Here is a 144,179-nt window from a genome sequence, read left to right as displayed (position 1 = left end):
ATCAGAAACAGAATCAGCCTAGACTGGCTATATTTTTTTGACCGAAGGAATATTCACTTGAACTTTTCTCTTTAACATTTTCTAGAAGATAATTCCTAATTACCTCAGGGAAATGTTTACGAAAAGGTCAGAAACCACTCACATGACATCTCGCACAAAAGTTTCCGATAGATTTTTTCGATAGTGTTTTCGACCTAAACTTCATTTGTAACTTTGGTTCATACTGGCATCAGCTATCCTGGGTTAAATTTCCTTGGCAACATTTTTCTCCACCCTCTGCGTCTGGATCATGTCGGTAGCAGTACGCCTTCATTGAGTAGTTGGGAAAGATTTCAATACCGACACTACCACGCCCTTGGATGCAATTAGGCTGGGCACCGTGTTACGTTAGGCCCTTGCCAATGACGAATTCCTCCTCTCCCCCACCTACTCCTGCCTCTCTTTTCCCAATATCCGCAACCCAGACACACATTCCCTCCCCTCCCACACTTCCCACCTGCTGCTAGACGGTGCGCCTACGTCACTCAAACGGCCGCTCTCCACACTGCCAAAGAGTCTGGCGAGAACGGGTTGCGATCGGCCAATTTGCTTACGCCACCCGAGAAATAAGGACCCCTCCCTTACCTGCTCGTTGTTCACGCGGCCGTTTTACTAGGTACGCGAGTGCCGATTTCGGAGCCTAATTCGGTTGACTTGAAAACCTAAGTTTTCAGACTATGGAACACAGCAGTCTTACACCGTAATAGATTAACGAATTGACTAGCAGTGCCAACCTCTGCCTATTCCACAGCCATGCTGACTCTGCTGCGCTCCCAGTCGTTGCCTTTTCGCCTATGGTTGTGACGATGTTGCATGTCATATTTTTACACCTGTTAGTGGTTCCTATAGTTTGGCAAAGGAGTATCACTGCAGTGGGGAGACAGGATTAATTGTGGTTTGTCTCCCGTTATGTGCACAGTCTGTTTTTTTTCGTTTTTGCACGTTTTTTGTCCGCAACTTTACGCAATGATGAGCTACAGCGCTGAGACCCAGTCTCAAAATATGCGTGCAAAGATTCTGCGCCGAAGGCACTTAACTCCATCCTTGTAGCACTTGGTACGGCTGAGGTAGACCCTAAAGTGCGACTGGGCAAAAGACAGGCCGATACACTAAAAACTTGGAATGTGTATAGGAAAGAGTGCCGAGTTTTATTGCTATTTTGATAGCTTTTAGAGAATTTAGCCTGAATCACACGATCACTTTTTTCGTCGCGAAAGGTGATTACTATCGCGATCACTAGAGTGATCACTCGTTAATGATCGTCGCCGTCAATTGTTTTTCGCGATCGCGATGAGGATTCCCATCGCAATTTTTTATCACTCGTCCGGTCGCTTTTTCCGTCGCTAAAACCGTCCTTAAAAAAACCATATCAGCCAATCAGAACGCATGCCCGTATGAAGCGATTGCAGCACAGCGTTTGACAATTGTGGGAACGACATAGATAAATAAACACGCTGTATATTTTCGCTATGCGGGTCCCATGACAACGAGCTGTGATATTGAAAGTGATGCGAAAGCCGACGGCGGCGGGAGTGACCGTGTGATTCAGAAAAATGATCACTAGAGCGATCGCTTTTCGCGACGAAAAAAACGATCGTGTGATTCAGGCTTTAGATGCCTGGTAGCAACATTTAAAAATATACATTTTTCCAGTCTGTTGTGTAATTTTGCTCCTTTTACAATCCTTTAATCGCTATAGTTTGACCACCGTAAACTACAATATCCTAAATTCGGACATTTACCTCGGGCAGGGGGCGTCACCGGTTAAATTCCCATGATATGTTTGATTGTTAACAGATTTCAATCATCACTCAACTGCCAGTTTCATTGCTTATAAATACATTACCTCCTTCATCTTATTATTTTTTCTCGATCAACTGCGATGCTTAATTTACCGATTTGATTTTTTTTTCAAGTCATTTTCGTTTATCTGTAAGGCAATGTATATTTCTCCCGGAAATAATTTTATGTGCCAAATAACTATTTTTGTTGGAAATCGATACTGAGTTCTGGCCAGGAATAACAAAATGGGAAGGGAAGTAGGTATTTGAGCTTCACGATTTCATATCCAGTTCTGGGCATTACGAATCTCCGCCACCACCCTGGGCTCATCAATTGTCCTAAATCGACTATTTATACTCCTTACGATTATGAATCGAAGGAAGCTGATATGATTGTGCCATTCTGAAGTCAGACCTCTTTTTTTGGATCGAAGTGATTTTATGCGATTTTCATATGCGATATAAATAAGTCGTTCATTGAAATTGCTGCAACTGAAGATATTTTTCTTAATTTTACTGAAAGTGGAGAAACAGTCAGTGAGAAAGGAGAGTAATTTATACGTTTTTTAAAACAAATCTGAGTACATTGCATTGTAAGCTTGGTGGCTATCGGTGAAAGGAATAATTTTTGAAGGTGGAGTTTTGGCAAACGCCTTAAGATTTTGGAATTACATTTGTTTTGCGTGGCATTTGGGGAATGAGAACCCTCTGATATCATTGACGTGGAAATTCATCATAGCATTTCCTATGACTAAGATTGTAAAAGGTTGTTTAACCATCGCACAAGCCATTGTGTTTGCTAACGTTAGGAATAGGTGCCTGGAGTATCCGGTGTGTTTCACCCCAAAATAATATTTTCGCCACCTAGTTCGCTACTAGTTTACTGTTCTTCCGTTTCTCTTCAGGGGTGAAAAAACCTCCCGAATCAAACCCACCCCTAGATATCGGTCGAGTAACCCCTAGCTCTTCAACCTCCGCTCATTAACTTTAGAGCTTCTATCCGCTATAATCTAGGTCAATCTTTGTGCCTTTGGGCCTCGAGCCAGTCGTCAGTCGAATCGCGTGCCGATGGCCGTGAAAGACCCAAGGATGTGAGCGTATCAGGATTTACTGTCTGGTGTTTAGTGCGCCCTTAGGTCGTTTCCATTGTCTGGGTATCACTTAAGTAATCGACGATCCATATAATCACATTAATTGCAATAGACTAATTGCATTCGCGAGAGGAAGCCCTGAAAAGGAGTGAATTTGATTTCTTGTATTTGATGGAACAAATTTATTAAAAACTTTTCTTCGATTCTACCTGCATGGTTAATTGTAATTAATTGTTTTAAACCTAAATTATCATATCGTATGCTTCATGTTTTATGAAGTGTTTTCGATCATAGTTGAATCTAAGAGTAATTTTCAGCGAGATCCACCAAACTGCGTGTTATAATTGTATTTATATGTATGAACCCACTCCTTTGATAGTGATATAGCACATTATCACGAATATGCTTTAATTTAAGCTGAAATTTAGTTAATTTAATTTTTCATTTAGTACTCGTGAAAATTAGATCAATCTGCCGTCGAAGATGCGAGTGTTAAATATCTAAAGATTAAATATATACTTATTTAAACGTGCGATGGTTAAAAACAGGTATCAGGTTTGTATTATTCGTGGCTAAGGTGTTGGTGAATCCGTTTGTGGTATGAGGATCTGGTTGGATGAAGCGGTAATCTTTGGTTTGTTCGAGCCCATATCGATAAAATTTTATTTATTCTTCCGATAAAATAAGTTGGTTTATACTCTGTGTTTATAAAGTTATTTGGAAGGTGGGTTCCCTACTAGAGGAAAGACCTGTTTTAAGAGTATTAGCAGGTTACATGCATTTCTAGATTGTTGGAAGGCTATTTAATTTCATGTATTGGAATGTCTTAAGAGGATATATAAACCAACTTTCTTTATCATACAACTTGACTCTAGAAACAATGGAAATAGAAAAAAAAGATAATAATCTTAACGGAGCATATTTTCAACGTTTGAGCTATAAATTGACTATTTTTTGGCTAACCTACAAGAAGTTAAACAAACTTTCTACTCTCTTTAATTTTGTTTGGTGGTTAATTATATAATTTAGGTTCCATGAGTGAAAAGGATCTCTGAAAACAGTGCGGAACACTTTAGGAATAAGGAGCCAGTAGTCTCTACAACGATTATACATGTTATGTCTATTTCTTTGAGCTCAATTTCTCACAGTTATGGACATATATATAAGCACAGGGTGGAGCTCACTGTTATCGGAACAATGGAAGACTCGAAAGAAGTATTTCTTAAATTTATGGCATCTTTGAATCATGATTTAACTTTTCACTGAGCTGATACTCCAGCAAAACTTATGTTCAAATCTGTTTCTACAATTCTAGTTATGGTGAACTATAGTTTATTTTTCCTTGGGAACTAAATAATCGTATTTTATGCTTCATGATTTTATTATATACTTTCGATTATAGTAACATCAAAGAGTTATCTGCGTCCACCACATTGCCTGTTAAAATTACATTGATGTCTATGAAACTGGTGGGCGAGTTGTATTTTAATAGTGACATAGTAGAAAAATCACTTGCATGAAGTAATTCGTATTTATATAACCTTTTTTTAAGCTTACACTTGGCACTTAACCTTCATTCAAATTTTGAAGGGTGGTTTTGTTAAATTAGCTTTCTTAACTTTTGTTATATTATTTTAACGGTTAAACTGAAATATGTTCAACTTTATGTTATAATTTACGGGCTATTAGCGTATCAACCGTATACATTATTATAAGATAACGTCAATTCATTGAAAATTTGATTGTAACACATTCAGACTGCATAGGATTAAAATAATTCGCAGACATTCTGTGCATATAACTTTGCTAATCGATTACGGCGGTTGCTATTTGTTAAGTTAATATGTTTTTAACGATTTATGAGAATTCTCTGTTAGTTAGGTATTTTTATTGAACTGAGTAGTCGTGAATTCACACATTCCGGATCGAAGTATCAGTACCTTTCCTTGGGCCACCTCACTAATTGAAGATTTTTATTGGGGCTGTTGGTATATTTCTCATCGGATTTGAACCTCAGGCCCTGATATCAGCAGACCAACAGCCTACCAAATGAGTGCCCACGCTTTTCTTTAACCTGCTTAAATCGTTATATAACTTGCATTGATATCATGTGGCATTTAAGGTGTACTTAAATTAATGTTTCCAACTTTCGGAATCGATTTGTACTTTTTTACGCCATGCAAGATTTCCCACCCGCGAAACATCATAACCATTAGTGGCCACAAACGCAGCCCAACCAAAGGAGAGGCTAGGGGTTAGACTAGGAAGCTATATCACCTCTCTTGGGCATCCAATTTACAGTAGTTAAAGTGGTAATTTTTTCGGACCCCCACTACTGCTGGGAGGCAACCTCCCAAGCCCCTCACCTAGCCCCCCCCCTTGTCCCTATCCTCAATCCGCCTCTGCTCCTTTGTAATAAATTGGAATGATGGGTGTAGGGTTGCGATCCAATCAAGTTCAGTCAAAACACAGATGTTTCTTTATGCAAGGTTTTTATTTTTAAGGGAATAAATAGGATTCATCGCTGGGATGAAGACTGCTGGATGAACTTAGTGGATGAGGGTCTTGTAGGCGACGGGGGCGGCGTGGTAGGCAGCCACGGCGGGGGCAGCGTGGTAAGCAGCCACGGCGGGGGCGGCGTGGTAGGCGACGGCGGGTGCGGCGGCGACGGTCTTGACGGCGACGGGTGCGGCAACGGCGGCCTTGACGACAGCGGCTCCCTCCTTGTGGACGACGGCGTTGAATCCGTTGACGGGGTCAGCGGTGTACTCGACGACGCGGCGGGTACCGTCGGGCTCGACCAGGCTGTAAGATCCCTGGACGACGTCTCCGTTGCGGGTCTCGGTCTGTCCCTTGGAATCTCCGGTCAGAGCATCCTGGATGTCGTAGGAGTAGGAGTACTGGGGGTTGGGGTCGAAGTCGGTGTCAACGGCGACAGCCTTGGCGACGGGAGCGGCGACGACGGCCTTGGCGACGGGTGCGGCGTAAGCGAGGGGAGCGTGGGCGTAGGCGGGTGCGGCGTAGGCAAGGGGAGCGGCGGCGGGAATGACTCCAGCGCGGGCGACGGCCACGAGGGCGGCGAAGACGACGAACTGATGGACAGATTAAGGAAAAGCCATTAGTTGATTAAAAATTAATAGTAAACATTAACGATATTTTTTAATTAGCCCAACGGTCAGCGGAAGCAGAAATTTTATTCTCTCCCGGCGTATTATACTGGTGGAAAACTTCTCGGGTTTTCTTCCGGGTGAGTTTCTTGTAGGCCAACGTTTTGACGGATGCCTCTGCCATCATCCTGAGGGTATTCTCAGACCATGGCATGAGGATGCCATGCTCTGCCTATAGGATTACCATTCCGAGCAACTCACACGGTTGAAAACCCGAGAAGATTTCACAAATATGGGACACGTCAGAATGATAAACATAAAATACATGGGATACAAGTGGAGACCTTTATGGCACTTTTAGCTAGTTTTTTAGTGTGGCAAGATTGAGACCCTTAGCTCTCGCAATTATCGTTTACCTCGTTTATGTTCGAAAAGTTTGTGAAATTCTGGTTATCGTAGCCAGTAGGATCTTAACTGAGTTGTTATTTTGGTAATTATTTTGTGCGCTTCTTTTGATTCGATAATTTTTTCAGCACCATCTTGACCCCTTTTAATGAGCCCTCCCTCCCACACCGAGAGTTTCTGCAAATGGTGGTACTTAAACTTGATTTTGCCGTTTGTAGTTCTGCGCATTAATTTTCTACATTTTTTCCATACCCCCTAGACAATTGATCGAAGGAACTAAGTAACGTGCGAGTAAAGAATTGGTTGGCATGTGAGTCCAAAAGTACTTGATATTTAAACGTTGTTAAATGTTCAAAAATTCCCTTACCTTAAATTAAAACGATGTGTCAGTGTTAATTATTTTCTGTGAGAATGCTGCGTTGCAATCGCGAGATGAAAAAGGTACAGACTTATATGTAACAATGAATGAATATTTTATGTAGCGATCACGTTGTGTTCGGAATCATATTTGAGCCCAAAGTAATGTTTAGTGCACTGTTCTAGGTCAGAGGTGCAAGACAATGTGTTCTTACCAATTTAATGTTTCGAGTAACCTAATTTCCTCGGGTTATCGGATTATAAATGAGCTTTATGAGAATTATTTGCTTTACTTTCCAGAAATGTGATGTAAATGAGTGTCCAATATGCATCGTTAAGTGGCTGAAACTCATGAATTAAATCCAGAGCAGTTATTGTTAGCTCACTAGATTAACATGTGCAATAAAGAAAAAAGAGTTCGTGTTGTGCATATTGTACCAGTCAGTGTTAGGCTGTATTTTTATCTTCTCGATGAAGGCGATGAAGATACAGCCTAAGGAATATTCAGGAGAGAAGCGAGCACTCACCTTGAAGGCCATTTTGTCTGTTGACTGATGGGTTCTGCAGTGAATATGGAGGGTCTCCCTCGCCTTATATACTTGGCCCCACACGCCCTTGAGTGACCGGGGGCGGTAGGGGTGATGCAACGCCCTGGCCCCCTCCAAACTTCCCCCCCTGACTCCCAGGAGACCCGCTCCGTCCCACCCATCCACCCTCCGTTGGTCCCCCCGAATTTCTCTCGGCCACACCTCACCTGCCGATTTTTTCCGAGCGTTGATTGCTTGTCCACATATGGTATATGCGTAGCGACCCATGTTGCTCCGATACAAGTTCTACTTCATCATAAGCTCATGTTTAAGCTGCGACCATACGACCATCTTTTGTTTCTCAGATAATTATTTCAGCATATGATCATCGAATTTGATGCCTAGTTACACTAAATGGCCGATGTCTTCGAAGCTGTGGTCCGAAGCTTCTGCCGTTGGTAGCGGAAATAATGCTATATCCATGATTAAAGCACAAATGGTAATATCCACACTATTTTATTTAAGCTTTATTTTTATTTTTCAAGCTTGAAAATGACACCAAGTGTCGAAACCATGGTCGGTTACGTGATAAAAAAAATAGTGTGGATATTACCATTTGTGTTTTAATCATGGATATATCATTATTCCACAAAATTAAGCCTGAAACGATTTTATGCGGAAATAATGCTGCACACTCGTAGAAAGATAACCCCTGCCACCTTCGTGTTCAATTGAGGTAGAACTCACATGTGTATTTGGATGCAAATTTGGAGAAATACTCACGCCCTGCCATGCAATTTAAAGGTGAAATGAAAGGTATCGTGTAAATGTAGATTCGCGTTTCACAGCAACCTATTATCTATCTTACATTTAGTCAATACATAACTTGATTAAGTGCATTCACTTGTAAAAAGTGTAACAGCCATTTAAGGAAAATATATTTCTGAGAACTTCGTCATAATATTGGTATTTCATCGTACTTCCGTGAAAAAATTGGCCTAGATTTCTGCACTGGGTCTGACAGTTGGTGACGAAAATCGAAGGTTGCTATGATCTGCCGGGATAGAGTTCCCCTAGATCTTACAGTTAGCCATATCCGGGTGTATTTCGTATTTTGAGGAGGCAATATTTTTCCCTGGTGTACCTTGCACCGATAGGATTTTGCAGCGGAAGTGCTTACCTGGACCTGGAATAAATTCGGCATGCATTTTACGATAGTCAATATTTGAATTATTAATTTGATTGCTCTGATTCAGGTATAGGTATAAATACCTACATTTTACCGCACACGTTTTTTCAGATTAATCTGTTTTAAAAGGAGCTAATAATCGTCGGTGGTCTCTTTATTATATCTTTCAGTATGTCATAGTAGTGATTTAAATAGTACAAAATGGACTACTGCATAGCATAAAATTGTCGAGTAGCTTTTTCTATAATAGGCGTATTGTACCAGTTTTTAGTTGTATGGCGATTAGGAGCTTGTATGCTTCCTTTTGTTAAATTCTTGGGACATTTCATCGTACTGTATGTGAATTCACCTCATATTTTCCTATCAAAAACATCAACTCCTTCACATAATTTACCTTGCATGAATATACGCTTTCAAACAAAAATGTATTTTGATTACTGACTTCACTCTGAATGTGTTAAGCGGAGCATAATATAACAGAAGTCTAAGATTTTGTGAGCTGTAAATTTACGGCTTAATTTCTCTACCTTAAGGAAATCACGTTGAATCTATGGTAAATATAAGGTTTGCATTGATTTTTAATGCGTAGTTTAATGTGTCTAGTGTAAAAATAATATAAAAATGCAATTGCCTAAAATGAAAATGAAAATAGAGACTCGAACCCAGAATTTCCCGGTTGCCGGCTGGGTGCTCTACCAATTGCGATATTAGGACACTTAGATTTACCATGATATCGGTGAAATCATGGTAATATACCAAATCATATGAACCATTAAAAAGCGTTTCAAAAATTTCACTTGAAATGCATATATATCCTGAGTAAAAACCCTTCTCTGTCTGTCCTATTCTAAGGGATTCTGACGAATTTTCGTTTCTTCCCAATGAAATTCTATATCTGGTCAACTCTTTCGTCGTTAGCTCGTCGTTTACGATGACCTTCGTGGTTTCAAATTAGCATCTGTGATCTATTTAATTTTTTATAGAAAATCTGTGATTTAATAGGCCCTAAAATTGCCCGTTTCACAGAGATTACCTCGTCCGCTTTCTGTAAAATGCGATCTCATGGATATTTTTAAATGTCAAGGGAAGGGAGCAAAGTGACATACAATTCCATGGCGAAGTAGGTTAACTTTCTGCTCGTGGGAAAGACGGATTCGCGTTATTTGTAAGTTAGCAGATGAAAGTATTATGATGAAATAATATTCTGTAGGAAATTTGTTTATCGCAATAATCTCTTCTGTTAAATTTTTGCTATTCCATAATTTCTTGTCTTTTCCTTTTTATTCGAGTGTGAATTCGTGAAAAGTTTCTCGTGAGTATCATGAAATATTTCTAGGTCATGATAGGCACGCCTTGTAGTATTCATGGCTGGTACCTTACAAGTTCTTTATGAGTACTTATTCATCGGTGGATGTTCAGAATACGTGAAACGACACGAAGCAACAAAATAATGCTAAAAATTTAACTATTAAGGTGCACTAATGGGTGGTGTGGGCCGAGGTTAAATTTACCGATTGCCATCATCCTAGCACTCAGGAGTTGACAAAAAGATCAATTTTTGCGTCTTTTGAATAATGTATGATATAATAAATTGGACTAGAATAAAAAAATTCGGCCCATATTTTCGCAATCTGTGTGAAAATAAATCGCGAAGAACGTCAGGAACAAAATTCTTGTTTAAAGGCCTGTTCACACGATACATTAACACGAACGGGTTAATGTCTAAATGTATGAACGACAGAATAAACGCCAAAATGCACCGTGTAACCACCCAACTTGTGCGGATGCATGCACGGAAAATTGAACCTGTTCTAATTTGGTTCATGAATTCGTACATGTTCCGTTCCGGTCCACAAAAAGCATACATGCAAACAGACATTAACTCGTACGTGTTAATTTATCGTGTAACCAGGCCTTAAGAAAGTGATGTCCGTACATGTGAAGTTAGTATTTATCTAACAAGCGGAGGATACTTTGTGAATTCATGTCTTACCCAAATTTTTGAGAGACAACTTCCAATTTATTTATTCCTGTTTCTGTTATGCATTAGCTGAAATAGATTACAGGGCGTTTCAAGAATAATCTGCAATACTTAAGGAAGTGGAAGAGAAAACAATTTCAAGCATTTTTTTTTGGTCCATAAACGCGTCTGAAACTGTTCGTCTCAAAATGGGTGAGATTGCGCTATTGTATTGTTGATACTCGAGCAAGGCTCTCGTTTAATGAAGTTCAAAGATTAATCATTTCAGGCAATTATAATCACATAGTTTCGTCCAACCGTAATTATTTAATGTCCTTAAAATTCAGAGTATTAATTAATCCGTCGAAAAAGCTGGGTATCCCAGATAAAAAGTGGTCATGGTGACTGCTAAGTGCATACAGAAAATTGTTTGCGTTGCCATGGCTCAGTAACTAAGGAGTAGCGACCCCATGTTTACAGGACAAAAAATACTTAACATTGTCTCCCATACCTCCTCCAGAAGTATTTCAGATTCCTCCTGAAACACCATGTATAATGCCATTAACGAGTTCGAAGTGAAAATTATTGCTTTATCGGAAAAAAACACGAATTAAGATAGCAGAAAATCTATTTTATCCACACTTCTATCTGTGTCAAAATTTTTAACCCTCCTATGCTAATATTTACAGTTTAAAATGGTAGATAATGCGTGATTTGACTCCTAAGTGCTGTGCCATGATTGCTGGTTAGCCGTGTGATTGCCCGACCTTCGCTTTTTTCATCGTAGTTGCCTACCTTGGCAGTGAGTGTGTAGTTGGCTAGGGAGCACTTGTATTTTCTTGCATCGTTGGTTTTCGATGGGCTCGTTCCGCCTTGCAACCCCAAGGGTCTGTTTTACCACGAATTTTAATGGATCGTTGAAAATAATGTATTCTCTTTCAACTCCTTTTTGATTCCCATTGTCAGATATTTTTAAGGACCGATACACAGTGAGAGTGATAGAGAGTCCTTTTTGATAACTAATTTACTCTCTACTCGTAGTTATATAATTTTAAGGTATAATTACCCTTATCAACAACAGCAACCAATCCTGTATTATCTGACTTAGGGAGGCGGTAAAACGGATGCTAGGTAACAAAATGAGTTTTATCTCCCAAGGTCGCGTTGGCGTCATAAAATCCCTTTATGTAAGAACCACCCGTCTAGGAGTCTTCTCGGTATTTCCACCGAATTAATTCGTTGTATATCACCAACTTTTCAACGGAAAACTCGTTCATCGTCATCAGGGTGAATGAGTTAGTGTAATTAGAATAGCACCCTTGAGATGATGCGAAAAAGCTGTTGCTGAACATAACTGAAAAAATATTTACTCGAAATAAGTCATTCATCCTGATGAAGAATATTTACACCATATTTCATTCGCCTTGTCTTTACTCTGAACTAAGGGCCCAGAATATTCGTAATTAATTCTTACCTATTAGGTATTTACGAAATGGTTAATAGCACCACGTCATAAGGTTAATGGTTTCATGCTTCATGTCATAAGTGGTGCATGAAATCTCTACGCGAATACTTTGTTTTTTTTTTACTGGCTCCAGAGCAAGTCTAAATGATCAAGCGTGTTTTATTGCTTTCCTTTGTCCAAACGATGTAATCCATTTTATACACCTCGCCAATCAAGCGTATGCAATGCTAGCTAGGATTTAATGTAGTATTTAATTTACAATATATTGATTCCTTATAGAGTAGAAGTCATCTAATTTCGTTTTTCGAAAGACCTCCTCATTTACTTCCGACTGGATAATGTTCCTTATTTTATTTTCATTGAATTTTCAAGTGATATTTTGGTTGAATAGGATAGGATAATTAAGCTTTTACATTAGCTGTATCCATTGAAAACTAGAAGTCAAATTAGGTCCAAGGTGAGTTATTCTAAGAAATTTATAAGTGTGCCTTCAATTCTTTTGCAAACGCACGATTGAAACTATAGCAATGACTATTATCTCGCTCTATGTTTTTGCCTTTCTAATTTTTACAGTACTGACTATAGGTATAATCCAAATTATTAATGGTATTTCACATTTTTACCTCGCTCGTGCGATTTAATTAGTAGTTGTTTAAGTTTTCTAAAATATATAGTTTGAAATTTATTGCATGCCATAGTAACCATGGTGATCTTCCCCACAAATTTCACTTGTTCCGCTAGTAATGCAAATGAGGTGACCGAGTAGGTGGCGCTCTCTTGCGGGAATGCGGTGAAACTCTTGGAAAGTCAAGTTCCTGGCTTCGCTCACGTTTCAAACTGTAACGGTATCTGTCGTGGAGTGTATCACTCATGGCCAAGATTCGTCTCCCGCGTAAGGTTCAGTTCTGGCTTTATTCCCTTGCGTTACACCTTGAAATTCAGTTTTTTCTCTATCGTAATTGAAGAAACGTACTTGAATGGTATGAATTTTGTCCACATGGAATACTGTGCTCGTATCACACGCTTGAGTAATCTTGGCACCATGTCGTGGAGAAATAACTTCGTGTAATTTGGCTCTCAGTCAAATAACGGGAGTTGGTGTGACGTCATCATTTTCATCATTCATTAAATGCCGGCGTATGTTACATTCTATAGCTACTTTTTCCTTTTAATAGGCGTTCACGATGATTCCATGGATATATAGGGTTCTGGTTTGTCATATTCGTGAATGTATCGGAATATTTTGTGATTACTTTATAATACAGTTTGTGCTCTAAATAATTAGCTTTGCAATGTTTTCCTCAATTATTATTAAGTTGTGAAAATTTAGAATTTTTACTGTTTCATGCCGCTTACAAAAAAATACTACTAGGTCCACTTTACTGTAAGATCACAGGAAAGTAAAAGTTAGGTACTTTATCTCAATAATTTATTTGTAATTTTCGATTAATATTACTTCGGAATAAAGAAATAAACAATGGTGAATACTACTAGGTCCACTTTACTGTAATATCACAGGAAAGTGAAACTTAGGTACCTTATCTTAATTTATATATAATTCTCGATTAATATTGCTTCGGAATAAAGAAATAAACTATGGCTGTAGGAATTCATTACTGGGGACAGTTTTGGTTTATTTTAAACTCTTCTCTGCAGTATCGCCTAACGCTTCAAGCCGTACTTATATTTCACTGCTATTTCCTAACCCCGAACAACCTTACGTTACTAGGGTTTTGTATTGATGCATCTGAATGTTATTCACCCTTAGTGGTCAGTAGCGAAGAAGTCAACACACCCGTCTAACGCGCTAATTTGCTGTATACGTGCCGTAAAAGTGATTTTTAGCTGTAAAGATTTTAATCTAAGGAAGTAATGCGTGCAGAAAGTTGAACTTGGGAATAATTTTCGCCCAATCGTGGTCATAGATTGCACGGTCTCCTAAATATCGAACGGAATATATTATATTGAGTTGATGCATGGAATCGTGTCTCTAGTATTTTGCTTTAAAAGGTAAATACATTATTAAATGTTTCACCTAGAGAACTACCTGAGATGATTGTGTGAGAAGCTAAAATAACGGTAACCCATTGAAAATAAAAGCTTTGCAATGCTTTTTTCAAATCTATTGTTCTGTTTTATAAGAATGCTTTGCTTGATTTTTTTTCAAATACCTAAGTGGCCTGAATTCCAAGACGTGTCATCAGGTGTGCTAGTCATTCACTCCATATAGTTTATCCAATATCATGCCCTCCCTAATGGTAATTTTAGGTAGAGTATTTTCATAAATTTTGCCCTCCATAAAAAATCAAATTTGTTAGTCTTTCTGGCAAAGCATTTTTTGAATTTTTAGTGTCAGCCTTTTTTGGCATCCAAACGATGGGAACTTAAGTTTCCTCCTATTATTACTCTTCTTTGTATTTTAGGTATTGATACCCTAAACATTTAGCTATGTCGTTGGAATCATTATCTACAGTCAACATTTATATCGATAGTTAACCTGAAATCAGTGTAGAAATAGTTCTTTTAATTCTCATATCTCCATTTTTATCTATAATTGTTTGACACGAAAGGTGTCGCCTTAGCCTCCATAAATGAACAACGAGCTTCTATCGTTTATTCTTTGTTCAAACTTGTATGAGGCGGTCATATGGAGTGCTGGAGTCTTGACTGAAAGATTATTTATTTTAGCTAGATTGAAGGAAGAGGAAGCCTAATTTCGATTTATGAATACATTAAATATTTAAAGTGTGATTTAAAGATGATTGAGGCATTACTTTTAGGCATTAAGGTCACGTGAATGCCAAATGTCTTCATTTGCTACAATGACTGTTTTCTTTTTACCTAAAAAAAAGTTTCTCTTCTTGTTGATAGACGACATATTTAATTTATTAGAAATATTTTGAATTTTATAAATTTATATAATAATTTAATAAATATTTGAAAAAATTATTTGTAATTAAATTATGTAAATGGTAATGGACTGAACATACATTATTAAATCTCATTTAGTTGTACAGATTTGTCTCTCCAGTTTTATGTTCAGTGTTTTCACTTTACAACTTGACATCCCTCGACTGGAAGAATTTCTTTCCCTTCCTTACAAGCCCTCCTGCCTGAAAGTGCGATAGTCATCTCAGATGTCCCAGGCAATGCATAAATATTCGACTGGTGTGAATATGAATGGGATCAAGATTTTTAACCGGATGACGGCATTTCCCTAGGTGAAAACTGGTTTTATCCGAATAGGTTAAGCGTTGATGAGACTTTTATTTAAATTAGACATTGCAATAGCGGCGTGTTTCGTAGTTACAACAGCTTTACCAAGTGCATCATGTGCATTAGAGTTCTTCCTTACATCTACCTCTTCTACGTAACATAACATGCTTAGTAACATAACATCAATAAATATGTGCAAAGTTAAGAACCCTGATGATGATTTAAAATAAATCGAAACGTTGGCGATAACTTGTTTTCATAAAATACATTTACCTAAACTCCAGGAAATATTATAATTGGTATTATTATCTGCATTCTAAAAAGTGCAGTTAAACTGTAATTTTTTTCTCTTTTTTCAATAGTTGAAATCACCGTTTCAATAAGAAGGGATGGTGAATTTAAAATGCGATTTTATGACTTTGAAGGACCATTGCGTTGTGCAATATGCTATTTAGCCCTGTATTGTATTTTAGCTGTAGCTTTTATAGCTCCAATTTACGGCTGCTTTGTTCTTATTTACGTTTTATAGGTTATGAGCAAATTTAACGTATTGGCCAGTTGCAAACAATGATTTTCCTTCATTATTGTAGTAATCTTTTCATAAATTTTCGCATAATATTTACCTTTGAGGATATTGGTTTCTCCATGTGATAATTAAGTGTCAAGAGTAATTTTCGGCAATCAGCTCTCGTTCTCTGTCGATCAAGAAATCAAAGGGCATAGCTGAATAAGGGGGTGATTAGTCCCCCCTCCGAGATTTCCGTACTTAGGGCATGCGATCTGGAATCAAATAGGACTAATCTCTCCACATTTCCAGCCCGCTAGAGGCAGACCAGGGCCGGCTAGCTCGAAAATACGACTTTCACTCTTTCTGAGATATCTCGGTTTGTGGAGGAATTTTCGGGACCAGTTTACTCAAAAATCACTCCCTGTGGTGGGTATTACAATCGGTATGAGAAATTCCGTTCGTGAGAGGACGAAATGTTTATAAAATTGTCTTTAAAAGGTGTTATGGAGGGCCAGGACATTGAAAAAACAGGACAAATTGGCCAAAATCGCATTCTATATTCTTCTTTTTTTCGCGATGCTCCACCATAAAAAAATCCCATACTCTAGCCGAAAGGTATGAAAAACGCCACTGGAAAACAATTATTTCTTCGTTGCCCTTTCAAAAATATTTTATAAAAACGATGCGTTAAAAATTTTCAAATGGATGCCATTTCTCCTTTTCCCGCTCAACATTCTTGAAAACGATTGGACTTTGCTCCATTAAATAAGCTTTTAATTGCCGCAAACAGCATTAAAAAATAAGCTTTCTTGGCCGAGATATCCCAAAAAGAGTGAAAATCGTATTTTCGAGCTAGCTGGCCCTAGTGGGCCTCCAGCGGGATGGAAGTGTGGGGAGGTTAGTCCTATTTGATCCCAAATCGCATGACCTAAGTTTGGAAAAAATCCAGGAGGTTGGACTTTTCATCCTCTTATTCAGCTATGCCCTTCTCGTGGAAAGTGCTATAGGCTTTAATTTTTACTAGGTATGGACGGATCCAGGATATTTTACGGATCCGGATTCGGATCGAATCCTTGATTTTCGGAGCCGGATCTTTCGGATCGGATATTTTCGGGTCCAAATGCATTTTCAAATACCTGCTATTAAGCGAAGTAATTATTCAAGTTTATTCTGGGTACGTAAAATCGAAGGAATGCTTTTTAGATTTTCATACACATTTTAATATTTTTATAGATTAAAAATCATTTTTATAGGCTTTCAAGTTGTTTTTTTAAATATCTTTACATGCTCAGGACCTAAACTGTTACGCTTGGGTTTGGAAATGAAAACAGGAAAAAACTTCGGGTAAACCACTGACCAGTGGCGTAGGACAAGAATCGCATGCGACGGCACATTCGAACATAGAATCGGAACTCTTTCCACCCTTATGAGGCGTTGCATTCACTGAAGCTATTATTTAAAATTTCGGATCCAGATCCGATGTCTTCCGCGACTTTGGATCCGATGCATCCGATGAAGGGCAATATCCGCGGATATTTGGATCCGAGGTATCCGATCCGACCTTCCCTAATTTTTACCTTGTTCATTTTTGTCGAGCAGTCCCATGACTACCACATTTCTAGCAATATTGATCGTTCTCATGCATTAAGTGAGTTCTAAGAGACCATTATTTTTGAAATTCTGCTAGTTGAACTTACAAAAATACAATATCTTGTGCACATTTCGAAATTACAGTGAGTCAGGCTCCGAAATTCTAGACTTTGTTCACCCTCTAAAGAAGAAGAAATGAAAGAGATTAGTATTTCTATTATAATTAGTTTTAAGAGCTAAGGTTCAAATAATAAGGTTTAAGGTTATAATTCAAATATGTCTTTGGATGAAAGGCCTTTTATAATACCTCCTTAAAGGCACAACCACCATACGCCATTGCATGATTTGAACCCCTATGTGAGAATATACCGGCAAATTTTTGGAAAAAAGGATGTGGAAAACTGTGGTTCAATGAAAATTTTCGTAATCTTTTTTAAATTTTATGGTTATACTTTTGTAAATGGATTATGCCTACATGAGGTGAATGTGTCTGATGTTGAGATAATTGTTGTAAACATTTTATAACCTTACTATGGTCATAATAATGATTAAACTCTGTTAATCTTCTATATTATTTCTACTGTATAGATACCTTTTTCTCAACTTATACGCAACCAAACTCTACAAATGAGGTACCAAAATGCACAGAATTTATCAGAGAACATGTGACGGCATATGTTACTTCCTAAATATTGCTATTGTTTCCTAAAATTGTTTTTTTAATAATAAAAAAAAGAAAAACCGGTAAATATTCCTGACGTTAACGGCGCACAAACTGATACATTTGTTCATTTGCAACAATATCTCGCATTCTTTAAATAGCTTTTATCAAAATGCGGCTGATTCCTCATTCAAGTCTCCTGTTGATACGTAAGTATGAGTCATCATGTGCGTTTAACAGAGGATAGTGTAATTACTTCCAATGTTGTGTTTAAAGAGGTCCTCTGACCTCAATTTGTACATGAACATTGCAATTAAATTTGTACATACGACCCTGCCTTTTCTTCTACATTTTAAAATTATAAACGCGCCTCTCCCTCTGTGGACCTGCATTGCAAAGAGCGGGGGAAGCACGCTGGGAGCGGGCGCATCACGCTCGTATTAGAATAATTCGAGCTCCACTCTGCGTTAATAGAATGTTTTTAACTACAGCGGGGTGAAGTGAAAAGCCTAATTCAAACGTCTTCGCCATTACTGTAATGATCTTTGCTGTGGTCCACATGAGTGGGGGGCCGGAATCCAGTCATCTGCTCCGCCTTCTCCTCACTGACCCGTGATCCCGTTCTGAGCGACGACCTTCGAGGAAATCTTACTTTTCCGCTCGTCCGTCCAATCTTTCCGCCCTACTTATTCCTGTCACGTCACTTTGCCAAGATGTGGGAAAATTCTCTCAGAATTCAAGTTCTTATGCATTATGGGTCCATCTTTGTCTTAATTTTAACCCGCGATCATCCAACTTATTGGGAGTGGTATGAGTGCCTCAGTTGTAAGCGTACTTATTCCTTTTTCTTGTCGCTCAAATTTTGACATTTTCTTTTGTAGTTAAAGCGAAAAAAAATATGAAATTTTTTATCTCTATCCTAAAATATATCTCTATTGCTTTATCGCTTTACAAAAATGTGCTTGTTCAGTTGGAGGTGGGATCGTGGTAGCTTAGTGGTAGCTCGGCTGCTGATCGATGGGTCCGAGGTGAGCTCTACTCTCTCCCATCTAAGCCGACCGTCGGGTTGAAAAACTTAATGAGATCAGTGGGATGAAACGTACCTACTCGCACTTCCAACCGCGTTACCCATGGGTCCGTGCAGACGTTTCGACAGCTGACTCTGCTGTCAGACTAAGTCAGAGAGTGTTCCATCCATCTCACTCACCTGGGAAATCCTGAAGCCTTGGATTTAAAGTGATTTCGAAGTCAATCCGAAAGGTCACTGTACAAATATTTTGAAGCGATTCATCCCTAGTTCTTGGCCGTAAAAGAGTCTTCAGGGCACTCCAGCGGTTTGCACCCTATAAGATGAGCCTAACCCTTCATTTGCTCGTAGAAGTCTTATGAAATGATGCTGCCTTCCTATGCAGTCGTGTCGTGTTGTCGTTTCGTCGTAACGGACTTAACCTTTCCATCATCGAGTCTTAATCCTTAACCCTGCATATTCAAATGCGAAGGGTTCAAATCAAATTATGTTAGGATTGAACATCGGGAATATCTAGAAGGCGACCATCAGATAATATTTGCCCCACTGTGGAGCCGGAAGGGGAAGGAAAGAATTATGAAACGTCTCAATTAGAAGACGTTAATATCGTATTAATGAGCAGACGTGTTTAAATGTGAAAAGATAATGCTCTAAATAAATTACGCCTAGAATTAATTGAAGACCACTCAAAAATTGCCAAAAATTGAGCGGCAAGGAAAAACCCTGAGCAACAATAAATATGTAACGTTGATTAGTGTCTTGTAGTGCAGGTCTTGAATAAGTTAAATGCAAATACATGCCAGCCTTTCTGTATATTGTTTATAAACCTTCACCAGGGTTTTATTGCAATGAATTGGCTTTTTACGATAAACCTGTTCCCGCAGAAGCTTTCCACAAAAATTTAATTTCTTGACCAACCAAGGACTAGGTCTAATGGCCGAGAGTTACTGATGGCTTTTCATTATCAAATGGATGAACAAATTCCCATAATTATTCAAGAACTACATTCCAAGACAATATTAAACGTAAAATATAGGGGAAGAAAGAAAGAAAAAAAAACAATTCACTAAATTTTTAAGCAGGATCTAATTACGCTTATTTATTTATTTATATTCAGAATTTATTATTTTATTTTATTATATATTTATTTATAATTATTAATATATTGATTGCGGAAAAATGAATTTCCATGCATGTCCGTTCGGCAAAATATCTTTCTAATTATATATCGTTTCTGTCGGACCTGGAAATATAGCGGTATATGGTATTCTAATATGATGTCCTCTTCCCCAGTCGATCTGAAAGATATCTATTATCAATTGCTCAAGCAGTCTTTGGGAATGCTCTCTCCTTTAGGCTTGAAAGTAGTGAAACGTTTTTTCCTGTGTACCGGGTTTAAATATCTATACCCCTGCCTGTAACTACCTACAGTTGCAGAATTTTGTACTTGGAATCTCGATCGTTGATCGAGTGGGTACTGTGTGGAGTACACCACGATTAGAACAATCCACCCGTCGTATGGGCCATTAATTCTTACCCTTGCAGCCTTCCCTTATCAATTGGCTAACGCCAATACCGTTTTTTTCTTCACGGCACCTCAGTGGGGTAAATGACATTATCTGTCTGTCGCCTTCTGTATTTGTCTGATGTTGATTCCTAACATAATTTGATTCGCTAACACGATTAGTGAGGGAAAAAAATTGCCTCGAAAACCAGCTTCTGTTTTTTTGTGGCAGATATATCTAGCCGTTTGATTAAAATTATTATGGTCATTAAATTATAATTGAGTTTCGACAGCCTCAGCTTCATCATCGAAGTGAAATCGTCTTGATTACCTCATTTGTACAAAAATTTATGTCAAACCTGAATATGTACCCATAAATTGATGGTCTTGATTCTTGGTAAATATGAATCGGAATTACAGTTTCCTCGCTAAGTGGTCTTCGCACTCTGAGTATTTAGGTCAGATGAAACTGAGATTCTAATTCTTGTGAGATTTTGGCCTTGATCTTATGAAATATCCTGGTGGCATCTTATCTTCTGCGTATCATCAAGTAATGGGTACATCCGCAGTAATATTAAGAAGTATCATAGCAATCAATTGGCTATCATTCACTGCTACTCAGCTCTGGACTCTAAAATTTTCGGAAAGAAGCTAACGTGACTTTGCATCCCTGGTAGTAGTATTTTAGTCTGAAAGCAATAAGTAATACCTTATGAAATAGTTAAAATTGTGTAATTTTATGAATTCGGTCAGATACCGTCTTCTCGCCTCTGGAGTGGTGCTGTAGAATTCTGATCAAATGATGTCACCGTTTTTTATCATTTAGGCACGTTTTTTCAGGAATATTTCTTCCTATTTGTATATATTTCGGCGTCTTTTAATTTTTCTGCTTTATACTCGCTTGTTTCCAGATTTTAATATTTTTAAAGTAATGTTTCTTAAAATTTTTGCATTCTTTTAGACATTTATTGCGCCTATTTTTCACAAGTCCCTTCCTAATTTTGTATAACATTAGCATTTCTTGGACAATAGTTCCGGCGAGTGCAACTTTAGCATCCATGGGAATCCACTTTATTTTATTATATTTGTTTCGACTCTCGGTTTTCCTATTCATTCTTTTGGAATTGGTGGAAGTACATTTGCGTCGGAACTTCATATTAAAATGTTTGAATGCGAAAGTCATACCGTGAATTGTCATTCATCTCATGTGACCGATACCTTTTCTTGGCGTAGGAAGCTGGTTTATATAATAGATTTTAACATTCGAAGACGGTACTGTTTCCCAATTCATGGCATCCAACCACCGTCGTAAGTAAATAGGCGGTGTAAAGAGGCAGTGAGGTAAATAAATAGATGGACTAGTAAATACTTAGGAGGGCAGAATTTGCAATTGCCAGGAAAAGTTAGTTTTCAGTAAAACTGGGATCTTGGAACGCAAGGGAGCGAAGTGTAAACGTAATAAATTGGAGAACAGGTTGTAATACTTATTTAGGCGGAAGGTATTTAGATTAAGGATTTAATTAATAATTAAAAAGAGGACAGGTTTAGATTGACTTAAGTTTTATTGTCTTATAGAATGGTGTTGAGTGATTCACAATATGTGAATACACTCAAGTAAATAAATTAGGTGCTAGCGAGGGAGTTTTGGCAGTCTGGTTAAAATTTAACCGTGGTAGGCGTAAGGGGCGGCGAAAGCCTTGGCGACGGGTGCGGCGTAGGCGACGGGAGCGGCCACCTTGGCGACGACGGCCTTGGCGACAGCGGGCTCGCGGTGGACGACGGCGTTGAATCCGTTGACGGGGTCAGCGGTGTAGTCGACGGTACGGCGGGTGCCGTCGGGTTCAACCAGGCTGTAAGATCCCTGGACGACATCACCATCGCGGGTCTCGTGCTGTCCTTTGGAGTCTCCGGTCAGAGCATCCTGGATGTCGTAGGAGTAGCTGTAGTGGGGGTTGGGGTCGAAGTCGGTGTCAACGGCGACCTTGGCGATGGCGGGTGCGGCGACGACGGCCTTGGCGACGGGTGCGGCGTAAGCGACGGGGCGGGCAGCGTAGGCGAGGGGTGCGGCGTATCCGGCGTATCCGGCGTGGTAAGCGGCGGGTGCGGCATATCGGGCCACGGTTGGGGCCACGACAGCGGGGGCGCCGAGGTATCCGGCGCTGGCGACGGCCACGAGGGCGGCGAGGACGAAGAACTGTTGGAAAGGCGTGCAGAATGCATGGATTATTGAAGGAATGTTCATTATAACTTATTATAAAAATCTTGGAAAAAAATATCGCCAACAAAAAAAAGGCTTGCGTTCTCATTCCATGATTGTCCTACCTAAAAGGTGCCAAGGTATGGCATTATCCATCGTGCGAAATAACTCACTTTTCAATGTTCTACAAAAATTTATTGTTCCGATCCTGGGTTTCAACTTCTAGATAGTCACTATTAAGGTGTAATATGTAGTGGTTGAAACCCAGTCGGTGAGGATATTAAAATGTTTTCGATCATTACACAATGAGTTATTTCGCACGATACATAAGTGGTTCCAACTAGTGAAGTCTGTATTCTTGATGTATGTGGCATTATGTTTCGAATTAATTTAAGGTGTTCGGAAATGGTGACCGAAAGTTTAGGTAGCATGCCTACCATACACCTGGTACCATACAGTTCTCGAAGGCATTGGCAAGAACTTAGGGCCAAATTATCCGCCGGTTATGGAATAAATTCAATTGATTTAGGCGTGATATGGTGGAATTTAGGCATTTTAAAAATAAATCGCCATTTTACACAGATATTTTAATGCTATGATAACGCATTTCGTATGGTACAAGAACGTCTTAAGCGTCGTATGAATTACGTTTTATTTTTGATATGCCGGTTATTTCTAGATCGTCGAAATTGATGAATGTTGGGCCGAGACTATGTTATGGTGCGTCAGTTAGTACCTCAGCCAAGGTGCTCTTGTTCGCTATCAGCCAGTGATTTGAACGTTATTTATGAGGTAGGTGCATTGTATCTAGAAAGGCCTAATTCCCGGGTCCCGGGTTCATATCCCGGGTGAGAATTTTGGATATTCCCGCTAAAACTCGTCATGAATTCACATTTGAAATATAGCGTAAGAAAAAGATGAAATTACCATGAAGGAATAATGCTGGCTCAGTCCTATTGTATTCATTGTGCGAAACCTCAATCTCATGAATTAATTGAGTAAAAATAGAAATAGGTTTAAAACTTCGCAAGAAATTGGGCCTGTCTGTTCGAATCCCGATCAAGAGAGATGTTTTTATTCCTTTGTGGGAATCACACTGTTTCTTCTCCTGGGAATTAGTCCATGGCGGTGTCCTGGACAATTTTCTGCGATTGTGTGGTGAAAGTGCTCTTGTGTATTGTTGTTAAAATCTAATTCTCCTTTCAAAATGTACTCTCAGTCACCTACAGCGCCAAAATAATCACTGTTTACGTATCAACGTAATTTTTTCTACAATTCACACTTATTGCGCTGCGAACGTAATCTCCTTTTTTTATTTGGATTAGAATTTAGACTGAGTAATTGTCCTCATTCTACGCATAATTTGATGAAAAAGAATAGGAAAGTCTTATATCACGTCCTCCTCTATGAGCCTGAAATCGTGCTTAAAAATTTTAAAAATTAGACAATAAATGATTTTAATTTGATTATTTAGGGGCGGTAATCGTTAATTCTATAATATTTTTAAAAAATTTAGGCAGTGATGTTACGTGGCGTGAATTTGGTATCATTAAAATTCTCGGCTTAGAGTTAAATCAGGTGTTGTTCTTGTGTGACTGCGTCGAATGTATGGTGGGTCCTACGGTCAATTACAACGTTAAGGGGATTAACTTTCGAAGCTCTAAATCAAGTGGTAAGCGAACTACAACTACTGCAGTGTCTGTTTTTTTTCAGGCTAAAGATGCAATGAATATTTCTCGGGTGTCAGACGGGGTAAGGTCGTCCACATCTCCTTCCAACATTTCGGTGTGCAACTCGCTCGTCGTCCCCTGGGATTTAGGAATCCAGTTTGGATAAATCCAATATGATCCGATTGGATTCCTGAATCCTTGAGGATGATGGGCGAGTAGCACATCGAAACTTTGGAGGTAGAATGTTGGACCTTACCCGATGTGAAACCCGGGAAAAATTTTCACCGGTAGGAATCGACTCGACGGGGGAGAAGTGGAGCTTTTTGTGGAGTGGCTCACTTTGCTACTCACCTTAAGTGCCATTTTGGAGTGTTCGTTCACAAGTGCTCTCACTGTTTTCCCACTAGAGTATTTATACGAGCGGCGATCACCCCTGCCCCCCCTCCGTCGCTTCGTCCTTTCCCTTGGGCTGATGTAATCGCCTGGTGCTCGAGAGAGGGTGGACCCCTCGCTTCAGGCCATGCACTCTTTCACTGCACACCGTCTATGACCACGCCTTGCCACTCCGCCCGTTGATCCATTTTCCATTCCTCCCTTCCCCACTTTCTTCCCCCGACACAATTAAGACATTCTACTTTGAATCCGCGAAATGTAGCCGATTCGCCCATTTTTTTCGCTCCGAATTCACATGAGTGTGGGATTGAAAAATGTTCGTGGCCACTTCATTGATATGTTTCATGTGTACTTGGCCTACATTTTTCAATGATTTCTTTTCCTTGCCTGCGTCAATTGATCTAGTTTGCAGGAATTCACGTGATGGAGTCGTGGCATATCGATCTCTTGTGAACTTTCGATGAATGGGAATGTCCGAGAGCGTAGAAAATATCTATCGCTTCCTGGGATGTAAAAGAAATTAGTTCTCAAATAATTTCCAGGTAACCATATTAATTTTTATTTAGCTGGACTGAGGTAGTTCCTTGAAATATATTCCTGAAAATATTGTTAAAGACATCATTGTTTTGTGTTTTACTCAAGAAATGGAAGTCGAAAACTTGACCGTTCCTTGGAAATTTTAATCGCTTTTTGTTGAATCTAATGCACACTTTTTTCCTCCTGCGACCCAATTTATCCATTCTACTTCAAATATGCAAAATGTAGGGCACTAGCCGATTTTTTCCGGTCAAAAATTCAAGTATGAGGGTGGTAAAAATGTTTGCCGCCAATTCATTCATATATTTTATTGTACTTGGCCTTTGTTGTTCTATGAGTTTTTTCCTGGGATACGCTCTTAGCTTTCAGGAATACTCGTGATGTAGTCATGCACTGTCTATCTCTTTCATCTTTCGGTCTTCGGTAATTTCCGGAATTATTGAACAAAAAGTTTTTATTCTTGGATGGATACAATTTACGAAGGTAACCCCGAATGTTCAGTCTAGGTGAAATCTTTGTTACTGAAATTAAAAATATAAAAAAGAGTTTCCATGTAATTATTTCCAGAATATATCGTTGAGAAATCGAATTTGCATCATTTTTAGGATAAAAATCTTGAAATTTACGATTGTTCGTATATTTTTGTAGATATGTGTTGGATCTGGTGTCTTCCTAGAGTACATATGAAGCTTTCACGTTTTGACGTCTATTATGCTTTTTCTTCTACGAATGGAGTTAGCTTTCGATTGTTTAATTATCATCTGAAATGCTTGCACACACTTCCCTCCCTTCCCTAAACCAATTAAGCTGTTCCGTACTTTGTTCACACAGTAATGAGGATATTCGCTATTCTTAATCCACCAAAATTCATAAAAAAGTGATTGAAAATATTCGTTGCCAGTCATGACTTATCGATAATTTCTTCCTCTCCTAACCCAAAATAATGCAATTCCACTTCAATTTCTCGAAAAGTAGGGAATTCCTCCGTTTTCATATAATAATTCTTGTATAACTTGTTGAATTAATGTTTGTGGCTTATTGATCGAAGTTTTCGATTTTGCTTGTCCAATATTTTTCTAGAGTTAGTTTTGTAGGCTATGCGAGCTCATCTAGTTTGCAGGAACGTATTCAAGTGATCGAATCATGGCACGTGGTACTTTTAACTTTACATTTTTGGCAACGTTCGGAAGTGTAGAAAATAAGTATTAATTTTTCACTGGAGGGATGAAATAAAAAAATATTGACTGCTCTTTGTAATATTATTATAACCAAATAAAATTATTTGCTTTACAGTGTTTTCTTGTAGAGCAGTACCGATTTCACCCGCTATGGCATTAAAAGGTGGAGGAAAAAACATTAATTCGTTTAAACCATCTGTTATACCTTTCTTAGTGTAACTCTTTATGCCATTAATACTTCTAAGAAGTTCCAGATGTACCCGGTGGAAACCTGGAAGGATTGTGAAACATCAATCACTCTGCTGACCCTGAGAAGCAATAAATTAGGGATATTGCCATCTAATTTTCCTTTTAAGTTTATAATCTACCAAAGAGTTCTTGATGGCATCGTTGGATAAATCTTTTTTTACGTTATCCCTGAAATAGAAATAAAAAAAACTTATCTCTCTTCGTACGTTTTTGATAGAATTGAGTGGGATCTGGTCCCTTCTCAGGCATGAAGGTTTCCTCTCTTGCCAAGAATCATTTGCAACTTGAACGCTTACGGTGCGCTTTCTGTGGCTCCATTTATTGACACTCTGTTACTGAACACGTTCATTCATGTGAAATCATAATCCAGGTTTAATATATTTACGGCCAATGTCTTGAAATTTTGCTGTTTACTTGACCCAAAATACTCAGTGAGTATTTTTTTAATGGACCAACCTCCTCTTCTAGTTAACATGAATTCTTGCGTTTTAGGCATGTTAAGTACCGCCTCGGGGTTAAATCTTAAGCTTGGTACCAGTCGGGGATACGCCGAAAATAATCGGTAATAGCGTACGTCAGGAACTAGTATCTCTTTACCAGGAAATATGTATACATGTTACATGGAGTTTTTAATACAAAGTTTCTATTTATGCAATTATTTATTGCTAAAATTGTCACCTATCCGTTGTAAAATTATGCAATAAAATGTGCCCATTAGATTTTTGGGGGTTTAATATTAGAAATATATACATATATAGGGGCACGGGAGGAAAAGAAAGGCTGGGAACTGCTGCCCTAGATTGTAGAATTACATATTGCTTCCTGAGTGAAAAATAAATTATTATGTCACTCTTAAAGGACGTTTTCGATACTGTCTTAATAGTTTTTCCCTGCATTCAAGGCAAAGGAAGATTTTCCATGTAATGCATTACATTAGTTTACGATGAATAAAACATTTTTTTCTTGTCCTGAAATTGTGATTGCAGGTTTTAGAAATAGTAGCTGTTCGCAGGAATGTAATGTAATATTAATTTAGATCTGGTTCCATCTCGGTAGACGAAGTATTCTCGTTTACGATACACGATACAGTTAACGATTTTGAGTGCATTTTTTAGAGAATTCTTATTCATAAATCTTTGCGAAATAGCTTCCTGTCATTCATTATGTTTTACTTTGATGTATGTGGTTCCCTTTCTATAACTTCATTATCTTCCGTGGCCTTAGCCCTCTTTCTCCTCCCCCAACCCATTCAGCTATTCTGCAAATCTTTCTTGCAATGTATGTGAATCCTCAACTTTTTTGCGGTCGGAACCAATGTGGATCGTTATATAGGAGATTGTAAAAATATATGTGGCCAATTTATTGAGATGTTCAAGTAATTTGGCCTTTATTTTTCAATGAGTATTTCCACTACACTTCGCTACTTGCTCTAGTTTGCTTGAATTTATGTGATCGAGTCACGTAACCTACCGTCTATATTTTAGCATTATATGCATAGCCATGCCCTTGATTGGAGACAATATGGAGTGTCCCCTGGCGTTCAAAGTCAACTAAAAATGGCTTCCATCATTTACGTTCTGAATATTGCCATAATAATTATCACCTGTACTAAACATCTACCTACAGTTCCTTTGGAGGTCACTGAAAGAGAAATATTGGAAGGAAACCGTTGTATTCTAGGCCACAATGGAAATAGTAAGGACCTTTTTGGAAGGAAACTTGATTTTATGTGGACTTTTTCAAAGGTTTTTGTTGGATCTGATCCCGTGCCGACGAATAACTTATTCTCGCGATACCAGTGTAGAATTTTTTGGATTAAGTTGGTATTTTAGTACATATTACGATCGGAAATATTTATCGCTCCAAACCAAGTACAGTTGACGAAAAGAAATCAACCAAAACAAATGAACGGAACAAAAAAATCAGTACCTCAAATAAGATAGATGTCTATTGTTCACTTTCTATTACTTTTTAGTTGAGGATGTCCCTTCCATGCTTTTATCCTCTTCTTATGAAGTATTGTCATTCCAGCTTACTAGCATGAACTGATGTTTTACTTTCAATGTTGCTCATGATGTTGCAAACATTCGTCGAAGACGTTAAGCCTGAGGACTTAATACGATTCATACTGCACCATTTTCATATAATATGATCTTGATTATTATTGTATCGTAGGGTTACATTTTTACCTCACTCTCTTGCAAGTTATATTCTAGTTTTCGAAGAATTATTAACCTAGTCATTTGAAGGACTTGTTTTGTTGGAAAAGAAAGTAAATGTTTTTATTTACGTAAACGATAAGTAAAAATGGGACTCACCATTTTTCTCTCGTTGTTCATGAATGTGAAATGTTAACTTAATTTATGCAGGAATTAATTTAAAAAAGCGATTAAATAATTCTTGATAAATCTAATTCTAATAAGATTAATTTAAAAAAGCGATTAAATAATAATAATAAATTAAAGTATATGTCGTATATGATGCAAAAAAGTTGTTAGCCAACGTATCAGTCAAATATCAATATTAAATCTGTGCAAAACTAAGCCCTGATTAAGGTTTTAAATAAACCGAAACGTTGGCTAACAAATGTTTTTCATTACACATGGCATATACTCCAAGAATTATTTAATCATTAATTAAATGAGATCAAGATAAGAGGAAAAATAAAATCTGACAAAAAACTTATTATAATAGCCAAACTAAGCATGCGTCACGGTACGACTTAGTTACACATGAAGGATTTGGTTTCCTTCATTTCTTGACGTTGAGGCAGTATTTCATTTTGGTAGTGAAGGCCGTTCGGGTAATCTCCTCCATGGCTTCTGACGTTTCGGGGTACGAGTCGTTCAGGAAGAGTCCTGAGGGCTGGATGCAATTCAATCAAAAAAATCATTGAGCCCAGACCACGACTCATGCCCCGAAACGTTGGTAGCCATGGATGAAATTACCCGATGGAGAACCCGAGCAGCCTTCACGACCAGCATACAGGAAAAACATCAGATCTAGTTGTAGAATTTCATTTTTGTTGTTTCCATCGTTATAATCGCCCCAACTTGAGCCAATGCTTACACTTTCATGCAGGCGAGTGCACTTGGCCCACATCCTTAATGAGATTTTCTCTCCTCTGACACTTGCTCTGTTTCTCACAAACCTATCCGTGTCTTGTGGTCCACCGTCTTCAGTTGCAGCTTTTTAACTTTGGATTATAGAAAATTATACGTTACTCGAGTAAGTAAAAAATATGAGTGCTTCTCCTTTGAATGACCTTTACATAATCAATTTTCGAGTTGCACTGAGAAGCAAATTCTTTGGTATATTTTTTTTACTCATTTTTGGAAAAGAGCAAAATTTTAAGCGTACTTATGATGGGTTGATAGTATCGCTTATTGTTCATCGTGTTTTTATCGCTCTAATTTACATTTTAATTTATCTTTAATCAACGAGTTGGTATAAATCTCCACCTTAGTGATTTTTTTCTTGACAAATGTGAAAATAGATTCTTCTCTGTGCATTATTATCTGCAAAACGGAAACCCTTGCGTCAACCAATGTGTAATAATTAATGGCTGTAATTACTACGAAAATCCTCATCACTCACACACATTGTCGGTTTCTCATTCTGAAGGTTTGTCAGGATAGGTGTGGGCAGAGCTCATCCCGTCACAGGCGAGTTGAATGTCATTCATCCATGATAGGGAGCCTTAGGCGCGGTGAAAATATTGTGAGTACCCGATAGCTTCACCAGACAGGATTCTTCCGTTAACAGCCAAACGCTCGCTATATCCAGTATACTTATCTGCTTCAAAAAGTGTACCCAGTGGCGTGAAATATAATTCGAGCTTTAATTTTCATCCGTTTGCCCTCTTGAAATCATGGCAATGCTTGGTTCGTTATAATTCGAAAGCTATCATTGCTACCCTCTTTTTTGGGATATAAATTATATTGCGTTTCGTGTATTATTATTGATTTTGTTACATTTCGTCTTTCTTTCGATAAAAATTCTGTAACAAATCGCTACGCGATTGTTGTTGATGTTTATTCGGGTATTCCCTGCGTAATTATTCGGTGTGTTGCCCGACTTTTCGTGGCTGTTGCGGGTCACTTTTTCGCTGGAAATTTCCTAAGAAAATATGATCAGTAACGGCCAAAACCCCGGATTACACATCAAGTAAGTGCACTCGAAAGTATCCCCGAAGAAAAATCAAGTGCTACAAAAACGCTAAGAACGCAAGAACGCCAACAAAAAAAATCGTTATGCGAGCCTCGCAATGCTCTGTTTTATCATGTAATGAATGAAATGTGGCAGGAAGTGGTAAAGTGGTGGAGAAGAACACATTTCTTTCAACCGGTTTGGGAGGCATTCGATGGAATTACTTCTTCTCTGTCAGTCTCACCTTCCTGGGCGAGCCATTTCCTTTTTGATCTCCGATTTCCAAGTCATTAAAACATCTATAACTTATGTTTTCTATTTTACGGGGTATGACATTCAATAATCATTCAAAGGACCAGTATATTTTTTTTAGTGATATTATTTAAGGTAGGAGTGTTTGGATGGTAAATTGCACAGGTGAGGCATTTCACGTTTGACTTCGCTGACTAGTCTCAATGGATTATTGGAAATCCCTCCCGGAATGGAACAGGAAATATTGCTTAGAATATAATCATTATTTATTATTTCCAAAATTATCTCTAGTTTTTGCATATATATTTGAATGCATTGAATTTATTTCTTCTCAGAAGTAGAAAGATTCTGGTGTTAAGGTGGTAGTTGATTGTGCCAGAAACTACAAAGGAGTGAAAAAATGTTGGAGAAAATTCATTGGAGGAGAAACTGTTTGTCGTAATGATAAGTAATGTAACTAGTATCCTGTAGGTGCTAGTGATATCATTTGGAATTTCTTTCATCCGTTCGGCATTCTATTTTCTCCTGTAGGTACTCTTTGTGGGCAATTAAAGATTTTTAAATGCAAGTGACTCATGATCTTTAGGCATACCATTCGCTCTCATTGGCCCCGAAACAATTTCACCGAAGGCATTTTCTCTGCCATCCGTTCGCCGAAGATTGCCTTGGTTCTCATGAACGCCCTAGTGATGTAACTAGCCTCCGAAACCGGTCAACGCTAAAATAATTACTCTCTCCCAAGAGGCACTTACCCATAGAAGTCATATCTGCCGCCTATGTATTTCAGTGTGGCGAATGATAACCGCTATGCGGGGAGCAAACCTGTAATTTTGGTACTCTAAACGTGATTTATATCCGTAAGCGGTGAAATACTTTTCCTGACTTCAAAAGAAATCGTCGGTCCTGCGAGCACGATGGCGCAAAGGGGACTTGGGAAATACTTTGCGGGCTGATTGTCAATCTCTAGCGTACGGAATGACCGTTTCTACGCTATGTTCAGTGAATGTGCTCTTTATCTGCGCACTGCGTTCGCATACGTTGAATTTGTTGATTGAATTCCATATCACCTAGCATGCAAGCAGCTATCATGAAACTGTATCAAAGCAGGATATGCTTTATAGGATTCAGTTCAACCTTAACTCTGCTCTTTTGTCGTTGTCGTTATGTTTGTGCACAAAAACATTTTTTTAAATAAAGGAATAAACAAACAAGTCGTGCGAAATTTTGAATTCGCTACAGATTTAGACCAAAATAGCTTCCTATTTATGTGCCATGCATTCATTCTTTTGAAAATTTTGAATATCATTTTATGAAAATCTGTCACTTACTTTTTACTGAATGCTTGTAATCAAACAACCAAACCGAGGTTTTAATCTTCAGGAGTAGATGAAAGCACAAATTAATTTTAATGTTAGCTGGAATACTTTTTTATCGTATATTGATTTCCATTGGGAAATGAAAACAAAAAAAAAAACGATTTATAATTCGTATGCAGATTGATCCGTTTAGGGTAAAACAAATTTGCGGTGCCGCAGTGTATTTGTAAATTTATTCATCACGGTAAAACAATTACTGCCGATGAAGGCCGTTTATTTTTTAAAGTGGTTGACTTTTTTTCCTTGAGTTACAGATACATTGGAAAATAGTTTTAATACTACGTAAATAAATAATAATTTTAATGCGTCTTAAGATTTATAGCAGTGTGTCGTCGTTAACTAAGCAGTAATCTTGCTTGCTATCAATTCTTTGGGTAACTAGAAAAACCAGAACACGATCGTTATTTCGATGTGTACGTACTCGAAATGTAATTAATTATAGTCTGCTTAAAATATTTTCGTATGCATGGTGTGATCTCACTCAATAATGTAATTAAATTCTGGGCGTTTTTTTCCTGGGAGAACGCAGATGAGCGGCGCGCTCTTTATATACCCTGATATGGTTTTAACTGTATTTCTCACTCGGAGAGCTCATTGCATTTATAAGACGCAGCAGAGGTCCTATACAGTTTTTTTTTTAGAAGTTCTCCGGCAGTGCTGGAAACAGAAGTGAGCACGTCTCACGTCTATTTCTTGAAGCTCGGGACTGATCAAAATGAATGTAAAATTTAGAAGTAACTAACTGCTAACATGAAATAAATTACAGTAAAAATATTTTTATTCATTATAGCTATTGTGTATTGGTTAAACCATTGTAAGCATTGGTTAGTTATCGATACAAACCTCATTTTGTGGTAACTAATCGTCCACCGTTATAACAACCTGTCTAAATGGCCCAGATGACCTTCGAATTACCTTCATATAGCCGTAGGTCTTAAAAAAAACTTCCCATTCAAAAGTAGTACATCCCTCGCGGTCACTCCTTCATCAACATGATACTAAACTTCTCCGGTAATGTCATTTATGCTCCCTTTGATAACGTTTATGCATTTCAGGAATAAGTACCACAATTTCTTCATTTTTTTCCGAGTTCTTTTTCCTCGAGGAGGTGGGAATATATGGATGCGCTGTTTCCGATTTTTTAGCCTGGTTCCCTATCTAAATTTGGCAATTTTTGGACTTAGTTTCAATTAGTCTAAGTACAGAGTGTGTGAGTGCATTAATTTACATGAGAATTGCTGCCATAATTACGTGTTAAGGCGATGATTGTCAATGGAGTTTCCCTATCTTTAATGGTACTACCATTACATATACGAATTTTGTGTCCTATTGGCCACTTTACTGGTGGAAATGTCCTCTTAAAAATACTAATGTACTATGATTGTGACTGGTCCGTTAAAGTAAGATTTCCATTGGCTTTAAATCTTTTTAAATACTAATAGAAGTGCTGGGAAATGGCTATTTTACACTTTTGTTTTCAACTGAGCTAGTTGAAAAATGAAACCGTAGTGATTGATTATAATGTTTCCCTGAGAAAAGATGTAAAACTTAGAGAAGCCTAACGATTAAGTAAGAAAAAAAGGTTTACTGTGTGCGTTCAGCTGTGTGTTTTAATTTATTTGCGAGTTAGCATCGAAATTTACTGCGAGTAGTACGCATTGACCCTTATGAGAATGACAACCGTGGGGTCAAATTAGGCGTGGCTTATTCCAACCAAGCACCTCCACTTCTGCCACACTTTTCCAAGGGCGTGTGTATGGGGCATAGCCCCTCTCCAGAAACAAGGATAATAATTTATGTTGCTTACATTGCCTCCAGCCCTTTTCAGCTATTGAGAGACTTTATCTTAATCTCACATTTTTTTAAAATAAAAAATGTCAAAGAGTGTCTTTATTTAACATTTTAAAACCAATCTTATGTGTATAGGTTGGTTTCTCCTAAACATATAATGTATATACGCTACTGCTGCCTGCCAATTGCCCTAAATGAAATCAGGTAGCGGCCACTTCTACAATTGATTTGCGTGTTTACCCTTCATCCTGTCTACCGCTCACCATTTATACTCGTTACAGTAATTCATATACATCTACTAGCGATATATTAGTTCAGTATTTTTTAAATTTCATATATTATTTTGCAAGGGCGTACCCAGGATCAAAACTAGAAGGGGGCAAGCCGTGGTCGTTCAAGTTGTAACACGGAAAAGGTAATGAAACCAAAATATAAAGAAAATTATCACAGCGATTTATTAGCTTTTAAAATTATTTGATCCGAAAAAATGTTTATAAATCCGAAAATATGTATAAAACATGTTAGCATAATAACATGTTTTATACTAACATTTCTTGTCTTGGATTTAAAGAAACTCTGTTCAAAAATTTCTTTTTTAACTAAATTTACCTTTGCTTCTAAAGGGGGACAGCTGCCCTCTCCAACTTCAGGGACGGTGCGTCCCTGTTATTTTACGTGCTCAGCATCAAATGTTGTCTTTATATGAACTGAACCACACAGTTTCACATTTTTTACATGCAAAACATCTGATGATTTCCTGATTTAAATTGAAGCTTACCATTCAATTGCTAAGCGTGGTAGCCTAGTGGGCATAGCGCTTGGCTGCTGACCGAGCAGTTCCCACCGGGTTCTAGTCCCTGGTGAAGCCTTCGGACACCCCCTACAAATCCGCGAAAGAGTGAGGGGGCCCAGGCAAAGGAACTGACACCCCCACCGTAAACGTGTGATGTTCGTACATTTGTGGCCAAATCGGGGTTCAGCTCTACCACCTCACCCATCCAACCCAACCTTCGGTTTGAATCACCGATTTATAGAACTTTACAATGTTATCGTCCCTCCCCTACCCCCAAAGATATAATTTATGTACGTTAGTGCAGCCTATCAGTGGCTGTACGCGATAGTTATGAAGATAATGTTCCGAAGGATCAGGCGGTTTTAGAGAATATAAAAAATGCAATGTTTCAGATGGATAATTTATGTCAAAAAATATAACAAGGAGAAATCTTGAGTACAACCGTTCTATCTGGCGACTACGAGCTGACTGCCTACCCACGGCCCTGGAACACGTGGGGCAGTTCCACAATATGACTTACTTATTCAACCAACTTGAATTTGACTTACTGTGCAAACAAAATAATAACGAATTGAAATTGGTGGGATTCAAAGTGGTAACAAAGACTTCAAGCAGTGGCCCTGAATTACCCAAAATAACTGTCTCCTATGCTAATGATTAGCCGACCGTGACACCGACGCCGGTTCTGTCGCTTTCAGCGCATGCGTCGAGTTGTTTGACTGTCGGGAGGATCAAACATGGCTGCCCCGCCCCCCGCAAAGGGGGAAATGCGACAAGTCGGTCGCCGCGGTCTCTTTTTTCGGGACAGGAGGCTTTTTCCCTTTTCCCCCCCCTCTCTCCCCTCCCCAACCTCCGCGGCGAGTTTTTCCTTTCCCTTTCTTTTTGCCGCATTCCCGTCGCGGTTTACGTGATTTTGAACTCGTTCAAGGTCGGTCATGCGCTCTCTTATGGTCAAGCGGAATTCGACCAAGGTCAGGAGCGCCCTCTACAACTTTTTTCCTCCCATTTTACGGTGGCCTCTTCTTCCTCTTAGAGCTTCCCATCGCGATGCATTCGAGACTGCTTCTTCGGCGTGCAAGACACTCTGTGGTCGAGTTTTGAGTCATCATTCGAGAGTGTTGTATTTTACGGACTCTTCCGTATTTAACGCAATAGGGAAATTGCATACTTTTTATAAACAGTATGCTGATATACTACAGTAAACACTTAGTTCAGCAATATACTTTTTTCCGCTTAAAATTCAGTTTATACCCTAGAAAATGACTCCCAAAAGTCGCCCGAGTTTCGCGGGCTAAAAAATACCGCCCCCACTAATCTTTGGCTGTGACGTCATAGTTCAGTACGAGTCCAAGATCCAAGCCCAGTAACTGCAGGTTTGGAAGAGCCACGTTGCGTTTAAAGGAGAACATGGGTGAAATAAGGAAAAATTACAAGTGGTGCATTATTCCTCTGTGCAATAACACCCCAGAAAAAAACTATGAAGATAACTATGGAGATAAGAATGGACATGTGTGGATCAGCAATTTCCATTTAGTTGGTTGTCAGGATAAACCAAGGATCCATTTAAAGGTTGTCAGGCCATCGTATAAAGATAGGACTGATGTGCACCACAGGGGAAATGGTGTGTTTGAGGGAAAGTCAAACCCAAAGTTGCCCAAAGAATGTGCAGTTCTATGTTGCTCTTTCCCCAGTTAAAACCAAATAGAAATTGGATTGGGATGATATTTTCACCACGGGTTCCAGTGATAGTGAGAGTGCTGGTGATCACGGTCATCGTCGAAAGTCATCCCTCTAGGATTTCCGATACGAAATTTTTAAGTGACAACCGATCGCAATGACGATGAGCTCGCCTTTAGAGAAGGTTTCAGATATATCGTGAGAAAAGCTCCCAAAATGTATTAAAGACTCTGTTTGGAAAACATGCACATTTTAATGCTAATTTAGGAAGTATTTCATTTCAAAAGTAACTTATGAACACCTGAAGACGTTGTGTTTATTATATTGATCGAAGTGCGATTGACCGATTCTTTCTGCAGAATAGGAAGTGGCTTCGGGGTTTTTAGTCACAAGATGGTAGATTGTGTTGGAAGTTCGTCTATATTATCGCTACTAAATTGAAAAATTAATAGTCTGGCCTCCTCAGAGCTTCCTTTTGCCCTCCAGGCAAGGTATTTTTAAGTTGAAAGTATCATCGACAGCTTCGAGGTGGAAATAAGTTCACCATAAGACTCTACCGGACTGCCAAAAGAATACACATCTCACATGAGTATACGCTTTCGCCAATATTATACGCAAGTCTCACTTTGTTATGAACTATAAAACATTACAGATGCTCATCGGCTATCTTTCCATTTCTCGGCATCGACTTTCCGAGCCGACGAAGTCTACAGTTTCACTAAAATACCCTGTTATCATGATGGAATCAGTAACAGGAAGCTTGATAGGATCAGCCTAAGAATAACCAAATGCCTTCATCTTTACGCAATCTGTCGCTTTCAATGGAGGAGAAATAGATCAAATAATAGCCCTGAAGTCACAATGAACAACTGCGATACGTCTGCACTTCAATAAATGAATCATAACCACGCCGTCGCATGTATAAGTATGCAACCTATACTATGGCCGTGCCGCCGTCTCTCCTCGTACTGAACTATGACGTCACTTTTCTACCAGCCAATCATCGGGCGTTTTCGCTTCTCACTTGCATTTGAAAATTCTCGTGAACTTTGATGCATTAAATATCGTAAACCACGTCATAAAATAATAAAAAAAACTTTCACCGAGGTATGAAAACATATATTTTTATATAATTTTGGGGCTATTGATTATATCTGAAATATATGCAAGTTCCCTATTCTTCTTCAAGGGTTTTTCCTTTTTTAACTCGACCAAGATGTATACAATAGGGGAATGCTTTAGGAAAAAAGGAAAAGAAAATAACCTAAAATTTAAATTAATTATTTTTATATTTTTATAAAATGTAAAATGAAGAGTGAACTTGACCAGGTCAAATTTCACTTTCGGTCGTCCATTGTAAAGAAAATATATGTGCCAGCATGTCTAATAAATGCAAATTCAAAATCAAATCATAGAAATGCTTTATTTATTTAAGGAGTTGCTCACATACAGCATTTCTGCCAATTTATAGTGACACAGTGACAAACATAAAATTTTAACATAAAAAATTTGAACAGAGAGCACAGGCATAAGATAGTAAAGAACAAAATAGAAGGCACGAGGAAAGGGAGGTGGAGAGGGAGGTTTATTTATTAGCCGAGGAATGGGACATGGCAAGTTTGATGAATGAGTTTAAGGGCAGAAAAAACGGGTCAATATTGTCTGGTGATGAATTGAGCAAGGGGCAAAGGCGGTGTTGGAGTGAGCGCTTAACGAGGGATAGTCCAGGGATAGGCTTATAAAAATATTTGAAATGTTTTCCTCTATCCATTATGTGTTATTAAATTAAAAAATAGAATATCGCATCAATGTAAAACCACGCATTTTTTTAAACTTACAGATGAAACCAATTCGGAATCATAAATTGGAATATATATATACTGGATTTCGCACATTATTGTTTTTCCTTAAAGTTACTGAATTGTTTTTTTTCATTTATAGAGTTCCTACCTTCAATCCTCCGATGAACTTATTCCATCACTAGCGTCTGATCCGTCTTCTGCACTGTCATCAAAAATCAGCAGATCTCTTAATTTTTTTGGCATTTCCTTTGGTCTCCTCGGAGTTGATGCCAAGGTGAAGGAAGGAAATGGATCAGACGTTAACAACAGTCGTTTGAAAAGATGTTCATTCGTGGCCTCTCTGGAGTGCTTTCTGCTGAATCTCAGGCGGAGTTTACGTGTGTCCTTATTCCGGGCTTCCATTGCCTCTTCAGATAGTTGTACCATGGGAAGAATCAACTCTTTTGCAGTTTCGCTTCCACGCAGGAGCACCTTATGTATCGTGATTGGCAAATAATGCCATGGGTACAGCTGGACGAATAACTCCGCAGTTCTCTGTCCGAGAACGCTGATAACGCTGAAATAGTATGAGGAAAACAATATCAAATTTTTATTTCATCCGTCACAAATGCCCAATATATTTTTTGAAACTCATTTATAACGCCCAAGTAAATACCAGGCTAAACTACGTTGTGTTTAGTTGGGGTGCAGCTTATAAAAATTCTATAAGATCCATTGTTGTATTGCAAAAAAGGCTTATTAGAGTCATTTTAAAAAAGAGCCGTATTGAAAGTTCCTTTGTCCTTGTCCTTTATTTTATAGTATAGGCTTGCTTCCCTTGCGACATCTTTTCATTTACAAGGTTTTACGTCGATTTTTCATGAGAAGTGGAAATACGGGGTTATTATTATACAACCGTCCTTCCTTCATCCTTCACCCTACGAAGATCACGTACTACTTTACCTAGGACTAACCTTACGCTGTATAAACGTTGTTTCTTGTTTATAGGGCCAAAAGTGTACAACTTATTACCCGTATTATGTCTGAAAGCAAAAAATAATAACGTAATTATGAAAAATATTCAGTCTTGGCTGTTTAGAATGCAAAGTGTGGAGGATTTTTTTCTATGATGTTATACCATGTAATATATGTACTTACTTGTTTCAATTCAAATGTTGTGCTTGCTTCAATTTAAATGTTGTGCTTGCTTCAATTCAAATGTTTATACGTCACAGCATGACCCTATGCAAATGATGGTAGCCAAAAAACAGGTTGTCCTTAATGGCTACCTAAAGTTACTCCGTTTTATGTATTAATTCTATTCTGTACTTTTTTTTGGAGTAATAAACAATTATTATTATATTATTATTATAATTTAGAGTGTAGGACGCGTCTCTCTTGCTCGACCGTTAGAGTCACCATTTTATTTAGCGCCTGGGCATGGAACAAAAGCATCTTATCCTTTTCGTTTCTAAGGTTTTATACTAAGGATGTAAGGAGGTGCGTTTTTTAAGTAAAAACTTCTTGTTTCGCGATGAGCACTTTTGTAGTTGGGTAAAAGAATTTGGACTCGCGTCACCGTCACCGCTACTACATATATGTATAATTGTCTATATTCTGTATATACTCAGTATACTCGCTATACACGGAGTACTTGTGGAGGGGCACAAGCCATTAGACTCGTTACTACATGTATTTATAATTGTGTATATTCTGTATATACACGGTATACTCGCTATATACACAGTACTTGTGGAGGGGTACAAACCATTGGACTCGCATCACCGTCACCGTCACAATCACCGCTCCTAAATATATGTGTAATTGTATATTCTATAAATACACTTTTGTGGCTGGGTAAAAGTGAAAACTCCTTATGTCGCGTTGAGCACTCTTGTAGATGGGTAAAAGACATTGGACTCGCATCACCGTCACCGCTACTATATATATTTATAATTGAGTATATTCTGTATAAACACAGTATACTCGCTATATACACAGCATTTGTGGAGGGGTACAAACCATTAGACTCGCATCACCGTCATCGTTACCAGTCCATACTCGTGCAGGAGAGTGTACTCGGTACAAGAATAGTGTAGGTTAGTACGATATGACTCAATTTCTTTTAATGCGTTCAATTTTAATAGCTTATTTAATAAAACACTTCAGTAGAAATTATTCCTTACATTCATAAATGCTCACTTTATTTCAGGTTGTCACTTCTGTCGGCACTCCCGAAGTGTAGCTTTTTTTTAGTACACCGCGATTAGCCACGGTGATAAATTTACGGAGTCTCCCATTGCACAAATCATTCCCCTTGACCAGGATTCGATCCCGGATCCCACGATTTCCGGTCAGCAGTACAAACCATCTTGTCAGGTGTAGTCCAAAACTTTCCTCTGAGAGGAACGATGCCTTGGTAGCATAACTAGCTAAAGCATTCGACTGGTAACTTGGGGATCTGGCTTTGAATCCCGCTCAAAGGGGAAGATTTTTTCTCTTTGGAATTTTCGTACAAGTATACGCTTTAGAAAGTTGAACGGAAATGGCGACGACGAGAATATTACGGAGAAGAAGAGAAAAGAAGTGAGCTGCAAAAGTTAAAAGCGAAGGATCTAGCCCAGAAAGGAAAACAGGAAGTGCATTCTTACGGAAGAAAATTATTGACCCTACCAGCGTTAGAAATACAGGTAAAGATAGTAGCTTTGTTGGAGCTTGGAAAGTGAGAATATATCTTGGATTCCAATCCAAAACCGTAATATTGCTCCGAGTGTCTCAGCTATTGATCGTTATTATCATTCTCACAATTCAGTTCTACCTACCTGTATCATCTATATCGCCCTGGAATGTTGCTGGAGTTATATAAACATCCATACAGAACGAAAACATGGTGTGTTTGCATAGAAAATGAGTAAAGATGAAAATAATTCAAATTTTAAGTGAAATTATCCGTGCATATATGATATGATATTGTTACCCTCCTCGTTAATTTTGTTAATACTTGTATATTAAATTAAAGTAATACAAACGTATTCGAGGGGGAGTCAAATGAGAACCCTGAAAGATCCTAAACCCTGAAACCTGATTTATTCATTTGTTGGCATAATTGGTCCTTGAGGTTCACTAGGGGGATGCTGCAACGCTGGAGAAGACAGCAGTGTCTATAATGTATCAGTCTATTCGCTATCCACATGAAACACGCCAACGTGTTAATCTTTAGTTCGTTTTTTTTAGTAAAGAAGGTATGAGACCGGTAGAAATTCATCGCCGAATTGATGCAAAGTATGGTGATTCGTGTTCAGTAATTCTGAGAGAAGTGTAGCTAGTTTAAAATGTGTCCACCCTGACACGGAAAGCTACAGCAAGGAATTGCGCTATAGATCAATCTAATAAATTCCGCACGAAACTCTTTTCCGGAAAAGTTATTCTTAATCTTTATCGAATGGAAAAGGAGTAATTTTAGAGCAGTATAAGGGCGAAGGAGTGACTGTAACATACAATTCCTATTCAAATACGTGGAAAACTCACCTTCGCTAGTCCTGAAATCACGGATGAATGATGGGGACTCCTGACTTACCGATTGTTGTTACATTATGCTAACGCCATACCTCGTATAGCCCATTTGACGGTTCAGATTATTCAAGAACTCAAATTTGACATTTCCTCCCTTGGTAGCCTCACGGTAACCACTCCGAGCGCATAAGGTTCTTCAAGAAAACCCGCTCTTATTTTTGCTGTCAAATTGTCACAAATATGTTGTTGAATCTTACAGTAACTTAATCCACGCATAAGTTTATTTTTGAATCTGCTCGAAGTAGGCGCAATAACGGAAAGGGGCGGGTGTGAAACTGAAATTCAATATGGACGCCTAATGTCTGTGAAATGTATACGACTATCATAAAAGTTTAAACAGGAAATGACATTGTATAGATTATCTTAATTTCCTGCATAAAAATATGCTTGCCCTGAAGATTCATCTTCTCTATGAAGGTACTCGTGGGAATTGAAGAACATTATATTCTGACCTCGTTACCGCCCATTTCGCTAAATGGCTACGGGTTAGTCTGAAGAAACTATTTGATGCAAAGTTAAATAAAATGTTTTTGGCTATGTCGTCGCAACAATTTTTGGGTCACATAAAGCGACCAGCATCGGTCGGGAAACGTTGGGACCACCCAAAAATTGACGCGGCGACATAGCCCAAAAGTTTTTATTTAACATGACGAGCACTACCCGCGAAGGTTTTAACGAAGTATTTGATACAAAAATATTTCTAGGGATTACTATAGAGGACATTATGAGTAATGTACCTAACTATCTTCAAATCGCAAGCTGGAAGTTTTCTTGGCGGAAATGGTTTTTTTTAACCACCACACGGTGGGCTGAAATCGAAAAAAGCTGGATCAAAGTCCATAATGGCGTTTTTTGAGTAGAGACTTCAAACTTGGCGTAATTACTTATAAATGATTACCAACTATGGATGTATGTGCCTTTTTACATCAATACGACCCGTTACCGAGATATTGTGGGCCAAACATGACCAACGTTTTAAAAACACGCGCGATCTCGTTTTTCTTCAGAAACCTTTGAATTTAATCAGGTGGTGTTGCGTTGGCATGATTTTTATGGAATAAAAAACCCAATATCCCTTTGACCTGATGCATTGCCTATACTTTCCATGAATTATGAAGATTTTGGTTCTCATTTGACTGGTTTTACAACGCAAAATGGCGGACCCGTTTTTCACGTGAAATTTGACGTAAAGTAGACATTATCTTTCGTTCACGAAATATATAATTCGCGAAATACGCATCATGGTGTAAAGTAGAGATTTCTTAAGAATACTAAGCAGAAATATTGGAATAAAGTCTGCGACGAAGGAAATGAGAGCGATTTTTCGATCGCGAGTCAAGACTGAGCTACACGCCGCGGGACCCTGAGGCTCGGTAACAGAGGTCGATGTTTCAAGTTTTTTGAAACTTTATTCTTGAAAACCGTCATTATAAGCACAGAAACTAGTCAGTGATGATCTAAAGCACTATACTGATGACATTAACAAGGATTATGGATCGACCGAATTGACAATTTAAGGCGTAACTAGAGTGAAAATGCTAGGGATTGGATATTTGTCGGAACAAACGTATAAGAAATATGCTTCGGGTATTGAAGTGGAGTTAAGAGCTTAAGTTGGCATACTAAAGAGAGAGAAAAACAAACTGTTTTCGCGAAAGGCAACTACGGATACCCTTTTCCATTTCCAACCTTATTTGCAAGAAAACATAGTGGTTATGGTAAAAATGAAAATTAGTTATCTCTCTATTTCTTGTGATTTCTTAGAAAATTAACGCTGAATGTGGACTAAAATTTGTGTTCGAATTGGAATGGGGGGTAACTTCTATTCGAAGAGTATTCAATTGTTCCTTGAATAATATGTTCATGTACTCAGTGCAGATCCAGGATAGGGACTAGGGGAGGGGGACTAAGTGGGGGTTAAAATTTCAGCAGTGGTGGGGGTCGGAAAAAATTACCATTCTATCTAGTGTAAATTGGATATCAATATATCCGACACTGCATGTACTAGGATGCGGCCTTCAGGTTTACGTCTAAAGAGTGGAGGACGTCAGTCACGTAAATATTTATCATTTTCAGGGGATTTAAAAAAGAATTTAATTTCGTACTTCCTTTGAATCGCATCATTTCTATTAAGGTGTTCTACCCTTTCCCCCCAATTATCTTGGATCCATTCTAGGGCGAGTCGAAAGATTTTTTTCTCCTTCGTATGGTCGTACGTAGCTACTCTTGGGTGTTACTTCTACGGTTGTCATCCCAGGCTTTCATACAATCTTCCCTTAGAGTCAAAATCAACATAATTGGTATCCTGAGGTTACTATGGTAAGTGTTAGGAAAGAGAGTGAGCATTCGGGTAATTTTATCTGGAAATTCTTGGGTATTTATTTAAATATATACATTAAAAATAGAGTGACATGGGATGGATCATCTTTAGCTCAGATGTATATATGATATCTTGGACGGGAGATCGTCTGGATTGGATGCTTTGTCTTCCGTCTAATGGTGGATCGCTGTGCTGTAAACGAGGGGATGGCTTGCAGCGTAGGTGAATGGGTGATGTGCCGTGTAGGCAACGGGGTGGCTTGCTGCGTAGGCAACAGGGTGGCTTGCTGCGTAGGCAACAGGGTGGCTTGCTGCGTAGGCAACAGGGTGGCTTGCTGCGTAGGCGACCGGATGGGCCACCGCTACAGGAGCGTGGTGCACGGCAACAGGAGCATGAGCTACGGCTACAGGATGGTGAGCCACAGCCAAAGGAGCGTGGTGCACGGTTACTGGAGCGTGAGCAACGGCCACTGGAGCGTGGTGCACGGCTACAGGGTGAGCCACCGCTACGGGAGCGGCGACCTTCGTGATGACGGGTGCGGCAACCGCAGCCTTGACCACGGCACCCTCCTTGCGGACGACCGCGTTGAATCCGTTGACGGGGTCGGCGGTGTACTCGACGATGCGGCGGGTGCCGTCGGGTTCGGCGAGGTTGTAGCTGCCCTGCACCACGTCGCCGTCCCTCGTCTCCGTCTGTCCTTTGGAGTCTCCGGTGGTGGCGTCCTGGACGTCGTAAGAGAAGGAGTACTGCGGGTGTGGGTCGAAGTCCGTGTCGACGGCGACTGCTTTGCCGGCGACCAGGGGCGCGACGACGGCGGCGCGGCCGACGGCCAGGGAGGCTGCGAGCAGGAGGAGGAGCTGCAACGGAGAGAGATGAGAAGGGTTGGGTGGGTGAGGAAATGGAATAGATAGGTCTCTCGCCCACTCGCACCTGCACGAGTGCACGTTTCGCAACCCCTTCATGAAGTGCCCCAGTGCCCCTGTAAGGCTCGTGATCTTTTCTAGTTAATGTAACTATTGGGGATGTGTTGGGTAATCCTTCGGAGTAGTAATCTTATAGTTTCTCAGTATTTTACTGGACTTTCCTCTCCAAGTAAGGCCGGAATGTTAATATATTCTAGTTGCCAAGTATACAAGATTTTTACTCGACTTAAGTTAGAGAGGAAAGGAAATGGTGAATATTTTCTTGAAAGGCCCAATGGAAAGGTGTTTCATTGTGGGATTACCAACACCCTTTTTTATTAATTCCCTTAATAGAATCTGTGTCATGACTATAATGTTTTTTTTTACTCGACAGCAACCAGCATCTGCAGAAACCCTCATTTGACAGCTGTAAAGCTGGGAGGAGAACTACAATGGAAAATAAATCCGTTGATAGCGTGCGTTCATTGGGGATATTACACCAATTGCTTAGTTTAAATTTTCACTTAAATTTAATTTGACATTAACCGAAGAAGTAAGTTCAACGACCTCAATTGTTAAATGGAAGATAAACTCCAATGGCTGTCGGTCGAACCAGCGAACTGCTTTTTTTTTTAAACCTGGTGTCAGAAACGTTTCGGTCATTGGTGTTTTTCTAACTGTTTAAGAGATGGAGGTAATTCAATTAATAATTCGTTTTCTATGCATTGATTTTTTTCACTTTCTCTGCTATGTTTATGCTGCGCTTCTTGAAACTTGTACAAGTGTAATTGGTTCATTTTCTTTTTGATTTCTGAATGGTGTCGTGAATTAATTTTATCGGATGGCGAGAACAAATGTTATCAAAGTTTGATATGTTGAAGTTACAAATTGAATTCATCTTCAATTTACGCTTTGGAATAGTACCCCTATTAAATTAATTATGAAATAATATTTCTCATTAGCTTTTCGTCAAAGGTGTTTTCTTTTACTCCGTGGACTCCGGTTTTTGTCAAATCATTTAACTAACTCGTATTAAATATCCGTCCTTTTTGTTACAACTTTTTTACGCCGAGACATTTAATACGTAGAATAAAATGGTAATGAAAAGATGAATTCTAAATAGTTTTTCTTGAATAATGACAGAATTTTAGATATCCCCTTAAAATTGTTCGGTGTAAATCATTACTTGAACAATCAACGTGTCAGTTCTTATATTACTTTTACGTCTTACTGCTAGCTTCACGTTAAAATAAAGCGTCTTCATGATTTTTTTCTGCTTTAAGCGCCAATTGATTAGATCTACCAAACTCGATGCATTGCCATCAGAACATTCTGAATTTATTTATAATTATGTGGAGAAGAAATTATGGAATAGAACCAGCTTTTATCCCATTTCAATTACAAAGTTCCTCAATATATCAGCTATTCGAGGGACGTGACTTTCTCCGCAAAATATTTACATAAAAGAAGCGATTTCAGGAGCGTCCTTTGAAGCTATTTTTGCCGTCAAGTTTTTTTTTTCACTTTCCGTTGATGGGAGGTTTAACTGTCACTTCGTTCTCGTCGCTTCTGGTTATAATGCCATAAATACCGGCGTAGGTCCGGTCAGGTGCCGAAACACAAGTTCCTCGTTTGATCGTTTTATTGGTTTTACTGCTGCCGATGAGTCGGCTGCACTGGTCCGTTATGGCGGGTTTATCGGTTCCAAAGCTCTATCCGTAGGGCTTTTTTTTTCGTTTTATACCTTTATCCGAGATTTTTTTCCTGAAAAAAAAACAATCTTGTCTCTCTTGACTCCTGCCATCTCCTTCCCTGTGGGGCTTCGCTATAAATTTACCTGCTGAAAGTCTACCGTTGGGGGAAAATTCTCAAAACACTCCAGATGAAAGCTAATCCCGCTGCTCGTGAGATAAATACATAAAGGCGAATGATGGAGAACGAAGCTTGAAGGAAAAAATTGTAAGTTCTGAAACGTTTTCGAAAAATATGTATTTTTCTTGCTAAGATTTTGCATCCCATGTATATTGAGAAAAATGTGAACGAAAAACTGAGAAAAAGAGATGGTGAAGAATATCTTGTCATTGAAGAGCATTTCGCTTCAATAATAAAAGCCCCATCTAGCTCACAAATCTTTGTGATCATGGCTTAATACTCCATACGATTAATTACATTTTCAGTTTTCAAATGATTTGAATTCAATTATAATACTACAACTTGACCATGCGGACACAAAGCTATTAAGTACAATTTGTTTCCTGTAAAAAAGTGGAAATGGTGGTTGATATTAATGCTAAAAATTAGTGAATTCGTAGGATCTGAGAGTTTCGTTTTTAGTTTTCATCCATATGAAATTCGCTTTCGCCATGTGAAAATTTAATTAATCCTATCATAATATTACAAAAGAACTAGTGGGCCCACCCGCAACAGGGAAATCCATGTGAGGTATAAACATAAAGGCGAATGATGAAGAACGTAGCATCGAGAAAAAAATTGTAATTTCTGAAACTTTTTCGAATCATAAGTCCAGGTATCTCGTCTCGCAGTCGTTGGAAATTTTCTCGAAAAATATTTCTTTTTCTTGGTAAGCTTTTGCATCCCATGTATATTGAGACAAATGTGAACGAAAAACTCAGGCACAGAGATGGTGAGGAATCCACGTATCGAAATGGTCAACGACTGCAGTGTTATCTCCCTCTGATATCGAATCCGTTAATAAAAGAATTATCTGTTTGAACTAAAATTCTCATTTAATCGATGCGTTATCCGGAAAGATTTCTTTTACCGCGGCAGACATACTGGTAAACATCTGCAATTTTTTTCTCGCTATGATGGCGTATCAATTAATTTTTGGCTCCTTGTTTTCCGCGGCGTTTTGGATTCGTGGATCTCTCCATCTTCCGGATTTTCGTCTCGTTGGTTTTCAGAGGATGATGAGAGTTTCGCCAGGATTCCACCAGGCGTCTGTAGGTCTAAGCGCTCCCTGTGCAGTTCAATACAGTCATCACTTGTGGCACTTCGATCTGAAGACCTGGTGGAATCCCGAAGAAACTATTATCCTCCGACGACCAACGCGGCGAAAACCCGGAAGGTGAAGAGATCCACGTTGCAAAGAATTATTTGTTTGAACTGAAATTCTCTTGATCCTAATAACCATTGCGTTATCCTGAAAGAATTTGTCCCCACCAAAGACGTGCAGACTCTTCGGACTAGTGAATCACTAAATCTGCAATTTATAATCTCTCTCTAATAGCGAAGCAAATAAATATCTGTTGGAATTAAAAATGTCGTGATTCCGTAAACCACAGCGTTATCCTGAACATTTTTTTTTGTCACAGCAAACATGCTGAAGTATTGAGCTGGTAAATATTTTCAATGTATTCTCCCTCTAATAGCGAATCAAAGAATTATCTTTTGGAACTGAAAATCCCGCGATCCGTTAAACAACAGCGTTATCCTGAACTTTTTTTACCACAGCAGACATGCTGAAGTATTGAGGTGGTAAATATGTTCAATGTATTCTCATTCTAATATCGAATCAAAGAATTATCTGTTGGAACTGAAAATCCCGCGATCCGTTAAATCGCTGCGTTATCCTGAACGTTTTTTTTACCACGGCAGACATGCTGAAGTATTGAGCTGGTAAATATCTACAATGTATTGATGAAAAATTTCTCGGAATTCCCACCGGGTGTGGCATTGGGTTAATTCTCCCAACGTTTAAATAGATGAGTCTGCCATCGTCTTCAGGGGTTTACTCTTTTGAAGACGATGCAGACTCAGCCATTGAAACGTTGTGAGAATTAACCCGGTGGAAATCCCGAGAAATTTTTCATCAATCTATACGCCGGGAAAACTTAAAATTTTACATCTTCAATGTTATCTCCCTCTAATAGCGAATCAAATAAATATTTGTTGGAACTGAAAACCCCTTGATCCTTTTCACCACAGCGTTATCCCACGAACGTACGTTTCCCCACGGCACGCATGCTGTCGCGTCGAGCTCGATTCGGATGCTGGCTAAACCCTGTGGGAACGAGAGGAATGAGATCCGTGACTTACCTGGTATGCCATGGTGCAAGTGCGTCTGGAAGCGCTCTGTTGTCCAGTGGCGAGTGATGCTCTTTATATATATTTGCTCTCCCGGGGACCGCCCCTTATCTGCCTCTTCGCATGAGAATGCTTCGCGCGTTGTGATGCAAGGTGATATATTAAGATGTCCCATAAAAAAACATCTCCCGAGCAGGTTGACCACCAGTTTGCTTCATCAAATTCTTAGGGGTGGTGTGGGGCGCGCTGCGCGACCCTTCCGTTGACATGGAAAAAGTGAGGTGACCAAGTTAAATGACGCGCGGCGGGGGTTGGCACTAAAAACTAAAAAAAGAAACACCTTAAAGTTTCACGCTTTTCCTCTGAAGGTAACGTGGGCGTCTTGAAATGAGATGATGCTTGAGTAATTTAAAACTAAATTATATCTGCCTGCATTATTGCGATCGTTATGGTCATAGTTGTGATGCTCCTGTTAAAGTCTTGAAAGTACTCATTACGTAGGCGTTATGATGGAATTGTATTCTTATTTTATTTGGAATGTGACTTTATTTCTCATTTAGGATAATTTAGGCTGTTGGTACCCATTGAGATTGCTAAACGATGCGACCTCCGTGTAGTTTTGCGGTTTAAGCTCGTTCTTTTCGTGATTAACTTGCAGAATTTCAGATTAGATAACTTTCTGCTGGAGGTGACTCTTATTAGAAGAATTTCGGGTGTTATTTATCGGTTGCCCATATTTTGTATCTAGGGCAGATTACTTAACGTTTTCTGTGTTTTTTTTACGTAATTTATGATCGTTTTACTGAGATTTTAACTCATTTTTACCTGTGAGATATTCCATTTCATCGTTTTTTGGTTGGATGATTATTATTTACACTATTTCTTTTTCAAAATAAAGCGACCGAGGTTGTGATTAATTATTATCATCATCGAGTGTAAATTATCTATTTATCGATGATATTATTTCAACCTTAATTACGTAACGGAAGAAGAGATAATTTTTAAACGGAAGATATATCGGGCAAAAAGCATGAGTAAATGAATTCGTTTAAGAGTGTGCTGTTCTGTTTATTGATTTTTTAAAATTTATAACTACTCTAAAATTTAATTCGCGGCGGTAGTTGCGTAATTGATATTTTTTATATTTACCGAGGTCACTGCGTTAAAATTAAATAATTTGGTCAAGTAATAATGGTGCTACCAAGAAATCTGAAAAAAATTACATTTTCTGAATGTATCCCTGGCAAGTGAAATTGCGGAAATATTCTGGTTGAGCACACAGGTTGAAGCATTCAGTGTAAAAATTAAGAATCACCAGTTTCGGAAACGAAGTCAATAGGCGTCGATATTACTGAAATCGCATTATAAAACTTTTCCTTCGATTGTGGGGAGTATCTCCGGAATTTTTAATATAATTTATGAGCCAAATTAATGTCATGGACTTGGGATATCTCACACGTGGGTTGATACCTTGCAGTTAACACGATATTGCTGTGTATAGCCGGAAATGCCATTAAATCAGACCCAAGAGATATTTCGCTTTTCCTTTCAGATATTTTTCTTTATAGATGCCATCTTCCTTTTACGAGGAAGGTTTTCCACGAGGACTTGGATTTAGAAACTTTGCGTCTAGGTATCTATACAAACTTTCGCCGTTTCCTCCTCTTGGGCGTTAGAAATTTAATAGAATAGAATAGAAAATTTGTTGCTAGAAACGTAACTTCTAAAGGCAGAATTATTGACACGATGAAACGTTTCTGGCTAAATGTTAATTTCAGGTAATAGGCGCTTAGGCCTCGGTGAATATGTGGTAAAAAAGTTATCTTTGCTTTGATTCTAGAATCCTCATTTCACAATCACCTATAGATCTTATCATGCCTTTGTTGAAACGTTTGTAATTGTTTTTATTAGCTTCGACGTTTAAAGACAATTGCGGTGCATTGAGGAAGCATAGATGAACATTTTTTTAAAGGGTTGTCGCTGGTTATTTCTATGTGTTATGATTTTATTGCTTCGTAAAAATGTTTTCCCGATGCAATCATAGAATCAAATATTTTAATCACAAAAGGAAAAGAGCGAAAGCATCATCCTTAATGTGGTTAAATTTTATCGGGATTCCCACCGGGTCCAATAATCCATTTTTGCCAACGTTTAGAGCTCCGTTCGGCTTCGACTCGGGGCTCATCATCAGAGCTACTGAATGAGCGATCTTAAAGATGTGCCCCTAGGCGGAGCTTGAAACATCGACTGAAATGGAGCAAATAACCCGGTGGGAATCCTTGAAAAGGTTTACCCATATTAAACGATTTTAATATTTCCTGGTGAATACTTCTGACGAATATTTCTCGGGTTCTCAGCCAGGTTAGTGCTTTCCAATTTCACACTTCCATAAAGTAACACAGCCTTGAGGATGGGACACAAGTCGTCTCCCGAAACGTCGGCTTGTCAGAAGCTTACCCATATTAATTGCCGGGAAAATATCAAATTTATATGATCCTCAATGCATGCCCTAATGCGTATTCGTTCTTCATACTTAGTGTAAAAATGAACGCCTAGCTAAATAATAAAAGCTAGATAGCCTACAAAGCATCATAAAATAATTTTCCCCGCGAAGTATTCATTCTAATATAAACCATGAAATTTTTTCAGAGCGTGGTTGCCTAGAGGGTAGAGAGTTCCAATAAGGTAGTTTCCTTCATCAAAGAAAACGAAAGGCATTGATTGCGATTCGTTACCCACCATTAGTGTATTCATGATATACAAATTATTTGGTTTTAGAAATCCCAGTTTAGACGAATAGCAAAAGTCAATTTTAACTGCATTTGAAAAAGGCCAGATTGGCGCCAATGAGATGCCACTCCACGTTACGTCACAGGGACCTAGTTTCTATACGAGGAGATAGGAGTTTTACATCGTCTGAGATAACCAATGCATGGATGAGGCACAGAGCTCAGGGAAACATGTCTTAATAATCACCTATTAAAACTGCCTATGGTCGGAGAGTTTTCCTTTGATACGGTATTAATAATCCTTATTTAAGCCAAGCGCTACCTGCTAGCAGGGTACTCTCCAACCTGCTAGCAGTCTGAATTGTCGCGCACACATCCTCGCCACAAAGTCACCTCACAATGCGACAGCGGGAACTAGAATGACGTCACACGGGCTTTTCCCAACATTCATACTTAGCCGTCGCGTTTTCGCGTGCTTGAAAATTTTCAATTTTCATTTAATCGCGAAAAATAGTTATCGTCATTTAAAAATATAAAAGCGTGGAATGCGTACTCCAGGAGTAATAATCTTTCGATTGAGGCAATAAAAATATAATAGGAAACCACCCTATTCTGGGTAGAGCCTTCGAATTCTTCCGAAACTAAGTCTTCTAAGTGCGAGGTGGCCCATGAAAAGGAACTTACCCCTCAATGTGTGAAATTCTCACGCTTTTGGATTAGTTTGGGGTGATCTCTACCCTCACCCATTCAAACTTACTTTCATTTTGAATCGCTGAGTGTGTGAATGATTTTTAATGCGACATAAAATATAGTTTGTCCCATAGGAAAATTCTGGACGGGGAGTTTATTTCTTGGTCACTCATTCCAACTTTCAGTGGGAGCTTATCAGTGAAAGCTACTCATTACTGTTAAGCATTCCATTAATTAGGTAACTGAGATTTAGTGAATGATATTTTAATGAAAAGCTAATAACAATAATTTTCCTGTGACGGCTGATACCTTTTGTAATATGTACATGCATCCGTTAATGTGTACAGTAATTGAATTTCAATCTGTAATTATTTATACATCTACATAATACCCTGCGAGCCACCTCCAGGGTGATCAATTATATTTGATCTGCATCTGATAGTAAACTTTGCATATCGAAATTGTAAAAGTGTACAACAATGCCAGTGAATTTATTTGACATGCTTCATATCATTAGATAGTTTTAGCCTGCTTTTATCATTAGATATGGCTGTAGTAAGGAAGATATAATGAAAAATATCTGTCTCGTTTCGTGAAACGGAACTTGATAATGTGGAAGTAAATATACTTAAACATCCATTTCGATTGAGTTTGCTAACGATTCATTCCTAAAATATATGGCTGTGTGTTTAGTTCCATTGCTTTGATTTATTAGTTTTTAGAGGAATAGTATTTTCTCGATACCTATTGATTCCATTAGCTGTGTCAAAAAGAGTTTAATTTCTAATGCACAATATATTCATCATGAGTCTCGAATAGAAGTAATCTAGGAATTGCATTGCAGTTTTTAGCCCTTTAGCGAGAACATAAAAAGCTTAGAATGGATGTAATCCAGTGATTATATTGCAATTGATATAATTTGGAGATAGCAGAAGGGGTTAAAAAGCTATTGAGGCGTAGAAAAATAAAACAAAAATCCACATCTGATTGACTTTTCCAGTTATCCTTGAAATTTTTAGGGTTATTTGTTTGATTACTTCTAAAATTAGAATTCCTCCCGTCGTACACCTCCTGAAACCATCCATATCGTGGCCAATTACGGGAATATGAGTCAGTTTTAAATCGGCTGTATTTTTTAGGAGGCCGTTGCGTGCCTTCCATTGGTATTACCTGGCTAGTATGAATGCTGGGTTAAGTGGAACACGGCTTACCTCGCATGGAAATAACGAAATTTATTGCTGCGTAAAAATCATATTAGATGCCATTGGGGTTGTCACGAGCCGAATGAAAACGGTACGGCATTAAAAATTTTCGTAACGATGAAAAAATGTTCAGTGTCATTTTATTAGTCTTTGCGCATATGTTTGTGCATATATGAAGAAGATTTTGCGGGCAATGTCAACCGTTACAAGTCGCATGCTTTAGAACCTGTTTGTCGTCGCATGTCCCATCAAAAAATCTATTCAAGCCATGTGACGCAACGCCGACATTCCTGCGTGACCTGGTCCGATTACTTTTAACTCGTCCTGCCTCGGACAAACCGATGAGAACATCGCGGGGCCATCAGCAGAAGATTGAAGAAGTATTTTTCGGCTCATCCTTGGGATCGTTTCCATTGGGATGCTCATTGGGGTCAACTTGTTATTAATCGACCGAGAGCGCCTGTTGAATTTAGAGGCTGGGTCTTGGCGGAGGGTATGTGCCAATTTTTATTTAGCACTTGCTGGAAGTTATGTTTATTTTAAACGGCAGGGCCAAGAGTGAAAAGCAAAAGTGAAATATCCCTCCATACCGGCGCACAGTGGTCTGAAATCGGAAAAGGCTGTCAAAAGTCCAAAATTGCGTTTTTAGAGGTAGAGACTTGAAACTTGGCGTATATACTCACAAATAGTTGGTGATCACGGTATAATAATTTATTTCTCCTATATCTAATCCGTTACTGAGATACAGGGGATCAAACATGACCAAATTTCCAAAAACACGCCCGATCTCGTTTTTCTCCGAAAAACTTCGGAGTTAAACTGCTGGTAGAGTTTTTGAAGGATTTTAATGCAGTAAAAAACGTTATATTCCAAAAATATGGTACTTTATCTACATTTTCCATTATTTTTTTACTTTTTGGTTAGTATTGGTGCAGTATAATGTCGCAAAATGGCGGACCCTTTTTTCTGGCCAAATTTGACATAAAGTAGACAATATCTTTAGTTTAAGAAAAAAACATATCTCCAATTTTTCCTCAGAGTATTTAATAGACATCATTTAAGAAAATGGAGCAAAAATCTTTGAAAAAAGTTTGCCCCTTCATTAATGAACGCGATTTTTCGATCGCGCTGCACGTCCCGGCTCCGCGACACGGGGGCCTAGAGACTCGGGGACACCGTTGGATATTTCACTTTGTTTGGAACTTAATTATTTAAAATCGTAATTTTAAGCACACTATACAGTCTCTATTGGCCCAAAATACTTAACTGAAGACATTACTAAAATATTGGATCGATATACTTGGTTACTGAACGCCGTAACTCTGGTAAACATGCTTTGGTTTCGAAACCTAACTGAATCATTACACTTTTTCTTTCACTACGGAAGCACATTAGGAACTCCCTTTGGGTAGGATTTAAGTTTTCTCGCGAAGCTTGCCATGCACAGTTACCAGGAAAGGCTGCAGCCCGGATTCTTTCACTAATTCTTTCCCTTTTCACCCACGCCGAGGAGGAGCGTGCGAAAAGGGACATTTTATGATACCGCGCGGCCGTTGAGGGAATTTCCGAAGGGGTTTTTCCAAAGGGTTTTTTCCGCACCAAGCGAAGGGGAACCATGGAACTCATGAAGTATTCATCCGAAATATCTGCCTCTTCCCACACCTGTTTATACTGGGAATGGCCTGAGCTTCCATCAAATCCAAGCAGCATTTGCATCAAATGACTTTGGCGCGCCAGTTATAGTATCTCTGTTTGGAAAAAATGCACTGCATATGCAAAAAATGATACAGCCACTCTTGATTTATAAATGGTGTAACTAAACAGTAAGTTCATTGAATTTTAGGCGGTACGAAGTTCGCCGGGTCAGCTAGTTTTTTATAAAAACTTTTGTTACTAATATTAGGGGGACGGATGAGTAACAAACAAAACATATTTAACTATTCACACAGTCGCAAAACCCACTATTTTGAACCACTTATCTTAAAAATGTCTGGGGGAGGGCCCCCACACCTCTCGCTTACCTCAGTGTGTTTTCTATAACCTACAGACCCGTAGTATTAGCTGCACCTTAAATCCCGCTATCCTTAATTCCTAGCTGCGACCTTGAAGCGAAGGAAGAAACACAGCGAATGGTTTAACGACTCGTTAACATACCACGTTTAATTGACCATGACAAAATTATGGGTTTTCATTAGCACATGAGCACAAACATCACAAAAACTGAAATACTGATCATGCGATATGTTAATCGTTATCACGAATGCAACACGAATTGTAAATTGAATACGTTTAAGCTCAAAAGGCATATAAGTTGGGATCATGTAATCTTCGGTATGAGAACTTCCTCGTCTTTGAATTTTCCTTTGAGTAAAGTCGCGTGAATCACATTCAACATAGGTTTCGAAAGATCATGAACGCAGAGCCTACATTTAGCTCTAAATCGTGCCTTGGTAAGCCAGGTACGTCCAAGGGCTTAAAATATTCAGATAGATATTTGGTGATTTCGTATTCGTTTGTTACACAGTTAAAAGATTCAAATTCACGCAGAGTACCAACTATCTGATCCTGATATACCTCGTTTGAGTCATCCAAATCTTCGTTCTAGGCCGTCAAAATTGTTAGCTCAATCAACCATTTTTGATTTTTGTGGTGATCAATCATATTCTAGAACACTTTGTTGATGAGTTCACCTTCCGATTAAACTAATTTTCTAAGGTCCTCGACAGGAACACAGACATAACCGTTTGTCAACAATTGCTTGGAGATTTGTTTACAAACACGGTAGTGAAGAGTCAACTCGAGCTGGGATTACAATTAGCTCGAATTTAATTTTTTAAATACAATTTCAATATTTTGAATATATTTAGTATTTTTAGTAATTTAAATGTTATATTGCTACGAGGTTTAGTTATTAAATTGGTAAACACAAAACAAATAATTTAATTTGTAGTTTTGACCGACTTATCAATTGTTGTTGTGTTACTAACACCTAAAAACATATCACTAAGAAAGAGATGAAATTATTTTGTGAAATTATCCTTTTTTATTGTCCTATATGTTATCCGGGGCTGAGACGAATCCAAAGAACCTAATGTCATTAAAATTGGTGCAGCCGTTCTCGAGTTATAAGTGTTCTAACTAACACCATTTTCGACTTTCTTTTATATATATAGATGTTACATTTTCGGACCTGGAGCAAAAATTGGGCCATTAGTTGGCAATGGGGCCAAGTGTCAACTTGAACGCATACAGTTATGATAGTATAGGGAAAAGGCAAGCAATTTATTCATAGGTAAAAGATGTATAATTACTTGCACCTCGTTGTGCATTGCTTCATTGAAATAGTAACGACATTTTTTTAGTCTATGACATCACATAACGTGACCATGGCGAAGAATGTGGAGCTCTACAGATATGTGATTCCAGTTGTAGGGGGCATGAAATTTTCTCCTGTATAAAAAAACTCTTGATCCCTATCATGTTATGTGTAAGCGCTAGAAAGTAGACCGAGATATTCCAATTTCTTGCAAATGTTTTATTCATTATTATGTCAATTATTACCTTTATTCAAGTATCTTCTATTCTAATTCCCTTAATCAGTGCTCATTATGAAGGTCTATTCAATCACTATTAATTAAAGGTATTGAAATTGAGAATAAACATACTGAAGTAGCAGATTACTATATTCCCTAGCCATTAATAATAACATGACAAAAGCTTAGAAAACTTTCACACAGGCTGTGTATCCATCAAAGTGCCTGGATTTGAACATTGGACCTTTTTGTCCTGTAGCTAATTGCTTTACCTTTTTATCTGTTATCAGTAGGAGTACTTGGTGTCAACTGTACTCCGAAAGACCTAAGGCCATCGATTTCCGCTGCACATAGCTAGAAAAGCTGCCTGTGTATGAAAAATGTGTTTCGCTTAAATTCGTGATAGTATCAGAGACTATATCATATATCTTTATATAGTGTAGGTTCTACAGGGATTTTATTGATATTTGTTTAATACTGTGGGGAAAATAGATACGATTGGTGTTTAAGGTGCTTTTACTCAGATTCTGAACCAAAATTAGTATTTGGGAGGCCTCTATGGTGTGTTAGGCCCAGTGTGGCTCAGTCTATTCGAATGTATATGACCATTGTATTTAGAGAACACGGCCTCCAAGAAGTTGTAGCTCTAGGGGTATGTATGCATTTTTGTCAATACCGCATTCCTGCTGAAGTGTCTTTTCCCTGGGAAGCAAGAACAGTGTTGGGAAGGAACAATTGATAAGTGACAGTAATTACAACGAACCCATAGTATTAGATTTGCATTAAGTTTATTGACGTTTGTACAATAAATTAGGCACGAAATGATGGCGTGGGTGATATTGGGGTGGCAGTTATGACGTGCTTCTTAGCCGATGACCTTGGTGTGGTAGGCCAGGGGCTGGTGGTAGGCAGCATAGGGGGCGTGGTAGGCAACAGGGGCGTGGTAGGCGATGGGAGCGTGGTAGGCCACAGGGGTGGCGACCTTAGCGACGGCGACCTTTCCGGCGGCTTCGTTGCGGACGACAGCGTTGTATCCGTTGACGGGGTCGGCAGTGTACTCAACAACACGGCGGGTTCCGTCGGCCTCCAAGAAGTTGTAGCTGCCCTTGACGACGTCTCCATCGCGGGTCTCGGAAGCTCCCTTGGAGTCTCCGGTCAGAGCATCCTGCACGTCGTAGGAGTAGCTGTAGTGAGGGTTAGGGTCGTAGTCGGTGTCAACGGCGATGGGAGCGAAGCCAGCGGCAGCCACGGCCACGAGGGCGGCGAGAACGAAAAGCTGTGGAAACAAAAGAAACACGAATTAAAAAAATTATCCATATGTTGTCATCAATTTTCGCCAAGCGTTTTTAGCTTATAAATATCTAAATGCTCGATCATCGAATAATGTGATATTTCAACGTCTTGGACGAAAATCTTCGGAGATAAATTTAGTTCAAAAAGTGGTTACGACTCCTGCTGGACTTGTGCGCCAGTTTTTAGCTTAAAAAATTAAAGAAATCTTTCTTTCATTCATCGCCTGATGATGCGACCTGTAATGGCCGCGAAACCTCGCGTGACGAAGTGCAATACGCAGCTGCAATCCGAAAGCCGTTGACAACAAAAAAATAAAGGGTCCGAAAGAAATATTGATATTATATCAATATTTTTATCCTTTATTTTACTTGTGTCAACTATTCCAAAATGACCAGTGAATGATGGAATGTCCTTCGAAATCTGGGGATAATTTGCTATTACGGCGGTGGTGACGGAAAGCTGCGGAAACAAATGAAAAGAGGATTATGAATCCTTCAGTGCCAATAAATAAGGAAATCGTTCGCAAATATTCTTCTAAGTTTCGTTAATGATGGAGTTTTTTTATAGAATGGTGACGATTCATTCAAAATTATATTTTTTCCGTGTTTTTTTTTTGCGTGCGAATAAATGAACATGTGCCATTAGAAACTGACATTCTACACTTAAATGGAATCGTTCATGAGTTTATCAGCTATTTAAAACATGATTCTTGTTCTTATTGCCTGTATCTCATTCATGGTAGTAAAAGTTGCATGATTGACCAGTACTTTGTGGCGTTTTAATATATTTCGACCTCTCTAAAGATATGGGATTCAAGTTGTAAGATGCATGAGATTCTGTCATATATCCCAACTAAACTCAAGATCGTATCAGAGAATATGTAATAAATCTTCTCATAGTATTAGTTTTGCTGGGAGTTATATTGCGGTAATATGCTGGAGTTTTAAAGAAATGGAATAATTAACTTTCCACGAAAGGGTGCTCTTATAAATGTCTGATTTGTCTGGAAAAATCTCAAAATGGGTGAGATTGTTCTATCGTATAATTTTCATTATTTTCTTTGCGCACATCCTGCAGTTGCTTTCAAAGCACGAGACACTATTAGTTTTGTTTCTTAAATAAAGTAAAATAATGTTGACTTCCTCGTTAGTTCTATTACTGGAGTAGATTTATCCTAGGGAAATATAAATACTCTATCTTTTTCATGTCTTTTTCCTTATGAAAGTACACAGAACTCCTTGGATACTTATCCGTTGGAATACAACTGTTGATGCAAAATTGTAAATACACTCCAATAACGTCATCATCAGATGCGAAACGTCCTGCTTTGTAGTATAGGATCATGGACGACGCGTGTCTTGGCGTTTCGAATTTTATCAAGTGCTATTAAACGGTACAAAATGCGTCGTGAGGAGTAAATAAATCAATGAAAAATATTTAAAAGTATCTTTTAAATGTAGTATCTTTTATCTTTTAAAGTTAAAAGTATCTTTTAAATATAGTATCTTTTATCTTTTAAAGTTAAAAGTATCTTTTAAATATAGTCGTAAATTTCATTACAGCAACGAGAGAAAAGCGATGTTCATTTGGTACATTATATAAGGGGACCAAATCACCCGCGAAATTTTATCTAAGAATTTATCTAATTTGTTTTTCTTTCGTTTCAGGTAAGGCTGACATCTACCCATAGTTATCCTATCTAAGAAGCTAAGTAAGTTTTGATTTTGTTATTTATGAAACAATTCTCTTCTACCTTTGGCCGTTAGATTATTGAGTAGCTTTTACCAACGAATTTATGTCGATTTGATGACTGGTATTCATTCCTTATTTTTGTTTCATACTGTCGTTTAGGAAATGTGTACGTTTTCTATTCCGATTGAAGATACGTTTCGGAAGATAAGTTTCAGAAAGTTGTCCTACTTGGAATTGATCAGTTGAACCAAGCGGGTGTTTGTTTGAACCGAGAATTATTTTTTATTCGCTCTAAAACTGTGCTCGAATTCATTGCAAGTGAGTTTATAAAGATGTTGGATTTTATTTTATATGTTGATATACATTCCGTTGCTAGTTTCATGCTGATCTGAAGTAATGTTCACGTTATTTTTCTGTGATATAATGTCACTGTGAAAGAATAACTATCTTATCGCAGAAATATTTGTATAACTTATTCTAAATTATAAGTAGTAACTTATTGAATATCCTCCTTTTAATAATGGTTTCAATTCGTTGGTTGCTAACTCTGTAGACGATTTCTTTCTTGTAATACCTTTGTTGATGTCTAGCTGGACAAATTAACTTCACTAGTGAATGACTTGATAATCCAATAATAACTATAGTTTCGCACCGTACGTCTATATAGTTCAGGTCTACCATCTAAGGAAATATCTTATCTCCATTCTAAACTTATTTTATCAATTTTTATGGATGCTTAAATTCACATTACGATATGAACATCTATTATATTTTGAGAAGCCCTACGGTAGTTACGATACATTAGAAGAAAAAGTAATCATATCAAAAAGCAATGAAAGAAAACGTGTTCATGTGGTCTGAAGTAATTGAAATAGGCTTTTTGGGCTTCTTCTAGCATTTGGTGACCATTTCTTAAAGATAAAGTTGTATAAGAGAAGTTGCATCTATCTGTCTCTATTTATTTTATTCCGGTGGAACATTGTATAACTTCTGATGGATATGCTTTCTCTCAGATGAACTGATTTCGAGACAGATGGGGAGAGCTTGATTTGATGGCACCCACTTTTTCGTTTTTCACCTTTTGCCGAATATTTTATTTTCGCTACCTGACTAAATATTTTCTGATCTTCAAAAATAAATCGCCATTTTTTTATATTTTAACTCGTGACTGAAAGTGAATAGTTTCATCTATTCTTAGCTGCTCAGACTATCGTCTTCCCGGCCAAAGCAATCACTAGGATAGCATTCGCTTACCTTGAGGGACATGGTTGAGACTGCTTGAGTATCCAAAGATGACTGCGATGCCTTTCGAGGCTGCCTCTGCCCTTATATACTATTTTTAATCGTTCCCCTCTTCCCATATACGCCTCCGTAGTCTTGTTTCCAAACTTTATTTATTATTCCCAAGACGTGTTAAGTGAATACATCCTGACGTCCCAAAACTGGAACTTTTTTCCTCCCAATAGTGAATCGGGCGGGGTTGGTCTCCGAAGTGGATTGCAAAACCCAATCTGTTTCGTCCTATAACCTTGATACAAATATGTCCCAACTGAAAAAATCACCATACTGGTATTGTGGATAACTACATTCTCATTTAGCAAGGGGTGTACTTGCGTCAAGTCATACGAGTTTTTCATTTGAATTGCCTCCATTTTTATGCCACGAGTAAAGTTGAAGTGAATTTAGAGAGAAATTTGGGTTTAAAAAATAATTTTCATTATGAGTGCGAGAAACCAATTTTCGTTTAATTCAGTTTCTAAATTTATATTTATTTAAATCATGGTAAAATAGTTCTCGGAGTATGGGTGAATGTATGTGATGCAAAAAAGTTTTAGCCAACGTTTCAGTTTATTTAAAACTATCATCAGGGCTTAGCTTTGCACACATTTATTGATAAATAAATATATATGGCTTTGCACATATTTATCATCACATCAATAAATATGTGCAAAGTTAAGCCCTGATGATAGTTTTAAATAAACTGAAACGTTGGCTAAAACTTTTTTGCATCACATACATTCACCTATACTCCGAGAACTATTTTACCATGAATTAAACGAGGCCAAGATAAGAAGAAAAAAATTAAACATATATTTAAAGCGTTTTAAGGCTTAAAAAGTTGGTGAAAACTGAATTACATTCGAATTTTATTAATGTTTCCCTTTGTCCCGTTTTGTTTTGTAGCCTATATAATTTCTATTCTTAAATTTACTCTATTTTGGTAGTAGATGGCATTTATTGTATGGATGAATGGCGGATCATATTATAATTAAATCTGCTGTATGCCGTGTTCATGAAAATTTAGGCGCGCTTGCTATATTTTCCTATGCGTCATCAATACATGTTATTTAGAATGTACACACTTCTAATGTAATTTTTTCATAACCCCTTAAATATATGCCGTAATGAAGTCTTTTCATGGATCTGTATTTTTGCTCTGACGTGAGAGTTCTTTTTCGAGTCAATTTAAATGTTAAGTTTGACTTACAATTAGTCATTGTAGTATTTTTTTGAGAAAATGGAGGCGAAAACAATTTACTTACTACATGAACAACGCTGCTTAGTAATGCATATTGGTTTCTTGCACTAGTGTCTTGAAACTAATTCTTAATTACGCATTTAAGGGACACTTTCTTGTTAAGTAAGTTTCAAATTGCAAAATTACTTATCAGAATATTGTATTTGAATCTTATAATCTCTAAAAACTTGTGGAAATGTACAAATTTTTGTCATTTCCAATATTCAATGATTTCCAATGTGCGTATTTGACAAAAATTATTTTTCCCCAGATTTCTCCATCCAATGTACTTTTGAGCAAAGTATGCCGTTAATGATTGTTTTTATAATTCACAAGGATAAAAAAGTGGTAAGAGAAATGTCATTTATCGGATTGGCTGTAATACATTCAGGTTGAAAATTTCTCAATTCAGTCTTGTCAGTTATTCCCGTCATTTTTTCTCCCTACACTCCAAAAACAGGCAATTTTATCTTCGCATCGCGTAGAAATCCTAACAGTAATCAATTTTCTGCAGTGAATGATGAGCAATCTACGACTGAATACAATACAATCTACCTTTTTGTGAGGTATCTTAAAGCGATAATTTTGCCATCTACCTGCTTTTTCTAGCATGCAAGCACTACAGAGAAATTAATCTATGAAACTGTTGAAAAACTGACCAAGCGTTTTTCAGTACTTTCTCTCAGGTCTATTTGTGTCAATAAATCTTGCCATTCTTGAAATGATAGCGAGGCAAAGAGGGAAACGTTGATTGGAGTACTTTATTATGACAACTTTTATTCGTTTAGTCCAATTTTGGTGCACTTTAAAAACTGATTTTATGATGAATAGTTTGAGCTAGGCCTTGTAATTGTCCTTGCAAAAATGTGCGCTCTATTTTTCTTTGTCTTTTTTTTAACGTAGTGTTCCATCTCCACATCTTCTCATCCAGCCATCTGCTTTCTCTTTCCCACCCTGCTCTCAATTCCCTCTTCCCACTGCCTCACCCATCTCCTCTAAAGAGGGGTGTGGGGAGATATTTATATATAAATGCCCTCCACTCGGGTACATCTCGAGACTATGTCATCGGTGTCGATTCGAGCAGTTACGTGAATTTAATATCCCTGGAGCACTGGGATTATAAGGGAAAATGAGGTAGACGCCAAATTATCGGTGTACTGTATTCTGTGGTAGATTTTTTTCATCATCCATTATATAAAATTGATTTTTATTAGGGATTTTGTACACGTATGCGACGATACAATTGTCTGTTCTTGGAGTATAAAGAGAACAAATGATTGGAATAACTGTCGAGAAAACTGAAGTGAAGTTTAACGTTGGTGGTGAAGTGGATTTCGATAATTAGTAGAGAAAAGAGGCTCAGTTAAACCCGTATTCATGAAATAGCAGCAATTCGTGGACAAAGGGCAAACTTTATTCGCTGTGAGATGAGCCTTCAGAGGAAATTTGTATTTTTTTGGAAACATTTAACGAATTCGTCTTTTATGATTACTTTAAATTTTCTTTTGATGTCTCCATATTCCTGGGCTTCACCGCGTGGATTGAGAGTGAATCCACGCGGTGAAGCCCAGGAACATGGAGACATCATCTAGACAATGCCGCGGAAAACTACGCATAAATTTTCTTTTGTTAAGAGTTTAAGAGTTAAGATTTATGAAGTTATATATATATATATTTTTTTTTAGTTTTCCTTCGTATATCTTTTAAATCTTACAAATGAGTTTCAATGCTTTAAATATTTTTGTTTTTGAGCTGACATAATGCTGATTTTCCGTTAATTCTCCTCTATCTCCAATTTTAGAAATTATGAAATAAAAATTCTAAAAAGGTCTTTTCATTGCCAATTACAGAAAACAAGTACCTGTTAGGCTGTTACTATTGTGATGAAAATGGCATAGACCAGATTATTTAGCATTGAAAGTATCTTTTTGTAGTTTGGTAGCAAATAAGTGAAATTTGATGGAACGAAGTGGAGATATCTCTAGTTTCATACTTCTATATTTCAATAGAAGGTCGTCATCGATTTATCCCAAACATAGAAATAATTTTCTTGGGTGTCGATAGCATTCTTGGAGCACAGTGATAATAAACATAATCAGCCCTATGTACTGTGAACTTCAAGTTTGAACTTAAAAAAGTGAAAAAAGTGACTTAAGTTTGCTAAGAAATAAAGGAATTCCTTAGATTACCCTACCTTCAGCGGTCTCCTTATTTAGAAAATATTCTGCCGTCCCCTCAGTGGGAGTATAGGGATAGGGATATTCGGGCACTGCCCATTAACCTGAAAGAAAACAACTTTTAGTTCAATTAAAGATGGAAATTTCGATTAGACTGTTACCTTATTTGTGAGAATGTTCTTGGAAAAAATAATTCCTGTTTTTTTCCGTTTTGGTTCTTTTGTTGCCCTTTCTATCGGATCTGAAATATAGTGTAGTTCCCAAGTGATGTCCTGTGTTCCGTTATGAATCTCTAAGTTTGTATTACCCATGCTGTCGCGGTACCAATATATTTTACAAGAAATCCAGCTTATTATAATCCGCAAGTTTTTTTCCGATATTAATTGTTTGGAGATTATTGATTTTTCGCATGAAGTTTTTAATTTTAAGAATGGTGTGCTGTGGCCAAAACTGTAATTATCTTTGCGGGTATTGTACGGGTTTTTAATTCGACGCGATTTTATTTCGTTTTAGTGCCATAAAAAACAAATGTGATATATTCTCCCGAAATATTGATGATGTATTGTTTTCAAATAAATGCTCAGTAATAAAAAAAATCGGTAAAATTTTAAATAAATAGTTATAAAGATTTCGTGGATTTCAAAACGATTGCCTTGGTTGACCCGTTTTTTTTTTATTTTCAAGCAGATGAGAAATTTATGTATTTCTTTCCCTTCGACTTTTCTTGTTGATCAGTGAAAATAATAAAAGTAACACCTCAACAATTATTTTCAAGATTATTTTCTCAGACGACGAGTTACGCCGGAATTTTATCATGCTTCCGTAGTACCCTAATAAACCTTTACTTCAGTTGTACTTGGTGTTTTTTATAACTTCATAAAAAATTTCAAGAAAATTGATTCTGGTCAATTTGCGAATCGTCCATAGTAGTCTACAAAGTATATATTTTTTTCATAAATAACCTACATGGAGACCCCGCACTTTTCTCAGTGTCCTGGTAGAATTTCAATGGAACGGGTGTGCTTAAAATATTGGGCGATTTCGACCATATAATTCTGGCGCTATAAATTATTCAATAAGTATTTTTGCAACAACCGGCTGCATCGTAGCTTCGTCATGCTTTGCTTAAAAATTCCTATCCACTAGCTCCTAACCATATTCTCTTGTGCTAAAAAATCCTGCTGCCTGTTCTATTGTCCCGTTGATACATGTGGTCGGGTTCTTTTGTCTTCTAAGAATAATTTGTCCCAATTGTCTCTACTATGGATTCCTTTTTGACTTCGGTAGAGTTAGTAGCATATGCATTGCCTATAATTTGAAAATGAAATCACTTCTGTTAAAATCCATAATCATTAACATTACATCATCAATACCCCCTTACAGTCCCACTATTCTGTTATATGTATAAAGTGTACCTGCTCTGCTGTTTTCATCTAAGTATCTCGGAGTATATACAATGCGCTACTCTGAGCAAATGATCTAGCCCTATTGCAAAAGTGGTCTTGCCCAAGTAGTACTTTCCATTCGTGGATAGTCGGATGAATCTGAGATTTCTCTGAATGCGTTTTCTCCATTTGCGCTTGTTTAGAGTTCGCCGTATTTTTTCTGGTTGTACTTCCAGCGCTCCACCTCATCTCTTATCTTGGACTTAAAGTGTTAAGACTATTGTAACATCCTTGCCTGAGGTGGGAAATGAACCCGCGACATTTCAGTTTTCTTGCCAGCCCTTTTATCGCGCCAGGTAGCGGTATTTCTCGCGATGTGACTCATGCTTTTCTAGAGAGCCTCGCTTATGATTTTATCGCAGGCAAAATTTTGATCTCGCTAATGCACAGGCAGATTTATGCCGTAGAAAACATTTCTGTTAAACGATCCATTTTATTTCTCCTTATGCTTCTTTCAATCTCCAATCCCATCTTGAGCCTCACCTCTGGAGAATCTTTCTCCTGAAGAAAAAAGGTCTTCATTGCGCAAGAGTAAACTCTTCCAAAAATTCCTGGATGCTGTTTGACTGGTCTTGTAATGCTCCCATTTGGCCCCAGTCAGGGCATCGGTGATTTCGCTGGGAGGAGTGCGTGTTTTCTCCGTCCTTGTGGTCCCCACATAGCGGTGGTGGTGGTGTGTAACTGAGTGCGATCATGATGAAATTCATAAAAATGGATAAACATGAATGCAAATGGATAGATATGTAGACATAAATGAATGTAAAGTGAGAGAAATAGTTTGGGAATGGTCAGAAATAGTTGTAAATTGAAAGAAACGATTGCGAATGAATGAGAATATGTAGCAATTGAGAGAAAATCAAAATTTTGCTCGGATATATTAAGGGATCCCTCCTGCATAGAGAATTAAAGGATTGAAATCGCCTAACTGAACAAAATTTTTAAAAATTTCCGCGTATTATATGAACATTTTTAAGAATAAGCGTTCCTTATGTAATGGAAATTTTTATGCAAAGCTTACCTCATTTGCTGATGGTAATACACTTTCTTATGTTGATAGCAGCATGTGCGCTTTAAAAAGGCTGAATGTGCATATTTAAAACGTACATTGCTTATGCATCGTGATTTGGATAAACTGAAACACCATTTTTCTACTAATTCTATGGTACTCTTTAACAAAACAAAATACACCTTGTTCAATTAAACAATGTATCTATGGGTGAAAATCATTCTATTTATCATAAATGTATCAATGATAATTGCTCACACCGTAATAAGTGTACTTCTATGGAAAAGGTCGATTGTATTAAATATCTGGGAATTCACATTGATCAAAGATTTAGCTAGCAACAGCATATTGGTAAAATAAGAGCAGAAATGACATATATAATTAGGAAATTTTACATATTGAGATATATTTGCCCAGTGTCTGTTCTAAGAATGGTATACAATGCCTCAGTTAATTCAAGATTACAATACGGAATAGTGTGTTGGGGTGAGGCATATTTGACTAATTTGAAACCATTCCTGGTATACCAGAAAAAGGTGATAGGGGAAATGCTGAGAGCATCAAATTAAACGTATTTTCTTCCCCTATTCAAAAAAATAAACATCATATCTTTGAGGTATTTATTTGTTTATAAAGTCCTTAGGGTATTTTATATTAGAGGTGGTGAAAAGAACTTATCAGGAATACATAATCATCGTCATTGTAATACTGTTCACATACCCAGACCAAGATTCGAATTATTTAAACAAAGTTTCCCATTCTCGGGGCCGAAAATTTACTGTGAGATACCAAAATACATAACTGACGAAAAGAATGAATACAGATATTGCAAAAGGGTGAAGATGTGGTTGTTTGCTCATAATATTGTTTCAAATTTGCTTACATGAAAGAGGTGTGGTGATGAATGGAATGAGATGCAATGGTTGTCTTAGTTAATGATTTCATATTTTATTTGTACTTCCAGCACGGTAACACTGTTTTGTGTAATATGTACCAAAGCACTCTAACTGAAGAACAAGTCGGTAACCCCAAAACGGAGTATTAACTCCAAAGGGGTGCCTATGTTCTAGCAGCCATGTATTACTTAATGTTTATATTTGTGTTGAATAATAAACATATAATTATTATTCTTGGATGGTGTAATTGTGGTGCATTAGAGATCTTTGGAAAATTGGTTATTTAAACTAAATTTTATTTGTTAGCTGTATGATATTCGTATGTGGTGTTTTTTTATCCAATAAGGATATTCACCGTTCCTTTACTTTGCTCATAGTTAGGTAGGTTATTCATTCATGTATTATTACCATCATTAAATTGTTAGAAGTAGGCCATTGGCCTGGTGGTAACATGAACATATGATGCAAATAGGAATTGAGAACATCATAACGAAACCCTTTGTCCCTACCTCTTCAACCGCTTTTGAAAAATATGTTAATTTTGTTGGAAGGGCTCAAATAGTTTTGCTGGAAGGTCGTTCCAGTCCGTTATGGTCCTGCTCAAGAAGCAGAACTGTTTTGAATTTGTCCTTTGTGATCGGCACTTTATCTTGAACTGGTGATAATTGGGTGGTTTCCTATTATTTTTTTATTGCCTCAATCGAAACATTATTACTCCTGGAGTAAGTGTTTCACGCTTTTGGATTTTTTAATGACGATATCTATTTTTCGCGATCAAACGAAAAGTGAAAATTTTCAAGCACGCGAAAACGCGACGGCTAAGTATGAATGCTGGGAAAACCTCATGTGACGTCATTCTGGTTCCCGCTATCGCCGTGTGAGGTGACCTTGGGGCGAGGATTTGAGCGCTGATATGATACAGGCTGCTAGCAGGTAGCAGAGTACCCTGCTAGCAGGTAGCGCATGGCTTAAATAAGGATTATTAATACCCTATCAAACGAAGGAAACTTTCCGACCTTAGGCTGTTTTAATAGACATGTTTCCCTGAGCTATGTGCCTCATGCCTTAGGCGATGTAAAACTCCAATCCACTCGTATAAAAACTAGGTCCCTGTGACGTCACGTTGAGTGGCATCGCATGGGCGCCAATCTGGCGTTTTTCAAATGAGGATACAATTGATCATTGCCACTCGTCTGAACTGGGATTTCTAAACCAAATAATTTGTATATTATGAATACACTAATGGTGGGTAACGAATCGCAATCAATGCCTTTCGTTTTCTTTTGTGAAGGAATTTACCCTATTGTTTCCAACATGCTTTTTCCCCATTAATTATTTTAATCATACCACGTAGCCTGCTCCTTTTCCTCCTCTCCTGTAAACTCTCCCACTCTAGAACTCTTGCTATACGCATTAAATTCGATAATGAATATGAGGGAATAGAAATGGACATTAATGGATATATTTGAACAGAAATGGATAAAATTGATCATTAATGGATAAAAATGGCTATAGATTGTAGTAGTTGATTGACATTGTATACTTGTTGTTCATGTTGTGCACCTTTTGTTTACGCAAAAGGCTAAGAGGTGCAAAAGCTGCTGCTGCTTGAGCTCCAAATAGGATCTGATAGAAATTATATCGTAGTTATTCATAAATTCTTGCTTGTTTTTCGTTGGTATGTAAACTGAGGGAATATTTCTGCTTCGGTCGATTGTTCTCATGATATGAGCTGATAAGAGTCGATGATTCATTAACAAAGCGCCTTCAGAACAATAAGATGTGTCATCACACAACATATTAATGAAAAAAAAAGTTTTCTTCAGCTGTCTCAGTTCTGTTTTCCCTGGAATGATGAAAATGCATGCATTATAACTTCACTGATTGAACTTAAGAATATATTTACGCATTCGCTGTTTCTATATATCATTTAGATCAAACTAATGACAGATATCACAAACCTTGTGAACGGAGAGGCTTACCTCTCTGGAACGTTAATTAATTTAATCGTACGATCATTCTGGATTTCAATTTTTATAAGTGTTTCCATTTATACAACTGGCAAGTTAAATTATTACAATACGTGTTTATGTGCGGTTATTATGTTAATTATCATGCATTTAACAATATTTATTCGTTTTGTTATTTTTCTGCTGCAAGTTTAATCGAAATCTTTCCTATTTCACCTTAACTTATCGTTCAAAATCTCAACATCCTTTGTTGATATCGAAGTTATTTTTATTCTTAGATACTCTCTCTCCTTTTTAAAACGCCAAAGAATTTTGCAGTTAAATCAATTTTCGTTTTACAGGCATAAAAAGGCATTATTTTCGACGATGATACCGTTAAAGTGTGCCTTTTTTGGTCCAACAGTAGCATAATATTTTCTAATTCTTGTATTTGATACATGTTGTAAACGCTTGCAATACTCCAGGGAAGTTGTTGCTATGGCAGTTAGTGATGTTAATGCCGATTAGTAGTGATTTTTGTTTAGTTTTGAAAACTGTATTTGAGCTGGTTCCTCGCTCTAAACCGTATTAGAAAAGTATTTGCATAGCGTACTTGGGTTATGATAGTCAGTGTTTCTGTAGTCATGTGACTTCGGGATTCTTCTTCACCACCGGTGCCTCTACTTCCACGAGGGTAGCCTTTTCATTGTCGGGAATACGGTAAAATATACAAGTTAATTTTATACGCAATTTTTTAATTGTTTTTCAATGTACTCTCCACGATAAACAATGCACTTTTGCATTCGTTGGAACCATTCGTTATAATATTTATTCCATTCCGAAGTAGGGGTAGTCAAAATCTCTGTTTTGTAGGCATCAATCGCTTCGTCAGACGTCTGGAAGCGCTTTCCTCGTATCATACTCTTGATTCTGGGGAATGTGAAAAAATCATTGGGGCTTAGGTCCGGGCTGTATGGAGGATGATCAAGAATTTCGACGTTTTGCTGTTCCACAAGCCATTTTTGACTCGAGCGGTGTGTGAGCTTGCATTGTCATGATGGAGCGCAATGCGTCAATTTGTGTTATCTTTCCGATGCTTGGCGATGCTATAGAAAGTTATGGTGTGGTATTGTTCATGACTTAATTACATCTCGTACAGCGACTTGGGAACTATGACACGCCACCGTTATAAAACTACCAGGTCGATCTTAGTGAAACTTTGCATGGGCATTAACCAACTCAAAAAGTTGTTTATAAACCCCATTTATAGTTGCTAGGTGATAAGGAACGTTGTATTTCCGACAATTTAAAGGCTACCCTGGTACTTACTGCCTCGTAAGCTACCTGAATGGGTGTGTGGCGGAAGTTATTAGATCTCAAGCATTTCCCCTGTACATGTACTAAAATAGTTAAGGTTTACGTTGACATTGTTATTTAATAATGGCTTGCGATTTATTCTACCCCTTCGTTGTTACAGAAAAAAAGGACTTCTTGTACATATCTGTTTGGAAAAATAACTCTTTTTTTATCGCTTCTGTCGGACCTCGAAATATAGTGAGGTTCTAAGGTATTATTTTGTGTGTCACTCTCAAAGGTCTCTCTTCTTAATTGCTCAAGCAATCCATAACTATCTATTAACCTCCGAGTATGTGCTCTACTTGTGTCAGATCAACTGACGAGACAAATTGATTTTGATGGAATGTCGAAATGTGCATTAACCCTTCACTCCTTGAGCAGGAAGGCATTACAATTTCCTTCATGTGGATCCCGGGGCATGTCAGAATTTGAGGCAATGTGGTTGCAGCAGCGAAGAAGGCACTTAGTAAAACCAACATAGATTTTGATAGGATCTCCTCCGACGATCTAAGAGCCGCACTGAAGAGAATATGCATGGAGCAATGGCAAGAGGTGTGGAATAATATCGCTGGCAATAAACTGAGAAACATCAAAGTGGAGACGACCGCTTGGTCCACCTCAGCCAGGAATAGTCGTAGGGAAGAGGTCGCCCTCACTAGGCTTAGAATCGGTCATACCGCGCTCACACATGCATACCTCTTCACCGAAGAGAAGCAACCTCCCCGCTGTGACAGCTGTGATTGCCATCTTACTGTGAGACACGTTCTGGAGGAATGCACAAAATACTCTCTGGAACGTGGGAAACTAGTTGGAAACCAAGATAGACGAACCGCTCTGGGTAATAATCTAGATTATATCAATAATATAATACAATATATCATCAACACAGGCATAATTAAACTCTTGTGACTTCATACAATAGGAGACCCCTTTTTATTGAAAGCGCTTCATAGAAATCAATAAGCTTCCTTTATGTAATGAGCGGTGCAAATGACCCTGTTGTCGACGCACTCCTAAAAACGTATCTCTACTACTACTACTACTACTAAATGTGCATTATTCACTAATTGTAAGTGTGGCGGAATAAATAAGCACTCAAAATTAGATGTAAATTGTAGTATTTTTATTATTATATATTATATATTTAATGGTGATGAATGGCGGTTCCGTAGGAGAAAGGGGCGTGGGCGGTTTAAGTCACTGGGTGGTGGGCCACGTAAGCCAAGGGGTGTGCGGCATAAGCCACAGGGGTGGCAACCTTGGCGACGGCGACAGGGGCGGCAACCTTGACGACCTTTTCGGCGGCATCGTTGCGGACGACAGCGTTGTATCCGTTGACGACCGAAGAGAAGCAACCTTCCCGCTGTGATGGCTGTGATTGCCATTTTACTGTGCGACACGTTCTGGAGGAATGGACAAAACTCTCTTGAACGTAGGAAACTAGTTGGAAACCAAGATATACGAACCGCTCTGGGTAATAATCTGAATAATATCAATAATGTAGTACAATATATCATCAACACAGGCATAATTAAACTCTTGTGACTTCATACAATAGGAGACCCCTTTTTATTGAAAGCGCTTAATAGAAATCAATAAGCTTCCTTAATGTAGAGGAACTATGAGCGGTGCAAATGACCCTGTTGTCGACGCACCCCTAAAAACGCATTTCTACTACTACTACGAAATGTGCATCATTCACTAATTGTAAGAGTGGCGGAATAAATAAGCACTCAAAATTAGATGTAAATTGTAGTATTTTTATTATTATATATTACATATTTAATGGTGATGAATGGCGCTTCCGTAGGAGAAAGGGGTGTGGGCGGTGTACGTCACTGGGTGGTGGGCCACGTAAGCCAAGGGGTGTGCGGCATAAGCCACAGGGGTGGCAACCTTGGCGACGGCGACAGGGGCGGCAACCTTGACGACCTTTCCGGCGGCTTCGTTGCGGACGACAGCGTTGTATCCGTTGACGGGGTCGGCAGTGTACTCAACAACACGGCGGGTTCCGTCGGCCTCCAAGAAGTTGTAGCTGCCCTTGACGACGTCTCCGTCGCGGGTCTCGGAAGCTCCCTTGGAGTCTCCGGTCAGAGCATCCTGGATGTCGTAGGAGTAGGAGTACTGGGGGTTGGGGTCGTAGTCGGTGTCGACGGCGATGGGGGCGATGCCAGCGGCAGCCACGGCCACGAGGGCGGCGAGGACGAAAAGCTGTCAAAACAAACGAAAGAAGAATTAAACAAATCATTTATATCGATTGCTAAGTTCTAACAACACGTGTCTCAAATTCGGCCGGTTTGAGACAGGTATCTTAAACAAAGTGTAATAACATTTCAAAAAATAAAACACAAGCAAACAACAGCTCTTTGTGTGTCAATGAATGCTTCTATATCAGTTTTATCAACTTTTGGTTTTTAATTTCAATGTACAATCAAAAATATTAATCGTTTGTATGCTCTACCAAAAATTTGCTACTTTTGAGATTCGTGCTGTTAGGACGTAGCCATCGATATGCTATAAAACTTGGTGCTCTCCTGTGGATGTAGATAATTTATTTAAATAATTAAGCCGATATTTCGATGAGCATATGCTAAACACGCTATCTGAACAATTATGACTACATATGAATCCTCCGCGTGATTCCCACCAGATGGCCTGTTCAGTCAGAGCCGACGTTTCAATGGCTCAATGCTGTGAGGCTGTCGGATTTTGTCATTTAAAATTTCAGCTCTGAAGGAACAGATCACGTGGGGAAAATCCCGTGGAGGATTCATTTATTGCAGTATTCTACAGATTAAGGTAGGTTTCCATGGAGTACTAAAGAAGTGATCTGAGACCCTTAGAGTGTATATCACTTCGGCAGGATATGGAGTATATATTATCTGAAAGTCATTGCGATTTTCGACGTTTTTTTTAGAATTCTTCACTTAAGCCGCCGATTTTTACACGGGATCTTTCGATTAATAGCCATAACTTCTAGCTCTTAGGTCTCTACATTCCTCGACGCCACATTGTCATAGAAAAAATTGTGGAAATTCTAAGTTATTATTTGCAATGTAATTGGAGGAAGTGCTCTTTAAATGTAGTGCATCCCTAGAAATTACACCTCGATTTTACTTTTTCATGTGAAAATCTTTGCGCAACACGGTTGAAGAATCCTTAAGATTCTTGTGTCGAAATTAAAATTTCACATATGAAGAATAAACTAATGACATTTTATACGCCCTTGTCACCGTAGATATATGCTAAATATTTTTTTACTTAAAAATTGCAAATTGATTTCGATCGCCTTGCTCGATGATTATAAATATCAAGATATCCTCAGATTCCTTGAATACGCCAAACAGGTGAAACTATTCTTGATTATTTATGTGCTCGAACCTCATGTGCACGTCAAAGCCTATCAGCTACCCCTTTGCGTATCGCGCTAGGAGCGCCAGTGAAGGCTTTAAGCCCCTGATTATTTGAGAGATGATCGTATGAGGCGATTTTTATAAAACTAAAGATTAAAAACGTGCTTACCTTAGCTGCCATGTCTTCTTGTTGGTTCTCAGATGTGTTCTGTACTACGTCTCCCAAACTCTGAAACTTTTATACCAAAATGTTTCGTCCCACACCCTTTTTCATTTTCAGCGGCTGCGCCACTTGTCACCTCGTGATACATATTTTAACACCCAATGGACCATGTCGCCAAACAGGTCTCCAACTGTTTTCGCCAAAAATACTCGGCTAGGCCATCGGATGCGACCATTCCCCGGTTGACCAATAACTTGTTTTCGGCCGCTTGTTATCTTAACCTTACCCTATAACTTTGCCCTTGACAAGGGATTGCCTGGAATTCCAGCTATTTCGCATCAATGTGAGATAATGTGTCACCTTAAGTTGTATTGGGGTGACCGGTGTTATGCAATTTTGACGCTCAGCAGTCACTTGTCAATGGTGATTTAATTCTCAGTCTGTAAAATATCGGGGAAAGTTACAAATTTTGAAACGATTTTTCTTTCAAATCTAACTTATACGCTGCTATTTGGAAATTACACGTATGACAGAGCTATGAAGTTTAATTTAGTATTAGCTCTGTAATCCTTGGTTAAGTTTGATATTTAACACTAGAATGCCGGGAAATGGGCATATCCCAAGAATGCCGGGAGCGTGTCATTATGACACCCATGTTCTGTGTCATGTTGCAGATAATTTTTTTCGTACTCGCTAGTGTTAAAGCGTCATCTTCATTGTAATATTTGTTTTTGGTTCCTTAATATTTTCAAAAATATAATGTTTTTTGTGTGTCGTCGTGTGTAGTGTATAAAAAAAGTCTCGTCGCGGTAAAATTTGGCTGGTTTCAAGGAAAATCATTCGCAAATAGAGCGAAATATACTTACCTCACGAGCTAATAAATTTTTAAAAAATGACAAACAGCTGATATTTATTGAATTTATGTAAAACATAAACAACCATGAAGGTAAAATACTATTCTAAAATACTAATTTGGCTAGTAATAATCAAACTGCATCCCAAGAAGCACCTAAACCGAACGAAGAAATGATAAAATATGTTGAGTGTCAAAATGACAACCTCCGGCATTCGAGGTAAATTTGATTTTTCAGGCCGGAAAAAAGAGAGAGGGTATCCCTAACACTGTTGTCTTATTGACCCTTAAAAATGATTACAAGTCACGAAATATTTCATTCTACAGCAATCATTAAAGGCCAGCTTTGAAAAAAAAATGTTCGCGGAGGGTGTCAAAATGACACCCTTCGGCATTCCAGTGTTAAATAATAAATGAAGCATTAGCGTGTTCAATTTTCTTGCCAGTATGTGGAATGTGGACGCAGACACCTTGCCGCGTTGCATCATGGCCATCTATGCCAGTGAGGGATCATTGTGGCCTTTCTTGAGCAGTGAGGCCTTTCTTTACATTTGACTCAATTTGTTACAATTCTTTACTTCGTAATAATTCTGTGATCCATTTATTTTAACAAAGTAAAATCACCTCATAGAAAAACGTCTAATGTTAGTAGCTGCCACAGACAATGTATGCAATGAGCTTCAGCTGAAAATGTTGTCGTGCTTCATGGGCATTCATACAAATATAATAAAAAAATTAACAGTCGGTCTCTCCTAACGGGGGGCTCGGGTTGTTGTGGTGACTAAGAGTATTAGCTTCCCACCCAGTGGGCTCTGGTTCACATTCCGGCGGTGGGAGAGAATGTTCAGAGACCTGTTAGAATACAATACCTGCTAGAATTCTACGTGGAGGACATTTCGAGCTCAATGCTCCGTCCGTCGGGTGGGACGTTAAGCCGCGGTACCCTTGGCGCCTTGCGTTAAGAGCAAGCTAATGCCGACGCCGGGTTTCTCTCCACCCTTCCTTCCATACCCTTCCCTCATGGCTCAACTGACCTCAGCTGTCGGTCGCCTCCTCCAAATACCTTATCATACCGTCTCTACAAACCAGCGAAATTTGAAAATTTCCTTTTTTCCTTAACGCACCTAGTAATTATAAAAATAGATAACAGTTCTTTTATGTAGGACATTTCTTGCTTAGTTAGTGATAAGGGGTATTCAATTGGCCACACCATGACTATTTTGTGATCAGCGACAGAAGTACCGCAGCTTTTCCCTTCGACTTGTTGGTACCAGTTACGGTTATCCTATTCAGCCCTCCCCAAGCAGCAGACGATATTTATTAACATATATACAAAACACTATATTATTACACAACGGATATTTTGATACGTTACTTTGATATCCTGTTTGTAACATCCGCTACGAGTCGTAAAAATAATTTTACATCGATATCCAAGTTGTTATGTCCGTGATATTAAAAAAAATGTTATTCCAAAGAATATCCATAGATACTATATATTCCGTACAGAATTGAAGACCCCAGATGTTTTTTCTGTGTATTTGGGAATTACAAAAATGATAATTAGTACACCCAGTGCCTACTTATTAGATGTTGAGAAGAAATCAAGAGGATGTTGCAATATGGATCTCCATTTCCTCTATTAGACATCGCTGCAACGTTGCTAACGTTGTTTGGCGGTCCGTTGGATATGTGACGGATATCCATGCAACATTAATTGTAATACTCTGAATACTGCTCGGTTATCATATGCTAACGCTGAAAATGTTGTCTGGATGTTGTTGGGATATTGGTTGATTGCTGTTTGGGTCGTGTGCCCCTGCTACAAATTATTCTCTTCGTCATCGTGTTTCTTACAGCTGTAATGTGGCAGAACATTGAGAATTAGTTATCACTGTCGGTTTTCATTTAATTTGGATTTGAAACCAGAATTCATACGAGAAACCATCATTCCTGGTTAAAAAATTATGTCTTTATCTTTACTTAATCAGCGTAATAAAAGTCTGTGAAACGGTTTAATGCTCTATTCTGAATTTTAATGCAAAGCGCATGGCTGTTTCAGTATGGGTTTTTATTGATATTTATGTACCTTTTGTCATTTCGTGAAACATTTGTATGCTCATTTATTGTTGATGTTTTATTGCTGATTTAACCGTTTGGGCAAGTCATGTTATTATTTGAATTAAAAATACTAGCATCTCGACCACCTTTGAATAAATTCATCGTTGCTCATAATGTCACATCATGCATCCTAGCTATGAAACCAGACCCATCCTTTCTTGATCATTTCCAAAGAAACCGATGCGTGTGGTCGCGACACTTGCGATGACCTCATGTAGATTGCCGAGCAAATAAAGAATTTTCGTGATGTTCCCCTCCCAATAATTTTAAGGTTTCAAAATATCTGCTTTAGATGTGTATATCTTATGTAAATTAATGAATATATGGTATTATCTTCTTCGTAATAGCTCCATGGTTCGTCGTATTACTGGATTTAAAAAATAATTTTTCTTTTGAATGATTACAATGATCATCAACTGAGTGCGGAGAGCATAATCTAATCATGGGAAAATTTATCGGATTGACACATCTTTGAGTCGTGAGCATTCAATATGTTCAATATGATGGCATAGTGGCTTTTCCATTAGCTTCAATTAAAAACGTAGCATTGATTTGTTCAATGCTACAAAAGCGCTATATTTATACCATTTAATCATAAGTATCGCGTGCTTTCAATGAGATTGTACAATTTAAAAAAATTTAAATCATGATGTAGCCTTTTCTTTGCTAGACATCTTCCGAAACTGAAGGAATGAATGCCTCGCCGAATGCGAGTGCGTTATCATCCTTGTAGGTACGTGACACTCTTAACTTACGTGTTATCTCGTTTCGAGAGCTGTTTTTCAGAAGCAAGGTTTTACGCATCCTCTGGCCTTATGCATTCTCACCTTACGGCACCTCTTCAATATTTTTGTAAATGCATTAAGTACCACTCACATTTCTATCAGGTTAATTGATAGCTATAAGTCCAGGTGCTAAAATTTTCAATTTTATAATTATTGAACAAATTTGTACAAGTACACCATGTGGTCGGGTGGTAACATAAAGCACGAACATATATGAAGTCCACGCTACAAATTATAAATGCATGCACAAATATAAAAAGGCTATTGAAATTCAATAATTTAGGCCTTGCCGTAAAAAATCCGAGTACTATTTGTGAAGAGCTCAAATATTTACTCGGGCAAACCATTCCAGTCTTCAGTCCTCCGATGTATGAAGGTAAATTATGAAGAATGGTGATTATTGAAGCTGGATAATTTTTATTAAATGATGTTATATGTTAATTATATCGTAAGAATACTTCGTCATAGATTTAAATGTACCCTAAATGGCCTCATTATTGGCCAATAAAAGGGAGTTAGATAGATTTTATCTGCCTGCAGCGTTGTGCTCGATTTTCTTCTGCTTTTAGTAACTGCGTTTTTTTAGTGCTTATAATTTAATTCTCATTTTCAGAAGGATATTTTAATATCGATTAAAATTGATAATTTTTAAAATAATATTTTCTCACCAATCGTCTTTACATTGAAAATCATGTACCTATGAGAATGATTTTTGCGTGATCCTGGGGTTCCTAAGTACGACATTGTTTCCTGTCTCTCTGTTTTCATTTCCTTTCAATGCGCCATACATATCCTTTTTTTGTTATTTTTTTTAATAGCGGCCAATTTATTATCGGCCGTTAAGTGAATATGAAAATTCTTCCTCTGATGTTATGAGATGTTTGCAATCGTGGAAGCGTTTTTGTGTGAGTGTGAGAGTCCATCATTTTCATATCAAATTTTGATCGTGGTGTAACGTAAGACAATTAATTTTCATAACCTTTTTTATTTACTTCAATTCTCTCCACAATACTCCACAAAACCTCTCCTTTTCACATCCCTCTCAACAATCCCCTCTCCCCAAACAAACCCTTCACAACCAAAATAACAACTTCAAAAGATCAGACGTTACAGTGGTTATTTCTATTTTAGTTAACCAGAGTCAATTTAATGCCGTTGTTTTATAAATTTCATTTCCATTCAGTTGCTCTGTACATATTCGCATGCTTAATTTTCAGGCGAGTTTCTTTGGTTATTTGGCCTAAAATCTTACCTTAAATTGAAAATCATATACCTATGAGAATGATTTTTGCGTGATCCTGGGGTTCATAAGTACGACATCGTTTCCGCATTTCTAACTCCCATGGAATCCTTAATTGACGTAGAGGATGAAAATATGATAGTGGCTTTGTACGAGTCAATTTTTGGCTTGTAAATTATTTTTTCCCGCAAAATACAAAGTGCGAATTCCTGGTAAATAATCGTTCATTTTGAAGTCAATCCATCAGATAAGGTTGTTGAAGTATACTTGTCTGAGATTTCCCAGTCTTCAGATATTTATTTTTTTCAATATTGAGCTTTTTTAGATTTGCAATTACGACTGAACATGCAACATTGAAGAAGTAGATCATTTACTTGCGCGGGTCTTAACTCGATCAGCAGGGAACGCGTAATTGATATCAGAGGATGGTTAAGTTGGGAATGTGACTGAACATTCTGCATTGTTGCATTAAGTCATTGAGATAAGATTTTACATATACGGGGCCATTTAATTTGTGTTGCAAATGAGACGCAGTCCTCAAGTGTTTGTTCTGTGATGCATTTTTGCACCACTTTTACTCCCTACCTCTCCAGTGTGGTGTATGGCTGTGCTCATTGCATCACTGTACAAAATTGTATGGATTGGATTTTTCACTGGTATGTGAATCTCATGGGTGTATTATCAGTTATTTTATTTTGGCATGAATTTGGATGTTTTTGTATTTCGCTAAATCCCGTCCCTAAGAATCGAAAAAAATATTTCAGACACCGTATCGCCTTATTTTTGTGGTTGAATATCACCCTCACTGTGATGTTTTTCGGCCAAAATAAAATGGATATTATGGTGATGGATAAGTGGTGGCCATGCCCATTCAATGAAGCTTGCAGAAAGAAGACACGCATGTATATGATTAAGACTCACTTTTTTCAATTAGGAATAAATTGAAACAGTAGCTTAACGGTCACTTGGAACGAGACTCCAGGGCGGGCTCTCGGGGTTACACTCCCAGGGAAGGGTCTGCAAGCTATCCGCTTTTCACCTCTGCGCCACAGAAGTATATGACTATACGCATCAGTTGTAAATTACGCCGCATCACGGCATTCCATACCATCGGGGAGCTGCCGCGGACTAGGCGCGCGGCCAAAACATAGATTTTTATATTGCTTGATGCTAACGGTCGCAGTTGATTTCTTTGGATGGACACTCTAAAACGTTCGATGCAACTTAACGTAAATACCTCGAGGTAACTCGGTGCTCCTTTTATAATCGTACATGAGCACAAAATTTCGACAAAAAACAGGGTCCACCGTTTTGTATCGTATCGACGATAAATATCGTAAGTCAGCGAAGAAACCAGGTTATATGATATGGAAATGAAATGTGGTACTACGATATTATAGCTTTTATACAATTAATGTGCTTTAAAAGATTCAAGATCCAACATCTTTCGAGCACGATGATCCCCGTGGCCAAAAGCGAGCTGCGTACTGTGCTTCACGTTCGAAAAATAGATCTTAATTTCGGCGTCGCAGGTGGTCCCAATCCTCCTTTTGATATCATACTCTATAGGTTTTGTTGTATATGTGGAGTAAATATCTCGAGGTAACTCGGTGATCCTTTTTTATAATCGTACATGAACTCAAAATTTCGACGAAAAACAGGGTCCGCCATTTTTTATCGTATTGGCCACAAATAACTCAACTGAGTCGTGAAAGTTACCATGACTTGACGATAATAACCTGCTTTATAATATAGTAACTTTTTGTGTCTGTTAAATTACTACAGAAGGTGTGGCATTATTGTCAACATGCTGAATTTAGAAAAAAATTCAATGCGGGCAATTGTGGCAAAATTTGTTCAACTTTGAGGCCAAGTAATTTGTTTCCAAAAAAAATTTCCGATGAAAAACGGTTTGCGTAAAAAAATGCACTAATGTTTTTACAATAACTGTGCAAAGTTTCAATTTCCGCACTCGAAAAAATCGTTTTCGAGGTTTTGTCCAGCTTTTTTTCGATTTCAGCCCACTGCGCGCCGCGTAAGGAGCCCGACGACGCCTCCAAGGAGTGGATAGGAATGGAAGGGTAGGGATGTGTAACGCCGCACCGTCACAGAGGTGGGCGGGCCCTACTACTAGCTAAACCATTACTTGCTCTTTTTACAGAAAGACTAACTTCCCTATGAGGAAGGAAATTTCTTTGATTTCCGGTAGATAGCTAAACGGTCAGCGAATGAGGGCTTAGGGGAGCCCTTACACACTGGGGCCGGGTAAGGATACAACACACCGGGGCCGGTAACCAAGTCAGAGACTTATACGCCCGATCTCCCGGGGAGGGGCTGGAGAGGAAGGAAAAAGGAAAGAGGCGCCGCCGCGATAGGAGCCCATCGACGCCTCTGGGGTAGAATAGGTTCGGAAGGGGTGGGACGGGGAAAAACACCTCAAAGTATAGAAGCGAAGGGGGCCCAACTAAATAGCGAAACCAGGCAAAGCCATTAATGTGCCAGCGATTTTGGAGGATTTTCGTATGAGCTTAACGGCCAAAGAGTATGAGGGTTCAGGGCGATTCCTTCGAGGATACAACGCACCGGGGCCGGGAACCAAGCCAGTGGCTTATACGCCCGATCACCCGGGGAGGGGCTGGAGAGGCAGGGAAAAGGAAAGAGGCACCGCCGCGATAGGAGCCCGACGACGCCTCTGGGAGTGGATAGGTGCGGAAGGAACGAGAGAAGGAAAAACACCTCAACGCTATAGAAGTGAAGAAGGCCTAGTAAAAAGCGAAACAAAGCAAAGCTATTAATGTTCTAACGACTTTGGAGGATCATTCTATGAGGAAGAATGATCCAACGATCAAATCGTTAGATAAGCTTAACAGTCAATTTAGCCAAGAGCTGCGTCGGGTATATCCTTAAATTGTTGCTTTTTGATGCGACGACATTTTGAATTTTGGGCTACCAAGACAGGCCAGTGGTAACGAATGTTCAGCATTTGATTTAAGTGATCTCGGCCTTTCTACCGATGTATTCCGTTTTATGGCAGCAATGTTTTAACTGACGACTCTTCCACCGTCATCAGAGTGAAAGAGTGAGTTTGATTGAACAAAAAACGATGATGTTTAAATTGACTGGAGAGATCTACGCAAATAGGATAAAAAGGAAAAGTTGTACCAATTTTTATTTTCTTTGAAATGGGATTCCACGCCCAACGATTCAACGGACGCTAAATCCATTGAATCTCAAACGAACGAATTTAAACCGATGGGAATCCCTAGTAAACTTCACGCAAATTATTCGCTAGGAAAGAATCACATGACGTTGATGAGGATCGTTTGTGGACATTCAAGAAAAATAACATATTAGATTTGCATTTGGTTTATTGACATTCGTACAATAAATTAGGGTCAAATAGATAAGGTGGGCGTTGGGGGTACCAGGACGGCGGTGTTGCCCTTCTTAACCGATGATCTTGGTGTGGTAGGCAGGGGCGTGGTAGGCCAGGGGTGCGTGGTAGGCAAGGGGAGCGTGGTAGGCAAGGGGAGCGTGGTAGGCAACAGGGGTGGCAACCTTGGCGACGGCGACAGGGGCGGCAACCTTAGCGACGGCGACCTTAGCGGCGGCTTCGTTGCGGACGACGGCGTTGAATCCGTTGACGGGGTCGGCGGTGTACTCGACAACGCGGCGGGTTCCGTCGGCCTCCAAGAAGTTGTAGCTGCCCTTGACGACGTCTCCGTCGCGGGACTCGCTCTGTCCCTTGGAGTCTCCGGTCAGGGCATCCTGGACGTCGTAGGAGAAGCTGTATTGAGGGTTGGGGTCGAAGTCGGTGTCGACGGCGACGGCCTTGGCGACTGGTGCGGCGACAACGGTCTTGGTGATGGGCGCGGCGGCGTAGGCGATGGGTGCGTGGTAGGCCAGTTGGGGGGCGAAGTAGCCGGCCTGGGCGACGGCCACGAGGGCGGCGAAGACGACGAACTGTGGGAATGGAAATGCATTGATTAGACACCACTCTTTTGTCTCACTAGTTTTCCTGTTTGAAAGGGCGCATCACTCCCGCTTGACCCATTGGGTTTCTTTTTTATTCGTGCCGTTTCACTACTTTTATGGTATGCTATTATGTTGAAAAATTTCGAAGCACATGGAGTAAACATTAGTCCATTTTTTCTCAGAAACAAAAACTTAACATTTGATAAAACTCTTGGGTACAATTAATAAGTTTTAGTTTTAGTAAAATGTTTGAATATCGTGTAGTCCTAAAATTTTTTAAAGATAATTGTAAGTATTAGTATTGCTAAAAGTTATAATTAAGGTACTAATACTTTGCAAAACTGATGCATTGTGCGAAATTGATTCGTACTCTTGAGTATTTCCTATTTATAATCCGTTAAACAAATCAAGTGTACGGATATGAACATTTTTAAAGGATTTAGTGTTCTCTGGGATAATGAGTCCTTTGTAGTATTGTGTTGCTAAGAGTTAAAACTTTAGTGAACTGCTCAAATCCCAATTAATATCATCTAAAACTACATAGAAAGCTCGATGCCATAGAAATGGAAATTATTATGCCCCACTCGTCAGTTATTGGCATACTATTATTAAGAATTGTTCAGAGAATTCCTCAGAATTTAAAATTCACGTGTATAATCGCGTTGCATACGCTTAACTCAACTTAATGATATGCTAGATTCGTAGAAGTATTCGGAGTATAATACATTTTTGGAGTTTAGGTGATTTGAGTTGGATTTCTTTGCAAAGTAAGTTTCTTAATTCATGAAAACGAAAATTGTTGATAGGCATTACGCTATTACAATTTTATTGCTTTAGCAGAATTGAAAACGAATGATGAAATATAATGGTAGCAATGAGAGTAGAATAATAATTGGGAATAAGAGCAGACTGAAAATGAAGCTACTTATGAGGGTAGCTACTTCACCACGATAACATGTTTAGCAAAATAATCAGATACCTAGATTAGCTGATAAATACTATGATCTAATGTAGTTGGTTCGCCTCCATGTTAAGTAGAGTAGCTGGTTTTCCTTTTTCTTACTTTTTCCCGCAGTCCTATTGATGTGAATTTAAAGTGAAAATTCTCGCTCAACCAACTGGACCTTTTACCGGTGCTGCGAACGTACCTTGAATGCCATGTTGTTGGATGAGCTGAACGGTGATGTTCTGGTGCTCGGTGGTCGTTTCGGAGGGCTTTTATACAACATCCCCTAGCACCCACACCTCATCCCTCCTGGCCACTGCGTTGTGTTGAAATTAAGATTCAAATCGGCCCGTTTTTTTCCTCCTCTGTTTACGGGCGGGGTTCGTCTCGGGGCGGCCGAATTTTCTTTTCTCGACGTCCTTGCGAAGTATTTTCGGGTGACCTCAAAGGCAGTGAAGATGTGTGTCAAAGAAGCTGCTCTGCTTTGGAATCTCCCTGTGGGAACGTATCATCGGCAGCGAAAATTCTCAATGCTTTGCACCACCATTATGAGGTCGTTTTTTTATTTCGTATAAATCATTAGAGTAAATGTTGGTGTTTTTCATTCCTCGTGTTTGTTACTAAACACTGAAGGATAGCTCGTACTCCGTTTTGATTCTTGTGTTCATTATTGTATAGAATGAGTTATGTATTAACTCAAGGATTCTAAAGTTAAATGTATATGCCTTTCTTACTAAAATATAAAAATTATTAGTTTTATTTATCATTATACCTAATTCCCATGATTTTTTTTATTTAGGGGGTTGTTTGAGTTTAGGATTTAGTTACCTATTTTTAAATGCATTATAGCTATCTGAAAAAAAACAAATAATCGAAGGAAAGACAATAGCAATTTCATCATCTAGAATTCAATGTTCAAATGCTTTTACCAGGGAAAATGTATCAACCGCATGAAGCTATTCCTTGTCCATGTTTTCCTCTGTCACAAAATAAAAGGAAAACGCATTGGAGCTTTACTAACTGTGGAATAGTTGATAGAATTTTCTGAAATACCGAGAAAGTTATACCAGTAAGACGTACAGATAACTTCAAATTTTACTCTTATCCTTACACTGCCTGACGCCTTGACTATATTGGTTGCCATATGTGTGCTAGCAACAAGCTTACTCTTAGACCTGTCCTTCTTTACTTACCGAAATTATTGGAAAGCTGTTCTTTTTAATATATTACCCATACGATCTAACCTTTCTCATCTGTTATTTGGGTGGCTATAAGATTTACCAGCCGAAGTTTTTTGGGGTTTCTGTGCGAATATAGTGCTCGTTTGTTATACCTATCTGCGGGATCTCAGGTTCTCAACTACACTATTATTTAGCAAATGATACGTAATAGTTGTAGGAGGATGTTTGCAAAATTTTCTGGGTTTTTGTCTTTTGACCTTGTGAGCCCTTTTACGCACTATTTTCTTACAAGGGAATGGTGCGGTACTTTTTTCTTTTAAAAAATAGTACGGTACAGTGAAGGAGTAATTTTCGATAAAACGCAAAAGAAGACCTTATAATTTCTACTATTGAAAATGATATGGTATCCTCAATTGTATATGCTACTGGATGAGAAATATCGTTTGGGTGGTATTTCAGAATGTGACCCTTTCAGTGTCCTCTGAAAACCAGTAGCGCATTGTATATCGTATTTTTGGTAATTGAAGTATCTGCGTCTGAAGGTAACTGCGTATCTTAGCAAGGAGGTTTTCCATCTCTGGCGGCCAAACTTCATCCTCATTTATTTTAATCCGTTAATCCGTCTCCAATTTACCCGAGGAACATGTGACGTTTCCGTCCATTTTGCAATTCACAAATGCGCACGACATAATTAAATCTCAGGGAGATTTTAAGAAAAGAACTTGATGTGATTAATAACTTGGAGCTCCAAGAGTTAAGTTTCAATTGTTTATGTACTCAATCTAATATTCATTATTTCTTCATTTATACATTTGCTTTACAGCGGAGAGAAATGGATGCCGCAGTGTTATCCATCCAAAAGAGTAATTTTATAGCACTTGTCATTCAGGAATTGTGTCATTTATTTTGCCTGTTGTATCTATTTGAGTTATTCGCTTCAATACGATCCAAATAATGCTGATTTAGTACAATCTATCATTTGAGGTTCTTTCAACTTATCAGGAAATCGTTATCTAGTTTTTATGGATCTTGACGTTGTCTTCCGGTGACCCTCATCTAGGGCGTATGTTTAATTTTATAATGAAATTCTAATATCTCTGGGCGTTTTCATTTTGATGAATCCCAGAGAAAAATCAAAAGAGGGATGCCGATGTGCTCTCCTTGAATAAATTAATTCAAACCAGGTCAAGTTTTTCATGCGAGACTAGGGCTGAGAAATTCTGGTTATAAATGCGATCGATTTAGGGTGTATGACATTGATTTTTTTAGCACGATATTCAACGTCAACCGAAACGATGGGTGAAAAATAGGGTTCATGTACTTATATTTTATAATGCATGTGGCTTTCTATTGAGAATATTTTCTTGTTTGTTGGTCATTTTAGTTATTTTTCAATTGTGTTATGGAATTCTACTTATGTATTTGATTAAAATATGCTAGTTATTCTTACTAATTCACAGCATCCTTGGCCTTATTTTTGGGATTGAAAACATCTTTCTAAATATCAACGCCATGGAAATATAAAGTAGTAGTAGAAGTTGAAGCGAAATGGATAATGCATGAAAATTGGCGGAATTATTTGTTGGAAATATTCTTTCCCCTCCATTTACTTTGTGCTACGTTATGCATTGTGTGAACTCGCGAATAGTTTCGTACGACGATAGCGACTTTGAGGCTGATAAAACTATGAATAGGGCACTGAATTTTTTTCCATAGTTGCTGAGATTTTTTGCCAATGCACATTACATGGTTAGAAACCTTGAGCATTCAGTTTTTCTATGTAGTCGCTCTTGCGCTGATGACTTTCCACATCCGTGAGACGAAATTTCTACTTCCTCCTCGAACCAGCTTCCCTCCATTTCCCTTTTAGGTAGGGTAGGTAAGAATCGCTTCTTGAACGTCGTCGTCGTTTGCAAATTTTAGCCCTCCGAATTCTTTTTTATGAGGACCGAAAAGACATGAAAGTCACAGAGACGTGAAATACGTACTCCAGGATAAATAACCTTTCGATTTAGGCGATAAAAAAATTAGGAAACCACCCTATTTACTGCTTGCCGCCTCAACGTTCATGACGAGGGGTGGAATTCTCAAAATTAAATCTTGTATAAGTAATATTTATCCAGTTAAGTAAAATGGATTTAATTTAAAAATTTCTCTTAGCTCATCCCCTAAACCCCCCCCCCGCTGCGCCACTAACACTCGTAATATTATCGATGCACACTACTGCCAATCGGAATTATATATGTTATTATGATGAAAAAACGCGTGAACGCAATGCTGAGGTAATTATTATAAGTTTAAAGTTGCAGTTAGAGATGTTCAAAGCAATGTATCATCTCAATAATCTTTATTATCAACTGGATTCTTTAGCAATGCTTATAAATATGCGAAACCCAACTTAACTATTCAAAAGTTAGACCATAAAATCTTTCTTTGAAAAATAAATGTATTCCTACGGTCTGGATATCTTCACTTAATAATTTTATTGAAGCCGATGTCACGGCCAGCTTTCGATCTCGAATGCTTTCATTAACTCATCTCGAAAATGGATGGAAAGAGAATGATTACTTTGAAAACGCTGTATAATATGTACGGATAACATTTTCCTTTTACGTTGACATGGTGAAACGGCTTTTATGGAGAAATATCAATGTCGATATTGCATGTATGAAAAATGTCCACATGACTATTTTGAAGGCATAGTTTCGGTAGATATTTGAAGAATATGAGGCTACTCATCATTTTTGATTGGACGTAGAATTATTCGTGAGTAAAGGTCTTGTCTTCTTGAAAAATAAAATTATGTATATATATCAATATTTATTTTTCACTCTCATAATGAGAAGTATGTATTTTTGGTCCTACTGTCTCATTTAGATCTTATTCAGATGATTTTTAAGCATCGTATCACCAAATCTTTTGACTGGTGTCAGTTATGAGATCGATTTGCTTATCAGGAGAGGAGGTCAAGATAGGTATCGCTTGACACATATTTTGTTGCACGCGATATTTACATACTGGATGGAAATGCCGACCGTGGATATTAAATCAGTGTTTGCGTATCATCGACGCCAGAATTTTAAAGAGTGAAATGTCGGCAGGTATCGGGTAGTGTCGTAAAATTGATGCTTGGCCATTCTTCACTGTTTGTCGCCGAAAATTCAAGTTTCTTTCGCGTTGAATGGTGGTTGTATTACTGAAGCCCCTTCCGTGTTTGAAAATTTGGCGAATTAGTCGACCTGTTTCGAGAAGTAAAAAATTATGCATCGATGGCGTTCCATCGGTTAATACTAGTGAGATATCCCGGGACGCATTGTGATATTTATTTCACTTCTCAAGAAAAAAAGTGTATGGGTTTGCTTATCTAATTTTTAACTCGGCATTGTGGGTATCTGTGGGTACGTAAATTGTGGTTAATATTTTGTGTTTTATCCCAGGTAAATGACCGAAATTCTCTAATGCGCGAGTAATTTATGTAATTTTACGTATAGCATTGCTGAAAAGAGCCATACCTTGAAGTGTAGTAATGAGAAAGGATATGCAGCGTGGAATACGTGGTGAGGATTTTGAATGGGGATTATTCACGAATATACCTATTTATTTATAGAAACCTTATTTTTAATCTTCTCAGAGTGCACCCTAATTCAAAGTGTTTTAGTTAAATTATCCCCTAAACCTAAGAAAAAATTTCGTAGAGTAGTGGTCACATGGTCTATATATATTCCTTCATTTTAGATTTAGAAAGATATTTATTGTTCTAGGACTTATTTCCTCTCAGAACAAAAAACAATTTACTTGTACCAAATCATATAGTAAATATAAACATTGAAGAAAGAAAAACATATCATACACAATGTTTACATATGTATATACACAAAAGATTATAATTAGGTCCAGCAAAATAACTATGCATAGCATTTCAGCCCATCTTATGTCCTCTAACAACAAAAAATAATTTACTTGAACCAAATCATATATTATTAACGTGGTAACGCCTGAATTAAAAAGTTTCTGTGATTTTTGTGATAATAATGTATATAAATGTCAATGAAATTCTGAGTCATTAGGTGGAAAATTTATTCTTTGAGCACTAATAGTTACGCCTAGCGGTACCATATGGTACCACCAAAATGTTTTGCATCATAACATCCCAAATATTAGGTTCACATCAAATAACCATACTTTATATGATATAAAAATGTTATAGCAATCATAATTACATATCAAAACTTTTATAATAACAGTACATAAGGCGTAAGTAAAGAAAATCGAAATGCTTGCTCTAAAAATTTCGTTTTTTTGGGCTTGTGGATAATTCTCAATTTTGAAACGGCTCTTAATACGTCAATTACAGCTTTATATTAGCAAACTTTTCGGAAAAATTTTGTTGAAAATATTCTTATTAATTTGAAACTCTCAAAAACCATAATTAATTACGATAAATGACAAAAAAGTTACGTTTAGCGCTGGTACCATTTGGTACTGCTAGGCGTTAACGAGTTGACTATTGCATGAAATACTGTTTGCATTTTTGGTATTTACTCGGCTTGTGTCACTAAGTGACCTTTCTACTCGGTAAATTTATTCTACGCACATAAGCGGGTCACAACTTCAATGCGTTAATTATTCGAAATGGATCCTTTCTCCTCTTTCTGATGTTTCTTGGGTGCTGCTTGGTCCAGTACTTTGGGTGTGATGAAACGACGCAGCAGAACCAGTTCAGTCCCCGCCGACTGGACTCAATTTCACCCTTGATGAGCAACGCTTGTCTTCCGTGACCTTCGCGAAATTGGAATTTTTTATGGTTCGAATTTTACAGCTCCTCCTCGAAGTAATTTTCGCGAGTCCCTCCAAGACACACCAAAGTTTAAATTATGGTGTCACCTGAATTTCAAGCTCCGTGCACATTTCACTTGCATTTAAGCGTAACCAGTTCTCCCTCGTTAATCTCGGAAAAAGGTTGAATAATTTTGTAAAGTCAGAACTTGAATTGCGAGCATTTTGATATCGTATACTCTGAAGTTTTCCCCTTGCCTCATGTATACTGTTAAACGACTCAAAATTATTTCAAATAATTTTAATAGTAGATTTTAAAATATGCCCACTTTGGACCTATCGTATTTTGTTTAGGTAGCCTTAACTGGAACCGTACCGTAAACCGTAGACCGTACCGTACTTGGAATGATACCGTAAACGTAAATTCAGGATATTTGAAAGCTGCAGCAATGCGAAAAAATTCCGTATAACACTTACTTAAATTCATTATCTTGAATGTACGTATGCTTTGACTCCCTTTTTCTATTTCCTTTATATGTTTGATAGGTATTATTAAAAGGGCTGGTATTGCGCCAAATTATTCATTATGATAGGCTTTTTCTTTTTGTATTCCGAGTGCCACGGTATTCTGTGTGTTATCCTCAAGAAATATTATTTGCAATCATATATGCTCCAATTTTGGAATTTTTACGATGAGATTGGGCTCTCTATATTTTCTTTTCATTGTTAAGTATGTCTGCAGGCCTTAGTAATTGCCTCGTTGCCATGAGTAGCCCTAAGGGATGTTGTGAGTTATGTGGTCATTTCTATTGTGACTGGGAAACTAAGTAATATCACATTCCACTTGTCTAAGCTGCTAATAATGGCAGTTATTCGTCAAAGAATAATTTGGTCCCAAGCTTTTTTTATACATTTTCAACCCACTTTTATATTGCTCTTTTTTAATAAAGCCTCAAAATATAATGTCCTGTGTTGAAAAGTCTTTACTTTTAAACATCTCTTGAATAAATACACAATGTTTAGAAAAACGAGATGCAAGTAGCACGCAATATGAATATAAATAGTTTTAAGTCAATATCAATACACATAGAAACACAAAAAAAGAAACACTCACATGGGATATTAACCAGGAGCTTTCGAAGCACTTGACTTCTTCCTCAACTCAAGTAAGAAACTTTCTTCTTTCTTCTTCTTCTTTCTTGAATAAATAACTTCTTTCTTGAATAAATACTATATATTTCTTATATGATAGGCGAGAAAGAGAATCAAGTGTATTTTCACTCTATAATTAAATCATACTCTGTGGCCAAGCAATTCTCCATCCTTCTCCTGGGCCGCCTAAAGAGATATCGATCATGGTTCATAGAATTATAAAATCAAATATCACTACTAAATACATGCCTTAGATCTTAGGGATAATTGAAGTTTGTACATATTCAGAGTGTCCTCTCTTTAGAAAATCGGGAAACTCCAGGAATAATTTGAAAAAGAAGTAGAAAAATATTTCACTTTAAAAATCAAATGTTGATCGCTCTTAAAATTTCAGGTCTAAGTTCTATATTTTTCATACGAAGATTACGCACTTTTAAAATGTTCTTGGGATCGCCACTGGGTCAGGAACTGCATAGCTGCCGACGTTTCGATGTCCGACTCGGCCATCGTCCTCATTGCCAGGGCTGTGAGTGTTAATTATCAAAAGGCTTATTCTTCGGGTATTCTATGTCCCGCAGTATTCTATGTGTTATCCTCAAGAAATTTTAATTTAAATTATATATATTCCAATTTTGTAATTTTTACGATGAAATTGGTCTTTTTATGTTTTATTTTCATTTTTAAGAATGCCTGCAGGCCTAAGGAATTGCCTCGTAGCCATAAGCAGCCCTTGGGGATGTTGTGGGTTGACAAACAAACACGTCATATTTTGACAATCAAAGGCCTGAGGGCGATGGCCGAGTCGGACATCGAAACGTCGCGTCGGCAGTTCTGCAGTTTCTGACCCGGTGGCGATCCCGAGAACATTTTACAAAGTGTCCTCGCCGGAAAGCACTAATTATTTCGTCATGACGTATTTTTTTGCGAACCATTTTAACTGTCATACGTTAATATTTAACTGTACTCAATCACATTTCCATCATGTTTGAAGGTGAATAAGTGGGTTAGGTAGTTTTCAGTTAGTATGTAGCATCGCTAAATAGTGTGGCACGTCAGAAAAAATGAGCGGAATTAAGTTGGAAATTTGAGGTGGGACTAGCCACGGTGATAAATTTTACGGAGTCAACCGCAATGCACAAATTGTGCGAAAAAGCCACAGAGAAAATATCATTCCGTTGACATCAGAGTATTACCTTGGTATTATTGGAGTGTAACTATTAATTGAAGGCCTACAGCTATCATGATCTTTTCTCCGGCCAATCCCTCGGGAAGGCACATTAGTTTAAATTATTGATTTTTATGGACATATTTTGCTACTTTTGCGGAGAAATCTTAGAAAAAATATTTAAAAAATCTGTTCGAGACGTAGAAATTGGGAGGTATTGTAGTGAGATTTCCTTCAGAAATGGCAATCTGTGCATAGTAAGTGATTGTACGAAAGCACTGTGTGCATGTGGTTTTCATTCCTTTTAATACAAATTACTGGTCCATAAGTTCACCATATTTTTACCATTGTGGAATGTGATAAGGTGTGAAAAACGGACTCATATTTTATCTGGCCTTTTCCATGGGAAGGCACAGTTGTTTTAATTATTGATTTTTACTCCGTATACATTTATTCTATTCAAAGCTCCGTCTGTTCTATTCTATTCTCTTGTTATTGGGGACGAAAATTGCCAGCCTCAACTCTTCCGCACGCGAGTTTATGACGTCACGTACTAGAAATCAATGAAACACCTCTTTTCCGCCACTCCTCTGCCTTGCGTATGGGTCTCGCTTAGTCCGTTGCTTTGACGCTCTAGTGAACCATTCCTTGCCTCTATAAAAGATCCATTCTCTCCTAGGAGAAGGACCAGATCTCCAATGGCATAACCAACTCCTTAAATGTGGGCAGCATCTTTCGAGAATTATGAATATTTTATTTTCCTCGTAACTTATTTTCACACCCTTCTATCGATATTTTTTTTCTAAATTACGATCTCGGAACTGAATATACGACCTCAATTGCAGTTTTTAAAATTTCATCTAAAAAAATTGTTTTCATTCCGTTAAATACATTCTGATTATACAAACAGGCATCAGGTTTTTAAGTAAACTCGATGGACTCACGTCGACCGATGAGATTCTTTCTGATGGGCAATGTGGACTGAGAATCCATGACCTTGGATATGCATGGTGGTTAAAAGGGATCAATGAATAATATCAATTGATACATTACTTTTGCGGGGAGCCTAATGAATTAAAAAAACTAAATTACGCCCAAAAATAGGCAAGGTGTGCGTTTGAGGTGTCAGGGTGATAGTGTTCCTTCGTATTTCTTAGTTTGTCCCTCTATGAAGTCGGTATACTTATGCGTTGTTGCGAGTGTAAACGGAGCGTTTTCTGAAAATAATTGTGATACATTGTAATTTTTAACTCGCAAAAGTGGAAAAATATTTAAAAAAAAAGATCGCTTTCCTCTGTGATTCTTTTTTCTTAGCGAAATGCCTCAACGTTTTTAGTTTCGTGGCAGAGTGATGAGTGACGATGGTGGACACTTCCATGCCTTCTAGTTACCCCTGTGAAGGCACAGTAATTTTAACGAATGCGTAGTATTGTTGATCACAGTGTTCTACCTCAACGATGTACGCATTGCGTCAATTTTCAACAGGAATGAATTTTAAGGATAGTGGAGATTTCTCCAAACTTTAACCAGGGAAGGAAAAACGGTGTTGACTAATGAATTAAGCCAATGAAAGCATAGTATTAGATTTGCATTGATTTTATTGACATTTGTACAATAAATTATGGGTCAAATAGATAAGGTGGGCGTTGGGGGTACCAGGACGGCGGTGTTGTCCTTTTTAACCGATGACCTTGGTGTGGTAGGCCAGGGGCTGGTGGTAGGCAGCGTAGGGGGCGTGGTAGGCGACAGGGGCGTGGTAGGCGATGGGAGCGTGGTAGGCCACAGGGGTGGCGACCTTAGCGACGGCGACCTTTCCGGCGGCTTCGTTGCGGACGACAGCGTTGTATCCGTTGACGGGGTCGGCAGTGTACTCAACAACACGGCGGGTTCCGTCGGCCTCCAAGAAGTTGTAGCTGCCCTTGACGACGTCTCCGTCGCGGGTCTCGGAAGCTCCCTTGGAGTCTCCGGTCACAGCATCCTGCACGTCGTAGGAGTAGCTGTAGTGAGGGTTAGGGTCGTAGTCGGTGTCAACGGCGATGGGAGCGAAGCCAGCGGCAGCCACGGCCACAAGGGCGGCGAGGACGAAAAGCTGAGGAAACAAACGAAAGGCAAATTAAAGAAATGATTTATGTGCAGTCTTCAGTTTTCATCAAGCATATAAATAGCGTATATATCAAGCATATAGCCCTTAATTGTGCAGATGTATCGTAGTAACTCAGGTTGTATGTATAATTGTAGTAACCCTGTAATAACGTCTAAGAAAGTTGCAATGCATTCATATTTGAACGTATATCCTTACTCTCTTCCGCTTACAACCCGCGTGTGAAAGTCCACAGTTGCACTCTCAGAATTCAATAATCTAATATTGGGAGGATTTAGAAGGTCATGTAAGGTTCGTGTCAAAGATATGTCGATTTGGAGAAAATAAATTTGCATGGCCTGTATTTTCGTGTTATATATTTTTGTTGACTACGGTGATCTATTATTATAGGCATTGGTGTTGAAGTACTTGAGGTTTGACTTATTTCAATTGTATGAGCGTAGTAAGAGTTTAATAAAGAATTCTATTAAATATTTTACAGTTAGATAAAATATGCCTTATGAATTGCCTCCTTTAGCTGTAGTCATCGCTAGTCATGTACGTCTATGCTATAACTAAGAATTTGAAGTACTATTTTTCTACTCTATGTAATGAAAAGAGACGGTAATTTATAGTTTTAAAGACTGCGAGGGTATAATATTCTATCTATTGATTAAAATTAGCATGTTGTAGAGGAAGAATCGGGGTTTTTTTATCATGACCATTTAATAGGCATGAACAGATGAAAGCATTTTAATATACCGTTTTAAATATCCCTGAGGTTACTTTTTTCTTGGAAGTGCTATTTTTATGCTGTAAATGTCTCTAAATATTTTTCGTCTACTCATCTAAGCTGCCAAGTTTTCATTTGGACTACAATTACAGCAAGTTTGCTTTCTGATTCGGAATACAATCTTGGAATGGGATAAGTTATTTTCTCACCTTGAATGCCATGTCTGCTGAGGTGTAGCGGTGAATCTCTACTGATGCTATTCCCTGTGTGAGCAAGGAATATATATACGTCCAGATCTTATCCCACCCACCCTCTTCTCGAATATTTTCACCCTGAAGTTGAAAGCCATTTCGAAATTTTTGTCTCTCTGAGGACGAGACCGCTTTAAAAAAAACTGTCCGACCGGTGCTCTGATTTTGTCGACGCCCTCTCGAGACCGCGAAAAATTGGCGAAAAACCCAGTTGCTACCGTCCTGGTTGCGTCGCTGTATGCTCATCTACCAGTTGTCCTTGTCAGCTGATTCACGAGGTGGGATGGCTTCTGTAGTGAATGTCAGGTTTCATCACATTCAATCTATTTTAGACGCGTACGTGTGATGCCTTTAGGAGGGCGAGCTTCATATTGTGTACTTTGGTCGCTGGGAAAAAAAGAAGACATGGTAATTTGACCATTTTCTTTTCCTGGTGTGTAATTAAACGAAAATTGACTTTTGCTGATTAAGGATCTCGTACTTAATGGTAGTTCTGCTATAAAATAATTGTTGTAACTACGGTTGAAATTTCAAAACCCTTCTTAATGTGTTCTCTTGAGTTTTATTTTAATAAATTAGGGTGTGCATGATATGTTTTTATACATATCATGAAAAATGGACCTCTTGGTTAGCAGGCATTTTTTACATGGCGTTTACTTATATGAAAATTGAATTTTGTGAATTAATGTTTTCTTATTTCATGGAATTTTTACGATAAAACATCCATGCTGTGGAAATTTTAAAACCGATCTCATTTTTTAATTGACTTTTACTTTGATAAATAAGTCTTTGTATGGTACATTTTCGGGAAGTAACTTCTAAGATCTACAACTCTATTAATATAAGGCAACGTGTACTGACTGACTGAATCTTTCAATCACTCTCAATCAACGCATATACTGAGCTAATGAAGATGGAGCCACATACGTTTTCAGGCGTCATGTACAGGCTCACTTAGAAAGGACTTTTACGAGAACGAAATTTTGAGATTGTTTTTACCCATTGTATGTTGAAGTTTTGACTCTCATGAGAAAAAAGAATTCATGACAGACCTTTGTTTTTTACATACTTCCATTCAAGATTTGAGTCAAACTTGATATCACGTGGTGGGGAAAGGAATTCTTCAGGTTTTTGATGCTCAGCTGCTCGAGTTGCTGGCCAAGGTTGTATTTCCGCTGTTATAATTCTATCTTCTAGAAATCCATTTTCTTCACTACCTCTACTAACTAATATTACACCTAAATATTCAATTCCTTTATTAAATTAAAGCTTTAGTCCAGCTTTTTTAATGTTGGTGCTTCATTATCCGCTTCACCTCACATTTTCATATACTATTTCTTATATTTATGTACTATCAATCTAACATTCATGGCTTCTAGTTTTTCTGCTAAGTTATTGAGATTTATCCTATTTTATACAATGAATGCTACATCATCCGAGTTCATTATGTCAATATAATAAGAGCTAAAATAGCTGTATGGCATGGTCAGCTCTCATAAGTAGTTACAAGTGAAGGAAATGAAACCTTCGAGTCATAAAATGTGACAGTCGTTGTTATTATAAAACATCTGAGGAATATACGACGTAAACAATGGGGTATTCCCGCTAAGTAACGCCCAGAAATTATGCTCTAGGTACATACTGCGAGTACAGCAGAGTATAATCTCTTCTCTATTTCCTAAGGCGCGCACCATTATTAGGGCTCGGCGATGTTGCAAAGAGCGGTTGTTTCTTATTATTTATAACATCCGTCACTTATAAAAAGTGAATAGGGTGCTTTCCTATTATTTTCTTATTGCCTTAATCGAAAGATTATTAACCTGGAGTACGTATCTCACGCTTTTAGATTTTTAAAGGACGATATCTATTTTTAACTGAATGGTGAACATTTTCAAGCGCGCGAAAACGCGACGTCTAAGTAGGAATGCTGGGAAAAGTCCGTGTGACGTATTTCTGGTTTCCGCTGTCAGCGTGTGAGGTGACCTTGGGGCGAGGCTTTGAGCGCTGATACGATGCAGGCTGCTAGCAGGTAGCGCTTGGCTTAAATAAGGATTATTAATACCCTATCAAACGAAGGAAACTTTCCGACCTTAGGCAGTTTTAATAGACATGTTTCCCTGAGCCATGTGCCTCATGCATGCTTTGGTAATCATAGACGATGTAAAACTCCAATCCACTCGTATAAAAACTAGGTCCCTGTGACGTCACGTGGAGTGGCACCGCATGGCCGCCAATCTGGCGTTTTTCAAATGCGGTTAAAATTGACCATTGCCATTCGTCTGAACTGGGATTCCTAAAACCAAATAATTTGTATATTATGAATACACTAATGGTGGGTAACGAATCGCAATCAATGCCTTTCGTTTTCTTTGACGAAGGAAACGACCCTATTCATTAGAGGTATGGAATAATTCTTTAAAGACTTATTATTTATTTTTGTAAAGCCCATTTTTCTAGAGACTTGTTATTGATTAACCTTGTGAACTTTTGAACTTTCACTTCTGATGCTCTTTGTAAAACCGTGGATTGCAAATATATAGACGTAAGGTAGAAAGAGAGTCCCTGCTCCACTTACGTAAATGAAATCACGCCCGTTCGAGAAACATGTTATTTAATGATGCCCAATTTCGTTCCACCTTCGTAAAACGGCCGTAATTGATGTTAAAAACTGAAGCTCAAAATGTCTCATACGAACGATAACGTTGCCACACTTGAATTAAACATCATAGAAGTATGCTTAATTAAATACGGATGGTAAGCAACTTCCATTTTATCCCAATATTAGCTCTTAGCAGGGAAATAATCCACGTATGGTGTAGATTTTTCTAGCAGCGTATGCGGAAAGATGGACTGTGATTTGTACAATCAAAGGCGGTATATTTTTCAGTAGACATAAAACTGTATGATGCTGCGGGTTTTTGGGTCTCTTTTGACATTTAGACGACCGTTCTCGCGTCTGTTTCATTCTGGACTTCGTTAATTATATTTATGACTCAGAACCGAGATAAACATTAATGAACTAACAAAAAAGAATGCTAAAATTTATATGTAGAGGTAAATACAATTTTTAGTGATGGTGTTGAGACTCCTGATACTCATTGTACCTCATAGATTGTGCATTGAATATAACTATAATAACTGAAAACTCTTCAATAATAAATACAGGTTTCGGCAACATGTCTTCCTTTTTCAAAACTTAATAAACCCCTTTTATGAATCAGAAATTTCTGAATTATTTTTTTTATGATGTAGGCATGAGTCTAAATCTATGTCTACAGTTTTGAAAGATCAAAACAGATAGGGGACGTCCTCCATTCTCGATGCACGGAGTAAACCGATTTTGGCATTTGTCATGACTCTTGCCAGCACAGCAGGCGCTATACTGGCAGTTTATTCGCGGATGTTGGTGTTCAAAACTTGTTGGGTGCTGGGACTGTTCATTTAAAATGGGATTTTCAAAAATCCGTAGAGAAAAAAATCGAGGGGCAACTACTAATCGCCACTCAAAAAATGGGCCTCAACGGGAAACGCACGCCTCAAATACTTGCGCCTCTAAAACAAGACCACCAACGCTCCGTTACAATATCATCCGGGTAAATGGCGTTCATATTAAAAAAAAAAGGATTAAAATTACATGTTGCCGCTCCCTGTGCAAGATTAAATTGAATTTGGTTCAAGTTCGTCAAAATTCAGTTTCGTTATTTGTAAGGAAGATGCGGTTCTGTAATACACAAGTTACTTGCTGGATCTTGTACGGAAATGGGTTCCAAGCGGAACATGCAGGACACGGAGTGAATCGGGACACGAGTACTTTTTGCTTCTTTTTGGGAGCGCTTATTTAATACTTTTTAATTGTTTAATATATATATTGTGCTATAACTGCGGGGTGCATTAAAAAGGTACGCATTGGAAGATGAATGCACGGTAGGAGTTTACGAATTTAAAAAAATCGCCCCTTAAAATGCTGAAATACTTTGTGAGGGATCTAAAAACTTAATTTTTTTAGTTATTAAAGCCTGACATATTTTTCTTGAATACTTTATCAGATAATAATACTGTATACATTCCATTTTAAGTTCACTTTATTGTACAAGAAATCTTGATTCAAGCTAAATACTTGGTTTGGGTTTCCTTCTACCGCTCCTTCAGGGATTTTGAAGTAATTTTTGTTGTGAAACCATATATTATGTCAAAGAAAATCATATTTGTATTATTGTTTGCTAAGGAAATTGGATTCAACGAGTTGTACAAAAGTGATGTTTTGATAGAGATTCAGTTCTTTGTTTTTGTTTAGTTCTTAATATGCACTTTTTCGTTTAACACCCATTCTAATGCTTCTCTTAAATTAACATACAGTGGACAATCTGAGGGTCGTGTCATAGCAGCTTAAACCTGATGTACAAAAGGGAACAAAAAATAACCATATGGAAAACCTCGTTTCTCACACAAATCATGACGAATATTTTTAGCCATGCTGTCAATGAGTATCATCACGTAGACGTTACTTTCAAGCGATAAGACCAGCAATCTAAAGCCTGAATCACACGATCATTTTCTTTCGTCGCTAAAAGTGATCACTCGAGCGATCGCTATTCGCGACCGGCAAAGTGATCCCTCGAATGATCATTTTTCTGAATCACACGGTCATTCCCGCCGTCGCCTATCGCATCACTTCCGATATCACGGCTCGTTGCCATGGGACCCGCATCACGAAAAAATATAGCGTGTTTGTTTATCTATGTCGTTCCCTCAATTGTCAAACGTTGCGCTGCATTCGCTCCATGCGGGTAAGCGTTCTCATTGGCTGATATGGGGTTTTAGGGACGGTTTCAGCGACGGAAAAAGCGACCAGGCGAGTGATGAAAAAAGTGATGGGAATCCTATTCATTGGAGTGATCGCGAAAAACAATAGGATAGTTTCCTTCGTCAAAGAAAACGAAATGCATTGATTGCGATTCGTTACCCGCCATTAGTGTATTCATAATATACAAATTATTTGGTTTTAGAAATCCCTGTTCAGACGAATGGCAATGGTCAATTTTAACCGCATTTGAAAAACGCCATATTGGCGCCCATGCGATTCCACTCCACGTGACGTCACAGGGACCTAGTTTCTATACGAGTAGGTAGGAGTTCTACATTGTCTAAGATTACCAATGCGTACATGAGGCTCAGAGCTCAGGGAAACATGTCTTTATAATCACCCATTAAAATTACCTAAGTTCGGAAAGTTTCCTTCGTTTGATAAGGTATTAATGATCTTTATTTAAGGCAAGCGCTACCTGCTAGCAGCCTCGTATCAGCGCTCAAAGCCTCGCCCCAAGGTCACCTCTCACGGCGACAGCTGGAACCAGAAATACACACGGACACTAGTCACACGGACTTTTCCCAGCATTCCTTCCTAGCAGTCGCGTTTTCGCGCGTTTGAAAATTTTCACTTTTCGCATAATCGCGAAAAATAGATATCGTCATTCAAAAATCTAAGAGCGTGAAATGCGTACTCCAGGAGTAATAATCTTTCGATTAAGGCAATAAAAAAATAATAGGAAACCACCCTATTGCCGGCGACGATCATTTGCGAGTCGGTGGTCGGTGGTGGAATCACTCTGGTGGTCGCTGTACTGATCACTCGGAAATGACGGATAAAATGATCTTGTGATTCTGGCTTTACCACCGCTTGCATCATTCGGTAGAAAATGCAGCGGAGAGGGACGAAATTGAAACGCGTACATCCCATTTGTATACCCATGAATTTTTGGTGGTGGATAAAAACAGTATATTTCCATGTAATTGTCGAAATAAGGTTATCTCAGTTTTATGTCCGGGTGATAGTTTCCATTTTCTCCAACTGTCGAGGTCCTAAACGGAAGGTCTCATCATCAAGGAATGATTCTGATGATGAGAAACGAGTCGGACGTTCATTCCCTGACGATGAGGAATGTGTTGGACCTCGAAACGTTGGGGGAAATGGATTACTCTTCCCCGGTTGAAAACCCGTGAAATTTATTCAGCCTATTAGCCCGGAAAGAACCAGATCTATATTTACTTTCAGTCTATTTGTGCTACCTTTGTTTGTTTTCTCTTCATCTAGTCTTGCTATTTTTCTCTAGTATTTTAATCGTGAGCATCTTATAAGTTAATTCAATTCTTACCTTCTCCGAGTTCGCGAACGCAGATCGCTCAGTGGGGCGAAATCCTAAAAAGCGGGCTATTATCTTCATCGTAAAATGTATTGCTGCACCAGCTTGGGTGTTCTTTTTTTTACAAAAATTTAATATTTATATCACGCTAAGCTATCTATGGTTCCTGTATTGATTTTAGGTAGTACAATAGGTTAAATGTATTGAAATGTATTCAATGTTTTCATATTCAATCGAGGCACGAAGTGTAATAGTTTATTTTACACTAGTTCCTCTTAAAAAAATGTTAACCAAACCGGTGTTCGAGAGAACCTTTCCAGAGAGATTTCATTTTTGACTGTCCAACTCAGAGGATTAACACTCGGAAAAAAATCTTACATTGAAATACGACTAATTTTCTAATTCTCGTTTAAAACAGTATATTATTAACTTAGCTTTGATTGAAAAATGTTGTGGTAAAGTGAAATTTGAATGGATGTTATCATTGACTGATACTGTTTAACCTTTCATTCTTTGTTTTACCAAATATCACACTTAATGGTACATAGGGTAGAATTCACAAAAATAATAATTTATATTTCATTATTTATTTTAATTATTCAATAAATTACATTCTCAGAATAAATTATCCATCGAACTTTATGAATCTGTTGAAGTATTTCGGTGTCAGAAGTCTCAGGAATGGCCCCAAAATATTTCACTCATAAGTGTGGAAAGTTCCTCTGCAGAGTTGATGGTGACGGACACTTGGGAATGAGTGGGTCCTTTGCAATATTTTTCACTTTTTTCCTTAAAGGCGTCGATATTTGTAAACTGTGAACCTTTTTTTCAAATGTTTTTCATTTTCCATGGAGTATAAGAAATTGAACTTTTGCATAGGAACTTTGTGGTGATATTGACGTGGTTGTTATCATGAAAATTGTTGAATACTCATGTCTTGGTTTCTAAGCGACTGATCATCGTGACTCCGAGGGAAAATGCGTTGCGTTGGCATGGATATTAAAGCATAACCTAGCCTATTGAGGGTGGTAGTGGCACAGTTGTGTTCATTTAAATGTCTATTTCTTTCAAGTAAATTCCGACTGATGCTTTCGCTAAGTGAGTTCGTATCGTGCTTGAGCTATGGAAAATTAAACTTGATAGGTTCCTGAAAAAACGTTCTAAGAATGAATGGAGCTCAGTTTTGACTGCTCATAAACCCTAAGTAAGGGATCGGCGGTGAAAACTTTGGTCGATTTCATTCTTAGAAGGTTGGTTGGTGTAGAAGCTAGTTTTAACTTTCTCAGCTTTAGCACCGCCTGGCTGCTATAGTAGTTTTAGATGACTAGGCGTAGACGAACTTCTTGTAAGCTGGTGCGGCAACAGCCACTGAGGGCTGGTAAGAGAAGTGGGAGGTGCTGTACGAGTGGGGTGCGGAGACCAGCTTGGTGGCCACGGGTGCGGCGTAAACCTTCGCCACTGGAGCGGCGTGGTAGGTGACGGTCGGCGCGTGATACACTGCAGCCACCTTGGCTGGCTGTGCCGGCGCGGCAGCCTTGGGCTTGGGCTGAGGGATGACGATGTTGGATGGCTCCATGTTGACGACAGCGTTGAATCCGTTGACGTCATCGGCGGTGTACTCGACAGTGCGCTTGATACCATCGGGGTCGACGACAGTGTAGCTGCCCCTCACGACTCCGTTCTCGAGGCTTTGGCTCTGGGTCTTGGTGTCTCCGGTCTCGGCGTCGCTCACGTCGTAGGAGTAGTTGTAGGATGGGTTGGGGTCGACTTCGTCGTCCTCGGCGGGTGCAGGGGCAGCCTTGGCTGGTGCTGGTGCGGGAGCGGCCTTAGCGTAGACGGTTCTGTAAGCGATGGGAGCGTAGGACACGCGTTGGCCGAGATAGCCTGCGCTGGCAGCGGCCACAAGGGCGGCGAGAACGAAGAGCTGTAAATATAATCAGTAATTAATGATAATAATAATAATATATTTATTCCACATTATGGTACATGAAATTATAACAGCTTACTCAAGCATGAGTTTTTACAAGGTGGATTATAGGCACCCCTGTGGTAAGAACCAGTGTTGGGGTTGCCATCTCTTAAATTAAACACAGCTAGCTGGTGCGGCCAAAAACAAAAGAATATGCCATAACTAATGAGTCAGAGTACGCTTTTCTTTAACGTGTGTTCATTTGAGAATATTGTGAAAGATTGAAACATAAAAATAAATGAAAATTAATGCATTAATTACCATGATACATAGAAATATTCCATATACTGTACAGAAATGAGACTAATAACATACATTGTTAAAATAATGTACAAAGAATATGTTTCCACTAAAATATCGTGATTAGGTCGTCAATTTGGGCGATGAAAAAAATGACTGTTTTCAAAGGATTCGGAACGTATTGTATTCCGTCTTCAGGGCTACACAAAAAGAATTATATGATGGTAGAGCGCATATGTGATACTATCATAGCATATTTAACAAAATCGATACAATATTATGAGGTATAATTACCTTAGAATTTTATTAAATGGGTACATCATTATTGCTACATAACATTAGGATGAATCGTCCAACACTTTTAGTTAGTGGAATAAAAATAGTAATAGAACTTGAAAAGCTTAAGCATGGTGTCTCTAGGAACCACCGAAAGAGACCTCTATGAGCCAACAGCTACAACATGAAAACGACATACAATGATTTATGTTACAAAAGAAGGTAATCGCAGCTGGATATCGATATGTGCAATTATGGAGACCCGACTGATGACTGCTCGCGATGTTTTTAATTGATATGTTAATCAACATATCGAGAAGTAGAATACTGTATAATGAGTATTTGCATACACTCTTCCTTACTTGTGTCTGATGAACATCTCATCTTACGACTCCTAATGAAATCATTCGCAATGTCTTGTGACAACAAAATTTTACCCATGCCGTAAAAATCATGATATTGAGATGGTTAAATAGTTGTTTAACAATCGAAAAAGTGCTACGAATAATTTTGACAAATACCCAAGGCATAGTTATGATATAAATATATATTTCCCCTAATATTCTCTTTGATTCTCCCTCAAATCACATGGTATACCCACAATCCGTTTAGAAAGTGCTTGTAATAAGCACTTCAGGGTTTTTTAAATTCGTAAGATCTTTGGTCGACACTCACCTTGAGAGACATGTCTTGTAGTTTGTTGTGATCCTTCGGGAACATCTGACTGTGGGACCGAACGGACCATCCTTTTATACATCATCGCTCGCGAATTTTTTTGCCATCCCCCACAGTCCTGCGGATTGTCACCCCCCGTTCCTCTCCTCCCCTCCCACCGCCTGACATCGCGACTTTTAGCACACCCCATCCCCGATCCATGACCGCAACTGGACCCGTTTGTTCTCCTCTTTTTCGTCCAGTTTCTTTTCCCTTTCGCAACCTCTTTGATGGATGCATTTTCCCTCAACTCGTCCGTTTCGAAGCAGCGGTGGCGACTCCCCGGAGACTCGACCTTCGAAGCACCGTCTAGGAACATCCCCGTTCACCGCGGTCGAATCAGTCGTGACATTTAAAAATAAAAAAAATAACCGTGGAAATTTTTCGGCATCATAAAGTAGTCCTTTTATATTTGTGCTCTAGATATGCTCTCGATGATTTTTAAAAGTGGTTTAAGGCGTTGATGTATGCACCGAAGAATCCAGTTTTCTCGTCTTTTGAGTTCACTCCTTAAAGGTCTTCAAATAGTGGTTCCCGGTATCGAACACGGGCGAAGCACTGGTATTTTTGTTTTATAATCCGGTAATGTTATCGGCTTTTTAATTATACTGGGATGAAATAATAATGGTCAATTTTACCGACTTGGTGTTTTTTTCTCCTTGAAAGTCAAAAAGTATATACATCGAAATATATACTTTTTTTCAACAATACTTTTGAGCGTTTTTTAATCATTTTAAACCTAAGGTATTCCCTTGAGTATGCAAAATCTAAGTGAATGGCATTTTTATATATTATTTATGATAAGAATTTTACTTATTTGTGAACATGTCCCGCTATTTGTTACCTATGCCCAGTTTGTAACAATTAAAGTTGAGAAAAATCAACCAACTATCAAACTATCACATTACGTCTTTTTGGCCTTGATATTCGTAAAAGTTTAGCCATAATAAAGTTGTCCTTCTGTAATTCACGCTGAAAATGTTACGAAAGATTTTCATTTGTCAATAGGTAAGGGTACCTATTGAAATATTCATCCAACAATCCAGTTTGTCCCTTTCTTACTTAATTTGGTGAAAGGCGGTATGTGATCAAGTATAGTGGTGAAATTTTATTACCATTGAAATTTGATTTAAATTAGCGAATCGCTTCACATCGTTTGAACCTTGCTTACCTCTGGTAATACCGTATGAGGTCAAAGAGATAAACATGCTGTAATCTGGCATAAATTACTCCTGCTGACTCATTTAAAAAAGAAATTAAGTCCCGAAATTTGCTGTAGTTAGGATTTTAAAAAAATGCATATGGTATTAAAGCAATCTGCCATCAATCAGATTCCGCGACCAGATCGGCCTTGCAAAATAAATAAATGTATTTTAGGGTTCTTCGTAAAGCTGTCTTTAGAGAATTATTTCTCTATGATACTTTTCATTAAGTTTTAAATACTTTACCTGTTGTCTTCTTACCATATTCGTTTAGACCTGTCTAATACCTCGTATTATTTAGGCAGTTTAATTTTCTTCCACGTTCGAATAAAGCCTCTTTTTCTTCTAGCATAAAAGGACATCACATGCATAAAAAATGCTCTTTGTTATAACAAGAATATGGATCTATAAAAATCCATCCTTCATGCGGCCATTGTAACTATGATCTTCGAGTTTATTGAATGAAGCCGGTATCTTTCACGATGCTTATACGTAAATAAAAACTTTGATAATTCATTTCATAAGAGCATAAGAGGGACTTTGAAAACAGGGATGGAAAATCCCAGTTCGCGGCTCACCTCCTAGAAGATGGACACGGGGCTGATTTCATCCCAGAAATGCTGCAACGGGTTAATAAAGGGAAAATATGGACATTTGGGAGCAATTGTACATCGTTTCTGCCATTAGTAGGAAAGAAGTTATTACTAATGACCATGTTTTTCCCTTCCACTCCCCGATCCTTCACCTCCCTCAGCTAATGGGGAAAAAAACCCTCCGAGAACTTGAAAATAGTCACCATCCTCTACCGCACCCCAGACCAAACGGCCAGTTTTAAAATTCCCAACCCTCCCTCCTTCCACGCCCACCTTCTCAAATGTTTGCGAGTGTGCAATTTTGTATTCATATTGGTATGGTTAATTTCTTGGTTTAGTCTTAATAATGCTGCAGTGCAGCGAAACATGTCGACTGTAGTTTAATAATTTTTTATGAGGAAAGTGCTTAGTGTTTTTCTTCATATCTTTTTGTGTAAGGATTCAGCTCCCCCCGGATTATGCTACTTGGCTGTGAAATTCACGCATTCAAGGTAATAGGGACAACTTTTGCTCGGCTACCTCCCACAGCGAGGAGTTGTCGTGTCGTCGTTGTTAAAGACCAGGATTAGAACCAGGGCCTGTAAATCATTAGCTCAACGCAATAAATTATAAGCATGAGGCGCAAGTATTGCGTATTTATCGAGGTAGAGGTTATATTGGATATCAAATGGAAGGAATTAGAGAGGATATGCGGTGAGTTTTACTTGAAATATGTATGTTGACATTTTTAATTATAGTGCGAAATGAATTTTAATCATATTGGAGTGCGAAATTTTTGGGTATTTCTCTTCGGCCCTTTTTCTAGGATATTAATTTGTGGAGGGAAGATTTAGGGGCGCTTTCAATATGGAGGCACTACACCAGCTCCAATACCGACTGACTGTGACAGCCTTTCACAGAATACGTTGTTTGTGCTATGTTTGTTATTGTTGATTGAACGACTCATAAAACCATTCAAAGTCGCCCCTCGGTCACAATGACCCTCATCAGGGCTCTCGCATAACCATGGAAACCGTATTTCGTATTACCGTGGATTTCGTACTACCGTGAAAAAAACTGTAAAAAGCCGTGAATTCGTCTTAAAACTTAAAAAAAAAACTCTCTCAGACTTAATTGTAGATCTACGAATGACAGTTCAAAAGAAAAATGGTTATGTTGATCATATTGCCCTCGGTCAGCTAGGCGCAGACACTCTTCACGTATTTATCTGCACACGTAGATATATTAGAAGCGCAATGAATGGCCAATGAAGCGCAATGTGTGCCGTGACGACACATTGACCTCAAGCCTGTGCCGAAACCGGAAGACGGGTAAAGTGTTCATTAATCCTGGCAAAAATTCAGCAGAAAAATTCCAAAATTGTCTGCTATCCAGCTCCGTCCATTTCCCCACTCTCAACCTTAAGCGGGCCCTGGATTTTGCTGAAAGATAGGTGACGTCATTAGAGATATTTGTGACGTCATATTAGTTACTTCCAATGCTGCGTTCGCATTCACGGCATCTTTTGTATGTTAAATTTTTGGTTGACGTGCGGCTGGTGATTTTTACGTGATCTATATTTCTACATATAGTGGCTTATCAACAGACCGTGAATTTTGACGAAATTAAGACGACATGACGACATAGTTGGAAAACTTAAGGGAGTGACAAACATGAAATAAACTGGAACCACACAGAAAATACATATTTTGCTCGATTTAGATTCGCCAGAAAATGGTAAAATTTAAATTGGCATAAAATGTAACGGTAGGTAGTTGTGACTTCATTCATTGTTCTAGCAAAAACAATCTGTTTTTCTGATGACGAATTGTTCCGAAATTTGTGCCGGATGTTTCCTGCTAGCATAGCATGTACAAAACATTGCCAGCGTTCATCCAACGTGAGAAATAATCAGTGATGTAATGAATCGTTGAAGTATTTAACTAAATCAAAAATAAATAATGGTTGCTGTAGAGATGTGAGGAAATGTCAAGTATTCCTTAAAGGTCAATTAGTGGTGAGTGTCAGCGTTAGAGAAAGAAATGAAAAAATAGGAAAGAAATATTTGAGTACTGTCTTCAACCACCTTTCATCTTAATCACACCATCCCTAAGTTACGTAGTGATTTATTTTGGAATGAATACCAGCTTATAAATTTATATTCTTAACTTGGTTTGGATATTTATGCATTTTACCAATTAAACTGGTTGGGAAATCAAACTATCAAGCTCATAAATTCCTCTCAGACCGTTTAGTAGATGATCTTATGGTGAACAGAGGAGCAGTGAAACAACCTTAGGAAAGAAATGGAATACCTAACTGAGAATTGTCTCAAGATACCCACTATCGAAATTAATGCCCTCAGTCGTTACGTTGACAGCTATTTGAGAATGCTTTCCTGATAAAAATTCTTATCTCACTCTCGTTAATTAGTTTGGACGTTGTTACTGTACTAAGAAATGAATACACTCATGAAATTGCAGTTCTTGTGTAGACACATTTCATGGACCATAGGACGAAGTGATAAATCACGAGCACAAGGGGTTGGGAGAAATTAGAAAGTAGGAAATCAATAAGAAAGTGAACACAATAAATTATGCTTGTAATAATTTATTTAATATTCATAAATAAATATTCGTTCAGCAGAGGTGTGTGAAGATGATGGTGGTCCTCTCAGTCAGCTGTCTAGTAGATGATCTTCTGGTGGAGGGGAGCAGCGGCGTAGGTGAGGGGGGCGTGGTGGAGGCCGTAGTTGGCGGTGGAGTAGGACAGCTTGGCGACGGGGGCAGCGTGGTAGGCTAGGGGAGAGTGGTAAGCCAGGGGGGAGGCGTGGTAAGCCAGGGGAGAGGCGTGGTAGAAGGCGGGGGCGACCACGGCCTTAACGGCGGGCTTTGCGGGCTCAGGAGCGGGGGCTTCCTTCTTGGCGGGCTCAGGGGCCTTAGCCTTGGGGGCCGGGATGACAATGTTGGATGGCTCCATGTTGACGACAGCGTTGAATCCGTTGACGTCGTCGGCGGTGTACTCGACAGTGCGCTTGATGCCATCAGGGTCGACGACAGTGTAGCTGCCCTTGGTGACTCCGTTCTCGAGGGTCTGAGTCTGGGTCTTGGTGTCTCCGGTCTCGGCGTCGCTCACGTCGTAGGAGAAGTTGTAGGATGGGTTGGGGTCGACTTCTTCGTCCTCGGCGGGTGCAGGGGCAGCCTTGGCGACTGGTGCGGGAGCCGGTGCAGGTGTGGTGGTGGTGGCTGGTGCCTCGGCGGCCTTGGCGAAGGTGAAGGGTGCGTGGTAAGCCAGGGGTGTTTGGTAAGCCAGGGGTGAGTGGTAAGCAAGGGGTGAGTGGTAGGCGAGAGGAGCGTGGTAGGCCAGGGGAGAGGCTACCCTGGTGACTGCGGGTGCGATCACGTGGCTGTTGGTGGCGCTGTAGACGCCGGATGGGATGTATCCTCCCTGGGCAACGGCCACGAGGGCGGCGAGGACGAAGAACTATATCGGAAGGAAGAAAAAAATATGAGCATTATGCTATCTCTACTTTAACCCTCTGACTAGCACCACGCCAGCTCCGTGTTTATCAATCAGTTTCTCACTTAAGGGAATGTAAATATAAATGATTTTGCTATATACCTATTCAAAAAATTCGTAGTCAAAAGCTTTACTTCGAGTAAATGCTATGAAAGTGTATGTTTAAGTTTTTTTTTTCGAATTGCACCGCTGTATTATTAGTTTGACTTCGTCCTAAATATAAATAGTAAAATAAGCGCGATATCAAAATGCAATCTGGTATGAATTTTGTTGGTATTCCAGCTTTCGGTTGAATATTTTCAACTTGTTCACGGAAATGAATTCCATTATATTTATGGATATACCTGTCTTCGATTTCGACAAATAATGGCGTTACACTCATGGAATTAACATTAAAATCTTCGTATCTCATTTATAGAGCTGTTGATATCATGTTACATCTCCCATATTTTATTATTACTAAGTCATTCTTTACATACCGGGTAATACTCAACATACTTAATCTACATAACAATTTTACTTTTTTGAGAGCTTAATGTGTTGCCGTTTGAACGTTAATAAATTTTTAAACAATATATTTTGATCGAACAATCCTCCCTTCCATTTAGAAGACCTTTATGCCAGCCTAATCTACCTAATTGGGGTGGTGCTGGCAGAGAAGTGTATAACACGTCCAAAATTAATTGAAATGATCTTACCAATCATAGAAATGGTTCAAAATTCCGTTTTTTATTGCTACGTTTACACATTTATTATGCGGCTATCATTCATATTTTGAAGTACAGGTCTTTTTTTAAATTATGGTCCCTAAAGAACCGAATACCTGACAAGTTTTTCTAAAATTATGAAGTGATGGATGTGGCGGTAATGTATATTTTAGCCTTTTAGACTTAGAACTGTTCAACAGCGTTTAGTTTGGAAATTTACGAGTGTCAAAGTTTTCAGCGTGGTGCTAGACTCGGCACGTAATTAGCCAAAATCATGGTCCGAAAATTTTAAATGTTTACCGTAAAACTGTTGAAAATAATTATAGATAATTTTGAATAATCAGTCAATTTTTAATTTCTATCTATATAAACGAAGAAAAATTACTGAGCGATTTCGTGCGTTTTCATGCCTAAACTATCTCGTGTATAAAATGAGGCAAACAAGATCTATTATTTACTAGAAGTAGTTTTGAACCATTTAATTGGTTCATAGAACTGGTTGAGCCAGACTCTGTTCGGTGTTAGCTAAATTATTTTTCGTGGAAAAGAAATTATTTGCTATTTCGAACCGCTATTCTAGATTGAAACAATTAGGCCTTTCCTCGTAAGGATTGAGCTCGTGAAAGTGCCAGGAACATTTCCAGTAATGAATTGCTTCCTTTACCCCGATCTTTTGGTACTACGCTACAGTTGGGAGGATATTGGAACTCACCTTAAGTGCCATGGTTATTCCTTGGGATGACTTGTTTGACAGTGTCTTCCCTCTGATTCTCCGTCGCTTATATACCATTTGGTATCGCCCTTGTGTCGCATTTTTGAAGGTTGCCCCGCCCTTCTTCCACCCCCGTGCTTATTCCTCTTCGTCGATGCCACCTCGTCCGAATTTCTTCTTTTGCAACCTATCCCATTGACGTCTTCTACCGGTTTTGCACATGCCCTCCCCAAAGGTCGCCCTTGATCGGGGAGAAATTAATTCTCGCTCGCTGAACCGTGGGCTCCAAAGAGCATTTTTTTCTGCACATCTCACCGCTTTTTTTGCTGGACCGCAATTTCTGGGTTGATTACTCCACCTTGGCTTACATTATCATGTTTGATTTTATAAAATAGGGTTAATATTTCGTTCTTTCTTCTGCATATTTCAAATTTTTTATGTTATTTGACAGAAATTAATTTCGTCACAAGTTCTTATGTATTGTCTTCTGTGCCTACCTACAAATCATTGTTATGTTTCAATAATTAATTCCTGTTTCATTTTGTTTAGCGATATCTTCAAGAGCCTCTAAGTTTGTAAGATCTCAATCAATTTTGTGGTGGATGTTGGTAATTCAATGGTGTTTTTTTTTATTTCTTTTTGTTTTCAATGGTGGATGCTTGTAAAATGCTCATGACGAAGCATTTTTAATGTGAAAAATACATTATTTCATTCGCTACATTAGCGTAAATATTGAATTAAAAAAGTTTTATCAGCGAATCTAAAAAAAAACAGTTCAATTTTATGTAATTTCCACGTCACATTTTTTAAATGCGGCAAATATATTTCCACATAATCCATTTTATCCTTGTTTCTTCTTTCATGCATTTTATAGTTGATGTTACCGGATTTAGTGGAAGATATTTAACATTATGCTTAGCCAGAATATTAATATCGATGGGGATAAATAATATATGACGCCGAGGAAGTAATATTAAAATTATATCTAGATTTAATCATGAAAAGATGGTAAGGCTGAGTTAATGAGAAATTAATGCCTATTTACTTGCTGCTTGAGGGTAATTATTAGTAATTTCATTCTTCGCCAGTTTAGCGAACGTCATCTGCGCAATAATTTACGCGTCTGCTTTGGGAACAGAGTATTATAGGTTTGAATACTGGATTAGATGATCTTCTCCTTAAATTTGAAATGTTGTTTACTTGTCGACTTTACGCGTCTTGCATCCATGTAGGCTTCGCTATTTCGCACTTCATATGAGGAAATTTTGGTAGCCTCATAGGCCGTAATTGTATAAAATTATTAAAATGGATTAAAAATAATTTAAAATTCCCATTTATATTCTACTAAAAGAGGAGAATAAGATAAGAAATATTATTTTTTTAAACAGTATAAAATTCACTAAATAGTAACAAATAGGTTTTTGATCACTCGGAGAAATAACGGTGAGTGCCAATTCTGATTCATCTATCAGGATCATCTACACTCATTTCCAATGAAGCGAAGCGGAAGGTTTTGGAAAAAATCAATATCGTGTTTTTTTAATCTCTTTTTTATTTTTACAAGCAATCCGTTGATAAAGAGGTATTGTGTTTTGCTTGGTTGCTTGAATTTATTTGTTTGCTTGCCATTTCTGTTTTATTGGTGTGGATTCCTCCTTTAATCTGACAAATATATGATAATCAGGCAAAGGTATAGTAATCTCTGTGCGTACTGTTGTACGATGGTGATAAAATACATATAAGCTCATTAAATTATATATGCGCTATATTATTGCATACGTGAGGCGTATACTTCAGTCAAATTAAATTAAAATATAGCCACGAAGTATCTCTTTTTCGTGGACTTTATGGTGCCAGGTAACGCTTACTTACTTATATCATGAATAGAGGGGTATTCCTCTTAGATTATTATAGCCTGATTGTTACATTATAGATGTTGTCTAAAGTGTGGCCTGAGAATAATGACTTGCCTCGACGTCTATCATAAGCGTGAACCAAGCTATGTGGATGTGACGAAGTATGACTTTCAGTCGAGTAATTCCTTACCCTGAGAAATGAAAAATTACAATTGCTCTGGAAGAAAACATATCTTGCTCGGTACTGCTCGAAAACAATCTGGCCCGCCGACCTTTAGGGGGCCTTCGTTACTAATCGCGTGAGTACCACGAAGAGCTAGGACTCATGTTTTATCTATGAATGCGAAAGAAAAAAACGAGTTCGTCCTCTTACTCCCTTCGTCATCTTTCCCGACTTTTCCATACGCCGACTAGCATTTCGCATCCGATGTATATTTCGAATTGGTTTTCCCTATTTTGTGCTCTTCAGCCTGGACGGACTTCCATAAGGTGGGTATTGCTTACCCATGGCACCTTGGAAAGAATGCGTTGTATGTATTGGTGGTTTTTTGAAGGAATGGCGGACAGACATTTCGTTATTTCACTTGTAGAGAAAATTCTCCAACTATTAAACTTATCAACAAAAACGTGGTGTGCATTATTTAGTGATCCATCGTAGAAGTTTTTTTCGACGCTAAGTAGATGGTTTTGTGGTTTGAAGGGATCTGAACGTTCCCGCCTGCCCCTTAACCAAAAGAGCTTATTGCAAATACTTAGACCATGAATAAAGTGATGAAGCATTACTCTTCACTTCGCATTGGAATTATTCCTCTCCATTTGTATGGTTCGCAGGAGCCGCCAGGATGGACTCTGGATGTTTTTGATGAATAAATGCACACAACCCTCTGTAATTTGCTTTTTGAAAATTAAAACGAAAATCAGAAACTTAAATGCCATTGAAAATGAGGTAAATAAAAAAATGAGGTAAGCGTTGATAAATTACGCTAGAAGTAATTAGGTATATCGTGGGTAATAGATGAATAACGTCAAACAGTGGGCTAAAATCGAAAAAAGCTGCCCAAAAATGATTTTTTTTCACCTTTGATTTAGGAAAATAAAACATATTTTCCAATTATAATATAATCATTGTACTTATCGCAGGAATGATTTTTTTTCTTAGTCATTTTGTTAAGGCAAAAGACGTCTGTGAAATTGATCCAAAATGATCTCAAAGTTTTTTTCCTATTTGTTTTGTGAAAATTGACCGATGTATTATGCCTTAGTTACGTTTTGCTTTGAAATGCCTAAATTAAAAGCATGCCATGAGAAAAATGAAAGTTTTTAAAAATCCGTTTCGGTGAAAATTTTTGTACCGTTCATAGTTTTAACTACGTTTCATTAAACAATTGAAATGCCATATTTTTCGCTTATTTTTAACATGTTTTGAACATTGAACATCTATGGTTTTCATTTTGCTTCACCAAGTGTTTTACACCTTCTTATATATGTAGGTATTGTAAAATTGGACATTCTTCCTATTTGACCGCTTTGCTTAGAGGCGTTGGAAGCATGGCACAAGGATATAAGAAGTTATCGTGAAAAACATGGCAGAAAAGTGTCTAGGATTGCCACAGATCCTGAACTTACCAGCAGACTTCATATTACATCAGTTCCTATTATTTCTTGTTCTGCGGGGGTTAACCGTAAAGCAAAAAATAACCAGGGGAAATGAAAAATCTTCTAATGTAAGGAGAAAATATTTTGAAGTATGGAAAGTCTTATTCTTCTGATTCAAAATAGAAATTAAAGTGGCAAGCCTCAGTTTTTGAGCAAGTAGCATTAAAAATATTTATAAACGGTATTTTTTATATTATTATAATACGTTTCAAAGACCAAAATTTCAAGTTTAAGGACCTGATACTGAGTACTTAATCACAATTCACCTTTTGCGCAGCTTTACGATGGATTAAAAATGGTTAATAATAGAAGAAATTCAGCAAAGTAGCAAAATTTGGACTTGCCCCTTGAAACTATGCCTCTCGCATCACTTTTTCCTATTTTTAATTGTATTGACCTGTATAACAGTATGTTGGACTTAATCATCGTAAATAAGTTTCATTGCATCTTAAAAATACACAAATCGCAAAATATTTCATTAATTTATCAATACTTAAGACTACAAGGATTTTTGGCCAGCTTAGCTTCTATATAGCTGGCTTATCTTCGGGGTGCATGTATTTTAACGCGAAAACGAAATATTTTCGGTGAGTAACCAAGGAAAACAAAAAGAGTAAGGGAATATGAAGTGATTTTGCCGATTGATTAAATCATGGAGAAACGTTGAATCGCATCGACAACATTGTACGACTGCCTAACCTTGGCGTACCAGGGTTGGCGGATTCCAAAGGGTTAAGTCGATGGGAGGAAAAATTTCTATAGCATATAATACAAAATTAATTTGGTCATAAATGAATATTCACATCGGTGCTGAGGTTTGGCGGTTTAAGTTTTAGTTTTAAGAGTGTTTGTAAATGATCTTGTGTTAGAATGCTGAATAGTTTTCCCTTAAGCTTTTCACAAAAACAAATTTAAATGCAAAATATGGGTTATGAATGACCGTGTGTAGCATTTCGCCTCAGTAACGGTCGGATTTACTGATCAAAGTTCGCGTAATTCGTAACACACACTTTCAATAGGTTTCTATTGAAAGTGTGTGTTAAGAATCGAGGTTCTGGGAATTGGGATGGAATGTTTACTCAAACAATAATATCAATCCGGAGACTGTCACAGTTTCTTTAATTCCGGTACGCAGGAGTGTTGAATTGGACAGCAACACAGCTGCGGATGCGAGGGTAACTTCGGCTTACAAGGCTGGGTTTTAAAAGAACATTCCGTAAATGTTATAAGCAATTACAATTATTGATTCTTGAAAATATTAATTTTATCTTAAGTATTTCGTAACGAGCAAGAGATAGGTGGTATATGGGAATCTTTTATGGATCATATGATAAAACGGTGCAAGGGTGTAGTTATTGCTCTCACTAAAACTCTTAATAAAAAAATTGGACATTAAGTAAGTGCATTTATATTTTATTCAGTTTCCATCAAATCAATTGGCCGTTGAAATATATCGCTTGGAATAATTACGCATATGACTCCAGAAGCAATAATTAGCCAAACATTTTACTCTATCTTGAAGTAGTTCGTATACCTCTGACGTTCACATGACCATGGTGAGGTATTTTTATACTCCCGTGCACTCCCAAAACCTTTATCTGCACATTTCTCAGATTTTTTGCTGGGCCCTTAATTTCCTGGTTGATTACTCCGCCTTCACTTAAATAATTATGTTTGAGCCAAGAATATTGTTTCGTTTTCTGTTCTAGATATTTCAAATTTCTAATGTGTCTGGTCAGAAACTAATTTCGCAACAAGAAGCACAGTGTAAGGGCATTGCGTACAAGTATTACTAACTCTCTAATTCTAAATCCGATTGTTGGGCATCAAGTAAATAGAATCATTATTTTATTCAGTCGCCATCAATGTTGCTCTTTGCCGCTATTATAAAGATTTGGGAATCGTACTGAGTATGAATTCAGTAACACTACTTAGCGAAACATATTTTTCGATTTAAAAGTAGTCGTGTATTTAATACCACTGACGTTGATTTGATCATAGAAATGTTTTTATACCTCCGTGGTCTCCTAGTAGGTTTTTTTTTCTGCACGCTCCACAGCGTTTTTGCTGGACCGCAATTTCCAGGTTTCTCTGGATCAGTGGGAATAATACAGCGTATAAATTCAGAAACAGTACTTAGCGACACATGTTTTTCCATTGAGGAGTAATCATAAATTTAATATCACTGACGTGGCTACTGAGTCCATTGTAGACTAAAATCTAAGGTCAAGGGTGCGGGTTTATCTTCGGCGTTATGAACTAAGGTAACAAGAGATTTAAACAGTGAATGATGCTTGAAATAATTTATTTAATCATAAATAAACATTCAGATTATCAGAAGAGGTTGGCAGAATAGGTTTATCACTTCACATGCTTAGTAGATGATCTTCTGGTGCAGGGGGGCGGCGGCGTAGGTGAGGGGGGCGTGGTGGAGGCCGTAGGTGGCGGTGGTGTAGGACAGCTTGGCGACGGGGGCAGCGTGGTAGGCGAGGGGAGCGTGGTAAGCCAGGGGAGAGGAGTGGTAGAAGGCGGGGGCGACCACGGCCTTGACTGCGGGCTTTGCGGGCTCAGGAGCGGGGGCCTCCTCCTTGGCGGGCTCGGGGGCCTTAGCCTTGGGGGCCGGGATGACGATGTCGGATGGTTCCATCTTGACGACGGCGTTGAATCCGTTGACGGCGTCGGCGGTGTACTCGACAGTGCGCTTCACGCCATCAGGGTCGACGACGGAGTAGCTGCCCTTGGTGACGCCGTTCTCCATGCTCTCGCTCTGGGTCTTGGTGTCTCCGGTCTCGGCGTCGCTCACGTCGTAGGAGAAGTTGTAAGCGGGGTTGGGGTCGGATTGGTCGTCCTCATCGGCGGGTGCGGGGGCTGGTGCCGGTGCAGGTGTGGTGGTGGTGGCTGGTGCCTCGGCGGCCTTGGCGAAGGTGAAGGGTGCGTGGTAAGCCAGGGGTGTTTGGTAAGCAAGGGGTGCGTGGTAGGCCAGAGGAGCGTGGTAAGCCAGGGGAGCGGCTACCCTGGTGACTGCGGGTGCGATCACGTGGCTGTTGGTGGCGCTGTAGACGCCGGATGGGATGTATCCTCCCTGGGCAACGGCCACGAGGGCGGCGAGGACGAAGAACTGTGACGAAAATCACAAATATAAGTGTTGCTAGAATTATTCTGGTTTAAATGGACAATTTATTTAATGCATGACCAAACCTTTACATCCACGTGTATTTTCCCTCTCGCTCGCGTTATGTGGAGCTATAATGTTTATGCATAGTTTCGTGATCCCACTTTCTAGCAGACGCGCAACCATTTAAGGCATCATAGCCATTGGCGACGTGTTTGATATTTGAGATTTCTTGATTGGAGAACTTCTACTCATATGACTTCTTCTTTAAAATAAGAGCTACCCGCGTTTCGACTAATAATAATTATCATCTGACGTTAAGTATTATACGCAAAGAGAAATTTAAATAGAATACCACACAGTTAAAAATGAGTCGGTATTCTTTGTTTATTTTTCCTACTTACTTGTTGTGAAAAACCCCCAATTTTGAATCATTATTATTTAAAAAATTAGCTACGATATATTTATCTTAAATTGCTCATGTCTTAAATCCAACCTTATAGGGTTAAATTATGCCTTATACAATTAATGAACCTTCGAATTGAATATAATCGGTCACCATTTCTAGTTATCTCATTCAGTAATGTGTTTCTCGATGAATTCTATATCTTGATAATATTTATAACTGCAAAGTAACCTATAAACACTCTTTTTAAACATACCTATTTCTACACACTTCAATGTCTTGTCCTTTGCGTTAAGATTATAAAAAAAATCCCTTTCTTTGTTGTACCATTTTTATGCAATTAGCAGGACATCCTCATGTACAACTGCGTCGCTGACCGTATTCCTTCTTAAAATGTAGGCTAATATGTTATCCTACCAATGGCTAACTGAAAAGCTAGTTAATCCAAGTAAGAAAACTTTACTTTAGCAATGAGGACTTGCAACTCTCAGCAATGTAACCTCGGACTTCAACAAACTTTCCGACAAGTGTAGGCCATTCTAAGATGCTACTTTCGGTGTTATTACTTTCGGTAAACTAAGTAATGGTCCACCGGTATATTCCTTAGGAACCTTTAAAATTTTAGCTGGACAGTATATTTTTAGCTACTTGGACTATTGCACCCAGATTAAGTTTAACTGATGTGGCGGAGGCTAAATGCCTACTGTAACTCACCTTGGCTGCCATAGTTATTCCTTGGGAGTTGGTAGCTGATTGCCGTGTCTCTTCGTGCCGTCTCAGCCATTTATATATGATTGTGGCGTCTTAGCCTCCGCCCGCTGTGGGGGGGCAATCCTTGGCTCCACCCACCCTCCCCCGTGTTTTTCATCTTCATCGATGCCCCTTGTCTCAATTTCAACTCCAGTGCCGCCTGCCGCCTTTATTTCACACCGGTTTTCCGTACATGCCCAGCCCAGTAATCGTCCTTGGTCTGAAAGAAATCAATTAATGCCTATCGGGGTCCGCGGGTTTTCGGGAATAAAAAAATTGGAGGAATCTCTCTCATCTTTATTGCTCGTCCGAAGATTTTTGGCTCATTTATTCTCATCGTCATTAAAATTTTATCTCGCTTAGTTTCTTGGTTCCTCTTTAATCATGATCTTGTCATGGTCACTGGGTAATTTGTAAAAATGTGCGAATGAATGGTAATTTACAATTTCATAATTTTATTAATTTTCCATGGACGGAATTGTAAATCTGACTTAAGATGGTTCTGTCTTGTATTCTCTGTACGTTGAAGCACCGTAATGGATCCATTTATACTTGTATATGCTACTTATAGGCTAGCCCTGATGACGATGGACGACACGACCATCGAAACGTCGGCAGAGATGGAGAACCTTATCCGGTGGGAAACCCGAAATAACTTTAACATCTCGAGTAATGTACTAAGAGTATTCCAGTTCAAGTGCAGTCTTGGGGAAACGGAAGGATCCGATAAATGATTTATTTCATTGATTCTATATGAATCCAAGGGAATGATGCGTTTGTTTGCCTTTTTTTAAGGAATAGCATTACTGTTTCATCATTAATGTATGTTAAAAACCCCTAGATGTATTTGAGATTTCCATTCTACTCTTCTCTCGGGCTATCTCAGCACCTCTACATGGCTGCTTCGTTGCCAGATACAAAAATTCATAGTGAGAAACTCATAAGAACAAATGTATGACACTCCTTGTATCGTGTTTTAATTTTTTTTCTTTCACAAATTTCTTTATGCGCCGTATTTGTGGCCTTTATATTGGGTTCTTAAAGCCATCTCAACATTGAAAACTGTCTTGCATAAATTATCTTGTTCCCAAAATACCGGATATGGAAATCATGTCTAGCTTTGCATTTGCAGACTTGGGATAAGAGCGTCGCTCGAATGAATGGTAATTTAGAGTTCCACGTTTCTGCACTTTTTCCACCGAGGGAATTATAAACATGGCATAATATATTCTTCTATGTTGACCTTCCAAATGTTTTAATTTGTCAATATTTTTGCTATAAAATGTTGAAGTTACCACTTAAGTATATTTTTATGCGGCCAAGTTTTTTTTATTCAATTAGTTCAGTTATAGACCAGAATCGCTCTGAATGAACTAAGTCTTGCTTTTCTTCCCTAGCCCCCAACTGCTCGCCCTTTGCATTTGAAAGCATATCTAGAGTTACTTTTTTGTGTTTTTAACCTCTTAATGGTAAGGGATAGGTTTTATGTTATGTTTTTATGATATTTTTTTCTAAGAGTTATTTTTTTTTTTATTTTGAGTGGCTGGAAAACTACTTCCTTTAAGTGTAGTTTACATTCCTTCTCTGCATATACTTTCCTTTTCTGCGGGGAAACTAACGTATTACAGTGATTGACGATTACAGACATCCATCCTCTGGGCAACATACCTAGGCGGGACTCGAACCCGCGACCTTCGGTTTTATTGGCGAGGACTCTATCCCTCTACTACTAAGGCCGGAAAAATTATAAATTGAGTATAATTTAGGAATAATTAATTGAAAATATACGAAAATGGTAAACTTCTACACAATTTTATTTACTTAAGTACCGACCCGGCTTTGACACGTAGTGTCATTATCACTAAAGACACGTATAATGACGCGTATACTTCAGTCAAATTAAATTAAAATATAGCAACGAAGTAGCTTTTTTTCGTGGACTTTATGGTGGCAGGGGACGCTTACTTACTTATATCATGAATACCGGATTGTTACAATTATTGATGTTGTCTAAAACGTGACGCACAGAATAATGACTTGCCTCGACGTCTATCATAAGCGTGAGCCAAGCTATGTGGATGTGACGAAGTATGACATTCAGCTTTTCTCATTAATGGTAACCTATAGGGCAAGGTGGTTTAAGATGGCGAACTTAAGACGGTTTATAATTCAACTTGGTTTTTCCATTTTTGTGCTCTCAACCTGGACGGATTTCCACGAGGGGGATATTTGCTAACCCTAGACTTTATGGAAAGAATTAGTTGAGGGAATTGGGTGTTATTTCAAGAAGTGGCATACATCACCCTAGCTTATCTTAAAAACCTACCTCAGACACGGTTCTTTACACGACGAGTTTATTCGGGGACAATTTTAGGAAGCAGTAAAAACAACTTGCATAGTGGAGTAATTCCTTGCCCTTTGAAATGCAAAAATTACAATCGTTCTGGAAGAAAACATATCTTGCGCGGTACTGCTCGAAAACAATCTGGCCCGCCGACCTTTAGGGGGCCCTTCGTTACTAATCGCATGAGTACCACGAAGAGCTAGGACTCATGTTTTATCTATGAATGCGTAAGAAAAAACCGAGTTCGTCCTCTTACTCCCTTCGTCATCTTTCCCGACTTTTCCATACGCCGACTAGCATTTCGCATCCGATGTATATTTCGAATTGGTTTTCCTTATTTTGTGCTCTTCAGCCTGGACGGATTTCCATAAGGTGGGTTTTGCTTACCCATGGCACTATGGAAAGAATGCTTTGCGTGTATTGGTGGTTATTTGAAGGAATGGCGGACAGACATTTCTTTATTTCACTGGTAGAGAAAATTCTCCAACTATTAAACTTATCAACAAAAACGTGGTGTGCATTATTTAGTGATCCATCGTAGAAGTTTTTTTTTGACGCTAAGTAGATGGTTTTGTGGTTTGAAGGGATCTGAACGTTCCCGCCTGCCCCTTAACCAAAAGAGCTTATTGCAAATACTTAGACCATGAATAAAGTGATGAAGTATTATTCTTCAATTCGCATTGGAATAATTCCCCTCCGTTTCTATGGTTCGAAGGACCCACCAGAATGGACTTTGTATGTTTTTGATGAATAAATGGACATACCCTCTTTAATTTGGTTTTGAAAATTAGAACGAAATTCATAAACTGAAATTCCATTGAAAAAGAGGCTCTAACGTTCATACATGACGATAGAGGTAATTAATCATGTAGATCGTGGGTCATAGATGAAATACGTCACACAGTCTCTCGGTGGTCGTGGCTGAAACCGAAAAACGTTGCCCAAAAATTATTTTTTTTCACTTTTAATTTAGGAAAAAAAAGAAAATTTATGAAAAATTATATCTTCTAACTGGAGAATAATCAGTGTACACGTAGCTGGAATAATGTTTTTCTTCGTCATTTTTTTAAGGCAGGAGACGTATGTGAGGTTGACATAAAATTATCTCAATTTTTTTGTGAAAATTGACTGCAGTATTTTGCTGCAGTTACGTTTCGCTTTAAAATGCCTAAATTAAAAGCATGCCATGAGAAATATGAAAGTTTTTAAAATCCGTTTCGGTGTTAATTTTTGTGCCGTTCATAATTTTATCTACATTTTATCAAACAATTAAAATGTTGTACATTGAACCTTTATGGTTTTCATTTTGCTTCACCAAGTGTTTTACACATTATTATATAAAAAAAAGTGTCAAATTCAATTCTCAAAAGAAAAATCCTGCCCCAATTTGCTTTCCTCCGGTTTTTTTATGGTGAATCAAAATGATATCGTGAGGTTCTCGCGCCCCGTGACTCGCAATACACGTAGTAGGCTATCGGGAGCTTAGCGTGATATGCGTAGTTGTCTGTAGCGGTATCATATGGTACTGGCTGGTGGTGCAATACTAAACGAACTTTTTTTGTTATTTATTGTAATTTGTCCGGGATTTTAAGAGTTTTAAACTAAAGAGCATATTTATAATTACGTTTTTCAGAAAAGTTTGCCTTTTTTTTAGCAAGATTTGACATTTTGGAGTAATTTTTATAATTTATTGTGCAAAATAAATTTTTTTAACGTTTCCGGCATTAAAATGTGAAATTATTAATGCCTATTTGATTTCGATTTTCGACCCCTTAAGGGCCTAGCGGTACCACATTTTAACAAGGTGTATCTTCAAGACTATTAGTGCTAAAAGTATTAAATTTGCATCTAATCAATCAGATTTTAAAATTGAATATTGCTAAAAAGCTGGGATGAAATTTTTAATTCAGGCGTTACCGGGTTAAGAGACTGGATTTTCCCTAAATCTTGAGTGAATTTAATTCAATTACTTATCATTTACGGAGCCTTTATGGTATGTATACTTTTATGATGGTTTTACCATCTGGTATTTGCGCGGAAGTCGCGTTCGGACGGCAAAAAACCTAGCGGTTCGCGCCCCCCCCCTGAGCCCTTTGTACTCAGTCACACCTTTATGCACCCACATTCGTTCCTTAACTTTGAACATGTGAAATTGTTGCCATTCTACAAATTAGGCTTTCCCCAAAGAGTGCCGTCTAAGCGATTGGCTCGCTCATTTCCAGCCGAGTGCTCATCATCAGTCTCCCTTCAGTATTCCCTGTCAAAGTTTGTGCGGAAGGACATTCACAGCGTAGCTGCCGAGTTATGGATACAATAATAGTGACTCACCAATATTTACATAGTATGGTCGCAGCAAATAAAGAGTTTTTACACAAAAGCGTTTGTTGGAATGAGGCGAGAAATTTGCTTTTCGCCCTTCATTCGAAAAGTGTTTATGATGAATATTTTCGAAAGTGGGATGAGTGCGCCAGAGTAAATAGTAGATTTATGAAGTGTAATAAAATTTTGTTAAAACAGCCTGACTCTGTGTTAAAATATCTTCGATCTGGTAAATAATCATTAATCGACAATTCTAATAGAGTTTAAAATGATTTTCTATGGATTCCGGACGACGTAATAACCCGCTTCTCAGTCATTTTGAGAGCTTTATCCACTTGACTTCAAGTAAATGGAACGGTTTTCGCAGCTTAATGACTTAAAACAGCTAAGCTCTTCGAAAACTTTTATCCATGGTATCACATGTCACCAACTATTGGCAAAGTTTAAATACATGGAGTAGGAATTGTAAAATTGGACATTATTCCTATTTGACAGCTTTGCTTAGAGGCGTTGGAAGCATGGCACAAGGATATAAGAAGATATCGTGAAAAACATGGCAGAAAAGAGTCTAGGATTGCCACAGATCCTGAACTTGCCAGCAGACTTCAGATTACATCAGTTCCTATTATTTCTTGTTCTGCGGGGGTTAACCTTAAAGCAAAAAATAACCAGGGGAAATGAAAAATCTTCTAATGTAAGGAGAAAATATTTTGAAGTATGGAAAGTCTTATTCTTCTGACTCAAAATAGAAATTAAAGCGGCACGCCTCAGTTTTTGAGCAAGTAGCATTAAAAATATTTATAAACGGTATTTTTTATATTATTATAATACTGTTCAATGACCAAAATTTCAAGTTTAAGGCCCTAATACTTAATACTTAATCATCATTTCATTTTTGCGCAGCTTTTCGATGGATTAAAAATGGTTAATAATAGAAGAAATTCTTACCCCTGATGTTCCAGTAGCAAAATTTCGACTTGCCCCTTGCAACTATGCCTCTCGCATCAAATTTTCCTATTTTTAATTGCATTGACCTGTATAACAGTATTGTTATACAGGTCAGTATAGTATCGTTGCGTTTGTGGACTTAGAGAAAGCATTTGACAACGTGGATTGGAGCACAATGCTTGGAATCCCAAAGGAAATTGGGGTTCTTTATAATGACAGAAGAATCATCCACAGTTTATACAGAAACCAAGTAGCCGTGATATTATCAGGGCCCAGCTGTGAAGAAGCAAGAATTAAGAAAGGAGTGCGACAAGGCTGTACATTGTCACCCATAATTTTCAACGTTTACATTGAAAAAGCCATTAATGAAATCAAAGAAAAGGAATTGGGAGTGAATATCCATGGAGAAAAAATTTCCATGCTAAGATTTGCCGATGACATAGCCGTTATAGCAGAAACAGAGAAGGATTTGAAAAATATTCTGGCTAATATGGATAGGGTAATGAGTAGATATCAACTGAAAATAAGCACGAAGAAAACCAAGATCTTAGTATGCAGCAGAAGAGAAGAAGTCAAGACCAACATTAAAATAGGGAGGCAAAAACTGATAGAAGTGGATGAATTCTGTTATTTGGGAAGCAAGATAACTAGTGACGGGAGAAGCAAGAAAGAAATTATCAGCAGAATTGCCCAGGCAAAGAGAGCATTCCACCAAAAGAGAGACCTGCTTACAGCGGGAAACTTAAATATAGAAGTAAAGAAACAATTTATAAGAACCTACATCTGGAGTATGCTCCTATACGGAAGTGAGGCATGGACAATGACCGCAGCGGAGAAAGCAAGGATAGAGGCCTTTGAAATGTGGTGATACAGAAGAATGATGAAAATCAAATGGATCGACCGAGTTAGTAACGAGGAAGTCCTAAGAAGGGCAGGAGAGAAGAGAAGCCTCATGAAAACCTTAATAAGAAGACGGAACAACATTATAGGCCACATCTTGAGACATAATGGCCTGATGAAGACAATCGTCGAAGGACAGGTGGAAGTCAAGAATGGAAAAGGAAGACCTCGAGCAAAATATATGGAACAAGTAAAGAGAGATGTGAAAGATAAGAAATACGTAGGAGTGAAAAGATTAGCTGATAGGAGAACTGAGTGGAGAGCTGCGTCAAACCAATCCTAGGATTGTTGACCAGTGATGGTGAACAGTATTGTGGACTTAATCATCGTAAATAAGTTTCATTGCATCTTAAAAATACACAAATCGCAAAATATTTCATTAATTTATCAATACTTAAGACTACAAGGATTTTTGGCCAGCTTAGCTTCTATATAGCTGGCTTATCTTCGGGGTGCATGTATTTTAACGCGTAAACGAAAAATTTTCGGTTAGTAGCCAAGGGAAACAAAAATAGTAAGGGAATATGAAGTGATTTTGCCCATTGATTAAATCATGGAGAAATGTTGAATCGCATTGACAACATACATGCATTGGACGACAGCCTAACCTTGGCGTACCAGGGTTGGCGGATTCCAAAGTGTTATTAAATGGATGGAAGGAAAAATTTCCATAGCATATAAAACTTTAATATTAATTTTGTCATAAATAAATATTCACATCGGTACTGAAGTTTGGCGGTTTAAGTTTTAGTTTTAAGAGTGTTTGTAAATGATCTTGTGTTAGAATGCTGAATAGTTTTCCCTTAATCTTTTCACAAAAACAAATTTAAATGCAAAATATGGGTTATGAATGACCGTGTGTAGCATTTCGCTTCAGTAACGGTCGGATTTACTGATCAAAGTTCGCGTAATTCGTACAGGTTTCTATTGAAAGTGTTTGTTAAGAATCGAGGTTCTGGGAATTGGGATGGAATATTTAGTCAAACAATAATATCAATACGGAGACGGTCACAGTTTCTTTAATCCCGGTACGGAGGTTGAATTGGACAGAAAACACAGCTGTGGATGCGAGGGTAACTTCGGCTTACAGGCTGGGTTTTAAAAGGTAAGAACATTCCGTAAATGTTGTAAGCAATTACAATTATTGATTCTTGAAAATATTCATCTTAAGTATTTCGTAACGAACAGGAGATAGGTGGTATATGGGTATCCTTTTAACGGCGTAATACGGATCATATGAAAAACCGGTGCAAGGGTGTAGTTATTGCTCTCTCTAAAACTCTTAATCCAAAAATTGGACATTAAGTAAGTGCATTTATTATTTTATTCAGTTTCCATCAATACAATTTGCCGTTGAAATAATTCGCTTAGAATAATTCCGCATATGACTCCAGAAGCAATAATTAGCCAAATATTTTTTCGATCTTGAAGTAGTTCGTATACCTCTGATGTTCACATGGACATGGTGAGGTATTTTTACACTCCCGTGGACTCCCAAAGCCTTTATCTGCACATTTCTCAGATTTTTTGCTGGACCCTTAATTTCCTGGTTGATTACTCCGCCTTCACTTCAATAATAATGTTTGAGCCAAGAATATTGTTTCGTTTTCTGTTCTAGATATTTCAAATTTCTAATGTGTCTGGTCAGAATTAATTTCGCAACAAGAAGCACAGTGTAAGGGCAGTACGTACAAGTATTACTAACTCTCTAATTCTAAATCCGATTGTTGGGCATCAAGTTAATAGAATCATTATTTTATTCAGTCGCCATCAATGTTGCTCTTTGCCGTTATAATAATGATTAGGGAATCGTACTGAGTATGAATTCAGTAACACTACTTAGTGAAACATATTTTTCGCTTAAAAAGTAGTCGTGTTTTTAATACCACTGACGTTGATTTGATCATAGAAATGCTTAATACCTCCGTGGCCTCCTAGTAGGTTTTTTTCTACTCGCTCCACAGCGTTTCTGCTGGACCGCAATTTCCAGGTTTAGCGGGATCAGTGAAAACAATACAGCGTATAAATTCAGAAACATATTTTTTCATTGAGAAGTAATCATAAGTTTAATATCACTGACGTGGCTACTGAGTCTATTGCAGACTAAAATCTAAGGTCAAGGGAGCGGGTTTATCGTCTGCGTTATGAACTAAGGTAACAAGAGATTTAAACAGTGAATGATGCTTGAAATAATTTATTTAATCATAAATAAACATTCAGATTATCAGAAGAGGTTGGCAGAATAGGTTTATCACTTCACATGCTTAGTAGATGATCTTCTGGTGCAGGGGGGCGGCGGCGTAGGTGAGGGGGGCATGGTGGAGGCCGTAGGTGGCGGTGGAGTAGGACAGCTTGGCGACGGGGGCAGCGTGGTAGGCGAGGGGAGCGTGGTAAGCCAGGGGAGAGGAGTGGTAGAAGGCGGGGGCGACCAGGGCCTTGACTGCGGGCTTTGCGGGCTCAGGAGCGGGGGCCTCCTCCTTGGCGGGCTCGGGGGCCTTAGCCTTGGGGGCCGGGATGACGATGTCGGCTGGTTCCATCTTGACGACGGCGTTGAATCCGTTGACGGCGTCGGCGGTGTACTCGACAGTGCGCTTCACGCCATCAGGGTCGACGACGGAGTAGCTGCCCTTGGTGACGCCGTTCTCCATGCTCTCGCTCTGGGTCTTGGTGTCTCCGGTCTCGGCGTCGCTCACGTCGTAGGAGAAGTTGTAAGCGGGGTTGGGGTCGGATTGGTCGTCCTCATCGGCGGGTGCGGGGGCTGGTGCCGGTGCAGGTGTGGTGGTGGTGGCTGGTGCCTCGGCGGCCTTGGCGAAGGTGAAGGGTGCGTGGTAAGCCAGGGGTGTTTGGTAAGCAAGGGGTGCGTGGTAGGCCAGAGGAGCGTGGTAAGCCAGGGGAGCGGCTACCCTGGTGACTGCGGGTGCGATCACGTGGCTGTTGGTGGCGCTGTAGACGCCGGATGGGATGTATCCTCCCTGGGCAACGGCCACGAGGGCGGCGAGGACGAAGAACTGTGACGAAAATCACAAATATAAGTGTTGCTAGAATTATTCTGGTTTAAATGGACAATTTATCTAATGCATGACCAAACCTTTACATCCACGTGTATTTTCCCTCTCGCTCGCGTTATGTGGAGCTATAATGTTTATGCATAGTTTCGTGATCCCACTTTCTAGCAGACGCGCAACCATTTAAGGCATCATAGCCATTGGCGACGTGTTTGATATTTGAGATTTCTTGGTTGGAGAACTTCTACTCATATGACATCTTTTTTAAATACAAGAGCGACCCGCGTTTCGACGGATAGTAATAATCATATGGCGTTAAGTATTATACGCAAAGAGAAATTTAAATGGAATAACACACAATTAAAAATGAGTCAGTATTCTATGTTTATTTTTCCCACTAACTTGTTGTGAATGACCCCCAATTTGGAATCATTAGTATTCTGAAAATTGGCTTCGATATACTTATCTTAAATTGCTCATGTCTTAAACCCAACCTTATATGGTTAAATTATGCCTTATACAATCAATGAACCTTCGAATTGAATATAATTGGTCACCATTTCTAGTTATCTTCAGAAATATGTTACTCAATGAGTTGTATATCTTGATAATATTTAGAACTGTAAAGTAACCTGTAAACGATCGTTTTAAACATACGCATTTCTTCATATTTCGATGTCTTGTCCTTTACGCTAAGAATATAAAAAAATCCCTTTCTTTGTTTACCGTTTTTATGCAAATAGCAGAAATTTTCTTTCGTTGGGTATGATAAGTGGATATCAAAATGAAAAAGAAATTCGTGTTGCAGTTCACCCGGCACTCATGAGTAGCCTAATTCATCAAATTCTATTTCCATACTCGGTCAAATTTATGATATCTATCTTTAAAACTTAATTCACTCATCCCTAGGTTTGACAATTTCTCTCTGGCTCGGATTCTTAATCCGATTTTGGTCAGCTGGACATCCTCATGTACTGCTGCGTCACTGACCGTATTCCTTCTTAAAATGTAGGCTAATATGTTAAAAATCCTACCAATGGATAACCGAAAAGGTAGTTAATCCAAGGAATTTTAAGAAAACTTTAATTTAGCAATGAGGACTTGCAAAGTGGTAATTTCTCTCAGCAATGTAACCTCGGACTTCAACAAACTTTCCGACAAGTGTAGGCCATATTAAATGCTTCTGTCGGTGTTATTACTTACGGTAAACTAAGTAATGGTCCACCGGTTTATTCCTTAGGAGCCTTTAAAATTTTAGCGGGAGAGTATATTTTAAGTTACTTGGACTATCGCACCCAAATTAAGTTTAGCTGATGTGGCGGAGGCTAAATGCCTACGGTAACTCACCTTGGCTGCCATAGTTATTCCTTGGGAGTTGGTAGCTGATTGCCGTGTCTCTTCGTGCCGTCTCAGCCATTTATATATGATTGTGGCGTCTTAGCCTCCGCCCGCTGTGGGGGGGCAATCCTTGGCCCCACCCACCCTCCCCCGTGTTTTTCATCTTCATCGATGCCCCTTGTCTCAATTTCAACTCCAGTGACGCCTGCCGCCTTTATTTCACACCGGTTTTCCGTACATGCCCAGCCCAGTAATCGTCCTTGGTCTGAAAGAAATCAATGTATGCCTATCGGGGTCCGCGGGTTTTCGGGAGTAAAAAATAAAAATTGGAGGAATCTCTCTCATCTTTATGGCTCGTCCGAAGATTTATGGCTCATTTATACTTATCGCCATTAAAATTTTATCTCGCTTAGTTTCTTGGTTCCTCTTTAATTATGATCTGGTCATAATCACTGGGTAATTTGTAAAATTGTGCGAATGAATGGTAATGTACAATTTCATATTTTTATTTATTTTCCATGGAGGGAATTGTAAATCTGACTTAAGATGGTTCTGTCATGTATTCTCTGTACGTTGAAGCACCGTAATGGATCCCTTTATACTCGTTGTTTACCCTTAATTGTGTTTATTTTGTCACTTCTCGTACCGCGTATTCTCGATGCCTCATTCTTTTACCTTTTCTATTCCTTCATCTATGTTATTTTATTCTATCTTTAGCGTTTTATTTCTCTTAGTGTTAAAACTAGCATGGAAATAAAAAAATACTGGATTCAACCTCTACTTTTCTGACACTCTTATTAGTATTAATATTGGAATTATTGACCTTCGAAATAGTATACACTACAGACGAGGTACACCAACATAAAATTGTTTCAGGCTTGATCGTTGGACGTTCGAAACCACGAAAATGACGCAATGTTCTGACACCTGGGTCGGTTGTATTGTTTTGGAATTAAAAAGTGAGGAAATTACTATTTGTGTTCTTTCATCATGGGTACACCAAATAATATTTATAGTGGAGTTTTCCTTATTGAAAATTATTTTTTAAGTGATTTACTTGGAATAAACTCGATTTTTCTACCAGTGCTTGTAATTTTTCATGTTTTTCCCTTTTTCTTCGCCGAGGTATTTCAATAATTCTTCATCAAGCGTTGTAAGACTGTAAATAGCACAAATGTGTGTTTTTTTTTATTTATCATACGCCATCATTTGCAGCAATTGTCGTCCTTTTTAAATTTAAAAAAATCTTTTTTTCACGTATTTTATGCTAGTTTTCCCGAATTTCCCTGAAGAAGGAGCTTTTTATCCTGCCTCATTAATTTCCCCTGCGAAAATACTTCGAAATGCATTTTTAAAATCCCACTTAAGGCTGGTGGCTTAAGACTTAAGACGAATTTTCATGGCGTCGTGATTAACTTCAGTTTCAATCTGAGACGATGGTGGTATGGTATCTCTTCAGTTCCCAAGGTGACTGTGTGTTACACTGTATTAATTCTTTGTGGCATTAAATACCTACGTAATTAGCCGGAATATTTTTCAGTACGTCCCTAATTGAGATGTACTTTAATTGAAGCTGTATCTAAATTCAATTTGAAATTTTAAAGGCGGCTCCCCGCTGAATTAGAATCTTTCGCATTCTTCCTAGACTATCAAACATCTCGAGTCATGTACTAAGAAAGTGCAGCCATTGGGAAACGGAACGATCCGTTAAATGATTCGTTTCATTGATTCTATGTGCTTCTAAATGAATGATGCGTTTGTTTGCTTTATTTTAAGGAATAGGATTACTGTTTCATCATCAATGTATGTTAAAAGCCCCTAGATGTATTTTGAGATTTCCATATTACTCTTCTCTCGGCCTATCTCAGCACCTCTACATGGCTGCTTGGTTGGCAGATACAAAAATTCATAGTGTGAAACTCATAAGAACAAATGTATGATACTCCTTGTATCGTGTTTTAATTTTTTTTCTTTCACAAAATTCCTTATGCGCTTTATTCGTGGCCTTTATATTGGGTTCTTAAAGCCATCTCAACACTGAAAACTGTCTTGCATAAATTATCTTGTTCCCAAAATACTGGATATGGAAATCATGTCTAGCTTTGCATTTGCAGACTTGGATTAAGAGCGTCGCTCGAATGAATGGTAATTTAGAGTTTCTGCACTTTTTCCACCGAGGGAATTATAAACCTGGCATAAAATATTCTTCTATGTTGACCTTCCAAATGTTTTAATTTGTCAATATTTTTGTCATAAAATGTTTAAGTTACCACTTTAGTATATTTTTATGGGGCCAAGTTTTTTTAATTCAATTAGTTCAGTTATAGACCAGAATCGCTCTGAATCAACTAAGTCTTGCTTTGAAAGCATATCTAGAGTTACTTTTTTGTGTTTTTAACCTCTAAATGGTAAGGGATAGGTTTTATATTATGTTTTTATGATATTTTTTTCTATGAGTTATTTTTTTATATTTTGAGTGGCTGGAAAACTACTTCCTTTTAGTGTAGTTTACATTCCTTCTCTGCATATACATTCCTTTTCTGCAAGGAAACTAACGTATAACAACGATTGACGATTACAGACATCCATGCTCTGGATAGGGGCAACATACCTAGGCGGGACTCGAACCTGCGACCATCGGTTTTATTGGCGAGGACTCTATCCCTCTACTACTCAAGCCAGAAAAATTATAAACTGATTATAAACGAGGAATAATAAATTGAGAATATACTAAAATGGTAAAATTCCACACAATTTTATTTACTTAAGTACCGACCCGGCTTCGACACGTAGTGTGCTTAGATAATAAAATTGTGTTGGTGTTTATAATTTTAGTTTATTCTCATGGATATAAAACATTTCCACCAGATATCGCCGGACACTGTTGATTATGTAAATAAAATATTGAGTGGGTATTAAAAATTAAATAAAAAATAATTAATCGAATAGAAAATCTTTATTTCTTTAAATACCTATGTTGACATTTTCTACTCAATGTAAACTTTTTCTCTAAACTATCTGTATCCTTCATAATTTGCTCCTTTAACTTCGCACAATATTAAAATTTAGTGCAGCTTTTTGTTATTCAAAGCAGATTATGGATTTTATTATCATTCCGCTCTTTGCTAACCTTATAAGTCATTTATAACACACGATCTGGAAACTGGGCCGGCCTATATTTTCTCCATTCTTGTCGCGGGCGGCGTCTGCCAGGAGCCACCCTCCCTACGTCAACCAATATGGCGTAATATATCTTGCGCGAATATAAAACAAGATTTCACTCGACAAGAGTGGCTTCATCTTAACTCTTTCGCTAAATGCTAATTTATCGATGACAGCATTTTTAAATCTTACTTTAAATGTATTGAGCTTAAAAAAATCTTACTCTCTTCCTTTAACAATATTAAATACGTCCTTTCTTAATTTTCATTGTCATCTCACTTTCATACGAATATATCTTGGTGAATTTAGGGAAAATATCTAAAAACTAGGGATGGTCGGATCGGATACCTCGGATCCAAATATCCGCGGATATTGCCCTTCATCGGATACATCGGATCCAAAGTCGCGGAAGACATCGCATCTGGATCCGAAATTTTGAATAATAGCTTCAGTGAATGCAACGCCCCATAGGGGTGGAAAGAGTTCCGATTCTCTCTTCAAATGCGCCTTCGAATGCGATTCTTGGCTACAGATGAACCGTTTTGTTTGAAAGCTCTCGCAGAGCTTACGTAGGAGAATTTCAGCCGTGGAAAATAAAAAAGGCAAAATACGACTGGCACATAGTGTGACTCTTCCAAGAGATTGAACAATCATCGGGGGAATCTCAGCGTCAGGAATTTGAAAATGCATTTGGATCCGAAAATATCCGATCCGAAAGATCCGGCTCCGAAAATCAAGGATCCGATCCGAATCTGGATCCGATAAAAATCCTGGATCCGTCCATCCCTGATAAAAACGTTTTATAATAGTATGTTAATTAAATTCATGATTAAAAATTTAGCGTACCTTCATAATATAACACTGCTTGGAAATTTTTTTTCATTTAAACATGCAGGCTTTACATATATGTAGCTTGGAAGGAAATTTGCACAGGAGATAATGACAATAGCTGTTTAGGACGTTAAAGTATTGTGCAAGTTGTCCTTGTGAAAAACCTGGCAATAATTTTCTATTGCTATCACATAGCAATTTGATCTTTCTGGTATTGGTAAATTACATCTGCGCAATAAATGGCTTTAAATTTGCAAGAGTAATGCCCGCGGAAATGATGTGATGGATTGAGAAAGTCCATTGCAATTTATATCCAATTAGAATTTTTAATCTTCTTTTCAATTTTTTTTTATTTACCACATCTCTTCAATGGTATTTAGGAGTGTAAATCTAAATGACCGTTTACTAATAATGGAAGGCATATTTTAAATACGGTATATTTTTCGTGGTTTGTTGGAACAGTGTAATGGGTGCAAGGAGAATGTTTGGGGCTCAACATTGTTACCAGATTGCTTTCTGTGAAAACGGAAAATTGCTTTAGTTTGGCGGATCCATAATAGTGAGATTTTGGTAACGTACGTGTAGAAGGGCATTAATGGCGAAGGGACGGATCGAAATGTAGTTTGCGTGAGAATCGTGAAATACCACGATATTTTGGTGAATATTTTGCAATAAAATTTGTTTTTCATTTTGAAATTAATTTATATTAGTGAATATTGTGTTTTAGAGATGCGGAAAATTGTGTTATAGGAAAGGCTGTTTAAAGCCAACGTTTCGACGTGAAACTCGCTTTCATCAGGGCTTTCACTGACGGACTGACTAATCAGTCTTAGCCGTGATGACGATGAGGGAGTATCTCATCGAAACGTTGGCCTTAAACAGCCTTACCCGATGCCGAACTTGAGAAGATTTTATCCATAGTATTCTCCGGCAAAGCCTACGATCTTTAAAGGAAAATTGCCCTTACATCATTGAAGTCGAGACTTAGTTAGGCATGGATTTAACTGAAGTACTCACTTTTGTAAAGGATGTTCTGTTGTGCCATGTAAGGCTGGGTTTTTTTCATTTTTATGGTTAAAGCTAGATTTGAGAGCGTTGAATAGATGTATAAGGTAGTCTGGGGTGACCTTAATTATCGCCCATCCAAACGAGTCTCTGCTTTGAACCACCAAGTTTTATCACGGATTAGTTAATTAGTATAAATTTAATTTTGAATCAATAAGTATAATTCATTATATAATTAGTTTTACCGGCCTCGGTGGAGGCAGGATTTAAGGCTCCCACACACCTGAGCGGCCGCGGTGGCGGCCGCGGTACGCGGCCAACTATCAATGTAGCGTTCAATGCGTTCACACACACCAGAGCGGCCTAGCGGGCGCGGCCGCGGCCTGTGCAGCGGTTGGCCGCCGTGGTGGCGGCCGAACGCGACCTGTCGAGTTTGGCCGCAGGCCGCGTTTGCTCACGCCTACAAAGTTTCAATTTTCCAATGGATTGCCTTGACGAATTAGGGCTACGCAAGCACGAAACGGTCTCAATATGTGTCTGTTAACATTTGCATGACTTACCCTTTGCTTTGGAGTTTTTTTGTCGACGACAATTACCTGAGGAAATTTTTAAGTATATTTCGACCCATTGTAGCGCTAAAATTGGTTGTCCAGGTACCTTCTCCGATGGTGATTCATAATTGAAATAATTCAATTTGCGGTTTATAAAAGATCAAAGAACGCATGCATTACTTTCCAATTGAAGTCTTTTTTTGTCTTTTGAAAATCGCTCGCGAGCCTGAGCCATTTCAATATTTTAGCTACCTGAAATTAACAATGTGTGCGAATCAAGTGCTCAAATATGCTCAATATATAGAAAAAATATAGTATTGAAACATCAGAGACCAATTAGCTGTAAAAACACAACGCTTTTGTGTAGACCATTGGAACCATGAAGTACCTACGTATTTCTTTACTATGTAGGTACCTTTATTTACGAAAAATTTCAGAAACCAGAAGAAATTTCAGAAAATATTTCAAAAACGAGTTTATATTGAGGCTAATGTTTAAAAATGATGAGCCATAAAATGTATCCATATCTCAGTTTCCTCTTATTAGAACTTAAGTCTGCAAATATAAGCGCATTAGGTCTAGGAAGTTACGGCAAATCGTAAATGTATTGCTCATTAAACGATTACTTACACGGGACTTGCTGGATAAATATCTACCTCTACAATGGTCGGAGTTGGTCGGTTTTTCGCTCTCGGTATAAGTGCAACATTTCCCTAGTCGTGGTCGCTTAGGTGTGTGCACAGCGGTGCCCGCGCAGCGGGCGTATCTGCCGCGCGGCCTAGTCCGCCACCACGGCCGCTTAGGTGTGTGGGAGCCTTAAGTCTTCGCCTGCCAAACCGATGGTCGCGGGTTCGACTCGCTCCTGAGAATGGGTGTTTTTTCAAATGCATCAAAATGATCGTAAATGGGGGCACTTTTGATCACTACAGACGTTATAATTACTGTTGTAATAACACTACCCTGCCATTTGAGTCCACTCTAGCGCCATTTTTACCAGGCAAACGTATTTTGAATGTTATAGAAACCTTAATGTGACAAGATCTCTCATAAGGAAAGCCAGGGTAAAGCCTTCGCACGCATGAATATCTTCGAAGATCCAGGTGATTAAAGGTTAGGATCTGAATCGCCTATCCTGAATGGGTGGCTTTTCTTTCATGCTTCTGGCTTAGTCCGGAGTGAGCTCTACTCTAATTTATCCAACAAAGAAGTCAAGGGTTTTCGTATCGTTCGCAAATTTCTGATTTGGGCCTAGTAAATGAAGTACAGCATGAATATATAACTCTAAGAAAGCGCATAACTTTCCTGCGGATGAAATCGTGTTTCAGTGGCTGTATAAAATGGAGATTTCGAATCAAATATCTGAAGGCCTAAAGTTGCTTGCTGCGACCTCAAAAATTGACGACGATATATTCCGATGTTTACTAGAAGCATCACTCGCTGCGTTGTCCAATCCTGATAAACTAAGCGAAACTTGGGTGTCTCAATTTGCAGATATAGATGGGAAAGCAGCTTATGCGGCGTTGTTAACGGTAATACTGGAAGCTACCCGCCACGATACAGATCCCACATCATTGAGTTCTCTATTGGAGGAGAAAAAACTTGAGTTTGAGACTCGTATCGAGAAAATTTTGAAATTGTTTGGAATAGTCAAGCCCAAGTTACAGGCACACCTGAGTGGCATTGGATTATTTCCTCCTCATTGTCTATTCCACTTGGATACTCGATAATGCAACAAAGAGTGGCAACCTCGAATATAAATCCGGTCCTCAGTATTTAATTAATTTAGTCACCGAAGTACCCGGAGTGGGTGAAAAGAAGATGCAGTTTGCCTGCACATTGGAAGAGATGCAAGATCTCGTCGGAAAATTGCGAGAAGCTTCAAAATTAATCGAGAGAGCTGCCAATGTTTAATTGTATGTGAACTGGACTTAAAATATCGAATTTTCTACCCTTCGTAGTGCTGTGTTTTGCGGCTGCCAATAAATGAGACGTTGTATTATGTGTCGAGTGATTGAAGTTTGTATGGCTTAGCGTGTACAGTTATTTATTTTATGAATTGATTTTATGCACTGAATTTTTGGGGTCTTTACTTTGTAGAATTCCATTGTATGGTTGGAAGAAAATTACTTTGCTTTTCTACAAAACACACACTTTATGCCGACTAGTTTCGTTACACAGTACCATTTTCAAGACTAGTGATCTTCTACTGTTGAAAATGGTTCACTAGTCTTGAAAAGTCACTAGTCAGTCACTAGTCTTTAAAATGGTACAGTGTACCGGAACTAGTCGGCAATAAAGTGTGTGTTTTGTAGAAAAGCAAAGTAATTTTCTTCCAACCATGAATTGATTTTACTTGAATAGGGAAGCACTTGCTGGATAAGCATGATGAGAGATGATGGAAAGAAAAAGTGTAAGAATATTTAAGGCTTATTTGGAGCATTCTTTAAATTTTTGAAAACTTCCATAGCTCTTTCTCCGGCTGTTTTTATATTTTTTGTAAACCAACGCGTGTTCTAAGCATAGTGCAAGCTCCTATTTTCAAAGTTGGGAGATAGCACACATGAGGAGATAGCGTGTTAACGTATTTGGAATGTGGCTACGGATATCAACTCGTTGATTAATGAGATATATTTTAGTCAATCTATAATTGCTTTTACGTAATCGAATATTGTATACTTATCGACTTTCTTTCATTTTTTTCAGGTAAGCCGAGATATTTCGAGATCTACTCGTTACACTAACCTAAATGGTGAGTTTTATGGCTCCAGCTTGACCAATAAGCTTTTTATCTCTGCTTTCACTTGGGTGAAATTTGACTGTTGATTATTTTAATAAGAATATTAAGGCAATTCCGTCCAATCAGTTCGGAATCATCGGACTTCTGCGCAGAGTGAAGCTGATCACTTGACTGATTACGTTATTTCATAACCCGTTGCCATTGTACGAATGAAAGAATGAATATTTTTATTATGCTCTGGGTAAAACCTTTAAGAGCAAAAGAATAGAAATTACATAAAATGTTCTACTCTTGATAAATAATATTTTGACAAAAATATGGCATCATAGAGATCATTGCTAGGTTAACATGTGGTAAATATTTCGATAAAAAATTAAAATAATTAAATATTAATGGCACAAAAATATAAGTTTTAACTTAGATCATAATGAACACACGCATATATGTGTATATATATTTATGTTTAAAGTTTTGGTAACATCAAAAGTTTAAGATTGTTTAGCACAGGGACAAATATTTTCTCTTCTTAATTCCCTATTACATGACACTCTGTACTCTAGTGTAATAGGAGATGATTAATGCGACCGAAAGCGGAGCTGTTCAATGGAAATGAGTCAAGAAACAAATGTAATAATGGCATCACACGTCATCAGCTCTGTTTCTGGTGGTACTTATTTTATGATTTATCTTCTTTTAATAGTAAGATCTTCTTTATTAATCCCACTGTTCATTAAATAAATTAGCTATTGTTATTCAGCGAACGTAAACTACCCCTGTGATGAATGTGGCCCAGTGTAAACTTCGTGATTTTGATATAAATCGCTTATAAATATTGTGTAAAGGTTAAAAAGGGATGGAAATCATATCTCTATAAAATCAGCAACGATAGTAAATTAGATGTAGATTTATTTACCGCATCAAAATCAAAGGCTAAAATGACAAAATCTAGAAGATAATTTAGGGCCAAAGAAGGTAACAATAATTTCATTCCCTAAAAACTGTATTTGTTATTTATTGTTTGTGTCAAGTCTTCTTTGACGAGTTATCTGATAGACTACCCAGCACATGAGTTGAATATCCATAATTTTAGATCCATTCTGTATCTGTAGCACTCTCTGGCATCGCTGATGATAGTATTAGAAGAAGCAGGACCCCTGTAAACGATTTAAAACATTTCTTTGATCACCCTTTCGATGTACTCTATCCTAAATATGCCGTGCATAGAGCATTCGTTTTATACATTTTGCCTATATTACAGGCACTAGCATATTGAAAATTAGGCCATTTATCCTGAAATACATTCATCAGATTGGAGTTTTTGTGAATATTTTTTCGCCTGTTTTACCATAGGTTTGTTGAATGTTATTTTGGAATTTTATTTGGTGAAGTGATACGACGGTTTATTGCGACATAAAAACAGGGCCTAAGAAGGCAACACTACTTCATTCTATTTAAATTGTATCTGTAATTTGTTTGTTTGTGTCAAGTCCTCTTTGACGAGTTATATGCTAGACTGCGCAGCCAATGAGTTGAATACCCATAATGTTAGATCCATTAATAAGTATCTGGAACCCTCTCTGGCAATGCTGATATTACTATTAGAAGGCCTGACAAGAACTTAGGTCAGTTTTTCTATGGATGACGGTAAAGTTTTGTTTCAGCCTTCACATCGGGATGTTATGCTTTTTTTTCAATTTTCTGTGTCTTTCACCATCAATTATTACCGACAAAAAATGCGGAGTATTGAAACAGGACGGAAAGGTAATGGAATAATATCAGAAAGACCAATTGAAGTTGCGTATGAGGTTTTATTCACATAAATAGCTTTCAATAACTTAGGTGGCAGTACCACTGATTATTTGGATCAGGGGTTCAGTCAGAAGTCTAGTAGATGATCTTCTGGTGGAGGGGAGCAGCGGCGTAGGTGAGGGGGGCGTGGTGGAGGCCGTAGTTGGCGGTGGAGTAGGACAGCTTGGCGACGGGGGCAGCGTGGTAGGCTAGGGGAGAGTGGTAAGCCAGGGGGGAGGCGTGGTAAGCCAGGGGGGAGGCGTGGTAAGCCAGGGGAGAGGCGTGGTAGAAGGCGGGGGCGACCACGGCCTTAACGGCGGGCTTTGCGGGCTCAGGAGCGGGGGCTTCCTTCTTGGCGGGCTCGGGGGCCTTAGCCTTTGGGGCCGGGATGACAATGTTGGATGGCTCCATGTTGACGACAGCGTTGAATCCGTTGACGTCGTCGGCGGTGTACTCGACAGTGCGCTTGATGCCATCAGGGTCGACGACAGTGTAGCTGCCCCTGGTGACTCCGTTCTCGAGGGTCTGAGTCTGGGTCTTTGTGTCTCCGGTCTCGGCGTCGCTCACGTCGTAGGAGAAGTTGTAGGATGGGTTGGGGTCGACTTCTTCGTCCTCGGCGGGTGCAGGGGCAGCCTTGGCGACTGGTGCGGGAGCCGGTGCAGGTGTGGTGGTGGTGGCTGGTGCCTCGGCGGCCTTGGCGAAGGTGAAGGGTGCGTGGTAAGCCAGGGGTGTTTGGTAAGCAAGGGGTGAGTGGTAGGCCAGAGGAGCGTGGTAGGCCAGGGGAGCGGCTACCCTGGTGACTGCGGGTGCGATCACGTGGCTGTTGGTGGCGCTGTAGACGCCGGATGGGATGTATCCTCCCTGGGCAACGGCCACGAGGGCGGCGAGGACGAAGAACTGTGGGAAAAGGGCAAATTTTCTATGATTAGTATTTGAAGCTTGGATATATTTCCCATTTCCCCATTTCTCTTACTATTTTATCTAAACATCTTAAATGCTCTGCCTTGTTTCTATGTCATTTACGAACATCCTTTTTCATGATGAAAATACATTTTTTCATCCTTGATCGCTAATGATATGCTGCAGTTTTTAAATCCTGTTGAACTTGCGGGTCTTAATGTGCGTTTTTAATGCCTAATACTGTCAGCTATTCGAGAATATTTCAATGTAACGACCGTATTTCTGTTAAAAAAAGTTTTTCATTTACTATTCGTGAAAATCAGTTCATGGAAAACAAATAACTAGATAGAACAAACTCCTTTTCTTCACTTAAGGACACTATACCACAAATAAATATTGAAATTTCCGCTCCGTGAACGTTTTTTGAATGTTTTTGCTGTCGATTGTTGTTTTAAGTAATTTTACTAGAGGAGAAATTGATTTACTGATAGCATACGGCTTGATATGTGAAACTGGAGATGGATATCTCGTTTCTAGGTGAGTTGAAGAGTTAAGAGGGACTCAATTAAGGTCTCTGAATTTTTGTGCGTTATCCGGAGACTTACCTTGGCTGCCATGGTGTGGATTCTGTGGTAGTCGTAGGACGGCTATGTCTCTTCGTGCTCTTCTGCCTGCTTATATACTTGCTCCTCCCGACGTTTTTTTTCGCCTCTACGACTTCCCACCCCGCCCTAGTCATCCCTCACTCCCGCTGCCGTGGCCCTGATACATTTTTCGATGCTCCCCACCGGATGATCTTGTTTAATGGGTTTCTGTGTCCTCCCGAATTCAGATTCGCCCTGCCCAAGCGTGACCTTGGTCGCGCCCACCGCATTTCACCCTCCGATGGCTAACCTTTTGGTGCAAGAAAAAGCTGACCATGAATCGCTTGCCCTAACAGGTCGGTCTTGTTATTGTCTCTCCACGAAATCTCCAATTTCACCGTTTTTTTAAACCAGTGCGACGTCTCTAGTGGGTGGAGCGCTGTTAGGCCGGCCGGTAGGCTCTCATTTCATTAACGGCCGGCTATGGTTACGAAATGTTAAGCATTATCACCGTGCAGAGGTGCATGCAGGGATCCTGCATTCATTTGCATACGTGTAAATTTTTACTTAAGTCATGTATTTTGACCATAAACATTATATAGGAATAAAAGCTGTATGGTTTTGAATGTATATTACTATGGTGGTTGCGCAAAATGGATCCAAATTCATTTCTTCGACTTTTTGTTTGGAAATTTTTAATGGCGTCCTTGGATTCCATAGGATATGAACTTCAATATTTCTTACCTGATAGGTCCATGTTATTGCTGTAGATCGTAAGCCGTCGAGCGTGAGTATGTTGCTGGGAAAACTCCCAACGCGTATAAATAGTTCCTTTTAGGGGAGTTCAACTTAGTATAATGCCCTTATAATTTAATGAGATTCAATGACCAATTTTGCACCGTGACTTTGCATTTTTTTTTGGTAAATTTGGTCCGTTTTAGTTTTTTTAAAATGTTAAATTATTCTCAATTTTAACTATTTTTGGGATGTTTTTTAATTAAGAGATAGCGCAAAACATAAGTTCAAAATCAGATTCAGGCGATCAAAATCAATCGAAGACAGTTGTTTCTGATGTAAATTGGGTAAAAAAACCGCGTTATTAATTTCGGCCGTCATTTTCCGATTTGGAACCACTGCGGTATTCGAAGATAATTTATTTGAGGTTGCTCGCATGTGTCAACGCTGATGGCCTGGATGGCGTATATTCGTGGTTTATATATGCTCTAACCATGAAGAAGTGTTAACCTTAGTTAAAAACAATTAAGTGTAGGATTAAGGGTGGTTTTCGCAGTACTGAGTAAATTTTTGGAGATCTCTGTCTTATTATGAGCACAGTCTGCATCAGCGCCAAATTATCGATTATT

The 144,179-nt window shown here is 38.4% G+C and overlaps 11 protein-coding genes and 1 pseudogene across 11 annotated transcripts; 1 reads left to right on the top strand and 11 right to left on the bottom strand.

The window, feature by feature from the left end:
* Positions 1-5,402: 5,402 nt before the first annotated feature.
* On the bottom strand, positions 5,403-7,331 carry LOC124165937 (larval cuticle protein A3A-like). Its single transcript, XM_046543474.1, has 2 exons — positions 7,308-7,331; positions 5,403-6,003 (listed from the first exon to the last, which is right to left on the bottom strand). The coding sequence occupies exons 1-2, from the start codon at positions 7,317-7,319 to the stop codon at positions 5,461-5,463; spliced, it is 555 nt and encodes a 184-aa protein (XP_046399430.1). The 5' UTR covers positions 7,320-7,331; the 3' UTR covers positions 5,403-5,460.
* Positions 7,332-21,970: 14,639 nt separating this feature from the next.
* Positions 21,971-24,675, bottom strand: LOC124165939 (larval cuticle protein A3A-like). The gene is made up of 2 exons (XM_046543475.1): positions 24,646-24,675; positions 21,971-22,621 (listed from the first exon to the last, which is right to left on the bottom strand). Exons 1-2 carry the CDS (start codon positions 24,655-24,657, stop codon positions 22,091-22,093), a joined length of 543 nt encoding a protein of 180 aa, XP_046399431.1. The 5' UTR covers positions 24,658-24,675; the 3' UTR covers positions 21,971-22,090.
* A 19,724-nt stretch (positions 24,676-44,399) lies between these two features.
* Positions 44,400-49,351, bottom strand: LOC124166018 (cuticle protein 21-like). Its single transcript, XM_046543595.1, has 2 exons — positions 49,325-49,351; positions 44,400-45,220 (listed from the first exon to the last, which is right to left on the bottom strand). The coding sequence occupies exons 1-2, from the start codon at positions 49,334-49,336 to the stop codon at positions 44,537-44,539; spliced, it is 696 nt and encodes a 231-aa protein (XP_046399551.1). The 5' UTR covers positions 49,337-49,351; the 3' UTR covers positions 44,400-44,536.
* Positions 49,352-58,232: 8,881 nt separating this feature from the next.
* Positions 58,233-61,746, bottom strand: LOC124166019 (cuticle protein 21-like). The gene is made up of 2 exons (XM_046543596.1): positions 61,706-61,746; positions 58,233-58,742 (listed from the first exon to the last, which is right to left on the bottom strand). Exons 1-2 carry the CDS (start codon positions 61,715-61,717, stop codon positions 58,332-58,334), a joined length of 423 nt encoding a protein of 140 aa, XP_046399552.1. The 5' UTR covers positions 61,718-61,746; the 3' UTR covers positions 58,233-58,331.
* An 11,244-nt stretch (positions 61,747-72,990) lies between these two features.
* Positions 72,991-75,332, bottom strand: LOC124165017 (annotated as a pseudogene).
* Positions 75,333-83,711: 8,379 nt separating this feature from the next.
* Positions 83,712-96,542, bottom strand: LOC124165016 (cuticle protein 18.6-like). Its single transcript, XM_046542255.1, has 4 exons — positions 96,531-96,542; positions 95,199-95,597; positions 85,437-85,520; positions 83,712-84,276 (listed from the first exon to the last, which is right to left on the bottom strand). The coding sequence occupies exons 1-4, from the start codon at positions 96,540-96,542 to the stop codon at positions 83,761-83,763; spliced, it is 1,011 nt and encodes a 336-aa protein (XP_046398211.1). The 3' UTR covers positions 83,712-83,760.
* Positions 96,543-104,036: 7,494 nt separating this feature from the next.
* LOC124165015 (larval cuticle protein A2B-like) lies at positions 104,037-105,884 on the bottom strand. Its single transcript, XM_046542254.1, has 2 exons — positions 105,873-105,884; positions 104,037-104,636 (listed from the first exon to the last, which is right to left on the bottom strand). The coding sequence occupies exons 1-2, from the start codon at positions 105,882-105,884 to the stop codon at positions 104,037-104,039; spliced, it is 612 nt and encodes a 203-aa protein (XP_046398210.1).
* A 4,450-nt stretch (positions 105,885-110,334) lies between these two features.
* LOC124165014 (cuticle protein 21-like) lies at positions 110,335-112,635 on the bottom strand. The gene is made up of 2 exons (XM_046542252.1): positions 112,624-112,635; positions 110,335-111,168 (listed from the first exon to the last, which is right to left on the bottom strand). Exons 1-2 carry the CDS (start codon positions 112,633-112,635, stop codon positions 110,371-110,373), a joined length of 810 nt encoding a protein of 269 aa, XP_046398208.1. The 3' UTR covers positions 110,335-110,370.
* A 5,857-nt stretch (positions 112,636-118,492) lies between these two features.
* Positions 118,493-120,379, bottom strand: LOC124165013 (cuticle protein 21-like). Its single transcript, XM_046542251.1, has 2 exons — positions 120,368-120,379; positions 118,493-119,253 (listed from the first exon to the last, which is right to left on the bottom strand). The coding sequence occupies exons 1-2, from the start codon at positions 120,377-120,379 to the stop codon at positions 118,510-118,512; spliced, it is 756 nt and encodes a 251-aa protein (XP_046398207.1). The 3' UTR covers positions 118,493-118,509.
* An 8,780-nt stretch (positions 120,380-129,159) lies between these two features.
* LOC124165012 (larval cuticle protein A1A-like) lies at positions 129,160-131,278 on the bottom strand. The gene is made up of 2 exons (XM_046542250.1): positions 131,267-131,278; positions 129,160-129,922 (listed from the first exon to the last, which is right to left on the bottom strand). Exons 1-2 carry the CDS (start codon positions 131,276-131,278, stop codon positions 129,179-129,181), a joined length of 756 nt encoding a protein of 251 aa, XP_046398206.1. The 3' UTR covers positions 129,160-129,178.
* Positions 131,279-138,063: 6,785 nt separating this feature from the next.
* LOC124165011 (COMM domain-containing protein 3-like) lies at positions 138,064-138,717 on the top strand. Its single transcript, XM_046542249.1, has 2 exons — positions 138,064-138,470; positions 138,544-138,717. Exons 1-2 carry the CDS (start codon positions 138,144-138,146, stop codon positions 138,715-138,717), a joined length of 501 nt encoding a protein of 166 aa, XP_046398205.1. The 5' UTR covers positions 138,064-138,143.
* Positions 138,718-141,334: 2,617 nt separating this feature from the next.
* On the bottom strand, positions 141,335-142,866 carry LOC124165721 (cuticle protein 21-like). The gene is made up of 2 exons (XM_046543207.1): positions 142,837-142,866; positions 141,335-142,228 (listed from the first exon to the last, which is right to left on the bottom strand). Exons 1-2 carry the CDS (start codon positions 142,846-142,848, stop codon positions 141,428-141,430), a joined length of 813 nt encoding a protein of 270 aa, XP_046399163.1. The 5' UTR covers positions 142,849-142,866; the 3' UTR covers positions 141,335-141,427.
* Positions 142,867-144,179: the final 1,313 nt, after the last annotated feature.

This window comes from Ischnura elegans, chromosome 9, assembly GCF_921293095.1.
Source record: "Ischnura elegans chromosome 9, ioIscEleg1.1, whole genome shotgun sequence".
Lineage (NCBI taxonomy): Eukaryota > Metazoa > Arthropoda > Insecta > Odonata > Coenagrionidae > Ischnura > Ischnura elegans.
The sequence above is the reverse complement of the archived record's forward strand: the minus strand, read 5'-3'. Positions and strand labels throughout refer to the sequence as shown.

What these genes read in the sequence shown, in the direction of transcription:
- LOC124165016 (XM_046542255.1), bottom strand. An exon ending in CCCTGGCCTACCACACCAAG is followed by an intron (nt 85,521 to 95,198) that starts GTCATCGGTTAA and finishes TGTGGGTGCTAG; the next exon opens with GGGATGTTGTATAAAAGCCC. An exon ending in CCAACAACATGGCATTCAAG is followed by an intron (nt 84,277 to 85,436) that starts GTACGTTCGCAG and finishes CCATTCCCACAG; the next exon opens with TTCGTCGTCTTCGCCGCCCT.
- LOC124165011 (XM_046542249.1), top strand. Translation starts at nt 138,144, where the DNA reads ATGGAGATTTCGAATCAAATATCTGAAGGCCTAAAGTTGCTTGCTGCG. An exon ending in TAGTCAAGCCCAAGTTACAG is followed by an intron (nt 138,471 to 138,543) that starts GCACACCTGAGT and finishes AATGCAACAAAG; the next exon opens with AGTGGCAACCTCGAATATAA.